The sequence below is a fragment of the Mercenaria mercenaria genome, chromosome 12 (assembly GCF_021730395.1).
Source record: "Mercenaria mercenaria strain notata chromosome 12, MADL_Memer_1, whole genome shotgun sequence".
Classification (NCBI taxonomy): domain Eukaryota; kingdom Metazoa; phylum Mollusca; class Bivalvia; order Venerida; family Veneridae; genus Mercenaria; species Mercenaria mercenaria.
Window position 1 is genome coordinate 39,628,426 of NC_069372.1, and position 144,179 is coordinate 39,772,604.

At 35.7% G+C, this 144,179-nt stretch overlaps 7 protein-coding genes across 24 annotated transcripts; 3 read left to right on the plus strand and 4 right to left on the minus strand.

Annotated features, from left to right (window-relative positions):
* The first annotated feature begins 1,192 nt into the window (after positions 1-1,192).
* On the plus strand, positions 1,193-2,954 carry LOC123534525 (uncharacterized). The gene has a single exon (XM_045316811.2). The coding sequence runs from the start codon at positions 1,208-1,210 to the stop codon at positions 2,585-2,587; it is 1,380 nt and encodes a 459-aa protein (XP_045172746.2). The 5' UTR covers positions 1,193-1,207; the 3' UTR covers positions 2,588-2,954.
* Positions 2,955-37,087: 34,133 nt separating this feature from the next.
* On the minus strand, positions 37,088-57,133 carry LOC123535476 (S-adenosyl-L-methionine-dependent tRNA 4-demethylwyosine synthase TYW1-like). The gene is made up of 15 exons (XM_045318167.2): positions 57,058-57,133; positions 53,980-54,112; positions 52,918-53,076; positions 52,359-52,460; positions 51,722-51,913; positions 50,931-51,030; positions 49,736-49,929; positions 47,779-47,910; positions 46,552-46,698; positions 45,907-46,025; positions 45,536-45,645; positions 44,254-44,431; positions 43,001-43,247; positions 40,327-40,494; positions 37,088-40,005 (listed from the first exon to the last, which is right to left on the minus strand). The coding sequence occupies exons 2-15, from the start codon at positions 54,103-54,105 to the stop codon at positions 39,787-39,789; spliced, it is 2,193 nt and encodes a 730-aa protein (XP_045174102.2). The 5' UTR covers positions 54,106-54,112; positions 57,058-57,133; the 3' UTR covers positions 37,088-39,786.
* Positions 57,108-76,304, plus strand: LOC123535479 (uncharacterized protein C1orf50 homolog). 2 transcript variants are annotated; one of them, XM_045318181.2, is made up of 6 exons: positions 57,146-57,261; positions 59,837-60,000; positions 60,315-60,430; positions 63,326-63,412; positions 68,013-68,144; positions 74,540-76,304. In XM_045318181.2, the coding sequence occupies exons 3-6, from the start codon at positions 60,353-60,355 to the stop codon at positions 74,798-74,800; spliced, it is 558 nt and encodes a 185-aa protein (XP_045174116.2). In that variant the 5' UTR covers positions 57,146-57,261; positions 59,837-60,000; positions 60,315-60,352; the 3' UTR covers positions 74,801-76,304. The 2 variants fall into 2 exon arrangements, with proteins under 2 accessions (XP_045174115.2, XP_045174116.2); XM_045318180.2 differs by lacking the exon at positions 59,837-60,000 and having other exon boundaries at positions 57,108-57,261.
* A 3,543-nt stretch (positions 76,305-79,847) lies between these two features.
* LOC123535478 (uncharacterized) lies at positions 79,848-88,045 on the minus strand. Its single transcript, XM_045318179.2, has 4 exons — positions 87,696-88,045; positions 85,614-85,780; positions 85,241-85,333; positions 79,848-81,455 (listed from the first exon to the last, which is right to left on the minus strand). The coding sequence occupies exons 1-4, from the start codon at positions 87,778-87,780 to the stop codon at positions 81,144-81,146; spliced, it is 657 nt and encodes a 218-aa protein (XP_045174114.2). The 5' UTR covers positions 87,781-88,045; the 3' UTR covers positions 79,848-81,143.
* Positions 88,046-89,193: 1,148 nt separating this feature from the next.
* LOC128547345 (uncharacterized) lies at positions 89,194-92,216 on the plus strand. The gene is made up of 3 exons (XM_053519771.1): positions 89,194-89,350; positions 89,736-89,879; positions 90,473-92,216. Exons 1-3 carry the CDS (start codon positions 89,311-89,313, stop codon positions 90,658-90,660), a joined length of 372 nt encoding a protein of 123 aa, XP_053375746.1. The 5' UTR covers positions 89,194-89,310; the 3' UTR covers positions 90,661-92,216.
* A 4,165-nt stretch (positions 92,217-96,381) lies between these two features.
* Positions 96,382-116,955, minus strand: LOC123535477 (zinc finger protein 600-like). 16 transcript variants are annotated; one of them, XM_053519768.1, is made up of 5 exons: positions 112,993-116,393; positions 106,993-112,585; positions 105,029-105,070; positions 101,080-101,161; positions 96,382-100,130 (listed from the first exon to the last, which is right to left on the minus strand). In XM_053519768.1, exon 2 carries the CDS (start codon positions 111,751-111,753, stop codon positions 110,761-110,763), a length of 993 nt encoding a protein of 330 aa, XP_053375743.1. In that variant the 5' UTR covers positions 111,754-112,585; positions 112,993-116,393; the 3' UTR covers positions 96,382-100,130; positions 101,080-101,161; positions 105,029-105,070; positions 106,993-110,760. The 16 variants fall into 14 exon arrangements, with proteins under 16 accessions (XP_045174104.2, XP_045174103.2, XP_053375732.1 ...); XM_045318169.2 differs by lacking the exons at positions 106,993-112,585; positions 112,993-116,393 and adding an exon at positions 116,404-116,955 and having other exon boundaries at positions 96,382-98,085; positions 98,649-100,130; XM_045318168.2 differs by lacking the exons at positions 106,993-112,585; positions 112,993-116,393 and adding an exon at positions 116,404-116,955 and having other exon boundaries at positions 96,382-98,085; positions 98,483-100,130.
* A 23,266-nt stretch (positions 116,956-140,221) lies between these two features.
* Positions 140,222-143,801, minus strand: LOC123534203 (uncharacterized). 2 transcript variants are annotated; one of them, XM_045316329.2, is made up of 2 exons: positions 143,698-143,801; positions 140,222-142,923 (listed from the first exon to the last, which is right to left on the minus strand). In XM_045316329.2, the coding sequence occupies exon 2, from the start codon at positions 142,911-142,913 to the stop codon at positions 141,996-141,998; it is 918 nt and encodes a 305-aa protein (XP_045172264.2). In that variant the 5' UTR covers positions 142,914-142,923; positions 143,698-143,801; the 3' UTR covers positions 140,222-141,995. The 2 variants fall into 2 exon arrangements, with proteins under 2 accessions (XP_045172264.2, XP_045172265.2); XM_045316330.2 differs by lacking the exon at positions 143,698-143,801 and adding an exon at positions 143,559-143,579.
* Positions 143,802-144,179: the final 378 nt, after the last annotated feature.

The following is a 144,179-nucleotide window of genomic DNA, read 5'->3' on the forward strand; positions in this document are numbered from 1 at the left end:
TCCAGAAGAGCTCAGATGTTCTATAATAGATAATAGAATAACCAACGATTAGAATGAAAAAAACGCAAAATATCGTTTGGTTTTCCAAACGTTGCTCAAATATTATGAAATCCCATAGATAATCTTATAAATTCATAAATTGGCAAATGAACCAAGCTGAAAATAGAACAATGACAAAACATTAATAATGTGACAAGTCATAGTATTTAAATTAATCATTACGTCTCAAGTATAAAAGTAGAGATATAACACAATGTGATGCAATTTGTGTAGTATATATAATTCGAAGTATAACCAGGTAAGCGTATTTCAGAAATTTTTAGCATTTAGCATCTTGAATAAGCTTTATTTCGAAAGTAAAAGAATAGTCTGTTAGATCATTTGATATGGGTTTAACAAATTTTTTTTAAATATGTCTGTTAAAGTTACATTTCATGTTAAAGTTACATTTCATAGTTGCGTTCAACTTGATATTTCTTGAAAACTAAGGAATTCTATAAACCATATAGGTTCAACTTATATATTATTTACCACAGTAAAGTATTCTTGGGGAAAATTGGTCAAATATTGCAAAATAATGGAAAACACCTGGGTGTCACTAATGGGACGTGTACGTCTATTTCATATGCAATTTAATTTCGGTATGAAAGTCGGGAGATTTTTCATCAATCTTATTTTAATAATACCCAAAACATTAAATTTTAATGATTGTTCCTGTGTAAACTCTTGGTATTTCCACTTTTTGATGCGCTAAAATAGCACAGCTTTCCCGTTTTGTTTTAAATAATATTTACAACATTTACAACATATACATATCATTAAAATTAAATACTTCGTCATATTCCAGCAAGTGCTTGTATCATATTCGATGGATTGTTACTCTCCAATAATTTATTTAAGCAGTGAAGTGTTACTTTAGGTAATGACGCTAAATAAACTTGGATTCTCTACTAGCACTGTCATTTTCTCCGTACAAATGTGACATCCTCTCTAATCAGAGGTTTAATAGAAATTAATCTATACGTATTGTTGTCATTAGGATTTCCCTGTTGAACATTCGCCTAGAATGTTAATCTCACCCATGACTTTTCTACTGAAGGATGTTTTGCTCTTTTTACTATATATAGCGTTTATACCTTTGAGTTTATACTACACGTTTTTTGCTGATACGATTTTAATTTTATTGCAGAAACTGAACACAGAGCAAATGAATGTTATAATGAAAGTTTGTGAACTTCAAAGGAGTAGAAAGAGACAAGAGTCCGACAGACTTATATCTGGTATACCTTGCTGTGAAAGTTTACATAACAAATGGTTTTTCAACGTCATTGTTTTCTTGACAATAGTTGTTTTTGATGCAGCGGACCTTATCAGCGACTGGTTGCTATATAAGGATATTGCTGGTATTGAGAAAGGCTTGGTTTACGGCCCGCCTGGAGAATCCCTCTGCTGCGCACTTCTTGCCTTTTGCATCATAGGTACCATAACCATAACGTTCGAAACGTTAAATTTATGGTCGGAAATATTTCGTGATAACCCCTTTATCAATGTTGACATACCATCACTTATTACAGTATGGATAGAAGATGTGCCACAGATAACAATCAACGTCTATCTTGTTGCCTGCCGTGAAGAAGCCATCAGTTACTTTCAACTTGTTAAAGCTTCTATGATACTAATTTGTACTATCATTAAATTTGTTATCTATTTGACTCTGTTCTGCCGCAAAAGGTCCCAGAAACATAACACATCGACAAGTCTAGTAGTTTGTAGAGTTATCATGATGATAGGATTGTTAATAACATTTGCCGGTGCTGTTGTAGTCTTCTGCTTTGCGCAACATGAGCGGGATCGTGACGGAAAATTGCATTTTAAAACCCCGCAGAGTATCTTTGAGGGCAAGTATGATGATGCGAAATATTTCAACAATGTCAGTATATACTTCAGCCATAAACTATTTGATTGGAATGAGAGGGCTACCAGCCCCGCTGAAAAACGAAATCTTCTAAGACTTTTTACAATTGATGATATAAGACAAGAAAACGTTGATAGGACTATTAAGATACAGTATGATCATGTCACTGGGCCATCAAAAGTAGTTATAATAGAAAGTGATGAGAGTGAAAGTATGCGAGTCAATGAGTGCTTTCAGATGGATCGAACTGGAATCAATATTATTACTGGATCTAATTGTACAGCTTATATTACGTCATCAATTAATGAATTTGTGTTTAAATTTCGCTACATTAAACCGTATTCTCCAAAACTTATTTTTGGCGATATAAGGTACAACATTAAAGTCAAATACAGTTCGGTTGCACAGTGTAAATTTCCAGACTTTATTCTAAGTAACAATATTAGCGATCAGTCAAATGGCAAAGAAGCAGCTCTTCACTACTACAGAACCATGAGCAGTCATGATGAGACAAACCACGTGATACATACGTCAGCGACTGATGGAACATTCTACCATTCCGGCAGCATGGAGGACATCAGTGATGTGTGGAAAACTGGTTTTGCACACTGTAAGAGCACGGGAAGTCTTGCACCACATCATGATGTCTCTATTGATGTACCGTGTACCTAAGGTGTTCACGAGTTTTTCATGACACCGGTGCATGCTAATGTTGTATAATTTCACAATTTAAATTTGAAGAAACATTTAGAGGCAAAACTATATGGTGTAATATTCAAGTGTATAATATTCCCTGAGAATGCAAGACAGACATATTAAAATCAAATAAGCAAACAAATGGAAATATCGCAAGCGCTTTGCCCAAGTTAGCATTCATATTTCTCTTAAATTTGTGTGTATATAAAATGTTCTAATGTTAGGTAGGACTGTAATTTTACATCAAATGTTTCATCAATCTGTTAATGTTTTCTATGTGAAGCATATTGTTTGCAAAGAAGGGCTACATGTACATAATGAGAATAATAAAAGAAATCACTACTGTCTGCCTTTTTACCGGTGTTGGATAAATGGATAATAAGATGACTACCATGCTGTGATTTGTGATTTTATGAATGAAAGTGTAAATTGATACGCTACTATGATAAAATAGTGCTTCAAAAAGTAGTTGTTTCATTTTGATTCTTCCATATTTGAAGAATACGATACGCAAGAAAAAGAATATATTACTGGTTGAATGTGAAATATTTTAGCGTTAACTTGCTGAAACAATTACGCTTGAGCCAGATATTTTCATCCGCACCTTCAGGTAGTGAATAGCTGTTCTGGAAGTGTTTTCGGTCATTATATTCATTGATAAAATAAATGATAATACTGTTGAATATTTGCTGTTTGGTTCAATTATGCTGAGTCATTTTGATCTGATTTGAATATTTGACCAACACAACAGATACCTTCATTAGCACTTCTCTTTTCTGTTTTAGAATTTTATGTAAATGCTCTTTTTAATGTTTGAACATGTCTTGAATATTCGTAACAGCAATATGACATTTTACATTGTCTACATTACGTTGTACGTCGTAGCAGCAAATAATTTTAGACTTAACTTCGTGGAGGACTTCTGCTGGTTCTCTGCTTTTATTTAGTTTTATGTTTCATTTACTATCATACATTTACTGTAACTTCAAATCATTTCAATTATGTGCCATGTTGTCATGCTGCAGTTCTTAAATGTGTTGGGAAAATCCCGAAACACAGTCTAGTCTTGTTAATCATACAGTATCACTTTTTATCTCTATTATAAACAAAGTTTTAAAACAAAGAGTTAAGGAAAAGTTAATTTATAATTTAGTACTTGTTGAAAAAACATGAAAAATAAAAAAATCAAATTTCATATATATTTTTTTAATATAGTAAATATATAGATATATATATCATAGCCCCATTGACTTACATTTGGAACCGAATATTGTCTTAATAAAACAGATATGGTATTGATAAAACAAGGATTGGATTCAATACGTTCCTGTTTTAAATTGTGAAAACAATTAAAACTTAGCTTAACTGATTTAATGCATTTTGTAAATGATAAAACGATATCACCCATCAATAATTTATGTATTCATGAAAGAAATGTTAGATAGTGCAATCTGATATATATACCATTATAAACGTTGATTAATAATAATATACATATAATGATAATCTATGCATTATTGACAATCCTGACGGCATGTAAAAAGCTATTTTAATTAGACGTTATAAGTGCCAACGCAAATTCCCGTATTATAACATACCTATTTATATAAGAAAAACATCCAACTATTTTTGCAATCTAGTTTCAGCAAAACTTCTTGCATATGTTGAAATTTGTATCCAGTACAGTTACATATTAACTTAACACTAACCCATTCTGGTGTGATGTAGGCACTGAAATATAATTAGAGACTAATGTTTGAATAACTGTGTCAGTTGTTTATTTTCCGGGTTCCTAACGTAAGCAAATGCCGTTGACACTAAGTCAGCTCTGACAGTAATTGCTAGCTCTGGTCTCTCTAATCGCCTTCTCGAACTCAAGAATATTTACCTGTGTTGGGAGACCACCTTTCAGTGATGACCACTTTTTATGACGCCATTTTTCTTTACTTTATTATTACTATATGTACAGAGACATATACCTGAATAAAGAATTTTAAAAGCTAATCTGTGTGTTGCTAACATAATTGTGCTTTGAAATATCTTATGTATATAACATAAATAAATGATAAATGAATCATTGTTGCAAAGTACAATTCCTGTTTAACGTAAAACACTATGTATATTTTCTACCTTATATTTCCATTATTGGGACTCAAATTGATAATCTCACGTCTGAAATTATTTTCTCCAATAAACTATTGTTCACTCAAACCTTTCATCTTGGGCATCGGTGGCCTAGTGATTAAGCCCAACTTGCCCCTTATCGATGGTGGTTCGAAACCTCACTTGGGGTTGTAAGAAAGCCATACAGCTGGCTTACGGAAGGTTGGTGGTTTTAACCAGGCCCTCGCTTATGCTTGAAATAATGTTCAGAGTGTCACTAGGATCTTCATCTACCATTAACAGCTGGGAAACTCGCATCATGACCTATATCATGTAGGTTTGTCATTAGTGAAAGAATAGAAAATCTTTTCATACATGCAACAAACTCCCTATAATTAAAGAATTACTTACGCTTCTTAATACTATACACAGGTCAAGTCCAATTTCTATACATTACTTATTTCTGGCGTTAATCACGCTGCTATAACGTTACCTACGTTATTTAGTATCGTCAATATTACACGCTTTGACCAAACTACAAGGAGTGTTCGATATGAATTGCTTATTGTCCTCTAGCTCGATATCCACGTGGGGCACGATAAAAACCAATACCTACCTGTATAGGGTTATTCAATACCTACACAACGGTGTATAAATGTACATGTTAGACTAAGTGTAAGACATAACATTTGCCATTTGAATACACGCAATCATTGACCACTGTAGTAAAAATGGTTGGTAGAAGTGTCAACAAGAAAGATGAAATACGGGCTTACATCAAAGCTCGCTCAAAACTTGGTTGTTCTTTGAAGCAGCTGATGACTGAACTTTCTACTGCTTATGGACCTTATTGTGTGTCTTATGACACAGTTCGGCGGTGGAAAAAGAAATCTGAGTCTGGTGTAGAGTCCATCACAAATGCACCGAAATCAGGTAGGCCAAAGTCTGCATCTCGTAAAGAAATCGTTTCCAAAATAAAGGAAATCATTGAAGGAGATGCCAGATTTACAGTTCGTGATATTGCACGAAAGGTAGGCATATCACTATCAACGGTTCACCTTATTTTGAAGAAGCATTTGAAAGTCAGAAAGATTTCTGCTAGATGGGTGCCACATCTGTTGACAGATGAGCAAAAGACGCAACGGGTTAAAGTGGCCAAAAAGCTGCTTCAAATGTTTCCAAAATATGACAAAAAGCAGTTTGCCAATGTCGTCACAGGTGATGAAACCTGGGTCCATTATTTTGAGCCCGTCAGAAATGTTAGCAATAAGATCTGGGCCACTAAACACAGCAAACGCCCAATAATTGCCAAACGTTCTTTGAGTGCAAAGAAGGTTTTGTATGCAATCTTCTTCTCTGGTGAAGGAGTCGCAATAAAAGTGCCGGTGAAAAAGGGCAAAAGCATCACCGGAAAGTACTACAAAGACGTAGTACTGAAGAAACTGAAAAAGTATTAACTCAGTAAACCGACGTCGCCCTCCTAGCCACGGTTTTTAAACAAGTCCGTACGTTACATGACAACTGCCCCCCTCATCACCTCCGCAATAGTTACGCGCCGTTTTGAAGAAAGAAAAAGTAACTGTTTTCCCCCCTCCCCCCCCCCCCCCCCCCCCCCCCCCCCCGTATTCCCCAGACCTTGCCCCATGTGATTTCTTTTTGTTTCCGAAATTGAAATCATTCCTTGCTGGGCGGAAATACCAGTCCCGACAGGCACTTGGATCTGCCTTTCATTAGTACCTTATTATTGTGCCCAAATCAGCGTACCGTGACGCCTTCAAGAAGTGGATACATCGGCTGAAACTTTGCATTTCTAGCCACGGGGAGTACTTCGAGGGCATGAAATGAGCCCTTTTGGGCTAACTTGAAATTTGAAGTCTCCAGATAGAAATAAGCAATTCATTTCGAACATCCCTCGTATATATAGTTCAATCAATGATACAGATTTAACCCTATCTGGTATTTATCATTGTACCTGTATGACACCAATTAAATGGATCCATAAATTACAGGTAAAATGAAATACTTGATGTTAATTCATTTCACTTAAATGTCAATTTTCTCAGTAAGTAATAGTGAGTTTACATATAATATGTAATATGTAATATATTACACATAACATTTGATTGGTTGTGGATCTGAATTTATTTCATGTGACTGTAAACAAAATATATAAAAAGATCCCTAGGAAGTATAGAATGCCACCAAGCAGAATAATAGCTAAACATTTCCTGATTTCTTACAGTATAATTGTAGCTGACTAACACTGCTGTCAACAAACACGGGGGGCAAACGCTAACACATTTTCTACCGGTAGGGGACTTCTGTATTGCCTCTGCAATACTCGGTCATTCGTTTGACACTAAAATCATAACGACGTCTTTCTCCAGAAAGCTGTTTCACATTTCAGTAGTTCTCACACATTGTCAGAAGAAGAAAAGTTTGATCTTTTACTTTCTAACTCTAAATTAGTAATACATAAAGTGCTAAATCCTGTTTTCTGATTTTACAGAAGTGGAATTTATAGGCATAGGAAAATAGAGATCAATATAATTGCCCCTTTACTAATCCTATCTGTTATGTATTACTAAAGTGCTTCTATTGTGGCATTTTCATACAAGCAAAACTGTATTATCTGCACTATGAAATACTTACTTGTATTTTATTTTATTACTGGCTTGTTAAAGGGAAATGGGAAAGTTGCCTATATGCCAAAATAGGCAAAACATTTTCCTACGGGCAGGATTTCTTTAAACTTTGTGTACTGACTGAGAATCAAATTTAAAACGGAAAAATATATTAAAAATCATAGGTACCCAGCCTTGATCTTAAATTATCTGCCCTTGAAAATCAGAAAATACTAAAAAATCCAATTTTCAAGGACAGATAATTCAAGATCAAGGCAAGAGAACTGTGTATTTTAAATTTTATTTCTGTTTCAGACTTCATTTGGAGTCAGTATACAAATTTTAAAGAAATTCAGTCCATGGGAAAGACAAGGACTTTGCGGTATCATGTTGTCATCTTCATAGTTAGGAACATTTGCAACAGTCTCTATATTGACATGGGGCAAAAATGTTCTTACAGAAGGAATTTCTTCTTTAAACTTTTTTACTGACAGAGAATCAAATAAAAAAAAAAACAGAAATATGAAATAAAACAAACCATAGGAACCCAGCCTTGGTCATGAATTATCTGCCCTTGAAAGTCGGAAAATACTATAAAAAATCTACTTTCAAGGACAGATAATTAAAGATTAAGCCTGGGTACCTATGATGTTTGATATATTTTTCCATTTTAAACTTGTTTCCCAGTCAGTACACAAAGTTTAAAGAAATTCTGCCCTAGGAAAGTTTCCCCCTATATACATATAGGCAACTGTGGCATTTCCCGTTAAAAGTTATTTGTTTACAATAAGTAAGCTGACAAAATTATATGAAGCAGGTTTAAAAGGGTAAATCAAACACATATGAATAAGTCCTAAATGTTTTTGTTGTGCAAATAGGTATGGCATTGTGTCTTCAATTGTGTAATTGCAAGGGGAGTAAACTAATAGATATTCTCTGCTTGTAAGTACTGGCCTAAGGCAAGAGTTGCCATTCTTCGCGGATCACAACCATAAATTAAATATTAAAACTTCTGTTACTTATATTAAGGTCTATCTCTAGAGGAAACTTTAACTTGTCCTTGTAAATTATGTACTGATATTTTATTTCATATAGTGTTTCAAGCATCTTTGCTTATCAAGTTCTCTCTGATCTGGTCAGAGGATACAGAGTTTTCATACTATTATTTCTTAGCTAGTGTGCGTTTTTCATTTTATGGCAGAATGAATGACCAGATTAGCAAAGATATTTTCAGCCTTTTAGGTAGTTAGTGTTTCAGTTTTATGTACCATGATACTTAACACTATTATAGTCTCTTATAACTCAGTTTAGGCGTGGCAATGTACTTATTCTGAATTTTTATATTTGTAATTTACTTTGTACAACAATATACATTAATGTGACTTTAATATAAAATATTAGTACTGTAATTCTAAAATACAGGTCTTTTACAAGACGTCTCTAAATATATTTTCGAACAGGATGTATCACGTGTGATGGCGTAAATAATGAATGATAAGGTATTGACAATTTGAAAATATCGCAAATGATATAAGGTAGAGGATAGTACCATTTAACGCCTCGTGCTGATAACAACAAATTTTGTTTCTTGTATTTCTGTTAAACTACTAATAAATCCGTATTAGAAAATCAAAATGAAAATGAAACTTTAGGAATCATTGTTATTAAAAGAACTGCGAAAAATGACTTTTATTAATGGAAAACTACGGCTTTATATAGCGGAATATTTCATGCTTGTGGTTTTCATGCCATCTCTAACTGCGGGATTACACAAACCTATGAGATGGCGCAAGTTTTCTATAATAGACAATGCTAGGTATACTAACATTACCGGACAGGGCTTTTACGCTCCTACACTACGTTGTGTTCAAATGTGCAATGGAATGGACGAATGTGCGTCTGTCAACCATAACACAGATACCGACATGTGCGAGCTTACAGACCAGAGTCCTGTGGACTTGGCTCCAGGGATAGCAACTGAACCCCACTGGCGCATCTATTACAAGGGTTTGTGTCTTTTAAAAATGTCAAAAGTTTGTTTTTTATTTTATGTTAGTAAATTCCTTTACTCCCCAGAAGACAATGAAGGAAACTTGTGTTCCATAGAAGAAGAGTTACAGAAGAAAAACACATAATGCCGACTCGCCTAGACGTAAGACTAGTTCTTCTGCCTACGTTCTGATATACACTTTTACATCTAGTACGACATAATCAAAGGTGAACTGATTTCACATCCAAGTCACACTGAAAATTGAAAAGGGCTGAAATCTAAAGTTTTAATAACTTAATTGTAGCCCAAACCATCTGCTTTTGTTACCCATTATGTATATGTGCTGTGTATCGTCATATGTCCAGAAGCAATAAAATATGATTTAATCAAAACACCGAAAATAAAATGCCGAGAGTATTCAATTTGACAGCCTACAACAATAATAAACAGCAATTACAGTTAAAACCCGATATCTCGAACTCGCTAATTTCAAAATTCCGAAGATATTTTCAAGTCCCGAAAACAGGTGCACAAACTATCATTTTGAGTCGAATTTCGGATATCTCGAAATAAAATCCTTTGGAATTCAAAATACCGAGTTTCAACTATGTAGCTTCTTTTCTAGAACGTGTATACTCTTTGATTTTACAAAATGTACTGTTGTCTAACAGAAAAACTGCTTGAAGCCCACATTAGGTCTAGATAGATTTATGCAGTTTATGAAGTTTGATTCACCTTAGGAAAAAACATTCTTTTAAACAAATGATTAAAATGAGAAAAAAAAATATGTTCTGTTAATGCCGCAGGTGGAGCTGTATCAAACATGTATGATTGAATTTCTATCCATTTGAAAAGCTTTGCTCGTGTATTTTTAAAGTATCAAACAGATTGTATATTTTTTATTTTGTCAATTCATACCAAAAGAAGAACCATTTTGCTTGCTTTATAGGGCAGTGGAAAGAATTAAAAGTTATCACAATGGTCAAATTGCTTATTTATTGAAAACATACAAATTTAAAAGGTGGCATAATGTCAAATACATGCAATCAAATATACGTGAAATATTCGTCAAAATGTACCATTTGTTTTAATATAGTTACAAAAAATATTTCGAGAGCGTAGGGAAATGTCGCCGTATCCCCCCCCCCTCCCCCTCCCCCACCCCAACCGCTAATACCTGCCACCGCTGTAACAAATGACTCGGAGTTTTATTTTCCTTTCCGATGACTGTAAACGTTCATTTACTTTCAGATCGCAAAATTCTGGCTATTGAAGAATGGCAGAACTTAACACATATTGATGTTCACGGTCCACTCTCAGCAAATTATGCTGTTGATGGTAACCGCGACAATACTGAGACATCCGATTACCAACTATTCTCTGCCCACACCCCAGAAAACTATTCGTACTGGGGTATGGAGTTTGAGCGTGTTGCAGAGGTGGATTACGTTCTTCTCTTCTTCCGAAACTCTTTGTCATTGAGTAAGCGATTTATAACCTTTGCAAAACACAAGTATTTCGAAACAGTTTTACTTTTATATTGTTTTTCAATTAAAATCAAATTTTAAAGGAAAATACTTTATTTGAAACGCTTATGTTCTTTTCCTCTTCCGAAATGACTGGGAATTTAGTATGCGATTTATAACTCGAGCAAAATATTTCGGAATAATTTCACTTTCAGACTGATTTCCAGTTGAATTAAAATGTTTAAACGCTGTACCATTCTTCTGGCTGTTATACTCTGATAAACACATTTACACACTGTATGGAAACACATATACACACTGTATGGTACATACAGCGGCATCCGTATGTTTTCATCTGCCCTGTATGACCCCTCCCAAAGACAAAACACCACGTAAGGTTAACAAGTTTCTACTATTAAACAGATGTTTTACATAAAACAATATTTTTTCTTGGATGTAAAGTTTTCGATATAAAGATCAAATATTTCAGTTTAAATTAATAATGCCTTAGCATACACTTGTGCAGACACTTATGAAAATCTACACAGTCTTAACGCAACCGTATGAAGAGTGGGTTTGCTGTTTGATTTCCAACGGTTTGTAAACCAGTCAAAGGCAAACAACATTTGTAACCGCGGGCTACTGATTGGTCAAAATAGTGTTTAGACACATACTTGTTTATGTAACATTTTCCCACTTTACACTACAAATGACAAAGACATAAGTGCTTGTTACACTAAATTTACCAAAAGTGTTGTTTCGAACCAAAACAAGGAGCTGCTTTCAATAAACGCTTGATGCCCCCAGTGGTATCCTTGTCGATAGATTTTGCACCTACATCAAAAACGAGGGCAAGGTCAAACTGAGGTCAGGTGATGTCTGAAGATGAGGAATGGTCACAGTTTACATCTGTATTAGTATCAATTCATTCTTGTAAGGGGTATTGATGCTAGACGAAACGGTCTCATTTGGTTAACCAAGAGATGGCTCATAAAAAGCATCCTAAGTCCAAAGTGAGGTCATGGTCAAGGTCAAACTGAGGTCAGGTGATGTCTGAAGATGAGGAATGGTCACAGGTTACATCTGCATTAGTATCAATTCATTCTTGTAATGGGTATTGATGCTAGACGAAACGGTCTCATTTGGTTAGCCAAGAGATGACCCATATAAAGCAACCTAAGTCCAAAATGAGGTCATTTGGTATTTATTGATTCTGGTCTGGCAATTACCGATTGACAGTCAATATTTGACATGGTGTATTTGGCAAATAGCATTTTGCACAAACTATTTCTCATTCAGCAGTTTGCAATTAGCATGGCACTCCGGCCTTCCATAGTTCTGGAAGAATTTAACTTTCGTAATATTACTATTACCCAAAAGCTTCTTCCGCTAATATCATATTTTTCGTCAATCTTTCACCGTAATTTTTCAAAATTAGTCATTTCCAACCACCATTTGTCAAAATTAAGACACTTTATTTGCAAAGGGCTATGACTATATTTTTCTGGGACATATGCTGCAGGCTTACTGTTCAGTACTTATGTAGCTGGTCACTACACTTTCCTCTTTGAGAGTGCGATTACGAGACAGGCTGGGGAATTTATGGAAACTTATTTTACACCCCTCTCTGGTTTGATTATTGACCCTTGTCCCTTAAGGGGGCTTCCTTTGGCGCTCTGGCTTCTGCAAAGTCATCATCAGTGTTCGATGTGTAATATTTATATATCGTTACAATGAGCATATTTTTGTGGTTTACAATATGTGCATGTGGTGTCTGTCATGTGTGTAAAAGATTCATCTGATGTGAAGTAAATACATTTACATAATCTAGTAATATAAGAATGTGACAGGCGTTAAAAAGTAAGTTTTGATGCCAGTAAACTAGTTTAAACTCCCTTGGCGGTACCCTGCTGTGTTCCATCTTCATGTATATTTGTGTCTGTTTGAAACACCTATACTATTGTTGCTGCACTTATTTATGTTAATGCGTATGTGTGCTCTATTTTCACGTGTAGCGCTGTATGGGCGGCTGCGTTCTTTGAATGCTGATTTTCCTGTTGGACTTTTGTCCTAGCTTTGTTCATACATACTACGCTGAATTTATTCTTAAATATTCAATGTTGGTTTCTGTTTAGATGAAAGGAACTCGAACTTACGCTTGCTGATATCCTCTACAAGAGTGGATTCCAACAACAATATCGGAACAGACTGTGCAACATTCGTCGGTCCCCCAGCGTCACCTGCTGTACCAGTCAAGGTCACATGCACTAAAACTGTGACAGGAAAGTTCTTGAAGATCATACACAACTATCCTTCCTCTCTAAACCTTTGCGAAGTAGAGGTTTATTCTACTTGGTGACATCAGTTGATCAATGTTCCTGCAATGTGCTTTCAAATATTTTGATAGACATTTATTTGAAAGATGCAAGCAATCTGCAGTTTTCGCTTACAGGTAGTTAATCAGATTTTTGTCAAGCAATTGTTTTGTTCAAAATATTAACACTTGATCATTTACACTTACTTATGTTCACTTGGCGCTTAATGTATGTTAGTTTTTCCCTGGAGGTATTTCTAAATTCATTGGTACCCAACCAAGCACAAATATTAATTTGTTAAACATACTTATCCTATGGAATGATATAAATACATGTATAAGAACTGTTGTATTATATTTGTCAAAGGTTTGCAGTAACAATTACATATTAAGACGATATGATGACATACATGTACATTAGAAATGCAAGTTTGTAAAAATTATTATTATCTCCCTTTCCTTATCTTGATTGCGCAACAATACTAGATCAGAAATAAATGAAACTCGAAACTACACACAGTGTTAAAATTTGTCTTTTGAAATATCATAATCTATCAAATAAAAATGTAACGTGAAATCAAAGGAAATACTCCGCTTTGTTAAAAGGGCATACAAAATGTATTACAAATTTAAGGTTATAAAAGCAATAAAATATACATTTGTAATAGGAATCATACTACGGTGGAACAAAAGTGACGAGCGAATTTTATTTATTTATTGCAAAAATATCTAGAAGCAAACCAAAGTTGTACGAGCAAATTTTATTTATTTATCTATTTATGTATTTTTATTCTTTTTGCAAAAATAAATAAATAAACAAGAATTATATGCACCTTTTGACTGAGACAACATTTCTTTTTCCCTCTCACAAAGCGGTCCAGTTGCATATTTATTATTATCAGTGATAGCCCTAGCTCCGATTTCAATTCAGGTGGTTTTTTTTTAATTTTATAATTACCTTACATGAAATCTAAAACATCTTTAACTATTCACCGAAACTTTTAATTTTCTTGAAAACATATCTACCAGTCTGATTTGAATCACTAGCATGACCTGCCGGTCATGCAAACTTGAAAGACGTACAAGTTCATTATAGAAATTTAGCAGGGTAAGGGTTAAACTAGCAGGATCGATCTGTGTATGTTAGACTATCTCGCCATGACCGTTTACAGGATGTCTAAGTTTAGAAACATTGGCAATCCTTTTGCTTTGAATACAAATTTCAAAAGAGAATGGTTAAAATAATTCATTAGTAATGGTCAAAAATAGTTCTTTGTCTATATTCAGAAACAAACTCTCTTCTGTTTAATGGGACTAATTATCCTGTTCAAAAGAAGTATATAGCTCTTTGATCTGTTATAGCGGACTTCTTAAGAGTATTTCATATTTAGTTTGGAAACAATGGCAATCCTTTTGCTTTGAATACAAATTTCAAAAGAGAATAGTTAGAATAATTCATTAGTTATGGTCAAAAATAGTTCTTTGACTTTAATCAGAAACAAACTCTCTTCTGTTTAAGGAGACTAATTAGCCTGTTCAAAGAAGTATATTGCTCTTTGGCCTGTTATAGCTGACTTCTTAGAGTATTTCAGACTGAGTTTGGAAACACTGGCAATCCTTTTGGTTTGAAAACAAATTTCAAAAGATAATGGTTAAAATAATTCATTAGTAATGGTCAAAAATAGTTCTTTGACTATATTCAGAAACAAGCTCTCTTCTGTTTAATGGGACTAATTAGCCTGTTCAAAGACGTATATAGCTCTTTGGCCTGTTATAGCTGACTTCTTAGAGTTTTTCAGATTGAGTTTGGAAACACTAGCACTTTTTTTGCTTTGAATACAAATTTCAAAAGAGAATGGCTAAAATAATTCATTAGTAATGGTCAAAAATAGTTCTTTGACTATATTCAGAAACAAACTCTCTTCTGTTTAAGGGGACTAATTAGCCTGTTCAAAGACGTATATAGCTCTTTGGCCTGTTATAGCTGACTTCTTAGAGTTTTTCAGATTGAGTTTGGAAACACTAGCACTTTTTTTGCTTTGAATACAAATTTCAAAAGAGAATGGCTAAAATAATTCATTAGTAATGGTCAAAAATAGTTCTTTGACTATATTGAGAAACAAACTCCCTCCTGTTTAAGGGGACTAATTAGCCTGTAGCTCTTTAGTCTTTTATAGCGGACTTCTTAGAGTATTTCAGTTTGATTGAACTATTAAAAGAAATTGTATATCAACTCGAAGAAAACTTCTATAAACATAAAGGCCTAAGTAGATATCCGGATTTTATTCCATTTTCCTATACCTATATTTTATTTCTTTGTAACATAGCTTGAACTAAAATCACTGGCATCAGACCAGAAAAAAAATACCATTGTACAAATTATACTTGACCATTAGGTATACTATGAGAGATTACGGGCGTGGGTATGTGGGAATGTAGTACTATAGTATTTTCTTTCTGGTATGATGCCAGTGGAACTAATAAGGAAAGGCTATCCTAATGTTTAGACAGTGGCATCGCGATGTACATGCATTTGTTGGACATATTGAAACAAACCGTACATAAAGAATTAGAGACACACATCGAAAATAAAACAAAAAATACAAGTTTACCATTCAAGACAAGAAATCTATCAATAAGAGTCAACATATCTACACGATTCTTTCAGGACTTTCAAATATCTGTGAATCATAAATCTAACAATTATCAAAATCACGAATATTTTCCAAAAGTTATGCTTGTTACTACTGGTAACAAATTTTTCAGACGGTGCTTGCCCACGATCAACCTTATATGTTTTAATTGTTGGTATTTTAAGCTAAAATAACATTTCATTCCTATTTCATAGGTATCAGTGGGTCATGAGGTCCAAAGGAACCTCATACACAAGATAATTAGTGCATACATGACCATTACATATTGTTTAACCGGCCTGCCATCCGTTTCCCGGACCCGCCCCCACCCCCCTGAAAAATCTTACAAAAGGAAAGAAGAGAAGAAGGAAAGAAAATGGTTTTTCAAAGAGGCAACATTAGGACCGCATTCAAACAGTTAATGATACTGTCCAAATTGAAAGATGGACAAGTTCATTATAGAAATTTACCAGGGTAAGGCTATATACTGTGAACATGACTCAATTTACAGGATGTCTATGTTTGGAAACACTGGCAATCCTTTTGCCTTGAATACAAATTTCAAAAGAGAATGGTTAGAATAATTCATTAGTAATGATTAAAAATAGTTCTTTGACTATAATCAGAAACAAACTCTCTTCTGTTTAAGGGGGACTATACCTTCAAAATAATGCTCTTCGACTGTTACACGACTTCTTAGAGTATTCATATGAGTTCGAGCATGATCTTTGCTTGAATACACATTCAAAGAAATGGTTAAAAATTCATTAGTATGGTCAAAATAGTCTTGACTATATTCAGAACAACTCTCTCTGTTAAGGGAATAATTAGCCTGTTCAAAGAAGTATATAGCTCTTTGGCTGCTATTGCGGACTTCTTAGAGTATTCAATTGAGTTTGGAAACATTGGCAATCCTTTTGCTTTGAATACAAATTTCAAAAGAGAATGGTTAAAATAATTCATTAGTTATGGTCAAAAATGGTTCTTTGACTATATTCAGAAACTAACTCTCTTCTGTTTAAGGGGAATAATTAGCCTGTTCAAAGAAGTATATAGCTCTTTGGCCTGCTATTGCGGACTTTTTAGAGTATTTCAGATCGAGTTTGGAAACATTGGCAATCCTTTTGCTTTGAATACAAATTTCAAAAGAGAATGGTTAAAATAATTCATTAGTAATGGTCAAGAATAGTTCTTTGACTATATTCAGAAACAAACTCTCTTCTGGTTTATGGAACTAATTAGTCTAGTAGCGGACTTCTTAAGAGTATTTCAGATCGATTGATCTAATGGAAGAAATTGTGTTAACTCAATGAAGAAAACTTCCATAATCATAAAGGCCTAAATATATATCAGGATTTAATTCAATTCTTTTTCCAATATCAGTATTTTATTTCTTTTGTTCGTTGAACTGTAATCTGACCAGACCAGTAAGAAAATGTCCATCATGTATGTTACACATAACCCCTAGGTATACTATGAGAGATTATGGGGGATATAATATGTAATTAATATATTATAAAATAGCATTTTCTTTCTGGTCTGATGCCAGTTAAAGTTATAAGGAAAGGCAAGCCTAATGTATAGACAGTGGAATCGCGATTTACATGCATTTGTTGGACATATTGAAACGAACCATACATAAAAAATTGAGACACATCGAAAATAAAACGACAAAAATATAAGTTTAACCTTCAAGAAAAGAAATCTATCAATATGAGTCAATACAAACAAAATGTATATCTACACCATCCTTTCAGGAATTATTAGAAACACTTTCAAATTCCTGTTAATCTATGGCAGTCCAACATTCATCATTTTAGATCATACTTTTGCTTGTAATTACTGGTAAACAAATCTTTCAGACGGTGCGAATCAACTGTAAACTTTATAAAAAATGTAAGTAAAGCAAACATTTCATTCCTATTGAATAGGCATGAAAAATAGGTGTAGGAAAGAGTGATATGTTCTATAAAGATATGTAAAAACGACCTGAAATTGTCGTTTTTTATATGAAACAAAGAAGGATTTGATCTACTGACCTTCAAACTAATAGGAACGATTCCATTCGTTGAAGGTTGCTTTCGCGTAGGAAGACATTTTTTAAATTCTGTTTTTTACAATATTTTAACAGCGAATTTCTATTGGGTGATTTCTATTGTATAAGTAATATCACTTCAAATCCATTTTCCAGCTTGTATCGCAAATGCTTACCGCTGTTTTCTTTTTGCTAACCAAGTACTACTTTCTTCATGCGCATTTGGCGGTTCAAATCTAAAAGCTTTCAACAAGTATCTTCGGATTTAGCCTAACTAAAACAAGTGTCTCTGTCGAGACCCTTGCTATTAAAACAGTCTATGAAAATTACAACCCGTGACATTCTCCCCTGCTAGGAGAAAATGTCTTCTGACATTTCATTGCACTACAACTATAAAATACCTACAATAAACTACAATACTACAGTACCCAGTATGAACTGATTAAGAAATGATTTACAGCAAAAGAATATTTCAACACTTTTTATGCACGATGGGCGGTTATACGTCGGGCGTAATAATTTCACGAGGGAGCAGCCCGAGTGAAATTATTTGTACGACGTATACCGACCGAGTGTATAAATAGTGTTAAAACACGCTTTTGCTATAAACTATTTCGATTCTAATAAACCCTTAATCTAAAACCGTATATACAATTTAGTAGCGCTTGGTCGCAACAAAAATTTTGACGTCACCGCACGTTAACGTGGCGTCATCCTAGCGTAAGCGTGTTTTAACAGAGACAAGCATATTTGAATATGCTTTAAATCTTAACATTTTTTTAAACTGAATATCCTGTGAAAAGAATATCTCAAACATTTTTTTACTTATAAATACTGAGTTGCATTTGAAAATAGTTCCTTTCAGTAAGATTCAATAAACAGGATCATTATGCAAAACAAAAACATTTTGAAAGAACATTTCGAAAGACTCCGAAGAAATTCTACTGTTGCTGTTATACGCCATCTTCAGCAGTAATGGGATTATGCTGAAATAAAAGGTAGATAACCAAAATCTAATGTTGTATTAATATACCTGCAACAGATAATTAGTATATGACCAAATTAAGCAAATTAAAGGTGGATACTCAATTTTTCTGAAATTAAAGGTACTGTTACATTTAAAAACATATCTCCATCAAAGGTGCTGTACCAAATATTTTTGGAACAAAGATAATGGACAAATAAATGAAACTGACTGTAAGAAGGTTAAAACAAGATGGGAAATGCTACATAAATTGAATGATGTGCAACACCATAAACAATTGTTAACACACTGCTCTTGTGTTACATGTACACATTAATCTTAGATGTCTGAAATTGAATAATCAGAAGAAATGCAAATTCCACTGAAACAAAACTTGTAGTTAATCTGAAGCTTATTTTTTTTAAAGATCAGTACTACAAAATAAGACACCTGCAAATTAAATTTTCAAATACACAATTTGCACTTTCCATAAAAAGTGAGAACTCTGAAAATGACTAGTGGTACAAACTTATTGACATAAGACTTTTGCAAGACCAAATAACCAAAAATATTGTGCAGAAGGTAGTAAACCGTTGCATCACTTTTGAAATAATGCGAAAAGTTACATTCGTCTTGCATTTTTTCCAATATACAGCTTTTATTTTCACCCACTTTATCATTTTTCAGCTTCATATATACATTCTATGCTAAACTTGGGAAGGAACATGTTGAAAAATTTCACGAAAACTGTGGGCGAATATGTCAGAAAATGTCGATTTTGTAATACTGTGGATATGAACATCATGTAATTGGCCCCCTACCAGTGGAACACCGGAGGGGACTATAGGAATGTCGTCGGTCTGTCCGTTCGCAAATCTGGAGCCTGCAATTACTCATAAAGTATTCAAGCTAGGTTCATAAAACTTGGTATTTGAATAGAAAGCAATATGCAGATTATGCACGTACATGACTTATGCTTGTAGGTCAAAGGTCAATGTCACTATTAAAGGTCAAGTAAAAATTGTTTCCGCTCCATAACTTTTATATGCGTTGATGGAATATCTTAGTGCTATACACTAACGTTCCCCATGACGACACATCATGCTTGCCGGTTAAAGGTCAATGTCACTGTTTAAGGTCAAGTAAAAACTTTTTTCTGCTCCAGCATTTAGTTGCATTGAAGGATCTTTTTATAACTAAACAGAAATGTTTCCAATGATTAGACTATGTTTCGCACACATGACCCATGATTTTCGGTCAAAGGTTAAGGTCACTATTGAAGGTAAAGCAAGACTGTTTCCGCTCCATAACTTTTATGTGCATTGATGGATTATCTTAGTACTGCACACAAATGTTCCTCATGATGAGAAAATGTGTTGCGTACATGACCTATGTTTGTAGGTCAAGGTCACTATTAAAATTTAAGTAAAATTAGATTTTGCTTCTTAGCTCCCAAGTGCTTTTAAGCATTTTAGTCCTAACACTGTTGCCAACAAACACAACGGGCAAACACTAACAAATTTTCTACCGGCAGGGGACTTCTGCATTGCCACTGCAAAAATCATAATCCAGAAAGCTCTTTTACATTTAAATAGTTCTCACACATTGTCAGAAGAAGAAATGTTTGATCTTTTACTTTCCAACTCTAAATTAGTAATACTAAAAGTGCTTAATCCTGTTTTCTGATTTTGCTGCGGACGAATTTATAGGCATAGGAAAATAGAGATCTGCTATGTTTTACAAAAGTGCTTCTATTGTGGCATTTTGATACAAGCAAAACTGTATCATCTGCACCATGAAATACTTACTGGTATTTTATTTTATTACTGACTCGTTAAAAGTTATTTGTTTACAATAAGTAAGCTGACAAAATTATATGAAGAAGGTTTAAAAGGGTAAAACAAACACATATGTATAAATCCTAAATGTTTTTGTTGTGCAAAAAGGTATGGTATTGTGTCTTAAACCGTTTTCATTTACAAGTGTGTAATTGCAAGGGAAGTAAACTAATAGATATTCTCTGCTTGTAAGTACTGACCTAAGGCAAGAGTTGTCATTCTTTGCGGATCACAACTTTAAATTAAAAATTAAAACTTCTGTTCTATCTCTAGAGGAAACTTTAACTTGTCCTTGTAAATAATGGACTGATATTTTATTTCATATAGTGTTTCAAGCATGTGCTGAAATACCTGTGCTTATCAAGTTCTCCCTGATCTGATCAGAGGATACATAGTTTTCATACTATTATTTCTTAGCTAGTGTGCGCTTTTCATTTTATGGCAGACTGAATTACCAGATTAGCAAAGATATTTTCAGCCTTTTAGGTAGTTAGTGTTTCAGTTTCATGTACCATGATACTTAACACTATTATAGTCTCTTATAACTCATTTTTTGGAGTGGTAATGTACTTATTCTGAATTTTTATATTTGTAATTTACTTTGTACAACAACATACATTAATGTGAATTTAATTAAAAAATATAGTAGTACTGTAATTCTAAAATACATGTCTTTTACAAGACGTTTTCTTTTACATCTGTTTTGGAACAGGAAGTATCACGTGTGAAGGCGTGAATAATGAATGATTAGGTATTGATAATTTGAAAATATCGCGAAGGATATAAGGTAGAGGATAGTACCACTTAACGTCTCGTGCCAGTAAAAACAAAGTGTGTTTCTTGTAATTCTGTTAAACTACTAATAAATCCGTATTAGAAAATCAAAATGAAAATGAAACTTTAGGAATCATTGTTATTAAAAGAATTTCGAAAAATGACTTTTATTTATGGAAAACTACGGCTTTATATAGCGGAATATTTCATGCTTGTGGTTTTCATGCCATCTCTAACTGCGGGATTGCACAAACCTATGAGATGGCGCAAGTTTTCTATAATAGACAATGCTAGGTATACTAACATTACCAGACAGGGCTTTTACGCTCCTACACTACGTTGTGTTGAAATGTGCAATGGAATGGACGAATGTGCGTCTGTCAACCATAACACGGATACCGACATGTGCGAGCTTACAGACCAGAGTCCTGTGGACTTGGCTCCAGGGATAGCAACTGAACCCCACTGGCGCATCTATTACAAGGGTTTGTGTCTTTTAAAAATGTCAAAAGTTTGTTTTTTATTTTATGTTAGTAAATTCCTTTACTCTCCAGAAGACAATGAAGGAAACTTGTGTTCCTCTCATAGAAGAAGAGTTTCAGAAGAAAAATACATAATGCCGACTCGCCTAGACGTAAGACTAGTTCTTTTGCCTACGTTCTGATATATATTTTTACATCTCGTACGACATGATTAAAGGTGAACTGATTTCACATCCCAGTCACACCGAACATTGGGAAGGGCTGAAATCTTATGTTGTAATAACTTGTAGCCCAACCCATTTGCTTTTGTTATCCATTATGTATATATGCTGTGTATGATCATATGTTCGATATCTCGAACTCGCTAATTTCAAAATTCCGAAGATATTTTCAAGTCCCGAAAACAGGTGCACAAAATATCATTTTAAGTCGAATTTCGGATATCTCGAACTAAAATCCTTTAGAATTTAAGATACCGAGTTTCAACTATGTATCTTCTTTTCTCTGACGTGTCTACTCCTTGATTTTACAAATGTACAACAGAAAAGACTGCTTGAAGCCCGTATTAGGTCTAGATAGATTTGTGCAGTTTATGAAGTTTGATTCACCTTAGGAAAAAATATTCTTTTAAACAAATGAATAAAATGGGAAAAAAATATGTTCTGTTAATGCCGCAGTTGGAGCTGTATCAAACATGTATTCTTGAATTTCTATCCATTTGAAAAGCTTTGCTCGTTTATTTTTAAGGTATCAAACAGATTGTATATTTTGTATTTTGTCAATTTATACCAAAAGAAGAACCATTTTGATTACTTTATAGGGCAGTGGAAAGAATTAAAAGTTATCACAATGGTCAAATTGTTTATTTATTGAAAACATACAAATTTAAAAGGTTGCATTGTGTCAAATACATGCAATCAAATATACGTGAAATATTCGTCAAAATGTACCATTTGTTTTATATAGTTACAAAAAATATTTCGAGGGCGTAGGGAAATGTCCCTGTACACCCCTAGATATTAATTCCGCTAATACCTGCCACCACTGTAACAAATGACTCGAGTTTTATTTTCCTTTCTGATGACTGTAAACGTTCATTTACTTTCAGATCGCAAAGTTCTGGCTATTGAGGCATGGCAGAAATCAAAACATATTCATGTTCACGGTCCACTCTCAGCAAATTATGCTGTTGATGGTAACCGCGACAATACTGAGACATCCGATTACCAACTATTCTGTGCCCACACCGCAGAAAACTATTCGTACTGGGGTATGGAGTTTGAGTGTGTTCCAGAGGCGGGTTACGTTCTTCTCTTCTTCCGAAACTCTTTGTCAATGAGTAAGCGATTTATAACCTTTGCAAAACACAAGTATTTCGAAACAGTTTTACTTTTATATTGTTTTTCAATTAAAATCAAGTTTAAAAGAAAAATACTTTTTTTGAAACGCTTATGCTTTTTTCCTCTTCCGAAATGACTGGAAATTTAGTAAGCGATTTATAACTCGAGCAAAATATTTCGGAATAATTTCACTTTCAGACTGATTTCCAGTTGAATTAAAATGTTTAAACACTGTACTATTCTTCTGGCTGTTATACTCTGATAAACACATTTACACACTGTATGGTGCATACAGCGGCATCCGTATGTTTTCATCTGTATGACCCCTCCCGAAAGACAAAACACCACGTAAGGTTAACAGGTTTCTACTATTAAACAGATGTTTTACATAAATTACATAAAACAATATTGTTTCTTGGGTCCAAAGTTTTCGATATAAAAATCAAATCATTTAAGTTTAAATTAATAATGCCTTAGCATACATTTGTCCAGACACATATGAAAATCTACACAGTCTTAACGCAACCGTATGAAGATGGGGTTTGCTGTAAGATTTCCAACCGTTTGTAAACCAGTCAAAGGCAAATAACATTTGTAACCGTGGGGTACTGATTGGTCAAAATAGTGTTTAGACACATACTTGTTTATGTAACATTTCCCACTTTACACTACAAATGACAGAGACATAAGTGCTTGTTACACTAAATTTACCAAAAGTGCTGTTTCGAACCAGAAAAAGGTCATGGAAGTATAAATTTCATAATAGCAGCAATAACTTAAATTAAAACGTAAGTGGACAGAGGGCAATACAGAAATATGCATTTTCATTTACTTTCTTATTTCTTTTTTTAAAGGTACATAATTACATGTGATTCTAAGCATTTGGCATTTATTGATTCTGGTTTGGCAATTACCGTTTGACAGTCAATATTTGACATGGTGTATTTGGCAAATAGCATTTTGTACAAACTATTTCTCATTCAGCAGTTTGCAATAAGCATGGCACTCCGGCCTTCCATAGTTCTGGAAGAATTTAACTTTCGTAATATTACTATTACCTTAAAGCTTCTTCCCGCTAATATCATATTTTTCGTCAATCTTTCATCGTAATTCAAAATTAGTCATTTCCAACCACCATTTGTCAAAATTAAGACACTGTATTTGCAAAGGGCTATGACCATGTTTTTCTGGGACATATGCTGCAGGTTTACTGTTCAGCACTTATGCAGCTGGTCACTACACTTTCCTCTTTGAGAGTGCGATGACGAGACAGGCTGGGGAATCTATGGAAACTAATTTTACACTCCTCTCTGGTTTGATAATTGACCCTTGTCCCTTAAGGGGGTTTCCTTTGGCGCTCTGGCTTCTGCAAAGCCATCATCAGTGTTCGATGGGTAATATCATTTATATATCGTTACACTGAGCATATTTTTGTGTTTTACAATATGTGCATGTGGTTACTGTCATGTGTGTAAAAGATTCATCTGGTGTGAAGTAAATACATTTACACAATCTAATAATATAAGAATATGACAGGCGTTAAAAAGTGAGTTTTGATGCCAGTAAACTAGTTTAAACTCCCTTGGCGGTACCGTGCTGTGTTCCATCTTCATGTATATTTGTGTCTGTTTGAAACATCTATACTATTGTTGCTGCACTCGTTTATGTTAATGTGTATGTGTGCTCTTTTTTCACGTGTAGCGCTGTATGGGCGGCTGCGTTCTTTGAATGCTGATTTTCCTGTTGGACTTTTGTCCTAGATTTATTCATACATACTACGCCGAATTAATTCTAACTATTCAATGTTTCTGCTTAAATGAAAGGAACTCGAACTTACGCTTGCTGATATCCTCTACAAGAGCGGATTCCAATAACAATATCGGAACAGACTGTGCAACCTACGTCGGTCCCCAAGCCTCACCTGCTGTACCAGTCAAGGTCACGTGCACTCAGCCCGTGAAAGGAAAGTTCTTGAAGATCATACACAACTATCCTTCCTTTCTAACCCTTTGTGAAGTAGAGGTTTATTCTACTTGGTGACATCAGTTGATCAATGTTCCTGCAGTGTGCTTTCAAATATTTTGACAGACATTTATTTGAAAGTTGCAAGTAATCTGCAGTTTTTGCTTACAGGTAGTTAATCAGATTTTGGTCAAGCGATTGCTTTGTTCAAAACAGTAACACTTGATCATTTGCACTTACTTATGTTCACTTGGCGCTTAATTAATGTTAGTTTTTTCCTGGAGGTATTTCTAAAATCATGGGTACCAAACCAAGCACAAGTATTAATTTGTTAAACGTACTTATCCTACGGAATGATATAAATACATGTATGAGAACTGTTGTATTATATTTGTCAAAGGTTTGCAGAAACAATTACATATTGAGACGATATACATTAGAAATGCAAGTTTGAAAAAAAAATATTATCTCCCTTTGTTTATACTGATTGCGCAACAAAACTAGATTAGAAATAAATGGAACCCGAAACTACACACAGTGTTAAAAATTGTCTTTTGAAATATCCCATTAACTATCAAATAAAATGTAACGTGAAATCAAAGGAAATACTCCGCTTTGTTAAAAGGGGATACAAAATGTATTACAAATTTAAGTTTATAAAAGAAATAAAATATACATTTGTAATAGGAATCACACTATGGCGGAACAAAATTGACAAGAGATTTTATTTATTTATTTATTGCAAAAATATCTCGAAGCAAACCAAAATTTTATAAATAAATAAACAAGAATTATATGCACCTTTTGACTGAGACAACATTTCTTTTTCCCTCTCACAAAGCGGTCCAGTGGCATATTTATTATTATCAGTGATAGATCTAGCTCCGATTTCAATTCAGGTGTTTTTTTTTCTAATTTTATAATTAGTTTTTTAATTACCTTACATCAAATCTAAAACATCTTTAACTATTCACCGATCCTTGTAATTTTCTTGAAAACATATCTACCAGTCTGATTTGAATCAATAGCATGCCCTGCCGGTCATGCAAACTTGAAAGACGTACAAGTTCATTATAGAAATTTAGCAGGGTAAGGGTTAAACTAGCAGGATCGATCTGTGTATCTTAGGCTATATCGCCATGACTGTTTACAGGATTCTAAGTTTAGAAACATTGGCAATCCTTTTGCTTTGGATACAGATTTCAAAAGAGAATGGTTAAAATAATTCATTAGTAATGGTCAAAAATAGTTCTTTGACTATATTCAGAAACAAACTCTCTTCTGTTTAAGGGGACTAATTATCCTGTTCAAAGAAGTATATAGCTCTTTGATCTGTTATAGAGGACTTCTTAGAGTTTTTCAGATTGAGTTTGGAAGCACTGGCAATCCTTTTGCTTTGAATACAAATTTCAAAAGAGAATGGTTACAATAATTCAATAGTAATGGTCAAAAATAGTTCTTTGACTATATTCAGAAACAAACTCTCTTCTGTTTAAGGGGGCTAATTATCCTGTTCAAAGAAGTATATCGAGGGCTGAGCGCGAAACTATTGTATCTTGTTCTTTATTTATATACAGTTACAATAGTTTCGCGCTCAGCCCACGATATAGCTCTTTGATCTGTTATAGAGGACTTCTTTCTTAGAGTTTTTCAGATTGAGTTCGGAAACACTGGCAATCCTTTTGCTTTGAATACAAATTTCAAAAGAGAATGGTTACAATAATTCATTAGTAATGGTCAAAAATAGTTCTTTAACTATATTCAGAAACAAACTCTCTTCTGTTTAAGGGGACTAATTATCCTGTATAAAGAAGTATATTGCTCTTTGGCCTGTTATAGCTGACTTCTTAGAGTTTTTCAGATTAAGTTTAGAAACATTGGCAATCCTTTTGCTTTGAATACAATTTTCAAAAGAGAATGGTTAGAATAATTCATTAGTAATGGTCAAAAATAGTTCTTTGTCTATATTGAGAAACAAACTCCCTCCTGTTTCAGGGGACTAATTAGCCTGTAGCTCTTTGGCCTTTTAAAGCGGACTTCTTAAAGTATTTCAGTTTTATTGAACTAATAAAAGAATTTGTATATCAACTCAAAGAAAACTTCTATAACCATAAAGGCCTAAGTAGATATCCGGATTTTATTCATTTTTCCGATATCTATATTTTATTTCTTTGGAACATCGACAAAGCTTGAACTAAAATCATTGGCACCAGACCAGAAAAAATACCATTGTACAAATTATACTTTACCATTAGGTATACTATGAGAGATTAAGGGTGGGGGTATAGTATGTACAATAGTATTTATTTTTCTGGTCTGATGCCAGTGGAACTAATAAGGAAAGGCTATCCTAATGTTTAGACAGTGGCATCGCGATGTACATGCATTTGTTGGACATATTGAAACAAACCGTACATAAAGAATTAGAGACACACATCGAAAATAAAACAAAAAATACAAGTTTACCATTCAAGACAAGAAATCTATCAATAAGAGTCAATATATCTACACGATTCTTTCAGGACTTTCAAATTTCTGTGAATCATAAATCTAACAATTATCAAAATCACGAATATTTTCCCAAAGTTATGCTTGTTACTACTGGTAACAAATTTTTCAGACGGTGCTTGCCCACGATCAAACTTATATGTCTTTATTGTTGGTATTTTTAGCTAAAATAACAATTCATTCCTATTTAATAGGTATCTGTGGGTCATGAGTGTCAAAGGGACCTCATAAACAATTAAGATAATTGGTGCATACATGATCATTACATATTGTTTAACTGGTCTGCCATCATGCGCGGATCCAGAGTGGGGAAGGTCCGGGGTACGGACCCCAACCACACCAACCCCCTGAAAAATCCTACAAAAGGAAAGAAGAGAAGAAGGAAAGAAAATGGTTTTTCAAAGAGGCAACATTAGGACCGCATCCAAACAGCTAATGGTACTGTCCAAATTGAAAGATGGACAAGTTCATTATAGAAATTAAGCAGGGTAAGGCTATATACTGTGAACATCACTCAATTTACAGGATGTCTATGTTTGGAAACATTGGCAATCCTTTTGCTTTGAATACAAATTTCAAAAGAGAATGGTTAAAATAATTCATTAGTTATGGTCAAAAATAGTTCGTTGACTATATTCAGAAACAAACCCTCTTCTGTTTAAGGGGACTAATTAGCCTGTTCAAAGAAGTATATAGCTCTTTGATCTGTTATAGCTTACTTCTTAGAGTATTTCATATTGAGTTTGGAAACATTGGCAATCCTTTTGCTTTGAACACACATTTCAAAAGAGAATGGTTAGAATAATTCATTAGTAATGATTAAAAATAGCTCTTTGACTATATTCAGAAACAAACTCTCTTCTGTTTAAGGGGACTAATTGGCCTGTTCAAAGAAGTATATTGCTCTATGGCCTGTTATTGCGGACTTCTTAGAGTATTTCAGATTGAGTTTGGACACACTTGCAATCCTTTTGCTTTGAATACAAATTTCAAAAGAGAATGGTTAAAATAATTCATTAGTAATGGTCAAAAATAGTTCTTTGACTATATTCAGAAACAAACTATCTTCTGTTTAAGGGGACAAATTAACCTTTTCAAAGAAGAATGTAGCCTTTCGGCCTGTTATAGCGGACTTCTTAGAGTATTTCAGATTGAGTTTGGAAACATTGGCAATCCTTTTGCTTTGAATACAAATTTCAAAAGAGAATGGTTAAAATAATTCATTAGTAATGGTCAAAAATAATATGAGTCAATACAAACAAAATGTATATCTACACCATTCTTTCAGGAATTATTAAAAAGACTTTCAAATTTCTGTTTATCTATGACAGTCTAACATTTATCATTTTTGCCCATACTTATGCTTGTTACTTCTGGTAAACAAATTTTTCAGACGGTGCGAAACAAATGTCAACCTTAAATGATTTTACTGTTGGTGATTTTACTAAAATAACATTTCATTCCTATTTTTAAAATAGGCATCTGTTGGTCATCTGATTTAAATGAACCTCATATACCATTAAGATAATTGGTACATACATGATCATTACATATTGTTAAACTGGTCTGCCATGTACTTAATATTTGTTTTCTTGGACGAGTTCACTACTGGGTCATATGAGGTAAAGGTTAAATAATAGAAAAATATCGCGAACATTCTAAATGTTCATGAAACATTATTTGAATGCTGGTCTTTATCAATTCTAGGCCAAGTTTGAAATTTGGTGATCAGGGCTGAAAAACTGTGCCATCTGCTACATCAGAGAAAAATATAGTTAGCCCCATACAGACATATTTTATACTGAATATATATGAATCTTTACAAAAACTATCTTTATGAAATCTAGGACAAGACTGAAACTGGGTCATCTTGGATCAAAAATTGTGTGACCACAAGAAATCATTGAAAACTATATTACGACTCTAGAGGCCATATTTCCTACAAGATATAATCTTGGCAAGAATGTCGTCTTCAAAAAGTCTAGATCGTTTGAAATTGGGTCATCTGGCGTAAACTAAAAAATTGTAAAACTAGGTTATTGAGTCAAACAACTGATTAATCGTTAACGTTCTGGATACCATGTTTTCTACTTGAATTTGTTTTTTTTATAAAATGTTGGTCGTTTACAGAAATGTAGCATGGTAAGGGCTAAGGCAAATATTTCTGCAAACAAGAGCTGTCAGAGGACAGCAATGCTTGACTATTCAAAAGCCTTGTCAAATGAATGACCTAGTTTCATGAAGATAGGGTCATAAATGTGACCTCTACAATGTTTCCAAGCTTTTTCTTTGATTTGAGTGTTGACCAAGTTTTGACCCCACATGACCCAGTTTCGAACCTGGCATAGGAATCATCAAGATAAACATTCTTACCAAGTTTTGATTTGAGTGGTGACCTAGTTTTTGACCCCACATGACCCAGATTCGAACCTGGCCTAGGAATCATCAAGATAAACATTCTTACCAAGTTTCATGAAGAAAGTTTGTTTGTTTGTTTGTTTTGGGTTTAACGCCGTTTTTCAACAGTATTTCAGTCATACCATGTTTTCTACTTGAATTTGTTTTTTTATAAAATGTTGGTCGAGACTGAATTAGATCATCTTGGGTCACGAACTAGATCACTGGATCAAATCACATGTCGTCCGGTGGTCCAGTGCTAACACGCTTGACTGTCAATCCAGATGTCCGGGGTTCAAATCCCAGTCCATCTAAGAGGCCAGTACTAAGGTTCATCCCATGAAAGACCCGTTCTGTACACTGGGCACGTTAAAGAACCAGACTATATTCGCAGAGCTAGGCAAAGTTAGACGGACATATCTAAAGTCTCTCTCTCTCTCTCTCTCTCTCTCTCTCTCTCTCTCTCTCTCTCTCTCTCTCTGTCTGTCTCTCTCTGTGGTCTGATCACTGCAAGTAGAGGAGGAATTTGGCATCCCGAGTGACTGCCTTTGCACTACGTAAAGCGCCTTTAAATGTGTTTACCACGGAATGGGTGCTATATAAATCTGGTATAATACTTTGTTCTCATTCCTGTGACCGCATTTTTCTACCTGATCAATACAAGCATTGTAGGAATGTTTGTATTCATCATACACATCAAGGTCAAGTTCAACACACTCAATGGCGTCAAAACTAGGTCAGACCATACATAAATTTGTAAACTATCAACATGTCACATTGTCTACCTTCTCGGTCAGACTGTTTAGGTAAAGTTTTAAACCATGTCATCTAGAGTTAAAACCTAGGCCATCACTAGGGCAGCCAATTTAAAATTTGTAATAAGCACTATACAGGCTATTTGACCCTTATGAAACCTGGTCAGAATGTTTGTCTTTATGAGAGCAATGTCTGTATGAAACGGTAACTTGGGGGCAAAAATTGGGCACTTGATCAAAAAGAAAAGCCTCGTTAACACTCAAGAAAAAAACTTATTAAATGTATAAGGCTATGGGTCATATGGTTTGGTTTTGTTTCCATGAAATAAATAGCAATGCAGTTTTGAATATGGACCACTTTGCATAAAAGGTCTCAAGATCAAAGGCCAACTAATAGAACGGATCTTTTCTGAATCTTTACTTGTCCATATAACTGTCACCTTCACCGGTACAGTTTGTTATGACATACAATGTCAGGTAGTCAAGATCGGGAGGCCAACCCAAGGCCATCATGGCCCTTTTGTTTTTAATATGGACAATTTTAATACAAAGAAAGAAGGTTTTAACTGTTCACTACTGCTTTTAGAACGTTGAAATCCAAAGGGCAACGATGTTGTGACCATTATTTGTTGACATACCACCTCAAACACAGCCAATTAAAAACAAGAAAGCTTCAAACAAGTCAAAGTTACAACAGCAACAAGATATGACATGACCTTTGGCACCTCAGTGTCACATTGACCTTTGAGATAGGAGCATGTGTCCTGTGACAATACTGATGTTTCATTAAACATTTCTTCCATACAAAAATAAAAAACTGTATCATGCATGTGAAAGTAACGGTCCAAACAAGCTCAAAAATGTCGTTTGAACTCTGTGACTTTGGCCTTTGAGATAGGGGCCTGGCATTTGTATGTGACACACTGTTTGATTAAGGTAAACATTTAGGAAAAATGAAAAAAAAAACAATTTCCTTCTGCATGTCAAAATTACAGCCCGGGCAAGCCCTAAAATTATCTTTGACCGCCACACTGTGACCTTGACCTCTGCAATAAGGACCTTCCATTTGTGCATTACAATCCATCTCATTCAGGCAAATATTTCTGCCAAATAAACAAGAGCTGTCCGTAAGACAGCATGCTCGACTGTTCTCAGTGTTTGACTCTGAATTAGAGCTTTGCACCTCTAACCTTTAACCTAAAGTTTCTAAGTTAAGAAGGGACATAACTCTGTCAAAATTCAAATCAAAGTAATGGGGATTAAATTACTATAATTTTAAGTTTCAAGTAAAAAGCTTTGATAATAACAGAGATATTTGACTTTATAAAAAACTGTTACCAACAACCACGCCAACTGTGACACCGACGCTGGGGGGAGTGCAATAGATCTACATTTTCTTTGAAAAGTCGAGCTAAAAACTAGAAAGCTTCGAACAAGTCAAAAGTTACTACAGCAACAAGATCTGACCTGATCTTTGACCCCTCAGTGTTACATTGACCTTTGAGATAGGATTCCGTGTCCTGTGGCAATACTGATGCTTCATTGAAGTAAACATTTCTGCCACATAAAAAAACAAGAGGGTCAAGATGACCCTAGGTCGCTGACCTGAGTAACACACCATAACAGTGTAAACATGTTTTACCTAGTGATTTCATGGAGACAAATATTCTGACCAATTTTCATTAAGATTTGACCAAAAAACATGGCCTCTTGAGTGTAAACAAGCACTTCCTTTGATTTGACCTAGTGACTTAGTTTTTACCCCACATGACCTTGGTTCTAACTTGTCCAAAATGTTATGAAAACAAACATTCTTACAAAGTTTTGTGAAGATTGGAGCAAAAACGAGGCCTCTAGTATACAAGCTTTTCCTTTGATTTGACCTAGTGACCTAGTTTCTTTGATTTTACAGGTGGCCTAGTTTTTGACCCCAGATGATCCAGATTCGAACTTTGACTAAGATCATCAAGACCACCATTTTGACTAAGTTTCATGAAGATAGGGTCATAAAACTGGCCTATGGAGTGTTATAAAGCTTTTCCTTTGATACCGGAAGACCTAGATTTTGATCCCACATGGCACAGATTCGAACTTGACCTGGAGGTCAACAAGACAAACATTCTGACCAATTTTCATGAGTTTGAAACTTAAATTGTGGTCTCTAGAATGTTAAAAAGGTTTCCTAGTGACCTAGTTTTTGACCCAACATGACCCAGTTTCGAACTTATCTTAGAGATCATCAAGACAAACATTCTGAACAAGCTTCATAAAGACTGAGTCACAACTGTGGCCTCTAAAGTGTTCACAACCTCTTTCTTTGATTTGACCGGGTGACCTAGTTTTTGACCCCACATGACCAAGACTCGAATTTGATTTAGAGATCATCAAGACAAACATTCTGACTAAGCTTCATAAAGATTGAGTCACAAATGTGGCCTCTAGAGTGTTCACAAGCTTTTGCTTTGATCTAGCCTAGTGACCTAGTTTTTGACCCCACATGACCCAGTTTCTTAAATGACCTAGAGATCATCAAGACAAACATTCTGACAAATTATCATAAGGATTGAGTCACAACTGTGGCCTCTAGAGTGTTCACAAGCTTTTCCTTTGATTTGACCAGGTGAACTAGTTTTTGACCCTATATGACCCAGATTTAAACTTGACCTAGAGGTCATCAAGACAAACATTCTGACCAATTCTCATAAGTTTCAAACTTAAATTGTAGTCTCTAAAGTGTTAACAAGATTTTTCTTTGATCTGGCCTAGTGTCCTAGTTTTTTGACCGCACATGACCCAGATTCGAACCTGACCTAGAGAACATCAAGAAAAATATTCTGACCAAGTTTCATAAAGACTGAGTCACATCTATGGCCTCTACATGTTCACAAGCTTTTTCTTTGATTTGACTGGGTGACCTAGTTTTTGACCCACATTACTCAGATTCAAACTTGAGCTAGAGATCATCAAGACAAACATTCTGACTTTATAAAGATTGAGTCTTAACTGTGGCCTCTAGAATGTTCACAAGCTTCTCCTATGATCTGGCCTACTGACCTAATTTTTGACTCCTCATGACCCAGTTTCGAACTTGACCTATACATTGTCAAGACAAACATTCTGACCAAGTTTCATAAAGACTGGATTACAACTGTGGCCTCTAAGAGTGTTCACAAGGGAAATGTTGACGGAAGACGGACAATGACGGGTCACAATACCTCACCTTGAGCTAAAACCTACGCCATGCATGTGAAAGTAATTGTCCAAAAAAGCTCAAAAATTGAAGCCTGCGACATTGACCTTTGAGATAGGGGTATGGCATTTGCATGTGACACTCTGTCTGATTAAGGTGAACATTTCGGTAAAATAAAAACAAGAGGGCCATGAAGGCCCTGTATCGCTAACCTGGCCTATTTGGCCTAAAGATCATCAAGATTAACATTCTGACCAAGTTTCATTAAGATATGGTCACAAATGTGGCCTCTACAGTGTTAAATAGCTATTGCCTGATTTGACCCTGTGACCTAGTTTTTGACCCCACATGACCCAGATTCGAACTTGACCTAAAGATCACCAAGATTAACATTCTGACTAAGTTTCATGAAGATACAGTCATAAATGTGGCCTCTAGAGTGTTAACAAGCTTTTCCTTTGAACTGACCTACTGACACAGTTTTTGACTCCACCTGACCCAGATTCGAACTTGACCTATAGATAATCAAGCTTAACATTCTGACCAAGTTTCATTAAGATATGATCATAAATGTGGCCTCTACAGTGTAAGCTAGATTTTCCTTTGATTTGACCCTGTGACCTAGTTTTTGACCCCACATGACCCAGAATCGAACTTGACCTAAGGATCATCAAAATTAACATTCTGACTAAGTTTCATCAAGATAAAGTCATAAATGTGGCCTCTACAGTGTTAACAAGTTTTTCCTTGGATTTGACCTGGTGACCTAGTTTTTGACCCCGGATAACCCAATATCAAACTCGTCCAAGACTTCGTTGAGGGTAACACTCTGACCAAGTTTTATTAAGATTGGGCCAAATATGTGACCTCTAGAGTGTTAACAAGCCTTCCCTTTGATCTGACCTGGTGACCCTAGTTTTTGACCCCAGATGACCCAATATCCAAGATTTAATTGAGGGTAACTTTCTGACCAAGTTTCATTAAGATAGGGCCAAATATGTGACCTCTCGAGTGTTAACAAGCTTTTCATTTGAATTGACCTGGTGACCTAGTTTTTGACCCCAGATGACCCAATATCGAACTCGTCCAAGATTTTATTGAAGGTAACATTCTGACAAAGTATCATTAAGATTGGGCTAAAATTGTGACCACAGGGCGATCACAAAAGCTCACCTTGAGCACTTTGTGCTCAGGTGAACTAAAAAAACTCTATGCATGTCAAAATTCAACCTGGACAAGCCCTAAAATTAGGGCTGTCATCGATAGAAACGATATCGATGTATCAACGATATTATTTTGTCGATCGATTATCGATTCCCATTTTCAAAAATCGATATTTTACAGAGAGAAAAAAACTACCCAAATAAACACTCAGACCCTAAAAAACAACTAAAGTTCAAAAAGTTGTAAATTTGGATAAATGCAAAAAAGGAGTGAAGGCAAAATAAAAATGAAAGATGTTATTAATTTTTATGTATTTCTTTTATTTCATAAATACAAATACATCACAATCAAACAGAAATATGGAAAGTAGGCAATAAAACTTAAAATAGCATTTACAGGAAGGTATATTGTATGCATATGAACAAATAGGTCGTTAATCTAACTTAATAATCAATATATCGATGTATCGTCGATATTTGTCTTCTGATATATCGGTATCGTCGATACGCCTAAGACCCAATCAATGACAGCTCTACCTAAAATGATCTTTGACCCCCTACCCCGTGACCTTGACCTTTGCGATAACAAGAGCCTTGCATTTGTGCATTACATTCCATCATATTAACCCTTAACATGCTGGACACGACTGGTTCTGCCTTTGCAACCAGTGTAGATCATGATCAGCCTGCACATCCGTGCAGTCTGATCAGGATCTGCACTGTTTGCTATTCAGTCAATAAATTTTCAGTAAACATCCCTTCAAATGATAAATGGTACTGCCCAAATTGGAAGATGGAGCAGTCCATTACAGAAATGTAGCATGGTAAGGGCTAAGGCAAATATTTCTGCAAACAAGAGCTGTCAGAGGACAGCAATGCTTGACTATTCAAAAGCCTTGTCAAATGAATGACCTAGTTTCATGAAGATAGGGTCATAAATGTGACCTCTACAATGTTACCAAGCTTTTTCTTTGAGTGTTGACCTAGTTTTGACCCCACATGACCCAGTTTCGAACCTGGCATAGGAATCATCAAGATAAACATTCTTACCAAGTTTTGATTTGAGTGGTGACCTAGTTTTTGACCCCACATGACCCAGATTCGAACCTGGCCTAGGAATCATCAAGATAAACATTCTTACCAAGTTTCATGAAGAAAGTTTGTTTGTTTGTTTGTTTTTGGTTTAACGCCGTTTTTCAACAGTATTTCAGTCATATAACGGCGGGCAGTTAACCTAACAGGTGTTCCTGGATTCTGTACCAGTACAAACCTGTTCTCCGCAAGTAACTGCCAACTTCCCCACATGAAACAGAGGTGGAGGACTAATGATTTCAGACACAATGTTGTTTATCAAATAGTCACGGAGAACATACGCCACGCCCGAGGATCGAACTCGCGACCCCGCGATCCGTAGACCAACGCTCTTACCTACTGAGCTAAGCGGGCGGGCTCTTCATGAAGAAAGGGACCTAAGTTTAGCTCACAACATTTCATCTAACTGAGATGAACACTTGGGCCATGCATGTTCTATTGCCTAGACAAAATAGGACTAACGCGCATTCATCTAACAGCCATTTTGAACATATATCGAGCTCCAAACATGCACACTAGACAGTAACAGACAACCTGACTCCACCAACTGACAACCATATTTTTTACCACTCCATAAGGCTTGAACCACATGGTGACCATTTCTCTAAGAAACTTTTCTGTGGAATTTTTAAAATCTCATCAACAGTTTCTTACAAGCTCCTCTTTTCTGCTGCTACCGTAGCCAGAGTTTTTTTCATGAAATACATTTAACAACTTTGAAAAAGGACAGCCAAAATAAAATGCCTATGGTTTGGTTGAAACTTGGCCAGTGGTTTTGGTGAAGCTGACTGAAGCAATATATTGATAACGATGCAAGCGGAGCAAAATATAAGACAAAAAATAGAATACTGAGATTTCGCTTTACTTGTATGAACTTTCAGTTGGAGATAGTCAAGCTAACATTTAACAATTTATGATACTGAAACTTGTCCACATTTTCATTTTTCAATAAACAACCTTAAGATTATTTTTGACAGTAATTATCAGCAAAGTGTGGTTTTTTTTTTGCATATCCTTAATGAAAAACAACTCTTCTTAATCAAATAACAAGAGCTGTCACTAATGGTGACAAATGCCCCCGCAGCACCTTGACCTTTGACCTGGTTACCCCAAAGTCAATAGGGGTTGTGTACTCAATAAGTACTATTAGCATGTGAAGTTTGAAGGTCCTGGGTGCAATGGTTCGCAAGTAAAGTGCCTTCATGCAAAAAGTTAACATTGGCCCCTGTGACCTTGACCTTTGACCTGGTGACCCCAAAATTAGTAGGGGTCATATACTCAATAAGTACTATCTGCCCGGTGACCCAAAAGTAAGTAGGGGTCATGTACTCAATGAGTACTATCAGCATGTGAAGTTTGAAGGCCCTGGGTGCAGTGGTTCGCGAGTAAAGTACCTTCATGCAAAAAGTTAACGTTGGCCCCTGTGACCTTGACCTTCGACCTGGTAACCCCAAAGTTAGTAGGGGTCATGTACTCAATGAGTACTATCAGCATGTGAAGTTTGAAGGTCCTGGGTGCAGTGGTTCGTGTGTAAAGTGCCTTCATGCAAAAAGTTAACGTTGGCCCCTGTGACCTTGACTTTTGACCTTGTGACCCCAAAGTCAGTAGGGGTCGTTAACTCGATGATAGCATGTGAAGTCTGAAGGTCCTGGGTGCAGTGGTTCGCGAGTAAAGTGCCTTCCTGCAAAAAGTTAACGTTGGCCCCTGTGACCTTGACCTTTGACCTGGTGACCCCAAAGTCAGTAGGGGTCGTGTACTCAATGAGTACTATCAGCATGTGAAGTTTGAAGGTCCTGGGTGCAGTGGTTCACGAGTAAAAAGCCTTCATGCAAAAAGTTAATATTGTGACTAACGAACGAACAGTTGAAAACTAATATGCCTCCCTTCAGGGCATAAAAAACAAAACATTTCATGCATACAGCAGAACAACAAAACACAGGTTTCACATTTCTATGCAAGCAAACTGTGAAGGAACAAGAGCACCGCCTTGCGGGTGCTGACGCTCATCTGATTTTTTTTGTGTAATAGAAATATTGTCCTACCCATGATTTTCTAAGTCTAAAAAGGGCCATCATTCTTGCAAAAAGCAGGATAGAGTTATGTTTCTTGATGTACAGTGTCCACTTATGATGGTGAAAAACTGTTGCAAGTTTTAAAGCAATAGCTTTAATAGTTTATGAGAAAAGTTGACTTAAACATAATACTCAACCAAGAAAATGATTTTCTAAGTCCAAAAGGGGCAATAATTATTGCAAAAAGCAGGATGGAGTTATGTTGCTTGCTGTACAGGGTCAGCTTATGATGGTGAACAAGTGTTGCAAGTTTCAAAGCAAAAGCTTTGATAGTTTAAGAGAAAAAGTTGACCTAAACATAAAACTTAACCAAGAAATCTGATATTTTCTAAGTCAAAAAGGGGCCATAAATCTTGCAAAAAGCAGGACGGAGTTATGTTTCTTGCTATACAGGGTCAACTTATGATGGTAAACAAGTGTTGCAAGTTTTAAAGCAATAGCTTTGATAGTTTAGGATAAAAGCTGACCTAAACATAAAACTTAACCAAGAAAACTGATTTTCTAAGTCCAAAAGGGGCAATAAATCTTGCAAAAAGCAAGATGGAGTTATGATTCTTGACGTACAGGGTCTGCTTATGATGGTGAACAAGTATTTTAAGTTTCAAAGCAATAGCTTTGATAGTTTAGGAGAAAAGTTGACCTAAACATAAAACTTAACCAAGAAATCTGATATTTTCTAAGTACAAAAGGGGCCATAAATCTTGCAAAAAGCAAGATGGAGTTATGTTTCTTGCTATACAGGGTCAGCTTATGATGGTGAACAAGTATTCCAAGTTTCAAAGCAATAGCTTTGATAGTTTAGGAGAAAAGCTGACCTAAACATAAAACTTAACCAGGCAACGCCGACGCCGACGCCGACAACCGCTCAAGTGATGACAATAACTCATCATTTTTTTTCAAAAAATCAGATGAGCTAAAAATGACTGATTGATATGACTTTCAATGGCAGACTCTGATTTATAAACCTGGTATTCCATTCAGGTGGCAGCATACACCATGTTTTCATGGAAATATTTTTCAAGCTGCAAATATAAATGTATTTAATCTCAGCAGCTAAGAAACAGCATTTCCTTTTTCATGGTGTATGACACAGGTGCACCTACTGCTCACCATTTCTGTCATGGACATGCACTTGGGTAGAACCATGCACTTTCCACAAGCCAGTTGGATGACTTCCTCACATTAAACATTTTGTTTCTGGTATGGCCCCAACACACACAGTATGTGTAGGAGTGACTGTGATTTAATGTTTAACAGCAACCTTACCCACTCACTGAGGTCTCACTTTCATGATTTGCAGGTCTCTAGACACTCAATGGACAAAAAACCTCAAGGTAAAACTTTTTACACAAAAATGTATGGTATGCATCAATATGATGAATATTCTACTTCTATTTTTCTTGTTTTTAGCAATGGGTCATCTGACTTCATGGGGAAAATATGTTCAGCTTATTTCAAATTTGCAATTTTTTTTCAACAACCACCAATGTCTTTCTTTGACTTTCTAAAGTATCTTGTCTCTTTTGGATCAAAGCCTTGTTCTTTAGCACCAAACACTGCCCAGTGAGGAGTTTTAGCCATATAGTCCTTCGCCGAGAAGCTCTGTTTGCCGTTGCTTTCTCTATGTTTCCTAACAAGCTCGTGAAACTTTGGATAGTCTATCCACGTCCACCACTCTCCATCTACCTTAAACTGAAACAGAAATTGATAAATTATACCAGTTACACCTTCAAAAAGGATCCACAAACTCATGATGAGGAGTTTTCTTGAAATAAATACATTATATCTGTTAAAGGCTGACTACCCTAACAAAATGCATACTACATGTAGATGCATATGTAAATTATAGTGTTTCTAATGTAAATATATAAAATTAACATTGTTATTTTCCTAAATTCTGACCCATGTTATAGTTGTGGGCAACTCACATAAAACAGACTTCGAAAACCTATCACCTTGGACTTAACATCTTCCGCCAATTTGAAATCAACTTAAAACCCCTGAAAATCTTACCCTTTTATGTGCTAGGAGGATACAGTTAGAATGCTCATGTTCTGAAGCAATCTCATAGTCTGGCAGCTCATCAGCAATCTGTTTAACAAACCCGACTACTTCCTCATGCCAGGGGACATTACTCATGGTAAGACTAGATGCCTTTGAATCTCCGCAGTATGTCACACCCTGCAATATAACTCAAAATTAGAATATTTTAAATAACCTAGTACATAATACACATTAGACTTTTTGCATACCTTTGGTAATCTGAAAAGTATTCCTAGATTCTATACCAATACTTTCTGTTCTCTGCTAAAACCTAATTACTCCCTACAAGAGTCAGATGTTCATGCATAGTTCAGACATAAATCTTTTGACCAAATATCTAAGAAAGCATCTGCATTGCCAAGGGATCAAACACATATCATCTAGATTTGGAGTATTGTGCATTCTCTACAACAGGGTCCATTCAGATCAACCAAGAAAAACTTTAAGACTTTATAAGGACTTTATAAGGACTTTCCCCTCAAATTCAAGGACTTCTTTTTCACTGTTTTCAAGGATTAATAATTGGGTGGAACAGGACATGATTCTAAATTTAAATTGTTCTTTGCCGCCATAACTTTTCCAACATGTCTTTCACATGTTTCTGTGTATTTTTACTCCAGTCTCACCCTGTTTCAATGTTGAATTGTTTTTCATACAATTCACACTCACAATATCACTGCCTATTAGACCCTGTGTTAATCTGACCATGGTACAAATAACATACTTCTAACTTTTAAGTCGGGAAGAAAAACAAGTACTTTCCAGGACCTTTCGACTTTTTAAGAATGGCATGAAAATTAGGACTTTTTAAGACTGTATGAACCCTGAACATGTACTGCACTAACCTAGCAGGTACTTTAATCATATTTAGCTCAAAGGATTTTCATGCAATATTTGCCAGGTTTGCACAACAGTTTTGCACTGCATATAATTGTTTTGCATGGCAAATACTTAAGTTTGTACAGCATATAATTGTTTTGAACTTTGCAAATTTCGTTTATACAGCATATCATTGTTTTGAACAGCATCTAACATGTCACTGGTTTGTCCAAAACATGATTGTTTGTACAGCACACAATTGGTATGGGCAGCTCACAGTTGGTACAGACAGCATACAGTTGGTATGGACAGCAAATTGTTGGTATGTACAGCACATAGATGGTATGGACAGCAAACAGTTGGTATGGACAGCACTTAATTGGTATGGACAACATTGTAACTGTTGGTATGGACAGCTCACAGCTGATATAGACAGTAAATATTAGTATGGACAGCAAATAGTTAGTATGACCAGTGCACTGTTGGTATGGACAGCAATGCTGGTATGAACAGCGCTTTGTTGGTATGAACAACAAATAACTGCGAGAGGCAGAACTGGTAAATGACATAAATGTCCTCATAATCATTGAAACTATGAACACGTAATGTCTGTACTTTTTTACTGTCCAGATACACAAATAAACATTCAGCTGTTATAAATAATGACGAATCACACTGAAACTCAACTATGGAAAAATACTTAATTACTGTTTGGTTTTGATGTTATTTCAAATATGAACAAGAGGGCCATGATGGTCCTATATCCCTCACCTGACTCAAACAGGTACAGGTACTTAGTAGAGGATCACTTTACAATGCTATTTGCCAAATATCTACACTCTATGCCTTGAAGTTTGGGACAAAATGATTTATGAAGCATTTCTTATACAAGGCTATTTAAAGCAAGGGAACTATAGGGCATGGTCAATTTTGACCCAAGAGATTTAATTTGAACATGCTTGTTAGATGACCATTAGACAATGTTACAAACCAAATATCTAAGCTCCGAGCCTTGCAATTTTGGAGAAGATTTTTAAAATATTTCCTTTTGGTTGTCCTGACAACCAGAACTCCACATAGAATAAAATTCTTTGAACACTTTTGGTATAGGACCACTAAAAGAACATTCCTCTAGTTTGGTTGAAATCAGCCCAATGCTATAGGACAAGATGTTATTTGAAGGAATTGTGGATGATAGATTGTCAGAAGGCAGACAAGTTCACCATCTAAAAATCATGTTTACATTCATCAAAACATGCCAAAATTGAGGTCACGTTACATACTATTTGGTGCTATACAGGAACTGGGAATATGTGCTTCCATATTTTACATACTATTTCATGTAAAAGACATTTCAAAACCAAAAAGTTTACAACAGAGTGGTGTCACACTTAACTGGCACACTCTAAGTCAATTATGAGGTGCACAAAATTATTCATTAGATCACTAAGCTCTTCTAAATTATACAGCGGGGACACACCTTGCTGTGCTATAATATTATTACAACATATTAACATTGATGTTATGTCACGTTATTATTTCATGTCATACATGCCCCAATAAATAGTGCTTCTCTATTTCATCTACATTTGATGTATTACTATATCAAAATGTTTTGAATCAATTACCCAATGCTGTAAAATTATTTCACTGACATATTATAGCCTATTCATCATGTTCAAATATATTAAAACATAGTTCTGCTATTATATCATTTCTTAAATATCTATACCTCATGTATCTTTCATACACCAGTGTGTAAAAGAAAATAAATCATTCAAAATGTTGCATTATTTGTGCACTTCAAGGATACCGCTATATTTACCTTAATTTCAATAAAATCAGGGTTTCCCAGTGCTACAAGTTTCGCATAATTTTCAATCTCATCTGTATTGAAAGCCTTCACAAGAGTTAACCTGTACACAGTTCTCTGCCCTTTATCTGACAGCTCCTTCAAGCTATCTAGAAATCTTTCCCAGAAGTCTTTAAACAATGGACGATCAATTTTCTTCAGGCTATCTTTTGTACTGGCATCAACACTAACATACAGCTGCGTAACAGGAGACAAATTCCTGAAGAAAAAAAAGTTCTTTTTTTTTTTTTTTTGTTAAACTTGCCTCAAAAATAAGATACATAAGAACTTATCATCTCTATATCTTTAGTTTTGTTTTTTTTTGTTTTTGTTTTTTTTTTGGGTTTAACGCCGTTTTTCAACAGTATTTCAGTCATGTAACGGCGGGCAGTTAACCTAACCAGTATATCTGAATTCTGTACCAGTACAAATTTGTTCTCCGCAAGTAACTGCCAACTTCCCCACATGAAACAGAGGTGGAGGACTAATGATTTCAGACACAATGTCGTTTGTCAAATAGTCACGGAGAACATACGCCCCGCCCGAGAAAAACTCGCGACCCCAAGATCCGTAGACCAACGCTCTTACCTACTGAGCTAACCGGGCAGGCATATCTTTAGTCTTTTTTTTTTATTATTATTATTATACCAGATTTACTCCTATTACTAGCTTAGTTTATAAATTACTTCACCCTTTTGTGATGAAAACTTTAAGCTTATTTAAATCTATCTTGAGTTTACCTCCTGGAAAAAAGAGAATTGGCGTTAAATGAAACAGTGAGCTATCCAGGGCTTGACCTATTACCTTGTGGTTTAGCAGCCTACACTTTAACTTCTAGAACTTCGTTCCTAGCTCCTATGCAGAGCTTATCGGACAAGCAAAGGAAAATGTTATGACAAAATGATTTTGTTCAGTGCAGAACATAAAAATATGACAATATATGACATAGGCTGACATGTTGTGACATAGAGACTTTCTCTATTCAACCCCCATTTATTATACTTAATATACATTTTGAAGCAACCCATTGGCTATATCTTTGTATTATCGTTTCTATTCATTGCAGGCATATTTTGTGATGTATAGCTCTGGCTGTGTTTGCTTTGCTCTGTACTTAAGAGAAATCTACCCTTACCTTTCAATTCCAGTAACAATGAAAATCTCTTTGGATTTATTTCAAATAAGCAAACAAATTTTTTCATGTTCCTTTCGTTAAAATCACTTACTTTATTGCCTCTGGGAATTGAGCATTAGTAACAAGGAAAGTTGAAATCTGTTTATCATGTAGCAGATCTATAAATTTGTTGATTTCTGGGTACATGATGGGCTCCCCAACAAGAGATAAGGCACAGTGCTGTGGCTGCTTTCCTTCTTCAAACTTGTCCGGCTGGACACCTGGCACACCTGCAAAATTACTACAAAATTAATCAATGTCATTCAAAGGTTCTTTAACATTGTATACGAGAAACAATGTCTCTGAGGATGCCTATTTTGTAACCAGGGTGACAATATCAGAGCTTGAAAAATGTGGTCTTCAGCCAATTAACATCCTCAAGTGTGTATACTTTTTCTGCCAAAATTCCAAGAGAAAGTTACATAAAACAGAAACATACAGACTGCAGGAAAATGGTATGCAATCATGTTATGGCAATTGCTGCCAAAGTCTATTATGTTTGAAGTATGAAATATCAAACTGACAGGTTTTCTAACAAAATCATACATAAATGGCCACCATTTTGTTCTGTTTAAGGTCATAAGAGAAGTATAGCTATGTAACAGATACAGCATGGAGATATTAATGGTTATCTATTCTTTATTAAACCAAATAAGCATCCATTGGTTTGCTAGGAATCATGGACATATTGTGCATTACTATATGCCTCCTGATATACATTGCAAGTCTATAATTTGCACTAAAGATCGGTCTATAGTTCAACATTAAATTTTGCTGGGATAAGTTCAAAACTTCAAGAAAAAAATATCAATTTATCATTTGTGATGTTGTGCAATAAATCACTTTTTGAATGGTATGCCAGTCAATAGGCAAAACTATTGACCTTTGATCCTTGGGACCTCATGCAATTGGTTGGACTTTTGACCGGCAAGCCATTCAATGTGTCCTAAAAGTGCCTTAAGGCATAGAACTGTCAGTCTTTTGCAAAAGTTTATCTCTGTAGTCAACAAATATATCACATGGGCTCCCCCACTTATCTATCACTGTATGGCTAGTGTGTAAATGGCAATGATCGTGGAAATCCTAGAAACACAAATGTTTAGGTCAAGGGTTATAAGTCTGCTTTAACGAAGTGAAATCTTAAACAAACCCACGCTGCACCTCTTCATAGGGTGGATAGGATTCCTACAGTTTCAGGACTCTAGGTTAAATACTTTTGGACATACCCGTAACACAAACATTAAAATTTTAGACCACTTAAGATATTTCTTATCATGTCAAATGACATAAGTCTGGGCTAACTTAGCTAATCCTCAAACATGAGACTACTATACCTTTAAACTGTTTAATCATATTGACATGATTTTCTAGAGCACCATTAAATACCACTTCTGGGTCATCCATCTGCCATCTCCATTCTGTGCCAACTGGATTTGTGTGATGTCTGAAACAAAAAAAACAAAAAATTCGCAACTTCCGTTTTACAAAATTGACTTTTGCTATTAAACTTAAAATGAATATAGCACAGTAAAAAATGGTTTTGTTTGTTGTTTTTTATTTACTTTTTATAAGCTTTTTAATAACTGAATGTCTGACTTTGCTTACACAGTCTATTTTGAACACCATTCATGTGATTCGTGAAAATCAGAAATAAAACTCCACTGAGTCAGAACATTTCTATTTTACGGAATAAATTATTACCTACCTCCAACAGAAGACACATTTATTGGCACAGGCAAGACTGGGCGTGGTCTCCATACATCTGTGACTCTCTATTCCATAAAATGTATGCTTGTAGCAACCCCCTCTACCTCGTAACATTGACTGAAAGTTAAATAACATATTTTTTCATTTTGTTTTAATGTAGCACTGACACAATTTTAGGTCATATGGTGACTTTCCAGCTTTGACGGTGGAAGAAGACCCTGAGGTGCCCCTCTGTGCATTCTTTTATCACAGGCGGGTACCTGGGAAGAACCACCAACCTTACATAAGCCAGCTGGATGGCTCCCTCACATAAAGAATTCAATACCTCTAGTGAGGCTCGAACCCACATTAGAGAGGGGCAAGTGATTCAAAGTCAGAGACCCTAACCTCTAAGCCATATTTTCAGTATATAAAATCCCATGTAAAGGCGGTGTTGCGGATCAAGATGCAAGCAGATCTACTTTTCAAGCCAGATATTGTGGTGTTCAAACATGTATAACAAAGACAGCTTTTCTAATATGAACAAAGTTCTCATCTTTTTTTCTTTCCAACCAAACTTTCCTTGATAAAACTTCCAAAGGAGACTATTATTTCAAAACCTTATAATTATAAACTTAATTCTCAAATTTTCCTATCTGCTTACCTTTGTCCACCTGCAGAGTTTCACACCTGAGTGTGAGCCTACTATCTTGTACCCCTGTTTGACAAGGGCTTTCCTTAGCTGTGGGGTAACCATCTCCTTCTTTTCTGTACCATTCATTGCAGCTTCTTCTTCAGCTTTTCTATGCACCTTTATTATAATGATATAAAACTACTACTGAGTGACAAATCAATTTATGCTAATTAGCAAGTACAAGCGCATCAATATTCATTACATAACATCATGACTTTAAAAATATTGAAACATAGGTTATAGTAAATGACTTGTATACATCTTTGCTAGGCTGAAATCATGAACCAAAATATGTCAAAATTTATTTTGTTGTCATGAAATGGAACACTTACTGAATGACTTGGCAGTCAATAATTAGAACCACTTGCCTTCTGACCAGCAATCCATTTAACAAGTACATTATCATTATCACTAAATTTTGTATGATCTTTAAAAATGTATGGAATATATGCCGTGGTATTTTTTATGCAGATAAGTCAACAGTTTTGAACAAACTAATGAAAGAATACTATAAACTAAAATACACTGACATAAGAGAATTGGACAAACAAGAAATCTAAAAGTACTTCTGTCACATGCAAGAGGAAAAATTTCGCATTTTTTTCCATAAGCTCTGGTATAATAATAATAATAATAATAATTATTATTATCTTTTCGATCTTGCAAAAGGGATGTAAACATATACATACCAAATATTGATCAAAGAACCTTTTCTTTAAGTTAACCTTTCATGAACAAACAATTTCATTTTCATCTTTAATATATGGATATATACAGTATTACTAACATTTCATATAACCAGAGAATGCTAGAATTCTAATGGTCTGCACAAATTTTTAACTGTTTCATTCTGAGCCCTGTAGAAGCCAAAAAGTATTAACAACTGTACTCAAATTTCACAGTCACATCAAAGAATGAATTTACATACATGGACAATGTGTTATTCCTGAGTTACCGACACATGTTATCCAAGCTCAACCCAACTATGGTAATTCCATACAAAACAAGAGAAAATCATTTGAAACCACATCAAACTGCTCTCATGTAAGCCTGGGTGCTCAAGTCATTAATGCTTGTAAATTCAAATTTTCTGCTCATTAATATTTATGGTTACTGTGTTGGCACTTTTTCAGAAGAGAGACTATTTTCTAAAAATAAAACTATGCCTTTAGAGGAGTACTCTTAGACCAAATTTACCTTGGCAGTTTTCATTTTTTTCATGACCTTTCCAAGATCTTCAAGGTCAACAACACCTGAGCTGTTCTGTGTTACTCCCTCCTCATTTTCTACAGTGTCGTCTGCTTCCTCATCAGTAGTGGTCTCGTACAACTGCAAACAATATAAACCTTAAAAAGAGTCCTAGACCTAGAGATAATTTTTTCTGTCACTTTATTGTGAACCTGTACAATATTCAGTGTTGTAAGTTGACCAGAATAAACATGCACGCTAGGCGAGCTAGGCTGGTACTGGGACGAGCTCCAATGGAATTTCTTTTGTCCAGTATGCATTTAAAAGTATTTACAAAATATTTAGTACAAAACAGTATGTTTTGAAAAACATCATTTATGAAAAATATGTGCAGGAACAGGCCTTTAGTGCCTTTATGAAGATTCACCAGTTCTGCTGGTAGACCTAAACTTGAACCATCACATGACATCAGTTTCATAATTATCTTAAAATAAGGGTGTTACCCTGTACAGTATTTTAGTTATAACAGAATGTAACCAGTCTGATGGTCTAGGTACATACCTTATTTCAATATGATGTACTGTGGCTACTGAGCAATTTTGTGTTTAACACTGTTTTTCAACAGTATTTCAGTTATGTAATGGTGGACAGTTAACCCAACCTGTGTTCCTGGATTCTGTACCAGTAACTGCCAACTTACTCATATGAATCGCGAGGTGGAAGACGAATGATTTCAGACACACCATCTTTTATAAAAATTGTTATGTACAAGGATCAAACTCACACTAACCTGAAGACCCGTAGATTTATGCTCTCTTTCTTGTGCTTAGTGGGTGGCTTTTGCTCAGTAGCAGAAACAAAACAGCAGCAACTGCTTAGACATTGACTTTGTTCAATGTAAAACTAAGACATGCCTCGTTAACTTACCAGGGCTTGTTCTAAACAAATTAAATGTGTGACTCAGCTAAATTCAGAAATTTAAGTTTGTTTTTCTCTGACTGAACAAAGTAGCAACAGCAAATATGCATAAAAATACATAAGAAAGATGACTGAAACTTCTGAACTTTCAATTTCAGCTACCATTGTATAAAAGACTTCCTAATTTACATTACTGAAAGACTCATCTCCCAGGAACAGTATACAGTCGACTCACTTAATACGAACTCGCTTGATACGAATATTCGGATAAAGCGAACAAAGTCCGGATTCCCCGGCCAAGTCCTTCTGTTTCCTTTGTAAAATTATTTCGGTAATAGCGAACTCGCTTCATACGAATAATCGGTAGATACGAACACATTTGGAAGTCCCAATTATCTTAAATGTTATAACTTTCCATCTTTTAATACGAATTAATTTTAGAAGTCGGCGGCCATTTCGCCTTTGTTACACTGTACAGTGCTGATAATTAATCGAAGTAAAAAGAATAGTATTGTCAACATTGTACCGCGTGGTAATTAGACAATTGAGTAGTTCACACTTATTCAAAAACAAATACTCAGTCCATTGTGTATCATGTCAATACGAAACAATTTAATTAATTGACATGTCAAGATTTAAAGAGGTGTAAATAATTTTAAACACATTTTTGACCTCCTATTTTCGATAAAGGGAGATCGTGTCTTACAAAAGATTATATAGTACAAGCTTCATAATAGAAATAATGATGGATATAATTTGGCGCTCTGGACCTCGACCGCACATTGCAATTTAAATGCATACAGTTTTACGTGTTTAAGTAAGACTTTTGTTGAGTAATTTCAATGTTATCTGAATAAATTAACTTAATCAGTTTAAAACTATTAACTTAAAGTACTTCCATGTATCGGAATCTATTCACCGATGATACCGGTGATACTGCCCAACTTGCTCGGACAAATTTTCATTAATACGAATTTCGTTTGATACAAACACATTTCCCAGGTCCGGATGAGTTCGTACAAAGCGAGTTTGACTGTATCTCCCTTACCTCATCTTCTGACGCCGGTTCCTCGTCACTGCTACATTTACCACCATCCTCCTTACATTTACACTTCCCACCACATTTTCCCTTTTCTTTCTTCCCACCTGTTGTGTTTGGAGTCAGCTGTTTTCTCCCAGTCAATATTGGTCCAGCTTTACGCCAGAATATTTTACGCCAAGCTCTAAAGTCTTCTTCTATACCTGGAAACAAGGAAAAGGCAAAAACCCTATGTATGTCAGTTGACTGGAGAAAAGCATAAAATCTATGCAAGCTGATTGGGGAAAGCATAAAACCTATGCATGTCAGTTGATTTGGGAAAAGCATAAAATCTATGTATTTCAGTTGATTTGTGAAATTATCATAAATGCCAGGTGTCTAGTATGTCAACAGCCTGTGCTGAACTGAGATAGATTTTTGATACACTGAAAAAAAAGCACTGTTTTTATACAAACACATAAGTTTTACATTTTACAAAGATAAGTAACAGTAAGTATAGCTTTACAGGGCAATGTTAGAAAGAAACCAGAGGTGATTTTGAGAAAAGCAAATGTCTCCCACGACTGCCTAATCATCTGAACAGAAAGTCTGTCTTTATATACTGTTTGCAGCCTATTGGTATCGTTGGAATTGGAGTAACCAGTCTACATCTGTGTATCGGTAATTATGTTGAAGGGCTATAATTCCGAAGTGCCTGGGCCGATTTGGCTAGTTATCGAACTTGGCCAAGGACTTATTGGAAAATACATTTTGTTCAAGTCTGGTGAAGATCGGATGAGAAATGTTCGACTTAAGAGTGCGGACAGGCTTTGTGACAGACACACAGACAGGAGTAAATCAATATGTCTCCCACACCACACATGATTATTTGTCTACTGAAACCAGTTACCTGACTTACTGATGTTGAGTTACCTAATTACGTTTTCCAACTTTCTGATTATCAAATTTCAATATTTCTTGACTTTGCGATGCTTAGGTTTATTAATTTATCCTGACTCAATTAATTGATATTTTCTGACATTCCGATACTCAAGTTATGACACACTGTTTTCTATCCAACCATCACAGATAAAATATATTGTACCTGAGGACTGAACTTCTGACTTTCAATCCAGTGTTTTGACCTACCTGCTGAGCTTATCAGGCAGGCTGAATTGAGAAGCTGTATAAAATGAAAGGATAAAAGTATAAAGTAAAAACATACCTCCATGCTTACTATTAACTACATCTTCATCTCCCATACCAAGGGGCATAACTCTCATTGCAGATAAGCTGTGTAACCATTTGTCAATATTCTTACCAACCTTTAACAATAAATAAACATGTTATAATTTACAAAAATAACAGTTCAATCGATTTAAAACATCCATAAAATTAATGTAGTTTAGAAACCATGTTCACGGGGCTGAAATATATCAAAAACTGACTAGGAAAAAGTTTATTCATTTGAATTAATCTTTGCATCTACAAGTAAATAATTCACTCAAAAGACTAATCATTTACACTTCAAATCAGCTGGTTCCTTAAAAGTAACAACTTCCATCCAAGAAATACATCTGGAGGCAGACAGAATGTAATGCTGCTGCTAAGGCAATGCTCCAATAAGATGCTCTTCCAATCCAGCAAGATAGTAAAGCGTCTACCAAAAGGCATCCTCATCAGTCATTTATATAGCAGCTTATTAGCCATAATAAATAATAATTGAGCCGTGCCATGAGAAAACCAACCAGTGGCTTTGCGTCCAGCATGGATCCAGACCAGCCTGCGCATCCGCACAGTCTGGTCAGGATCCATGCTGTTCGCTTTCAAAGTCTATTGCAATCAGAGAAACTGTTAGCGAACAGCACGGATCCTGACCAGACTGCGTGGATGCGCAGGCTGGTCTGAATCCATGCTGGTCGCAAAGCCACGATGTTGGTTTTCCCATGGCGCAGCTCATATCATTCTACATACAGATTCAACATGCAGCTACATGTATTTAATCATTCTACCTACCACATTATAATGGTCTGTGTACAAGGAGTTCCCTAGACCAAACACACAGTATTGCAGATTCTTCAGTAGTGTTTTCTCTACACGGAAATCTGTTGAAGTCTCCTCTAACCATTTATAAAACCAGGCCGCACTTTCTGTAGGGGTACCCTCTGTGTATGTGGACAGGATAAATACACAAACTGTGTCTGTACTCTGTAAACCAGGAAGAAGACAACTTTTAGTATGTAGTAACCAGGAAGTGAATTACTAGTATATAGCATACTATCAAGTTTCAAAGACCAGAAATACAATGTATTCTGCAGAAACTACTGTTTTTCAGTCATAGAATAATTCAGATTTTTTACAACTATTTCTATATCTCTATTATATCTGGAATACTTCTTTAAGACTATTTCTTGAAGTATATCATTAAAATGTGGAAAATATCTCCTCAGAAAAGAAGGATATGGTATCACTGTTGTGAACATTTCATAAGATGTTTTCCTCACTAGCCAGCATGAAAGGATTTCAAATATTTTCTACACTGTTATAACAACTAATTTGTAGACCAGTCTGGAGAACTGAAACTGGTCTCAAATTTCAATTTTGAAACTATAGCCCTATTCATATAAAAGATCTTAAAACAAAATGCACAAACTTCATCAGCTAAGTTATCCTCAGGATCATATTTGTTTAGATCTATCAGTTCCACTATGTATCCTTTCTTTGTTACCTCGTCACACAGCTGGCTGGCAAAAACCTACAATAGCAAGCCTTCTATTTTTATTCAGAAAAGTAAGTACATTTAATACTGTCGTCTGAAAAAATATATCGTGGACATTCTGAAACTACAAGTCAGTGAAAACCCTTGAACTCCAAATAAGGATACTCATATGTTTAAAAAAGAACTTATAAGTCACCCTGTACATTTCACTGCTTGCAGTTCTTCTAAAACACTACATAATAACTGAAGTTTCAAAGAAACGAATAAATAACTGAGGTTTCAAAGAAACGAATATCATTTCAGCAGTAATGTACTTAGTATTTCATTGTAAATTTTGAATGAATATGTGAAAGTCCTAAAAACTTCCTATTTAGTTTACACATACTTCTTTCAACCGAAGTTGACTTTCTCAATTACACCAAAAACTTTGTCTCATGACTTGTGAATGTTGTTATTCTCTTTCCCTGTAATCAAGTAAGTAGCGTATATTTACCTTAGCTTTTCCAGTCTGTGAGCCATAAAATACCTTCAATTTTAGACGAACAAATTTTGATACATCATATTTTTTCTTCAGTGCAACATTTTCTGTCCCTGTAGATGATGGCGACGGAGCATTGTGTGGCACATTTTCTTTCACTTGCTCTGTGTTGATCTACAATAAAAATAATTTCATTCTCTAGTCTTTTGGGGATTGGCAAAGTTACAGAATCATGGTATACCAAACAATTTTACTTTGATATTTAATGGCCAATTAGGTATACAGTCTAAATGGTGAGCAGGTAAACACCTTGGCCTAAGCCAGTATGGTACCCAGACTACTAGTAAGCAGGTAAACAGTTTGGCCAACTTCGATTTAGGCCACAGTTGTTAAGCTTCTTGACAACTAATAATTGAAGCCAGTGTGCTGAACTGCTGACAACAGACCAGGGTTTGCTTGTTCCTGGTCCAAGTCACATGTTCAGCTACAAAGAAACAAGTAATCTGTATTAGTGGATTTTATGCTCAGATCCTTCACAGAAAACAGGGTCAGGATGGTCAGACAATTGAAACAGACCCTTGATATCACTGAGGTATAGCTCATTATATAAAATCTCTGTTTAACCCTGGTAACTCCGCTACACTAGACAATTTTCTACGTAATTACAATTCGCTTCAAAACTTAGATTCTTATGGATTCATGCAACCATTTTCCCCATCACTATTGGATGTTTCCCATCATTTTAAGAGCCTGTTACTTTGCATCTTAATTCATGCTTTAATCATTTATATTGGTGGACAAAAAGACATATAGGCAGTGAGAATTCAAAATTTATTTATTTGGGTTTTACAGCGCACCAACACAGTATAGGTTATATGACGCCAAACAGGACTGCAAATTCTGGTTCCACATCTCATTAACATCGAAATAAAAACATGAGGTATGGAATCAAAATGTGCATACCTGCTGGAATCACAGAGTTACTGCAAAACCAAGTGTTAAGACCCTATTAGTCGCCTCTTACGATCATGCAAGGGTAAGGCAGTGGTTCAAAATCTTCTAGATACAATACATTACCTGTGACTTAGGGGGTTTCTTCCGCTCCCACACCAGCCAAAGTATACAAACTGTTGCAAGAACTACTGTCCATACTGGGATCTGGAATGTGTCACTTACAACTGATGTCAATAGCTTTTCAAGCATCTTATATCTGAAATACAATTGGATTTTTAACCAAATGGTTATTTCCTAACCACACGCAACCAAAAAGGCTTAAAAGGTACTAAAGTCTTGTAAATTGTTAATTTAGAGACAACAATTTTGAAACAAGGTCAAGGCAATGTCCTAAATGACAACACGTTGCAATAAGGTTTCATTTTTTGCTACAGCTGGCACCATGTACACTAAATAAAATATGGATCTGTATGACTAGCCTAAACTCCCAGTTCTATGTGAATCTCATACAAAGTTATGTACAATCTTACATAAGCCATGTTAGTCATACACGTTTTATATGTTTTTTTTTTCAGAATGGATAGCAGAATGCATGCAGTAAACGACTTTGTGCATGTGAATAGTTGTTTCTTGTTTACGACGCTTTCTATAAATGGTAGGTTGTTATATGCAACATAATTATTAATATTTATGAGCAAAAATAACATTATTTTACATCTAGAAAAATATTTCAGGCTTTGAAAATTCACTTTTGCACTCATTGACAACATGAACCTAATTTTGTAAGCCTGTTAATGCAGCAATCATCTGTCGATTAAATATCATCTAATATATTTTTCACACCTTGTGTTGCAAACACACAGACTACTGTACTTGTCAGCCAGAGACAGACATACGTGGGTTAATTGGAAGTGCTGTTCTGTCATGTGAATGCAGTTTGGGTTAATGTTCTGCAGCTGACCGGAACTTATAAAAAAAATATTCTGCTCAGTGGGCCAATAAAAAAATTCGAAGTGCAGTGTTTTTAGCGGGTCAGTCGGGAGACAGCAAGCAAACCTTATTTTAATTTTGGCCTAATCATCATGGAAAACATGACCGGGGATCGAACTCACGACCCCGCGATTCCTATATCTGTGCATGGCCAAGAGAACAGTTGTGAGCAATTTAAATTGTACAGCACGTGCTCCTGGGAATGTTCCTTAATATTGTCTGACTGTGGATCTTAATTACATTACTTTAAAGTGTAAGAGACTATAAATTATTTTAAGTTGGCATATGTTAACAAATATGCTATGGTTAGTATAATTTCTTAGGATATCGCATCAAATTAGTTGGACTATTGTTTAAGCTAGTTCGAACTAAGTCATTTAATTATCATTCTAGACTCTTCGACAATGTTTTGACAAGATATATAGGCCATTTCAAATGAAATTATCACGATGTCATCAACACCCTGGTATAAAACAGATAGATTCTTGAAGGAATGCGCAGCAGAAATAGCCCCAGCCCTAACATTGGTGCTTCAAGCCTCACTACAACAAGGTCGAGTTCCTGATGACAGGAAACAGGCTTTGGTTACTCCTGTCTTCAAAAAAGGCGACAAAAGCTTAGCCTCGAACTACAGGCCCATCTCCCTTACCTCCATCTGCTGCAAAGTGATGGAACATATCATCCACAGCCAGGTCATGCAGCACCTAGACAAACATAACATCCTTTCTGACAACCAGCATGGATTCCGGAAGAAAAGGTCGTGTGACAGCCAACTTATCCTCACCATACAGGACCTTGCTGCAGCGCTTGACGAAGGGGAACAAATCGACGTGATCCTTTTGGACTTCTCCAAAGCCTTCGATAAGGTTCCGCACCAGCGACTCCTCCTGAAACTGGATCATTATGGGATCGGCGGCAACACCATCAAATGGATCCACAGTTTCCTCTCCAACCGTAGTCAACAGGTTCTTGTCGAAGGACATTCATCAACAGCTGCGCCTGTCACCTCCGGAGTACCACAAGGCACCGTTCTTGGCCCTCTTCTCTTCCTTTTGTACATTAATGACCTGCCACAGAAAGCGACATCAACATCTCGCCTGTTCGCAGATGATAGTCTCCTCTATAGGAAGATACGGTCACAGCAGGACACCATAGCACTACAGAAGGACCTGGACCAGCTGCAACAGTGGGAAAAGGACTGGCAGATGGATTTCAACCCATCCAAGTGTGAGGTTGTTAGAATAACCAAAAGGAGAAACCCTATCAAAGCCACTTATACCATCCATGGCCATGACTTATCAGTAGTCACTTCCGGCAAGTATCTTGGTGTGACATTAACTGAGAACCTTTCCTGGAATGCTCATGTGGGCGACAAGACCAAGAAAGCAAACAACACGCTTGGCTTCCTTCGACGCAACCTCTCAAGATGCCCACAGGGAGTCAAAGCCCAATGTTACAACAGCCTGGTGAAGCCGGTAATTGAATATGCTTCAGCCGCCTGGGACCCTCATACCAGCAGAAACATCCAGCAACTGGAAGCGGTCCAGCGCAGAGCAGCCAGGTTTGTGATGGGGGATTACAAGACCAACAGCAGCACCAGCCAGATGATATCGAACCTTGGCTGGGATTCTTTACAACAAAGAAGATCAGACAGTAGACTGGTGATGATGTACCGCATTACACACGGCCTAGTAGACATCCGTAAAGACTTGTTCCTCCACACAACAGCACTCTCCACACGTGGTCACACCTTGCGATATGCACTGCCTTTCTGTAGGACTGACACTTACAGACACTCCTTCTTTCCAGCCGGCATCCGATTGTGGAACCAGCTGCCAGAGCACATCGTCGCAGCCCAGACCTTGGACACTTTCAAGGCAGGGCTTGCCAGTTGTCGCCGCTAGCTCTATGTACAGGGATTTTAACTGCTTTTACCTTTTTTATCCTGCACTGTTGCTCATCTCACAATGACCTTGTACATAGTCTTTTCATACGCGACGATGCTCCAGAGTGAGCCCTGCGTATTACCAGGAAGAAGAAGAAGAAGAAGAAGTGCAGCCCATGACATTTACAAGTATCCAGCTTGTCCGAAAACTGTTCCCATCGGTAACTGTGCAACAGAGGGTCAAGTACTATTTTGACTTCTTCAATATTCAGTTTCTTTCAAAGATTAAAGGGACAAAAAAAGCAAAATAAAATTCTTTTGTTAACCTTTTCTGCTATTAGACTGTCGAAAGTTATAAATCTTATGTACTTGATTGATGTCACGTTTTGCAGTAACAGGATGTGAAACTCGGTACCAATATCTCACATGTTTACTTCCTGTTACATAAAGTGGAAATTGAGTAAAGACACGAAATTACCTAAGTTAAGAAACAGAAATGTCTACAGAAGGTCAAAGCTATGAAACTAAAGGTATATTTTTTAGATTTTGTTGTGGCAATTTTGTGCTGAGCAATTCTTTAATTAAGGAGGTATAAAGGATTCGTACCCTAATTATATCGTAACCACTGTAAATTAGATCATTACATAATTTACGTACATTTGTTACACCCCTGACTGTCCATGGCACTAAAGGGTTAATCTAACAGCAAAGCTGTTGGATGTGTCCTATATACTGACAACCACAGTCCACTACACTCCTCTCCTCTCTAGCATGGTAGGACTAGGCATCAACTGAACCTGAACCTCCTATCAGGTTCAAGCCCGAGGCATCAGCGGAACCTCGTCAGCAGGGCTTTTTCAGTGTGTACCACGGGGCCAAAATTGGGTCCCATTCCCAATGGCAAATATGCATATTTTTTCCCCAATACCTGTTCAAAAACTCCCAATCAAAGCAAAAAAAAATATTTTTTTAGACCTATTTTGTTGCAAGTTATAGTGGTGCAACCATTGTATTGTAGATTTTATTGAATTTTCAGCTTGAATTTGAATATAAAGCAGTTTCCTTTTATGAATATTAGCAGTAGAAATCACAGAAATATACGTAAAGAAAAAAAAGACTGATTTTCATGGAAATACTTTCCTAATTTGGATGTTTAACCGATATATATATTTCCCAATATGGCAGTATTCGCAAGTCGAAAATTCCGAAAAAGCACAGGGGCCTTTTTCCCAAAATGGCCAGAAAAAGCCCTGATCAGTAATTCAGTTTCAAGCCCCAGGCATCAACTGAACCTAGCATCTATCAGTTTCAAGCCCCAGGCATCAATAGAACATCATCAGTTTCAAGCCTGAGGTATCAACTGAACCTAGAACTCTCCTACCAGCTTTAAGCCTGAGGCATCAACGGAACCTTGTTCCTATCAGTTTCAAGCACGTGGCATCAACTGAACCTCCTATCAGTAAATAGCTCGAGGCATCAAGTTCAACTGAACCTAGCTATTATCAGTTTCTAGTCTCACTTAAGTGTAAGAGTTCGTCAGACATAAATGCCGCCACTGTAGAAAAACTGAGAAGCATAGTTTGGAGTTGAACTTTCTTGAATTCCTTCATACTGATCTCCCCATTGCATTAAACTTTCCCCATTGCATTAAATGGTTTTCATCTTGAGGACCAATGATTAACACCGCCAGCAGTGACAGAGCTTGCAGTCATCTGTCTGGCAGACAGTCCTCAACAGTCTCTTCCCGGAACAACCTCCGGGAGTGTTGGATGTATGTTTACTAAAACTAATAACAGCATGACATCCGTTAGCAGGGCAAGGCTGACCTGACCTGTTCTTATACATTTCGGGTTTTGTTGAGAACGAAATCCTCAACTACAAGTCTAATACCTCAGTCACACATACGGCACGGAAAGCTACGTTTGGCTATGGATAGAAACGTAGTAATCCGTATCGATCTGTACCTGAGCCATACGGATTGGTTCGGATTGATACAGGTTACTACTTTAAGGTACGGCTCAGGTATGGATTACTACGTTTCTATCCGTGGCTAGACGTAGCTATCCGCGCCGTATGTGTGACTGGGGTATAATAAAGATGGATGGCAGTACCCAACAAACTGGACATGAAAATTACAATTTTGTTGTAAAGAAATATTTTTTATATACTGGTTAGAAACTTGAAGTATTATGTGATGGCCCATTTGTCTGCCCAGTGATTCATCTGTTCTATTTCATTTTTTGAGCACAACTTGAAAACCATTTTGTGTTATTGGCTTCAAACTTGGCATATATGTAGATAGCGATGAATCAGTGTACCGGTACGCGTGCAAAGCACATGAAACGAATCAGTAGGTCAAGGTCAAAGGTGGAGTACAAAACTTAATTTTGTCTCTGAAGTTAACTAATGTTTACTTACCATTCAAGATACTGACTCCAAACTTTGCATATTATAGGTAGGTAGTGATTAGAAAATATGCACATGAACTGGATCATTAGATCAAACTCAAAAGTGATGGTCATAACAAAATGAAAATAATATCTGTCAATAATTCGTTTCAAGAGAATAACTGAACTATAATCATGGTATTGACTTCAAACTTGGCATATAGCATCCGTAGCAATGAGACAATGTGCTGAGGACACAAACCATGTTTTTAGGTCAAAGATCAAGGTCAAAAATGAACAGGGTTGGCTGGTATTTTCCAGGGGTGGTAATTCCCTCCCTGGTAGTAACTGTCTTGGGAAACAGTTTTAAATTGCAAAAAATGGGAAATACATGACTCCAAATTAAAAAAAGAAATAGAATATACTGTTTAATCAAATAAATGTGACAAAACATGTAGTAAATGAGTGATAATTTATAATTAAATGAACACGTATTTAAATAATACTATATTTCAATGTAGGGAAATTGACTTTCAATTTTCATACATAGTCAAGTTCAACCAGCACTAGTGTGATATATCTTCAAATGCATGATGCAAAATACAAAATACAAAATCTTATTTATAGTCCGGTTTAAATATTAAAAAATCAGCTATGTATAGCTTTTAATATCACAAATACACAGCATATATATTTACTTCTTTCTTCACTGTCATAGAATGAAAGGCACAAAGGTCAGATTTGTCCTTATTCTGTGTCGGGAATACAAAATAACAACCATTCAAGGTACTGACTTCAAACTTTGCATACAGCATGGGTGCTGATGAGAAGATACGCAGAGCGCAATGCGCCATGAACCAGACCAGTAGGCAAAAGGTCAAGGTATTGAGCTCAAAAATCAAATTTCTATTTGTCTATCTTATTTTGTGACTGGAGCATTAAAGGTATTGAAGTCAACTTTTCTTATTGACCTGTAGGTTTGAACACATAAAATAAGGCACAGCCTTAGAACTCCATACTTAAAAGGAAGAGCTCAGGAAATTTGCAATAAGTTTGGAAAATTGCATTTTAAAAAAGTATAATTTTTGTTTACAATTGGTTCCAGGCTAAAGACTGTCATTAATTTACCTTCTACTCAAGAGATTTTTTTAAAATTCATTTAAAGAGGGGTAAGACAAATATATTTTTGATTTCAGTTGCTCTGGTTGAGAGTAACAGCAGGCCAAGTGGTCAGATGCTTGTTAACACATACATGGTCAACAGAAATGCTGACCCCATGGATCTGGTTGAGCTAGCCAAGCAAGTACAAAAGGTACATTGACTATCTAATGGTTCTTAGCAAGAAATATCATTTCTGTTTCCTTCTAAGAAATAAAAGAATGCTGTTATTTCATTAAAGGCACTGATTTTGGCTAAAAATGATCTTTCTTTCAAATTGAAGTTTAGTCATATTATGAACATAAAAATATGAGTTTTTGTTTCTAAACTATTTTAAAAATGCCAAATCAAGATAAAAAGATGACCACCTTGACAGTCGAACCCGGACCGCCACGGCAATAAAGAAGTTTTCCATTGTCGTTACCTAAACCAGCGCTTTAGAGGATGTAGTGTAAATTGCGCCTTAAATATAGATATTTATAATCAAGGCAATTTACCTCGAGTAATCGTGAAAAGAAGTAAAAACAACTGAATTCTCATGTGTTTCCGAAACATATAATCTGTCAGTAGTGTCAGTAATGAAGTTTCAAAGCATTCTTAAGAAATACTGCATTAATTTTCAGATATCAAAAAAAAAAAGATTTGTTTGTTTTCGAATGATCTGGTGGCCAATGCCTTTAAGTGTTGAAAGTGATTGAATGAAATGAAAAAATTTGGTTCAAAGCACAAAATCATTTTAGAATTATCAATATTTTATCTGTTTTTTTTTTTGTTTTTTTGTTATGTATCAAATGGTGTATTTTTTAAGACTGCAGTCTGCATCGCATAATGCTTAATTTTTGATAAGGTTTAAGAAAATATTCAAGTAATATATAAACTTTTGTGATTATATTGTAAGGACATTATCAGTAAACTTGTCACTTAACCTTTAGCCTGCTGGTGGCAAGTGATTTTGCCGTGCAGGTTGATCATGGTCTGCACTGTTTGCTATTTAAAAGTCAGTGTAGCAACCCCAGCACAATCCAATAATCAATTAACTGATAAGATTTTCTACATAAATCAGTGAATTTTCAGTGAACAGCCTTTGAATGACGAGTGGTATTGCCCAAATTGTATGATGGACCAGTCCATTTCAGAAATTTAGCAGGGTAAAGGTTAGAAGTGGTCACAGCCTGGCAGTCCCTGTAATCCCTCTAGAAGTGAAAATGCCACTGTGCCATTTTTTTTTTCATTAATGTTGGATAAAATATGATTGAAGTCATATATTCCCCTCAGCTTGAATTGTTTGATTTCAAAATTACCTGGTAAATTTTCTTTAATGAACTTGTCCATCTTTCAATCTGGACAGTGCCATTAACTGTCTAAAGGGGTGCTTACAAGAAAGATACTAACTGAATGGGGAACAATGCAGATCTTGGATCAAACTGCATGGATGTGCAGGCTGATCATGATCTACACTGGTCGCAAAGGCAGCAAAGGCAGAATCAATCATGTCCAGCATGATAACTTGATAAGGGTTTATATTTGTGCAGCTGATGGAAATTTTGATACTACTTGGATTACGTTATGATAGTGTCAGGTTGAAATAAAGGTCATTTGTTTGAATAAAAGGTCAGCTTGTTTGCAGTCAGAATGATAACATACCACTGTACAAGTACAGCGTGTCATTTTTAATTCTTATATTTGTCATGATAAAAAAAGAAAAGTTTATAAAATCCGGCATTGTTTATTTAAGGTATTAGATCACTAACAATAATGTTTTCAAAATGGCCTTTGCTTGGTATATTCTGAAAGGTAACCGTGTTTTGCACTATTTTGCAATTTTTAAACAACTTTTACCGTGCCGTTTTTTATAAATTTTGTATAACTTATGGTATCTCCTCGAGCTCAAGTAGAGACAAATTTCGAAGTGGTGGCCACTATCCAAAACGTTTGCAGAGAACTGATTTTACCATTAATTTTAATAAAAGAAACATCAAACTATTGGTAAACAATTATAAACACAAAATAAAAATGTAAATATCATTTTTTCTATGGTGCCTTAAGTAAACGGATTTAATGAGACAGAATTCATACTTCAACATTGAAAAAATAAGGTCGAATGCTGTGTTTCTGTTTTGAATTTTGCTTACTCCATTTAAAAATAACCTTAAGGCAGGCGTAAAACATACCTAAATTTCTTCCACAATATATAATCTAAGAGTGAAAGCAAAATAGAGACATTTCACCGCGTGTAACTCAATATTTTTGAAGATGTGTAACTCTACCCCTTCTGTTTAAGTAGTAAATTCACTTTTAACACCAAGAAATCGCTTATAAGATTCATTGTTTTCCATTTTTGTACAAGAAATCAATAATAAGTCTTGAAAGAAGTAAAAACTTACTAGAAAAAAAGGAAACTAAGAAAAAAAAAATTTGGTCCCAGTAGGGCTTGAACCTACGCACCCCTAAGAATTGCAGTAAAAGTAGTTTTATGGTAGGAATTGAATACTCTTCAAAAAGGAGGTTCTCTATTAGTGATCTAATACCTAATATTATTTTTAAAAAAATGCCACACCAGATTAGTGTTTTGGTAGACAGATTAGTCCTAAATACTAGGTTATATATTTACACTCCCCTATAAGTACATAAAGATATTGATATGTCCTGTCTGTCTATCTGTCTGTATGTATGTTCATCCATCTGTCAAGTTTGTCTTGACTACAGCTTTGAAACTACTGGTTGGATTTCAACGAAACGTTGTTGGAGTGTACTTTACCCTGATGTACATGTAATATGAATGACATTTACATTGATCCCCATGTTTTTGGTGGAGAAATTTCTTATGGAAAAAAATCATGTTGCATAGAGCTCAAGAACAATAAGTTCCTTGTTTCAACAGACATTATGTGTCAAGAATACATTTTAAAATTCAATGCTAAGGTTTTTTTGTTTCGTATCAAAGTTCCTTTATTTTTAAATAAAGAAGTTCTATAATTATCCTTTTTTCTGCAATAATAAACAGTAAGAAAACTGATTACACTCACATGTTTTAATTTATCATTTATAGGCAGATGAGTTTACAAAGGCAACAGCAGGTAGTAAGTTAATGGTGATAGCAGACCAGATACGATACCTGCAGGAACAGGCTAAAAAGGTATTTTTACCTGAATCAGTCTAAATTCAGCTTCCTTGGTAAAACATTAGTACTAGTAGCGGATAATTAGTTCTGGCCCAATTTCATTAAGGTTTTAAGTCAGATACTTAGTATTTTTTTTTACCTCTATCATTTTTAGCTCACCTGAGCAATGCTCAGGTGAGTTTTTCTGATCGCTCGATGTCCGTCATCTGTCGTCTGTCTGTCGTCCGTCAACATTTAGCTTGTGTATGCGATAGAGGCTGTATTTTTCAACTGATCTTCATGAAATTTTGTCAGAATGATTACCTTGATGAAATCTAGGCTGAGTTCGAAAATGGGTCACGTGGGGTCAAAAACTAGGTCACTAGATCAAATCAAGGAAAAGCCTTGTGTATGCGATAGAGGCTGTATTTTTCATTTTATCTTCATGCATTTTGGTCAGAATGATTACCTTGATAAAATCTAGGCCGAGTTGGAAAATGGGTTATCTGGGGTTAAAAAGTAGGTCACTAGATCAAATCAAAGAAAAACCTTGTGTATGCGATAGAGGCCGTATTTTTCAACTGATCTTCATGAAATTTTGTCAGAATGATAACCTTGATGAAATCTAGGCCAGTTTCGAAAATGGGTCATCTGGGTCAAGAACTAGGTCACGAGGTCAAATCAAAGAAAAACCTTGTGTATGCGATAGAGGCTGTATTTTTCAATTGGTCTTCATGAATTTTGGTCAGAATGATTGCCTTGATGAAATAAAGGTCAAGTTTGAATATGGGTCACCTGGGGTCAAAAACTAGGTCGCTAGGATATATCAAAGAAAAATGTTGTGTATGCGATAGAGGCTGTATTTTTTAATCGAGGTTGATGAAGTTTAGTCAGAATGATTGCCTTGATCAAATCTAGATCAGATTCGAATGTAGGTCATCTTAGCTCAAAAACTAGGTCACTAGGTCAAATTGAAGAAAGTGCTTGTTTACACTTAAGAGACCCCATTTTTGATCCAATCTTAATGAAAATTGGTCATAATATTTGTTTCCATGAAATCACTATGTCAAACATGTTTACACTGTTATGGTATGTTTATCAGGTGACCGACCTAGGGCCATCTTGGCCCTCTTGTTAAAATAGCATGCTGCATCTACAGACCACTCTGCAAAATTTCACTTTGCAATAAACATGACAAACAGAGTTATGCTAAATCAAACAGTTGCTGATTTAATTGATACAATGATGTTGGGCCTGTTAGAGTTTAAATTTGGTTCAAAATCATACCTGTTTTGTTTTCAGAACAGTTCTGTTGCTGACATAGGGTTTTGATATCAAAGTTATCATATGTAATTGTAAATGCAGTGTAACAATAGATCAAAAACTTTTAGTGTTTTTAGCTCACCTGTCACATAGTGACAAGGTGAGCTTTTGTGATCACCCTTCGTCTGTCGTCCGTCGTCAGTCCGTGCGTCCGTACGTCCGTGCGTGCGTCAACAATTTCGTGTCTGCACGATAGTGGTTTCATTTATGATTTTATTTTAACCAAACTTGCACACAACTTGTATCACCATAAGATCTTGGTTCCTTTTTTGAACTGGCTAGATCCCATTATGGGTTCCAGAGTTATGGCCCCTGAAAGGGCCAAAATTAGCTATTTTGACCTTGTCTGCACAATAGCAGCTTCATTTATGATTTGATTTTAACCAAACTTGCACACAACTTGTATCACCATATGATCTTTGTTCCTTTCTTGAACTGGCCAGATTCCATTAAGGGTTCCAGAGTGATGGCCCTTGAAAGGGCCAGAATTAGCTATTTTGACCTTGTCTGCACAATAGCAGCTTCATTTATGATTTGATTTTAACCAAACTTGCACAAAACTTGTATCACCACATGATCTTGGTTCCTTTTTTTGAACTGGCCAGATTCCTTCATGGGTTCCAGAGTTATGGCCCCTTAAAGGTCCAAAATTGGCTATTTTGGCTTTTGCAGCCATATAGAGACTTCATTTATGGTTTTATTAGCTCACCTGTCATGTAGTGACAGGGTGAGCTTTTGTGATCGTCCGTCCACAAGTTCTTGTCTGCACGATAGAGGTTTCATTTATGATTTTATTTTAACCAAACTTGCACACAACTTGTATCACCATAAGATCTCGGTTCCTTTCTTGAACTGGCCAGATCCCATTATGGGTTCCAGAGTTATGGCCCCTGAAAGGGCCAAAATTAGCTATTTTGACCTTGTCTGCACAATAGCAGCTTCATTTATGATTTGATTTTAACCAAACTTGCACACAACTTGTATCACCATAAGATCTCGGTTCCTTTCTTGAACTGGCCAGATTCCTTTATGGGTTCTAAAGTTATGGACCCTGAAAGGGCCAAAATTAGCTATTTTGACCTTGTCTGCACAGTAGCAGCTTTATTTATGATTTGATTTTTACCAAACTGGTACACAACTTGTATCACCATAAGATCTTGGTTCCTTTTTTGAACTGGCTAGATCCCATTATGGGTTCCAGAGTTATGGCCCCTGAAAGGGCCAAAATTAGCTATTTTGACCTTGTCTGCACAATAGCAGCTTCATTTATGATTTGATTTTAACCAAACTTGCACACAACTTGTATCACCATATGATCTTTGTTCCTTTCTTGAACTGGCCAGATTCCATTAAGGGTTCCAGAGTGATGGCCCCTGAAAGGGCCAGAATTAGCTATTTTGACCTTGTCTGCACAATAGCAGCTTCATTTATGATTTGATTTTAACCAAACTTGCACAGAACATGTATCACCACATGATCTTGGTTCCTTTTTTTGAACTGGCCAGATTCCTTCATGGGTTCCAGAGTTGTGGCCCCTTAAAGGTCCAAAATTGGCTATTTTGGCTTTTGCAGCCATATAGAGACTTCATTTATGGTTTTATTAGCTCACCTGTCACGTAGTGACAGGGTGAGCTTTTGTGATCGCCCTTCGTCCGTCGTCCGTCCACAATTTCTTGTCTGCACGATAGAGGTTTCATTTATGATTTTATTTTAACCAAACTTGCACACAACTTGTATCACCATAAGATCTCGGTTCCTTTCTTGAACTGGCCAGATCCCATTATGGGTTCCAGAGTTATGGCCCCTGAAAGGGCCAAAATTAGTTATTTTGACCTTGTCTGCACAATAGCAGCTTCATTTATGATTTGATTTTTACCAAACTTGCACACAACTTGTATCACCATAAGATCTCGGTTCCTTTCTGAACTGGCCAGATTCCTTTATGGGTTCTAAAGTTATGGACCCTGAAAGGGCCAAAATTAGCTATTTTGACCTTGTCTGCACAGTAGCAGCTTTATTTATGATTTGATTTTTACCAAACTGGTACACAACTTGTATCACCATAAGATCTTGGTTCCTTTCTTGAACTGGCCAGATTCCATTATGGGTTCCAGAGTTATGGCCCCTGAAAGGGCCAAAATTAGCTATTTTGACCTTGTCTGCACAGTAGCAGCTTTATTTATGATTTGATTTTTACCAAACTGGCACACAACTTGTATCACCATAAGATCTCAGTTCCTTTCTTGAACTGGCCAGATCCCATTATGGGTTCCAGAGTTATGGCCCCTGAAAGGGCCAAAATTAGCTATTTTGACATTGTCTGCACAATAGCAGCTTCATTTATGATTTGATTTTAACCAAACTTGCACACAACTTGTATCACCACAAGATCTTGGTTCCTTTCTTGAACTGGCCAGATTTCTTCATGGGTTCCAGAGTTATGGCCCCTTAAAAGTCCAAAATTGGCTTTTTTGGCTTTTGCAGCCATATAGAGACTTCATTTATGGTTTTATTTGATACAAACTTCCAAAATAACTTCAACAACAATAATTCTTGGATTCCATGTCAAATCAGATCCAGGTTCAGAGTTATTTTATATCTGATTACCTCCCTTGATTGTAATCAAAATGGATTTATATCAGTAAGTACTTATAGTACTTATTTGAAATTTCATTATTGTCATTAGTTGGACAGAGCCAATCAGGGTAGATAACTATGCACTGATTTTATGTCAAATTACCTCCCTTCATTTCAAATTAAAATGGGTATATCTCCGTAACTAATGAAGATACTGATCTGAAATTTCATTTATGTCAACAGATTTATTTGGCAGATCCTTCTTTTCTTCACTTACAATATTTTTTTTTTTTTTAATTACTTCCCTTTTACATTACTATAAATAGCTTATTTTTAGTAACTTTTTTATTATTGGCCGTAGGGAAAAACCGAGACCACTTTTCTGTGGTACAACATGGATGGTACCTCCAATTTGTAGGTGTATTTTGACATATCTGTACCTTGTAAGAATTTTTTTTTTCTTTTTGGTTAAATTTCTTACCTTTGTTGTTACTGTCCTTTGGACTTAGATATTTTTTCTGAGGACCTTCTTGTCCTCAAGTGCAATGATAACAGGTGAGCGATATAGGGCCATCATGGCCCTCTTGTTTAGGTATTATCTGATAAGTTTCTGTGAAATATTTTATTGATTTCTACTTTAATCAACATTTTTTTTTTATTTATTCTTTTTGGTACAAAATTGTACAGAAAAACTCAAAGTTAAAAATCGTCATATAATATTATTCTAATGTGTTAGGTTTTGGAAGAGGCAAAGAGAGATGCAATGCTACACCATGCTGCTTGTAATCTTGTCAAGAAACCAGGAAAAATCTACTACCTATATGAAAGAGAGTCTGGACAAAACTATTTCTCTATCCTCTCACCGGAGGTATGTGTGCTTCATTGGTAATATATTAAGGCCTGTATACATAAATATCAAGTCTGAATATAATTATGTCTTTTTATATTACTTAAGTTGCCAAGATTTTAACATTTATCATGCTGGACATGACCTATTTTGTTTTTGCGACCAGTGTAGATTTTGATCAGCCTGCACATCCATGCAGTCTGATCAAGATCTGCACTGTTCGCCATTCAGTCAGTATATTTTTGGTAAGCACTAAGCACCCCTTTTAACAGCCAGTGGAACTGTCCAAATTGAAAGATGGACAAGCGTGAATGAGAAGAAGAAGAAAGATGGACAAGTTCAAAATAGAAATTTAGCAGTGTAAGGGTTAAGCTTACTTGAGCATGAAGTGCTCTTAGTGAGATTATAGGATTGCTGGATGTCCATCATCCATCCATCCATGGTTAGTCTGCTTGTCCTTGATCCACAGTTACGGGTACTTGAACACTTACCCTGCTTAATTTCTAAAATAGACTGGTCCATCATTCAATTCCGGCAATACTATTCATTCGAAGGGGTGTTCACTGAAAATTTACTGACTGAATAGCGAACAGTGCAGACCATGATCTTGGTCTACACTGGTCGCAAAGACAGAATAACTTGCCGACCGGCGCCAGCAGGCTAAAGGTTAAAGAACATCTCATAAATAATTATTACCAAGCCTATTTCAACCAAACTTCATATGATGTTCCTTGGGTTGTCCCCATTTAGATTCCTTCAAATCTTTGTCATACATGCAGAATTCTGGTAACCATGGCAACCAAGAGGAAAACTTTAATCTCCACAGAGACCCTCTGAACCGATTTTGAAATTATTTGACAGAAATTTTCCTTGGGTGACTACCAAATTCTTTCAAATCTTTCTGTTATGTTATAAAACATACCATTTCCTTTAATGCAGTATGGAAAACTTTGAAAATCTTCTCGAAAGCTGCTTGGCCAGTTTCAAAATAATTCCGCAGCAATGATCTGTGAGTAATCTTCTCCCATTAATGATTCTGTGTAGTTAAAGAACATGGCCGCCAGGGATTGGGGCTAGTTTTCCCTATATGATTATATGGAAAACTTTTGAAATCTTCTCCTAGGAAAATGCTGGTACAATTTTGCCTGGTTATGTTTTATGTTAGGTCAGCTTTTCTCCTAAACTATCAAAGCTATTGCTTTAAAACTTGCAAGACTTGTTCACCATCAATAGCTGAGTCTCTTACAGCAAGAAACAAGAATTATGGCCCCTTTTGGACTTAGAAAATATCAGATTTTTTGGTTAAGTTTTATGTTTAGGTCAACTTTCTCCTAAACTGTCAAAGTGATTGCTTTGAAACTTGCAACACTTGTTCACCATCAAAAGCTGACTCTGTACAGCAAGAAACATAACTCCATTCTGCTTTTTGCAAGAATTATGGCCAGTTTTGGACTTAGAAAATCAGATTTCTTGATTAAGTTTTGTGTGTAGGTCAGCTTTTCTTCTTAACTATCAAAGCTATTGCTTTAAAACTTCCAACACTTGTTCACCATCAAAAGCTGAGTCAGTACAGCAAGAAACATAACTCCATCATGCTTTTTGCAAGAACTTCGGTCCCTTTTGAACTTAGAAAATATCAGATTTCTTGGTTAAATTTTGCATTTAGGTCAACTTTTCATCTTAACGGTCAAAGCTATTGCTTTAAAACTTGGAGCGGTTATTTGCCATTAAAAGCTGACTCTGCACAGCAAGAACCATAACTCTGCATTGTTTTTTTACAAGAATTATGGCCCCCTTTTGGACTTAGAACATCATGGGTAGGACAATATTTCTATTATTCAGAGACAAATCAGATGAGCATCTTCATCCTCAAGGCGGTGCTCTTGTTCTTCTTTTAGAGTCTTCTGTTTCTTGATATTGTCTTGCTTATTCATCCCCTACCTCCACAACCGCCACCAATCCTGAAACATAAACACATTTTACCCACCTGTATTACTTTAATGGGAAAACACTTGCTTTTTTTCAAAAATATTTCAAAGATATTTTCCTTGAGTGGCCCTCTACAAGAACTGTTCAAGCAAGCTGTGAAACTTGGATGAGTGGATCTAGAGCCATCATGTCCCTGTTTTTTGTCGAGCCCGCTTGCGGTGAGCTCGATATAATTGTCACTTTTGGCGGGTCTGTGTATGTGCGTGCGTCCATGCGTGTGTCCGTCCAATTTTGTCCGGACCATAACTTGGACATGCATGGACCATCTTGTTTATATTTGGCATGAATGTTTACCTTAATGAGAAGGCATGTCATGTGCAAACCCCATGTTCCTATCTCAAAGGTCAAGGTCACAGTTGGAGGTCAAAGGTCAAATTGAAGTTTGTCCGGACCATAACTTTGTCATGCATGGACCAAATTTGTATATATTTGGCAGGGCTCCGGAAATTTTGATAACTCTATCGGTCCGAAACGAAAATCCTGACATCGGCGCTACCCCACCCACCGCATTCCCAATATTACATATACATATTTTCATAATTTTGTAAAACGTGATAGAGTAAAGAAATAAGCATGTCATGCATTAAAACTGAGTTACTGGTCACCGCAAGTTACCATACAAGGAAGACAGTTATTCGGTGTTATGTGTGATTGTTACTTTGTTTAAATTTCGATGTTTTTCCGAGAAAATACATGCAAGGATAAAATTGCCGAGGGATTGGCACCGTGTACGTAACTAGTCTAAAAGCCAACGCACGTGACTTCGGTACCGTATACACGCCAGATACTTTGTGATGTTTCCTCATTCTTTGACGGAATTCTATAAAATACAATGCGTCAAAGTGAATTACACGACACATATTCTCTGCTAAACAGCCTCAGTATTTTAAGAATACTCTGCCGCGGACCGAATGTGTACGTTATGTGAACGCTGAGATCGAATTTCCCGCATGTATAGTACCAAAAGGTCACGCCGGTTGGCCACGGATATTTCATTTCACTTACGTTGTACTTCAATAAGCAACTACATTTTATAAAGTTATATGTTCTCTTCTGATGTAAACAAAATTTCATTTTGAAACGTTTTTTAAAAGACCGAATAGATAAACAGCACCACTCCGGTTTTCTTTATCATTCGTGTTTGCCAGTCCATTTTTTTTTCTTTTCTTTTTTGTACAGTCGGGTTGCAAAGGCGATTTTCTGCACTTGTTTCAACTGGAGCCCCAACAAATGAATCATGTAATTTTTTCAAATCAAGTAATTATAAAAAATATTTTTATCGGTTTTCCGTGTGATGTCTCATTAAATCAAAGACCTATAATGTACAAATGCAGTGACCATTTGTTTTTACCGTGATCAAACATAGCCTTTTGAAATAAACCATCCGTCGGATTCTAAATAAAAGACGTGGATCCCAGTCGAAATGATTTGGATCCAGTCAGAAACATTGGAAACCAGTGAAAAATGTTTAATACATTGCAGTCAGCTGTCTGCAAACATTAAAGGATGTGCCGCGCGAGCACTGATTGCGTCACGTGCTAATTACGGACCGATTATCAAAGTGACAGTCAGACCAGTGACACGTTTATTGATTATCTGAGGGTACGACCAACAATTTCCTACTTGGCAGGTGATCGTTTATTGAGATATCAGACCGAAATTTATATTTTTCTCCATTTTTACGGGACCGATTTTTTTCGTTTTTTCACTTCACGAATCGGTCTGAAAAGTCAAAAATTGGTCCAAAACCGACAAACCGGCAAATTTCCGAAGCCCTGATATTTGGCATAAATGACTTCAGTGAGAAAGAGTGTCGTGCGCAAATCCCATGTTCCTATCTCAAAGGTCAAGGTCACAGTTGGAGGTCAAATTAAAGCTTGTTTGGAGCATTTCTTCTTCATGCATGGTGGGATTTTGATGTAACTTGGCATGAATTTTCACCTTTATGAGATGAAGTTTCATGCCCAAGAACCATATCCCTAGGTCAAAGGTCACATTTCGAGGCCAAAGGTCAGATACAAGAATGACATTGTCTGGAGCATGTCTTCTTCATGCATAAGGGGATTTTGATGTAACTTGGCACACATGTTCAACACTATGAGGCAACCTTGTTTTTTAGAATTACTTCCCTTTGTTATTACTATAAATAGCTTATATTGTAACTTTTTTATTATTGGCCATGGGGAAAAATTAAGACTGTGGTACAGCATGCATGTTACATCCAATTTTTCGGTGTATTTTGTCCTATCTCTGCCTGGTAAGGAGTTTTGTATAGACTCATATTATATAGATTTTTTTTATAATTGGTCAAAAAAATTCCATATGCAAATACAGGTGCTAGTGTAAATCAGTTCTGAATCCGCCAAGTAGTATAATAAATGTTACTTTTTAGCTCACCTGAGCAATGCTCAGGTGAGTTTTTCTGATCGCTCAATGTCCGGCGTCCGTCGTCCGTCGTCTGTCGTCTGGCGTCTGTCGTCCGTCGTCTGTCAACATTTAGCTTGTGTATGCGATAGAGGCTGTATTTTTCAATTAATCTTCATGAATATTGGTCAGAATGATAACCTTGATGAAATCTAGGCCGAGTTCGAAAATGGGTCATCTCGGGTCAAAAACTAGGTCACTAGGTCAAATCAAAGAAAAACCTTGTGTATGCGATAGAGGCTGTATTTTTCAATTAATCTTCATGAATATTGGTCAGAATGATAACCTTGATGAAATCTAGGCCGACTTCGAAAATGGGTCATCTCGGGTCAAAAACTAGGTCACTAGGTCAAATCAAAGAAAAACCTTGTGTATGCGATAGAGGCTGTATTTTTCAATTGATCTTCATGAATATTGGTCAGAATGATTGCCTTGATGAAATCTAGGCCGAGTTCGAAAATGGGTCATCTCAAGTCAAAAACTAGGTCACTAGGTCAAATCAAAGAAAAACCTTGTGTATGCGATAGAGGCTGTATTTTTCAATTATTCTTCATGAATATTGGTCAGAATGATTACCTTGATGAAATCTAGGCCGAGTTCGAAAATGGGACATCTGGGGTCAAAAACTAGGACACTAGGTCAAATCAAAGAAAAACCTTGTGTATGCGATAGAGGCGGTATTTTTCAATTGATCTTCATGAATATTGGTCAGAATGATTACCTTGATGAAATCTAGGCCGAGTTCGAAAATGGGTCATCTGGGGTCAAAAACTAGGTCACTAGGTCAAATCAAGGAAAAACCTTGTGTATGCGATAGAGGCTGTATTTTTCAATTGATCTTCATGAATTTTGGTCAGAATGATTACCTTGATGAAATTTAGACCAAGTTCGAAAATGGGTCATCTGGGATCAAAAACTAGGTCACTAGGTCAAATCAAAGAAAAACCTTGTGTATGCAATAGAGGCTGTATTTTTCAACTGATCTTCATGAAATTTAGCCAGAATGATCACCTTGATAAAATCTAGGCCGAGTTCGAAAATGGGTCATCTGGGGTCAAAAACTAGGTCACTAGGTCAAATCGAAGAGAAACATTGTGTATGCAATAGAGGATGTATTTTTCAATTGATCTTCATGAAATTTGGTCAGAGTGATTGCCTTGATGAAATCTAGGTCGAGTTTAAATATGGGTTATCTGAGGTCAAAAACTAGGTCACTAGGTCAAATTAAAGAAAAATCTTGTGTATGCGATAGAGACTGTTTTTTTCAATTGATTTTTATGAAATTTGGTCAGGATGATGGCCTTAATGAAATCTAGGTCGAATTTGAATATGGGTCATCTGAGGTCAAAAACTAGGTCACTTGGTCAAATCAAAGAAAAAACTTGTGTATGTGATAGAGGCTGTATTTTTCAATTGATCAGCATGAATTTTGGTCTGAATGATTGCCTTGATAAAATCTAGGTCGAATTGGAACATGGGTCATCTAGGGTCAAAAACTAGGTCATATCTAAGAGTAAGAAAATGCTTGTTTTATCGCAAGAGACCAATTTTTTGGTCCAGTCTTAATGAAAATTGGTCAGAATATTTGTTTCCATGAAATCACTAGGTCAAACATGTTTTACACTGTTATGGTGTGTTTCTTAGGTGAGCGACCTAGGGCCATCTTGGCCCTCTTGTTTAGACAGCTGGCGGGCTTGACATTTTGCCCATGGGCATGCAGAATGTATTTCTAGTTTATAGAAATACACTTTTATACTGTGTTTAGCTATTCATGTATTAAGCGTGTACTATAAACTTGATACATAGCACTGTTAATTTCATGTGTACATAAACTGTACTTCGTTTATATTTTCAAATATGAAAATTGGATCTCTAGTATTATAACCTCCAGTACTGAATTTGCTAAGCTATAAGTACAGTTTATGTAAAGTTATTGTTAATGATAATATACTATTCTTATTCTTATTTTCAACACTTCATAATATTTCTGTTATGTCTTATAGGAATGGGGAGCCAGCTGCCCACATGAGTTTGTTGGGGCATTCAAACTGGAGTATGACATGAGCTGGACACCAGCGGAGTATATTGAGCAGCGTTCACAAGACTTTGCATTGATTGATAAAGTTATGAATGCGCAGAAAGCAATTGTTGATGCAGAAAGTCCAAATTTTAAAGGACTTACACCCGAATCACGAAATAACTCTTCCGCAAAATTGACTGATATTAGTCACATAACAGGTTATGATACCCCAAAAGACACTTAGAATGTAATAATTTCTTTTAGGTTGTTTTAATTATTTTATAGTTTTTATTCATTGACAAGCATAACTCAGTATTTATAAATGGTTCAGACATAACCAAATTTATAATTTGGTTTGCAGATTTGCTGCAATTCCTTATTAGAAGTACACAAAAAATATTGGCTTTTGCTCGCTCCATCAATTTGAGTTGAAATTTGATCTTACACAATCATTGACAGATGCACAGGTGTATAGATATTAAGATTTTATTACCTAAACTGTCTTGACTCTGTCTGAAATCATTTCTGTTTGCCCTTGTAAAATTTCAACAACTTATCAGGCACTCTTTTAATTTCTTTGCATTTTCTTTACTTGTTAAAGTTATTTTATATTTTGGATTGTCAAGCAGAGAACAAAACGAAGCAAATTTTGTGATTTTTGACATGTTCTGTTAGTTTGTTTTTTTGTTCTTGTTTTTTTTATAAGTTATATAGGAATTTGTCAGTAATTAAAATTTTATTATTAAGCAGTTGAAGCCCAGTAGCTGTGTCAAATTTTGCCAATCTATACATGTAAAACCTGTTAACCTGTGAGCAGGGTCACTCAAAATGAATTCATTTTTGAAAGACCCTGCTGTGAGTAAGCATTTATTAAATGATATTATTTTCAAGGCACTATAGTTTTAATGGATAAATGACTTTACCTTTTGAGCTATGTTATACATTTTGTATATATAACCAAGACTTATACCTACATTATCCTTCAGTTTCTATGAAATTTGAAGGAATTTACAATGATTTTTAAACTTGATTCTTAGTCTTATTCATAATGAATTTGTTCTTATTTACTTACATATCTTATGCATTTATGTCTTAAAGTGTAAACAGTGTAAACCATAAAAGTTTTAATGTTTTCATTGAAGCAGAGGCATGTTTTACTTATGCTTTAATTAATTTCAGTTTAAAAACTGTATTTGGTGACCAGTCTGTGAATATACTCATGCCATTGGTCAGTATCAAGCAGGTGCTCTGAAACAGCCAATCGGATGCTTGTGTTCTTAGACTGGTCTTTAGAGGTCATACATCCTGGTGCCCTCATAAACTAGAAAGCAGTCCCTCAGCATTATCAACATCATCTTATTATAATGATATTTAAGACATTTGCAAAAACCACTCGAGAAATTTTGTTAATACTTAAGCTCGAATGCATATATTTTAGCACAGTATATGATCTTTGTAGGGTAGAAGGTACATTCATTATGCTCATTCAGATGGTTTTTATTATGGGTTTTAATCATGTAATTGAAATTGTCATCATTAAATCATGGTAAATAGAATCACTTTGTTGATAACATTACAGTTGTGTAATTTCATGTAAATTTCATTCTTTACACACTTTGTGGCATAAGTGTAACATGTAACTGATTGAATTAAGTATGATTCCATAATGATATGAAATCCTAGTGATTGATTTGTTATTACATTGTTGCCTTTATTATCATTACAAAAATAAAACCATTTGAAGATTGCTTTTCATTGTTAGGTTCTTTTCACTGATGATAGGGTGAAATGTCAGGGTTGTTTTTTTCAGCTGTTTTTATAGCCGTTATTGGGCTATATTCCCAATGCCAAAAAGTATGTATTTTTCCCAAAATGAGTAAAAAAAATCCCAATCTACATTCTGAAAAAGATTTCATCAAAATTGCACAAACATTGACCAAATTATGGACAATTTTCTGATGGCAGTATGTTAAAGAGGTTGTACAATGTGAAACAAGTGTATGAGATAGTGCTTTAACACATCCTTACTATATCATATGGGACTAAATATTTCCCAATTCAGAACATTTACGCGTCAAAATTCCCAATTTTGAAGGTATAGGCTATGTTCCCAAAACAGCAAGAAAAAACCCTGAATATAAGTGAATTGTCCCCCGTTGCTGACAATTTGAAAGGTTATAAGAAAAATGATGTTATATTGTCTTGTATGTTCTTAAATGAATTAGGGTGGCTGTTTACAAGTTACTTAGACTTTGAAATGCTAAACTTACATTTTGTCCTACATGTTTGTTTGTAAATTGTGTACAGATTTAATGAAACTTGGCATGAATATGGCATATACGGAATCAAAAGGCTGTGTACAGTTACTTTGAAATGTTAAAGTTACATTTTTGCCCTAGATGTTTGTAAACTATGTACAGATTTAATCAAACTTGGCATGACTATGGCATATACAGAATCAAAAAGCTGTGTAAAGTTACTTTAATATTGAGATAATTATTTCAAAGAGAGTTATGTCATTTTGAATTTTTAGAGGTTTTCTGTCGGACCTAAATTGTTGATGAATATGGGCACAGGTCTCGTGGTATTTGATTTTTGCGAAAACAACAATGTGCAGCGCTACCTACAGAAAACAGATTTGACCTTTGAAAGCCAATTAAGTTCACACCTTATTGAGAATAAAATAGGCTTATTATTCTTTTAATGCCCACATTGACCATTTGACAAAGTAAAATCAGAAAAAAATTGAATGTTGCCCAAATATTTAGCAAAATTACCCTGCCACAATATTAAATTGACGGTGCAATAATTGTTAATGACCATGGTATATTTCTTTGTATGGTTAAGGTGGTATATGCCTTTGTAATGTTAAGGTGAAATTTGCCTTTGTATGGTTATGGTGGTGTATGCCTTTGTAATGTTAAGGTGAAATTTGCCTTTGTATGGTTATGGTGGTGTATGCCTTTGTAATGTTAAGGTGAAATTTGCCTTTGTATGGTTATGGTGGTGTATGCCTTTGTAATGTTAAGGTGAAATTTGCCTTTGTATGGTTAAGGTGGTGTATGCCTTTGTAAGGTTAAGGTGAAATTTGCCTTTGTATGGTTATGGTGGTGTATGCCTTTGTAAGGTTAAGGTGAAATTTGCCTTTGTATGGTTAAGACCCATGTGGTTCTGGGACGATCTATGTATGAAAAGAATTGGAACCACTGCCTTACCCTTGCATGATCGTAAGAGGCAACTAATAGGGTCTTAACACTTGGTTTTGGTGTAACTCTGTGATTCCAGAAGGTATGCAAATTTTGATTCCATATCTCATGTTTTTATTTCGATGTAAATGAGATGTGAAACCAAAATTTACAGTCCTATTTGGCGCCATATAACCTATACTGTGTTGGTGCACCGTAAAACACAAATAAATGTAGATAAATAAATTGTATGGTTAAGGTGGTGTATGTCTTTGTAAGGCTAAGGTGAAATTTGCCTTGTATGGTTAAGGTGGTGTATGCCTTTGTAAGGTTAAGGTGAAATTTGCATTTGTATTGTTAAGATGGTGTATGTCTTCGTAAGGCTAAGGTGAAATTTGCCTTTGTATGGTTAAGGTGTGTATGCTTTTGTAAGGTAAAGGTGAATATTGCTTTTATATGATAAAGGTAGTACATGCCTTTGTAAGGTAAAGGTGAAATTTGCCTTTTGTATGGTTAAGGTAGTCTGTTCTGTTGTATGATTAAGGTAGAATTTCCCTTTGTAAGGTTAAGGTGGTGTATGCTTTTGTAAGGTAAAGGTGAATATTGCTTTTATATGATAAAGGTAGTACATGCCTTTGTAAGGTAAAGGTGAAATTTGCCTTTGTATGGTTAAGTTGGTGTATGCCTTTGTATGGTTATGGTGGTACATGCCTTTGTATGGTTAAAATTGTATATGCCTTTGTATGGTTAAAATTGTATATGCCTTTGTATGGTTAAAATTGTTTATGCCTTTGTATGGTTAAGGTTGTACATGCCTTTGTATGATTTAATTCATACATGCCTTTGTATGGTTAAGGTGATACAGACCTTTCTATGATAGTTTGGTATATGCCTAAGGTCGTGTATGGTTAGGATGGCATAAACCTTTGTATGATTAAGTTTGTACAGTCATGGTCATATATGCCTTTGTATGGTTAAGGTGATGTATATTTTTGTATGGTTGAGGTGGTGTAAGCCTTTGTATGGTTAAGGTGGTACATGTTTATGCTCTTGCATGGTTAAGGTGGTTAAGGTGGTACATGTTTATGCTCTTGCATGGTTAAGGTGGTTAAGGTGGTACATGTTTATGCTCTTGCATGGTTAAGGTGGTTAAGGTGGTACATGTTTATGCTCTTGCATGGTTAAGGTGGTATATGTATATGCTCTTGCATGGTTAAGGTGGTACATGTTTATGCTCTTGCATGGTTAAGGTGGTACATGTTTATGCTCTTGCATGGTTAAGGTGGTACATGTTTATGCTCGTGCATGGTTAAGGTGGTACATGTTTATGCTCGTGCATGGTTAAGGTGGTACATGTTTATGCTCTTGCATGGTTAAGGTGGTATATGTTTATGCTCTTGCATGGTTAAGGTGGTACATGTTTATGCTCTTGCATGGTTAAGGTGGTACATGTTTATGCTCTTGCATGGTTAAGGTGGTATATGTTTATGCTCTTGCATGGTTAAGGTGGTACATGTTTATGCTCGTGCATGGTTAAGGTGGTACATGTTTATGCTCGTGCATGGTTAAGGTGGTATATGTTTATGCTCTTGCATGGTTAAGTTGGTATATGTTTTTGTATGTATCTGGTGATATATGTCTTTGTATTGTAAAGTTGGTATATGCCTTTGTATGGTTAAGATTGTATATGCTTTTGTCTGCCACTGCAAATCATGGCACTGTAAAATCATTTTAAAAACAGATGACAGAAGTCTGTGACATTGTACAAAATGCTGTAAAACTTCTGCATGTAGGAGTCAGTGGTCACCTTAGAAGTAAGCCCTGGTCAAAAACTGTGAATTCATAACGTATTTCATGTCCCTAAGTGACCTATGTCATTGCGTAGTCATAAGGAATACAGTTGGTTATGTTTTACCTGTTTAGAGATTCTAAAGACCTTTCAAATATTTATAGGTTTGTAAATAGTTTCTAAATATAGTAGAGAAAGTGGCAATGTATGCTACCTTAAGAGTATCTTTATGAAACATTTCAAAAGGTATAAATATACTCTTTCAAAATATTTCATGTGTGGTAAAATTTACGCCACATTTCTAATAGCAAAAAAAATTGGAAATATTTTAAAGAAATCTTATTGCAACAGATAGAGTATGCATAGAAAGATATACAACTGACGAATGAAGTAGAAACGAAATCCCAGTTACAAAATCAAATAAGTGTGATGCACAGTCGTAGTCTGTTGGTATGAAAATTAGTTCTTAAGAATGATTTGGCACACCAGTGGAAAAATGTCTCTTCTCACATTTTACTCAGATCTACATTTCAATTAATTATAGTGAAAATAATTTTCTTGTGAAGTGCATTGGAAAATTGACAAAGATCTGTCGCCCAGTAATTTGTGAAAGTGATCGATATTTCAGTGCAGTCTTGCCATGATCCTGTGTGCATTTAATTGGCAAAATTAACTTTTTCTTTTGTACTAATATTTGGCTCGCCCATGTCTTACAGTATTATATGTATAGCAGCACGCTTTGAGGAGTTTTTTTGTGCTTTCAATGCAAGTTGTCGTACAGTCATTATATTTAGTGTAAAATACTTTTATTTTTCCTGTCACATTAAATAAATAGGCCTAACAAAATGATCAAATAAAAGTAAGTTGGCATATATGAAAACACTGGTAAGTATGGCACACAAAAAAATAACATTTAACAATATTTCCCCTGTGTAACTACGTACAAAATACTACATGTATTGAACATATGAAATACAAGGTTGAAACGCGAATAAATATTTTCCGTAAAAATGGAATTTTATGAAGTAGACGTCTCTATGTTATACAATAAAAGTACATTTGTAGAGAAGAAAATGTTGACTTAAACGTTCAAGTAACAGTCTGCAGGGAGAGTGCAGTTCTACGAAACACGCCGTTGTGATTCGATCCTCTGACGAGGCGCACGTTCTCTGTAAAACCATTGTGTCTGATGATCATTTCGTCCTCCACCGGATTCATGTAGAGAAGTTGACAGTTACTTTCGGAAAACGGGTTACTACTGGTACAGGATCCAGGAAAACTGGATGTATTAGATGCAAGCGTGTGCATGACTGAAATACTGAAAATGGTGTTACACCTTAAACAAATAGAACAGACAAAGTCGTAAAGGACATAATCAAAATATAGCTGACTTAACTAAGTTTTGTATTTACGACAAAAAAGAGATTTTTTCCTTTTTTTTAACGATTGGACCATTCGTTATTGTTGGCAGGAATACAATATACACGTGTACGTCTTTCGCAGATTTTCAGTTACAGCTTCATGCTGCTTTCTTGGCTTGGACTCGAACGAATCTTAGTCTTTCTAAAACACTAAAAGCAGAACAGTATTTCCCTCGAGGCTCCACTCGCGTCTTAAAATCCCCTTCTAACTCTATTACTTTTGATACCAAAATATTTCCCATAGCAACAGAAAAACAGTGTTCCTATGATGCACCATATGGTTGTTAGAATACACAGCCCTCCGTCAATAAAAGCTAGCACCGCATTTGCTGTGTCGTTTGGCGAGCAGAATTGTTTGACATCGATTTTGGTGCGGATGTTATTGTTTCTGTTGTAAAACGTAATGTCTGCACCAGCACACACAGCCCCAGAGAGAAATGCAAACACCGCCGACAAAATAGAAATGCTTATTGTGGCAACACTGATGGCAAACACCGCAATTATCTGAAATATACATGGCAATGCAACACACCCTATAACGTGATAGCGCGACACCACCAGATAACATGACACCAGATCGGATAACGCGACACTCTGCGGAGTTTGTTGTCGATTAGAAGTAAGTATTTTCAATTTTTTCTTTACACAATGTGAATCAATGAAAAGCAGACTCTTACCAGATTTCGAGGATAGAAAGAGGCATCTAAAGGAATGTTTTCTGAATTGAAAAGACCACCAAATAATCATACAGATGGCTAATCCACGGCCAGATTTTCATTGTTTTGGATATTGAACCGAGGATTTTTTCTCATTTCTGAAGCAACAAGCTTGGCATTACCCTCAATAGAAAGCCAAACATTCTCTCTCTTTGTCTGCCAAATATCCCGGCGAAATCTCCATTACTTTCGAAAATACGAGGTGTTAAAGTCGGATGGGTAGACCAAAAATGTTCTGTCTGACACCACATAATTCCCAGGGAAGGTTCTTACTGACACCAACTTTTGAAGATTAGATGTTCTGTCTGACACCAGCATTTGATCATACTTTTTTCTGCCTTTATTTCGCTCGGTTTGCAGTATTTTATCGAATTTACGCATGTTTTCGGGTATAACGGGTCGTTAAATTCATTTTTCTAATAAGGGTTTAGGTTATAGTGTAGAAATTCACCGTAATTCGGTCGAAAATGTGCCTTCGTGGTGTTGTTGAAAGTAGTATACATAAAAAAATACTTACTTTTTTATTTTTGGCACTTTTGCGTGTAAAATGGGGGCTTATTTCATTCGCAGAATGTATTTTCAGTGAAATAAGACGCGTTTCAGGTTAAATATCGCGTGTATATGGCAAATGATGAGAGAAAACGAAAGATGGGTCGTTTACTGCGCGACGCCGTCAACAACGCGATTCGAGAAAGGGTCAGTGGCTTCAATCTGGCGGCGTTCCACCACAAATCTGTCTTCACCACCTTTTCTTTTCATAGTTTGACGGCTGATTATTTGTAGTTTACTATATATATATGGGTTTCTATGGGTTGAAGTTCTAGAAAGTATAGTACATGGATCTAAACTATGGCGAATTTATACTAGAACCCTAGTATAAAACCTTTACAGTTCAAGACGACATTCAGCACGATTTTAGGTGTCATGACAATAAACGTGTAGAGACAGTAAAATCCCGAATGATTTAACGGTTGTGCACCTCGGAGTGGGGTAGGAGGAGTCATATTTTGATAGGATTGTCAGAGTCAATATTCAACAAGCTCTGAAAGACCTATTCATATATTGTTGACCTATTCATATTCTGTCAATGTTTTAGTATCTAGATATATATGATATATGAGCACTATGAGAAAACCAACATAGTGGCTTTGCGACCAGCATGGATCCAGACCAGCCTGCGCATCCGCGCAGTCTTGTCAGGATCCATGCTGTTCGCTAACAGTTTCTCTAATTGCAATAGGCTTTGAAAGCGAACAACATGGACCCTGACAAGACTGCGCGGATGCGCATGCTGGTCTGGATCCATGCTGGTCGCAACGCCACTTATATTGTTTGTTTTGTCATGGCGCGGCTCATATAGAAGTAGAACATATATTTTGAGGGGGTCTCAGGCGTCATTTTGATTCATTGTGCTGTAGGTGGAATCCAGACATTTGAATTGAAAAGACGGCTGGCAGATAGTTTGCTATTTACAGTAAAGGAGACCCATCATTAAAAAAATCTTATAGTCCAAAGGTCGTGTACAGAAAATTTAAAGACATTCTGTCCTCCAGAACTTACTCTTTGGTACGCTTTCAAAAAATCGAAAATGAATGTACTATCGTATTGCATACATGCCCTTGATACATTAAAACAACTTATTGAATTGAAGCTGGCAATATTCATATAGACACCTTAGTTAAAATGTTAAGTTATTGCCAATTTTCAATATTACAAATCATCTGCATGCCTGTCGGAAGTATTGTAAAGTTGCGGGTGCTAATTATATAGCGGTAGATAGTTATAGCGGCTAATTCAACCGTTTTCGTATAATTTCTGTATATATCTATATATTCCACACATTAATAGCAATTAATATTTCAGGTTAATGGAAGAATAATGGACAACAGACGGAAGTACCTGTAGGTGTTATTACTGTGATGAAAGCTTTGATGTATTCAAACTTAAAATAGATCATTTAGTGCAAAATCACCCTTCATACTGTATCTGATATCAAGAAATTGAACTGAATCCTGAAAATGGTTGAAATTAAAAGGTTTTATACCAGTATAAATTGAAACCACTGACAATTTCTCGAATCGCGTTGTTGACGGTGTCGCGCAGTAAACGACCCATCTTTCGTTTTCTCTCATTAATTGCCATATACACGCGATATTTAACCTGAAACGCGTCTTATTTTACTGAAAATACATTCTGCGAATGAAATAAGCCCCATTTTACACGTAAAAGTGCCAAAAATAAAAAAAAAGTAAGTATTTTTTATGTATACTACTTTCAACAACACCACGAAGGCACATTTTCGACCGAATTACGGTGAATTTCTACACTATAACCTAAACCCTTATTAGAAAAATGAATTTAACGACCCGTTATACCCGAAAACATGCGTAAATTCGATAAAATACTGCAAACCGAGCGAAATAAAGGCAAAAAATAGTATGATCAAATGCTGGTGTCAGACAGAACATCTAATCTTCAAAAGTTGGTGTCAGTAAGAACCTTCCCTGGGAATTATGTGGTGTCAGACAGAACATTTTTGGTCTACCCAACCGACTTTAACACCTCGTATTTTCGAAAGTAATGGAGATTTCGCCGGGATATTTGGCAGACAAAGAGAGAGAATGTTTGGCTTTCTATTGAGGGTAATGCCAAGCTTGTTGCTTCAGAAATGAGAAAAAATCCTCGGTTCAATATCCAAAACAATGAAAATCTGGCCGTGGATTAGCCATCTGTATGATTATTTGGTGGTCTTTTCAATTCAGAAAACATTCCTTTAGATGCCTCTTTCTATCCTCGAAATCTGGTAAGAGTCTGCTTTTCATTGATTCACATTGTGTAAAGAAAAAATTGAAAATATTTACTTCTAATCGACAACAAACTCCGCAGAGTGTCGCGTTATCCGATCTGGTGTCATGTTATCTGGTGGTGTCGCGCTATCACGTTATAGGGTGTGTGCAAACAAACTACAAACGAAGATAATTTTATGTAGATTTCTAACAAATGACTATCAAATGGTATTCATTTTAACTTTCTTGTTACCTTTGAATATCATTAATAAAAGATAATTATAGTGTGGTCATCGTGATCTGGGAAACGTAGGCGAAATGTTCCGTATTATTTTTACGATGTAATTTTAATTTTGTTCTTTCAATGTAGTTTAAGCATGATTATATATCTATACAGTTACATATTTTTAACGGAGCTTTCTCCCAGTTTTTATGGTAACAAATAAATTTAACTAACTGAAATCATTTCGGCGAAACACGTTTGGGTCGTTTGACATTATATTAGAAGCAAAGGCCGTAGATATTTTGTTTAAAAACTTGAACCACAGGTGTTTGAAGCTTAATCAATAGAATATATATTCAGGTTAGATTTCTTGAAGTATAGTATATAATATATAGTGGGTGGGACACGATAATGCATATATATTCATTGATAGAGCTTCAAGCGCCTGTGATTGAGCTGTTATTATCAACTTCATCACAGAAAACTCGGACGTTACCATCATCTTTCATTTCAGCAATATAGCAAAGAATGATTATATTTTTTAAGATAACTTGATATACTTACACCGCATCTGGCATAAGACAAACTCTTAAACGCTGTATCTGTACTCAGTGCCTTTTTGGTTGCATTAAATCCGACAGAGCCACAAATGAAAAACTGAAAAGGAAAACATACATCACAAAAATCACTAATATCAATGCGACTTTGATGGTAAACAGTATCAGTAGTATCGTTAACTTAAAGCTAGTCTGAAACACATTACCGACTCCACCACTAGAAGGTTCGGCGAACGAGGGAGCAAGCGTATATCTCTGGTTCGCACGAACAATCATAAATCTAAATTAAGTTGCGATAATAAATGAAGGTTTAAAATATGTTAGTTTTTATCACAACTTCTTATAACAGTGGTATATGATTTGTCTGGAAATTGACTTACAAGAATTCCAACAAGAAGAGGTCCAAAATTAAACACTGGGAATCCTATATTTTTGCTAGCTACTCCAAGAGTTGTGGCTCCCGACACAATAGTCAAAAACGCCAATATCATCGCAATTACCGAGTAAGATTTCAGTTTTTCTATTGCTGTCCTCACAACAGTTCCATCTGAAATGATAATTTATAGAGTAATGGAGGGAAAACATAAAGGTTAAGTTCTCTCATCAAATGAAGACGTCATTTTAGCAATATACAGTGATACTTTTTATCAGGCTACAATTGTATTGGAAAATGCATATTATTGAAGGAAATCAAGTCGTTATAATGGAGGTTGTATGACCTTTAGTCTTTTAACCCTTACCCTGCTAAATTTCTAAAATGGACTGGTCCATCATTCAGTTTTGGCAGCATCACTTATTATTTAAAGGGGTGTTCACTGAAAATTTACTGACCGAAAAGCGAACAGTGCAGACCATGATCAGACTGCACGAATGTGCAGGCTGATCTTGGTCTGCACTGGTCGCAAAGGCAGAATCACTTGCCGCTAGCAGGCTAAAGGTTAAATACCATGTACTTCCTTATAAGATGTATGCAAGTTATATTCCTTGTAAGTTTTTATTACATCAACTATTTTGTTTGAAATACGACTGCATATAAGTAGTTGCTGTATCGGAAATGTTGCACGTTTGACTCAAAATTGACTTGCCAACAAATGTATATTCACGTTATAATTAAGTTCACATTCTGCAGTTTCGTAAGATTTAACTCCTGGGACATATATGATCTTTAACCGATATTTTAACTTATCTTAAATTCCCGTTTATACCATGCACTATACGGAAAAGACAGTTTTAAAACATTCCACTTTGGCCCATCTGCATTTCATCCTCATTTTCATTGGTCAATACAATGTGTCGTATTCCCTTTCGCCAACTGCTTAAAATAGTTTTACACATATCGACATTTCGTGATAGATAATTTAAGTGACATGATCATGAAATATGTCAGAAAAGCTCAGGTAGTGTTCCTAACTATCACGTGTGACGCCACGACAGACCAAGGCAGTGGGTTCCAAACCAGGCGTGATTCACGGTCACTGATTTAGAAATTCAGTAGCAGTCTTCGCGAGCTTTAATTTTATATCTGCTTCTTAATTTTCAGTGATAGTACATGTACCATTATTTAGTATTATGTTTTAAAAAAGTATCCTACCATCCTAAACGTGATCCTGTCAAGTCACAGAAAACCATCTAAAACATACTTTTTTGTTTGTACACTGATAGATGTAAGAAACAATTGCAACTCCTAATGAGTGCATCCTAAAGCCAAAGTGGCAATTTTTAAATGTTATCAGTCCTTTATTTGCAAGTTCTACGTACAAAAGCATAGAACAATACGAATATCTTATCCTAAGATGCTTACCGTAAGAGCTTTAGTTTTTACTAAATGCATGTTTGATAAACTTCATTACTACATACTCATGTTGTTTTAATCTAAAAAGGCATTTCATATTCTATCTTTTACAAATTTGGAAATGTATTACGTAAAGTACTGCTCTATAAGTATAGGACCTGTAATAGGTTCTATGTTGATATACAATAGTTTTAAGATAATATAACTGTTGCATACAACTTATAAACGTCTTACAGTTCGTCATTAAATTTAAGACAACTGTATGTGAAATAGAGAGGCCAGAGTTGAACGAAAAGGAACAATTCCTTTTGCAGAACAACTTTGGCGAATTGTAGACTGAGGAATACTACTATATTATAATAATATATTATCATTATTACTTCCCTTTCAATATGACCACAGGAGTCTGAAATTCTATCAATAAGACCATAGAAGTCTATCTATACAAAAAATACCCCTCCCTTATATATATAAAATTTATTTTATATATAGGGGGTATTTTTGTACAGATAGACTTCTATGGTCTTATTGATAGAATTTCAGACTCCTGTGATATGGCGTACTTGTTATGGTATTATACTATACCATGATACACTGATATTTGGCAAGACATTGACAGATATTTATTATACATGTTAACTAAACAGTATTTAAAACAAACTACAAATACCTGCACTTGGTGACATCTGCTGCACATCTCTCTGTGTATACTCTCCCGTAGACGGGTAGTCCAAACTGAACTTTTCCGCCGTCATAATGTGTCGAATCGTAGTAATTAGACATGATTTAAGGTATATTCCTTTCAAAATTCATCTGGGGTTTTGATTATAAATCCTTTACCTTTATGTTTATATCTTGCGAAATGTTGACGATTAAATAGGTCATAAATTGGTAAACATACCTTTTACAGTATAGTACGGATCAATAGCTACGGTACACCAGGATCTATAAATAACACAGCTTTACCCTCAAAGGTACGGAAGCATGGTAGGGACATCGAATTTTTTAATTTTAATCTATCTCGTGGCCACGAGTTATAACTAAGAAAAAAACGAAAAAACAAAAAATGTAATGTCGTGGCCACGAGATATAACTAAGAAAAAAAAACAATTTCTTAATTCGCGGCCACGAAATATAACAGAAAAAAAGAAAACAACAACAAAAAAACTATTTTTGCTAATTCGTGACCACGAAATATAAGTAAGAAAAAAACAAACAAAAAAAGAAAACGATTTTTGCTAATTCGTAGCCACGAAATATAACTAAGGAAAAAACAAAAACGATTTTTGCTAATTCGTGACCACGAAACATATGTAAGAAATAACGAAAAAAGAAATACCCTTATATTTCGTGGCCACGCATTAGTTTTTCTTTTTTCTTAGTTATATCTGGTGGCCACGACATAAATCAAAATTAAAAAAAATCTGATGTCCCCTCCATGCTTCCGTATAAAGGTGAGTAATCAGATTGTTTTCAGTTCAACTATATGAACTGTTCAAAACTTAACTAGCTGATCATTTACATTTACTTGTGTTCACCCAGCTCTGACTATACCCCAGATTTTCACTAATTTTCTTGTCCTAGTTGCCAGGATAGCGTTATTTTATCATATTAAGTATAAATCAAATTAACAAAATTATTTTGCTAAAAGAGAAATCTGAAAATAAGCACTAATATATTAAAGTTGTATAATATTTGCGTTGACAAGTACATGTTTTGCCAACATTAAGTAGAAATGCAAGTTTATGAAATTATCATTACCTCCCTTTGTCTGAAAAATTGAAAATAGATGATTTCCAAAGGTAAAAGTTGTTTTTAAACTAGACTTTCGTTTCAGTTAGTTAAAATATCCTAATATTTATCAAATGCAGAATTTATATTGAAATCAAAAGAAACAGGCAATCACTGTACTTTAATTCAACTTCTATAAGTAAATTTATAGCAAACTTTATTCCCGAAACAGGGGTTGTGGGGAAAGGGGGTGGACGGGTGGGGGGGCTGGTGAAAGGGACATGTGCAACGAGTTACGTAGTGGATATTAGCAAGTTTTGTTTGATCGCTTCATACTTGAGTGACTTTTGGCGGCGTATTAACAACATTCAGCTAGTTGATTTTGCATTGACGATAATCAATAGAAGATAGAATTACAAGGTTGAGATATTTAGATATATGTTTTGTAAAAAAAACACCTTGAAACTGAATAACTAAATTTGTCTGATAAACAGACCAATATTTTGTTCAAAACAAGCGTGTTTTAAGGTGAATATAGACGCAAAAATTCAAATATGTTGCTTCTTGTAGGACTTTCAACGTTTTCTCTCTTTGGTAAGTAGATATTTCTAAGACGTACTACTTTTTGAAATATCTATGCAATACTATATCTGTTTACATTTGTCCATGCTCATAAATTTATAACTTCTACAGTGATTTATTTACTCCTTCCTACGCAATCTCTTAGTTTGTAACAATTTGTTTTAGCTGGATTGTGATGAAAGATTTTAAGCATATTGTAACACTCTGGAAAATCCAGTACTGGTGTCAAGTGAGAAGTCATGGTCGTGATCCCAGTGGGTCTCGAACCCCTGACCCCACGACCCCTGGATTAGTAAAGGATGAGATCGAACAGTGTAGTTATCATGGTTATTAGATACGTTATGTCTCCAAGTGTTTTGCGTCGATTTTTTTTAACAATTAACTTCATGTTTTACAGTAAGTGGTGTACAGGGTATAACTTGCTATGTGTGCGTTAGTGAACTAAACGGAGCATGTGCAGAGCCCTCTAACGCTGATGGTGTTGTCATTTCCACAACAAACTGCGATGGTGGCTCTTGTATGCTATACAAAACAAACTATGGTATGATGTTTAATTAGAACAAGTGTGCCAACATATCAGAGCGACAAATAAGCGCGCTGATACGAAAAATACGGTTCAAACGTGCTTACACGCCGAAACGACAAATTGGCGCACCGATATGACAAATGCGTTCACTGTCGTATTCGGGGCGCTAGATATAAAGAATGCCCTTTTCAACGGGTTGTTTCAGTTATGTAGCGCAGTATTATCAGGGGGTTTTTTTATTCTCCGTGTACTTACGACCTGGATCTATATAAAAAAAAACTTGACTTGATCTGTTTGCTTCTATATATAACTTGAATACGCATGCCTTTAAAAAAAAGTCCCCATTTGCATGCATGTGTTGTGAATTTATTGTGCCTTCTGAGTAAGAATAAAATGTTATTAAAAGTCTAGAGAGTAACTGTAGATGTTGTCAACTATAGTGGCCCCATTTGCCACCACCTGGTGTGAAATCACGAGCCAGGCATGATCAAGTAAAGGGACGTAATTGAATATATTTACATATATTAGACCAAATGTGCCAGGCTATACAGCAGGCACTTGGGGTTAGGGAACTAGAACTGAGTCAGTGTTAATATTTTACATTTCAGGATATACAAGAGGGTGTTCATTTGTACATGTTTCCGAGGATTGTGTCTCAGGAGAGTACCTTGGCTATTCAGCGGAAATTTGTGCTTGTAACAGTAATCTGTGCAACAGGTCTGTTGGATTGTGTCCGTTTGTACCTACTTACATAATACTGCTGGCTATATCGCTTGCATTCAAGAACTACAGATAAACATGGGCGCAAAGACTTTTAAACGTGTGCGACATACAGAAAAGAAATGAGGAAAAGCGCTAGCTTATGCATAACACTTTAAAATACAATGTGAAATATTTTGTTAAAAGATGATATTGTTTAGCTTGACTGTGTTTTATACTCCAACAGAATTCTTGTAGTGCTGTGGATTTTCTTTGCTTTGTTTATAAAAGAGAGAATAAATCTCCCATCACCTTTTTCATTCCGGACTGTCGCGACGGGCCGGCTTTATGATAGGATTTAATTTTAAAAACGCCGAAAAAGACCGAAGCTTTCGAATCTCATGGAAGCTATTTTTACCTTGCTTTCTATGCGAGCAACTGCAATTGCATTGTCAAGCTGAGAACCAGCTATTATAAGAGCCTCATTTCTAAATGATATTTGTTTCCGTTTTGCGTAACCAGTATATGAACTTCGCAGACATTTCAGTCTCAGCTATGTTGAACATTAGTATGACAAGATTTAGCTTACCAAAAGGTTCCTTCTAGCGCATTATTATATTAGATATTCTTTTTAAAAGGATCTTATCTATTTAAAAACATTTAAGTTATTTCACACAAACATTTATTTAACTTATAATAATAATCAAACACCTTCTACCTAAATATTATAGCTCTGTCAGCGGATAATAAATAATAAAGACCATCATTCTATCAAAATTTCGGGAATCCTCTGTCGAAACCTTCCCTAGTGGCACTGATCGGAATTCGGCCATATGTTAGCCTCTTTGTAAATTGAAAGTTTCACATAGCAATACATGGACAGAAAAGTGCTGTCAAAAGCCCTTAACTGCATCGCATGATTGATACTTCCAGCTCCAAAACGAAATATGACCGCCTAGGTCCGTAAAAGTTAAGCTACAAGAGAATGAAACCAAGCAGAATAATAGCAGACGATAATTTTGGGCGAGAGTCTATTTTAAGATGATGCATATTCATTTAAATAATCTCGATTCTTCATTATGACAAGTTAGATTTAGGAGTTATATGATTTAAACTATGTTATTGTTTCTTGAACGTGTTATTAAGTAGTTGTATTTCACTAAACTTCAGTCTAAAGATTGAAGTTAAAGATGCGTAAACACACACTGGCAAAGAGGCTATTTATAATGAATATGCATGAGTCCAAGATGGCGGCGCCCTACTGGAATTCGGATGCCTTTGATGATACCCTTGTATCCATTACCTGCTCAGTCAAGTGTGACATGTTCACCATAAGTGTTCCTTCTCTTGAGAAGGAACAATAAACGGGTCGCTGATCAGTTTACATTGTTTTGTAAACATGTAAATATTATTATTTTGTCATTTTCGCATCTATTCTATTGTTAGTAATCGTGTTCCTCAGCAATGTCATAAGAAGGACAGATGGCATTATTTTTATTTGTATTATCATTATTATGTCAATTTCTGGGTCATTAAATATATACACATGTATGATCCATTTATAACCATGTCTTTAATGAAAATGCTATGTAGCAATTGCTGTGACCACTATGTATGTAAACTTTGTAAATAAAATTTATTCTTACTACACAAGATGTTGATTTGATAGCGTCAGTCATTAACCGATGATCTGATCAGCAAAATGCAATACTAATTCTACTTTCCTCATAGAAGAGCGGAAATCTTCTTACTCGTTTCCGACTCTTATAGAGTTTTATACATAAGCTTTTCCTTTCATCTGACCTAGTGACCTAGTTGTTGACCAAATCTGACCCAGATTAGGAATCATCTCAGACCTTATGATGACAAATATTCTGACCAAGTCTTATGACGATTGAATAAAATTGTGGCCCATTGAGTGTAAACAATCTTTTTCTTTGATTTGAGCTAGTGACCAAGTTTTTGACCCAAACTGACCCAGTTAAAAATATGTTGGAGATTTTATGGAAGAGAACTTATATACCTCCCACCCCCACCTGATGCATTCAGTAACTGCACAGGAACAGAAATCATTTGGTCACTGTACACAAAATTCTACTGTTCTGGTTCAATGTGACCTTGACCTTTGACCTATTGACCTCAAATCAACAGGCGTCATCTGCTGGTCATGATCAACCTCTCTATTAAGTTTCGTGACCAAAGGCCCAAGCGTTCTCAAGTTATCATCAAAAATGGTTTTAACTCTTTCGAGTCTCTGACATTAGGTCTACTGACCTTAAAACAATAGGGGTCATCAGCTGGTCATGCCTAACCTCCCTGTCTACTTTTATGATCCTAGGCTCAAGCGTTCTAGAGTTATTTTCCCGAAACCGTATAACTGTTCAGGGTCACTGTGACCTTGACTTTTAACCTACTGGCCTCAACAATAGGGGTCATCTGCTGATAATGATCAACCTAAGTTTCGTGATCCTAGGGCCCTGCGTTCTCAAGTTATTGTCCAGAAGCCGTTTAACTGTTCCTGGTCTCTAAAACATTGACCTTTGACCTATTGAACACAAAATCAGGGTCATCAACCTCCCATTCAAATTTCATGATCCTAGGTCAATAGCTTAGCTTAGTACACCAATTTACTTCCTCTCCATATAAAAAAGAAACATTTGACATTTAAAAAATGATTTTCTCCAAAATATCTGAAGCAAACTGGACAACTCTTGTATTCGCCGTTTCTCAATGATTTTAGGATTTCCTTAGTTATAGTGTATATCAAAAGTCCCCACTGTTAAATAAATTCAATAGGGTACGTATAGTCTTAGTTTAGTCTACTTTAAACACTTTCAAAGAGCCTATACTGAATTTTCTTTTGTCTTTAAAATGAAATCAAAATCCAAACCAGCAAAAAGAGTAAAACTCATGAAAAAATCTGAATGAAAGAGGATGACATGCTCTTTATTATAAGCTTACCAAAACCTTTACAACAATTTACCTTCAAAATGACCCGAGTATAAGAAACACTTTCAAAATGATTCACTGAAGTGATGAATATAAGCAGTTAGTTACATTGTACGTTGCTACACAAATGTGATACACATCTAACTTTGTTTAATTATTTCTCATTGGGTGATATATACATGTTGCATTTTATTATATTAATTTTGTGTAAACCGATGTATCATCATTGAGAACAATAAATAACTTTGGCTAGACTATAAAAGATCAAAACTTAATAACGTTTATTAATGTGGTAAAATTTCTTTAAAGAAATTTATGCATTATTTTACAAAACCTTCTATTAGGGCCTCACTACAATTTTAAAATAACTGTCAGTGTAAGCAATGAGAAATGTGCATGTTGTTTATTGAAAACAAAGAGATTTAAACAAATGTAGCCTATATTTTGTCTGCCTGGTCAGTTGTCGGAAAAAAGGTTGATTTTTTCTTTCATGTTGGCTTATGTTTATTGGTAATTATATTCAGAGTTCCAACCCTACCCCACTTGATTTTCTTGGGTAGGTACCATCTCTACTACATAATAAAGATATTTTTTGGACCTAGAGGTCATCAAGAAAAACATTCTGACTAATTCTCATGTGTTTTTTAAAACTTAATCTGTAGACTCTAGAGTCACCGTGTATATCCAGTAACACCAACATGCACAAATAACAGATCATTCGCACACAATATAACACTAGAATGTGCAAATAAATGGCAATAACAGACAGCCAATGCTCGTCTATTCAAATTATTGTCCAAGAAGCAGGAAAGTATTACCGTAAATGTTAAAGTATCTTTAGAGTTTTAATGCAGTATCTGCATTAGTATTGGAGATAGTAACTTGCATGCAAAACTTTAACCAGAAGTTTAAATTTACAAAAGGGGACATAATTTGACCAAAATGAAGGTCAGAGTAATTGGACTTGATGTTACCTACTAGTTATATTACCCTGAAGACACATGTGAAGTTTCAATTCAATATCTGCATTAGTTTTGGAGATAGTAACTTGCATGTAAAACTTTAACCCAGTTTCTTTCTAATTCCAAAAGGGGGCACAATTTGCACAAAATACATGTCAGAGTTATGGGACTTGGCCCAGTGATGTTGGTAACTGATACAGAAAACAAAAACGTAAGTTTCAAATCTATATGTCTTCAAGTAATAGATGTATGTACTTGCATGCAAAACTTTAACCAGGATTTTCTAAGACCAAAAGGGGCCATGATTTCAGAGTCATGGGACTTGATGCTATCAACTAGTTTTACAACCCCGAAGACACATTAAGTTTCAAGTTTCAATTCAATATCTGCATTAGTTTTGGATATAGTACTTTAACCTGGATTTTCTTAGTCCAAACGGGGGCATAATTTACTCAAAATACATGTCAGAGTTGTGGGACTTGACCATTGCAAAATACCAAGTATAAAAGGCCTAGTCCATGAACTTTCAGATAAGAAGATTAAAAAAAAAATCCAATACAAGGCTTGTAAAAACTTGGGATCCCCGGGGTGGAGCGTTTTTCCCCCTAGGGTAATAATCTGAACAATCAAGGTTGGGAATCATAAGGAAATGCTACATAACAAATATCAAATGCCTATGTCTTGTGGTTTCAGACAAGAAGACTTTTATTATGTTTGTCCTATACAAGTCTATGTTAAACTTTGAACCCCCGTGGCGGGGCTTATTTTCACTCCAGCTAGGGCTTAATTTGAACAATCTTAGTAGAGGACCATTAGATGATGTCACAAACCAAATATCAAAACCTTAGGCCCTATGGTTTTGGACAAGAAAATTTTCAAAGTTTATCCCTGTATAAGTCTATATAAACCATTAATTTGACCCATGGGCGGGCAATATTTAACCCCACGGGGATAATTTGAACAATCTCAGTAGAGGACCACTAGATGATGTTACAAGTAAAAATATCAAAGCCCTTAGCACTGTGGTTTTCGACAAGATTTTCCTATATAAGTCTATGTAAACCATATGACCCTAACAGCAGGGTCAAATTTGATACTAGGGGGATAATTTTAACTAACTTGATACAGGACCATAAGATGATACTACATACCAAATATCGAAGCCCTAGCAACTGTGGTTTTGGAGAAGATTTTTAAAGTTCTTTCTTTCTGTTGCCATGGCAACCAGAGGTCTGCATGGGTTTCAATTTTTTGGGCGCCAGCCGAGGATCATTTCTGTGAATTTAGTGTAAATCTGCCCAATGGTTTTGAAGAAGATCTATATATAGCCATATAGGGAAAATAAGCCACGCCCTACTGGTGGCCATGTTTTTTCCCGAAACAGAATGGCTTAGGCGGTTTTGGTAGAGGATCACCTAGAGATCATTTCTTCAATACATTTTTGAAATCCGGCTAGCAGTTTCTGAGAAGATTTTCAAAGTTTTTCCTGTCTTCGGTTGCCATGGCAACCAGATTTCTGCATTGAATTAAATTCTTTGGGCGATTTGTTTGTTTGTTTGTTTTGGGTTTAACGCAGTTTTTCAACAGTATTTCAGTCATATAACGGCGGGCCGTTAACCTAACTAGTGTTCCTGGATTCTGTACCAGTACAAACCTGTTCTCCGCAAGTAACTGACAACTTCCCCACATGAATCAGAGATGGAGGTCTAATGATTTCAAACACAATGTCGTTTATCAAATAGTCACGGAGAACATACGCCACGCCCGAGGATCGAACTCACAACCCCGCGATCAATAGACCGATGCTCTACCTACTGAGCTAAGCAGGCGGGCTTGGGCGATTTGAAAGGGGGTCACCCAAGGATCATTCCAGTGAAGAAACGACTATTACATGCAAAAACCACAAGCATTTCTCAACTGCATGTATTCTCATATGTGTTACTTGATGATAACTTAAATTCAATGCATAATCCCAAACACCATGTTTAAAGCTTTTCTCTTCAGTATCTATTCTCCTATATTTCTTCAGAATATATTTCACATTTCAAGCTTTTCTTCGCAGTACTAGTTTGTTTTTCCTTATTTAACTTCAAACTAGTGCTTTGCAAGCATAGTCACAAACACCACATACAACATTTCTCTATCCAGTGTGTATTCTCTTATGTATCTTCAGATTACCGCTCTAATTAAAAAATTAACAAACACCGTATCTAATGTTTCCTCTCTAGTATGTATTCTCCTATGTCTCTTAAGACTACCGCCGTCATTACAAGCATAGTCACGAACATCAAGTTTAAAGTTTCTCTCCAGTATGTATTCTCTCCTGTCTCTTAAGACTACTGCATTACAAGCAAAGTCACAAACATCAAGTTTAAAGCTTCTCTCCAGTAGGTATTCTCTCATGTCTCTTAAGACTACCGCCGTCATTACAAGCATAGTCACAAACATCAAGTTTAAAGCTTCTCTCCAGTATGTATTCTCTCATGTCTCTTAAGACTACCGCCGTCATTACAAGCATAGTCACGAACATCAAGTTTAAAGCTTCTCTCCAGTATGTATTCTCTCCTGTCTCTTAAGACTACTGCATTACAAGCAAAGTCACAAACATCAAGTTTAAAGCTTCTCTCCAGTATGTATTCTCTCCTGTCTCTTAAGACTACCGCATTACAAGCAAAGTCACGAACATCAAGTTTAAAGCTTCTCTCCAGTATGTATTCTCTCCTGTCTCTTAAGACTACCGCATTACAAGCAAAGTCACGAACATCAAGTTTAAAGCTTCTCTCCAGTATGTATTCTCTCCTGTCTCTTAAGACTACCGCATTACAAGCAAAGTCACGAACATCAAGTTTAAAGCTTCTCTCCAGTATGTATTCTCTCCTGTCTCTTAAGACTACCGCATTACAAGCAAAGTCACGAACATCAAGTTTAAAGCTTCTCTCCAGTATGTATTCTCTCCTGTCTCTTAAGACTACCGCATTACAAGCAAAGTCACAAACATCAAGTTTAAAGCTTCTCTCCAGTATGTATTCTCTCCTGTCTCTTAAGACTACTGCATTACAAGCATAGTCACGAACATCAAGTTTAAAGCTTCTCTCCAGTATGTATTCTTTCCTGTCTCTTAAGACCACTGCATTACAAGCAAAGTCACAAACATCAAGTTTAAAGCTTCTCTCCAGTATGTATTCTCTCATGTCTCTTAAGACTACCGCCGTCATTACAAGCATAGTCACAAACATCAAGTTTAAAGCTTCTCTCCAGTATGTATTCTGTCCTGTCTCTTAAGACTACCGCCGTCATTACAAGCATAGTCACAAACATCAAGTTTAAAGCTTCTCTCCAGTATGTATTCTCTCATGTCTCTTAAGACTACCGCCGTCATTACAAGCATAGTCACAAACATCAAGTTTAAAGCTTCTCTCCAGTATGTATTCTCTCATGTCTCTTAAGACTACCGCCGTCATTACAAGCATAGTCACGAACATCAAGTTTAAAGCTTCTCTCCAGTATGTATTCTGTCCTGTCTCTTCAGACTACTGCATTACAAGCACAGTCACGAACATCAAGTTTAAAGCTTCTCTCCAGTATGTATTCTCTCATGTCTCTTCAGACTACTGCATTACAAGCAAAGTCACAAACATCACATTTAAAGCATTTCTCTCAAGCAGTCAGGGGTGTAACTATTTCAAGTTATCGCAGTTTATAACCATTTGAGTTATTGCTTAAACTTTCAAACTCCTCCTGTGCCAATTCCTCATTTTGAATGTGACTAATGCAATTATTTCCTGAATCCTTGACCTTTTATCTTTCAAGCTATGCAGTAAATTTTTTTACACAAGGCTGATAAAGCTTTACGCAAAAGTTTTAAAGCTATAAAACTCTTAATACCCAATTAGGCTTATCAGGTCATGCTCAGACTAAAAGAGAATTTGATTAACCACAGTTTTCTACTAATTTCACTTTAAAGGTCACCTTGTGAGAACAGCAAACAGACTTTTTTGAATAACTTACCCGAGTTAACTATACTTTATAACTAATACAGGTTATAAAATGCTCGAGAAAGTAAGTGAAATAGGTTACATAACTTAAAACAGTTAAACCCCTGACTGTCAAGTATGTATTCTCCTATGTATTTTCAGATAACTTCCATTATTACAAGCAAAGTCATAAAAATCACATTTGAAGCATTTCTCTCCAGTATGTATTCTCCAATGTCTCTTCAGACTACTGCCGGCATTACAAGCATAGTCACAAACATCAGATTAAATGAATTTTTCTCCAGAATGTATTCTCCTATGTCTCTTCAGACTACTGCCGTCATAATAAGCAAAGTCACAAACATCACATATAAAGCATTTCTCTCCAGTATGTATTCTCTTATGTATTTTCAGATAACTTCCGTTATTACAAGCATAGTCACAAAAATCACATTTAAAGCATTTCTTTCCAGAATGTATTCTCCTATGTCTTCTCAGACTACTGCCAGCACTACAAGCGAAGTCACAAACATCACATTTAAAGCATTTCTCTCCAGTATGTATTCTCTTATGTGTTTTCAGACTACCGCTCTCATTACAAGCATAGTCACAAAAATCACATTTAAAGCGTTTCTCTCCAGTATGTATTCTCCTATGTCTCTTCAGACTACCGCTCTTATTACAAGCATAGTCACAAAAATCACATTTAAAGCATTTCTCTCCAGTATGTATTCTCCTATGTCTCTTCAGGTTACTGCTTTCACTACAAGCATAGTCACAAATACCACACTTATAACATTTCTCTCCAGTATGTATTCTCCTATGTCTCTTCAGATAACTTCCATTATTACAAGCATAGTCACAAACATCACATTTAAAACATTTCTCTCCAGAATGTATTCTCCTATGTCTCTTCAGACTACTGCCAAGATTACAAGCAAAGTCACATACATCACATTTAAAGCATTTCTCTCCATTCTCTCCGGTATGTATTCTCTTATGTTTGCTCAGACTACTACCGTCATTACAAGCAAAGTCACAAACATCACATTTAAAGTATTTCTCTCTATTATGTATTCTCCTATGTATTTTCAGACTACCTCCGTTATAACAAGTATAGTCACATACATCACATTTAAAGCATTTCTCTCCAGTATGTATTCTCCTATGTTTACTCAGTCTATTGCTCTCATTACAAGCATAGTCACAAACATCACATTTAAAGCATTTCTCTCCAGTATGTATTCTCCTATGTATTTTCAGACTATCGCTTCTATTAGAAGCATAGTCACAAAAATCACATTGAAAGCTTTTCATTCCAGTATGTACTTTTCCTGTACTCATTCTAATGTGTTTCTTCACATGACAGCAGTGACAAGATTCTTAAGAATTCTTCATTTATTGCTCAATGTCAGTTTGGACAAATCCTTGATACATCCACATTCAAATAACTTTTAAAAGATTTCTCTTCTCATGTATCTCCTACATGTTTAATTTCGAGTTTTTTTAAAAGATTTATATTGGTAATGCGTTCACAAGGAATATCGATAATCTGCAAATTCTCTTCTGTATTCAGTAGTAATGTCCTAGCTATCTGTATTTGTACATATCTGTTCTTGTTCCTTTTATAGGCTCTACTAAGTTGGCATCAAAATAATGAGTTGTTTTGCCATTTTCAAAACCTATAAAAGACCAAATATTACAGTTAAACGTACATGTATAACACATCTAGAGTGGCATTATAACCCAAGATCACTCATCTTAACACACTGCTAGATTGAATAATTTTGTAACAAGTTACAATAATATAAATTATTTTAAAATATTGCCAATGATTTCAGAGGAAAAGATTTTCCGAATAGCCATATAGTTAAGACAAAACCAGTCCCTTGGTGGGCATGTTTCAACAAAACAGAACGATTTCAAGAAATTTAGTAAACGGTCACCAAATACATAAATACGTGTTAAATCATTTTCAAATTAAGGCAGCATTTTCTAAGGGGAAATTTTTTAAATACAGTTATTTAGAGAAAACTTGCCCCGTCTTTAAGCGGACATAAATCAACATGGCTTAAAAGAATTAAGTGTCATCCAGTGAAAATGGTTGTTATCTTAATATAATATCAACTGTTTGAGAGATTTTCAAACAAGAGCCGTCCATAAGACAGCCAATGCTCGACTACGGGTATTTGAAATATTGTCTCAGAAGCATGAAAATATTACCCAAAATGTTAAAATATATATTAAGAGTTTCAATCCAGTATCAGCATTAGTTTTAGAGATGGTAACTTGCATGCAAAACTTTACCAAGAAGTTTTAAGTCCAAAAGGGGACATGATTTGACCAAAATGAATATCAGAGTTATGGGACTTGATGAAATAAACTAGTTTTACAACCCGGAAGGCACATGTGAAGTTCCAATTCAATATCTGCATTTGTTATGCAGATAGTAACTTTCAGTTAAAACTTAAAACACAGAATTTTCTCAAGTTTGAAAGGGGGCATAATTTGCTCCAAATACATGTCAGAGTTATGGGACATGACCCAGTGAGGTTGGTAACTGACTTAGAAAAAGAAAAAATAAATTTCAAAGTTATGTGCCTTAAAATGAAAGCCATAATATGTACTTACATGCAAAACTTTAACCCCATGTGTGACGCTGATGCCGACGACAGGGTGAGTATAACAGGTATACTATTCTTGAATAGTCAATCTAAAAAGTCAATATATTACTGTACATTGTTATACAATACAATGTTAGGAAAACCTGGCGGTCATGTTCATTAACAAAAGACAATGATTTGAAGGAATTCAGTAAAAGGACACTAAAAACACCAAATTGACTGTCAAATTATTTGAAAATCAGACAAGTTCTTTCAGACAAAATGATTTTTAAAATTGTTCATGTAGCACTAGTCCAGTTCACACCACCCCTCCAACACGGCCACTGGAGGCATTGTTTTGTCTTTTTAAAAAATTCCGTTAAGCCATATAGTGTAACCGAAACAGTGGCAGCCATGTTTTGGAACGTAACAGAACGGATGACAGAATTTGGTAGAGGGTCACCTAGGCAAAATTCCTGTGAAGTTTGATTGCAAAAAGCATAGTGGTTAAGGAGACTATTTTAAAGAAATTGGACCACGGACGGTATTACACACATTAACGTACAGTCTTATAGCAGATGGCAAACAAGAGCTGTCACAGGAGACAGCACACACAACTATTTCGATGCTGGATACTGAAACTGAGCATATTTGATGAAGCTTGAGGTGTCACTGGAGTGTTTAATGACTCCAATGTGGATGAAGATATCAGATAATAGCTTAAGTCTGTGCCAAAAGTATTAATAAAGATAGGTAAGGATCAAGTGTATCAAAACATTAAATAAGTATAATTCTAAGCAAAAACGGTGCATAATTCATGAAATATTGGTGCAAGAGTAATGTCCCTTGTGCCATGTTGAACCAAATCCATTTTGTAATAACTGTGATTGGTTAAAATGCATCAAAATTAACCTTAAATTCTGAGCAAAAGGGGGCATAATACATTTACGAGTTATGGACCTTGTGTAGTATGATGTGGGTGATAAGGTGGACAACTATTTTGAGTTTGAATCAAATCCATTCAGTAACAACTGAGATAGAGTGAAAGTGCATCAATTTAACCTGTAATAATAAGTAAAAAGGGGGATAATTCAGGAAATACTTGTGCAAGAGTTATGGCCCTTGTGTCATATGATGTGAGTGATGATGTTTAACTACTATTTTCAGTTTAAATCAAATCCATTCAGTAATAACTGAGATAGAGTGGAAGTGCATAACAAGAGGGTCATGATGACCCTGGATCGCTCACCGGAGAAATATGAGCTACATGTTTCATATCTCAAACTGATGACTTTTAGAATTTTTTGGGAAGATTTTCCGATGTACAATCAAGTAACCCCTGGGGTGGGGCCAATTTTACCCCGGGGGTCATGATTTCAACAAAGTTTGTAGAAGTCTACTAGGCAATGTTACATATCAATTATCTAAGATCTAGGCCTTCTGGTTTATTTTTAGCAAATTTATGAAGTTTTCCCTATATACAATCAAGTAACCCCTGGGGCTGGGTCATTTGAAAGTGTGGGGTCAAGATTTGAACAAATTTTGTAGAGGTTCACTAGGCAATGCTACATGTCAAATATCTAAGCTCTAGGCCTTCTGGTTTATTTTTAGAAAATTTTGAATATTTTTCTATGTACAATCAGTAACCCCATGGGGCGGGGTCAATTTGACCCCGGGGGTCATGATTTGAACAAATTTTGTAGAAGTCTACTAGGCAATGCTACTGGTCAAATATCTAAGATCTAGGCCTTCTGGTTTATTTTTAGCAAATTTATAAAGATTTTCCTATGTAAAATCAAGTGACCCCTGGGGTGGGGTCAATTTTGACCCTGGGGGTCATGATTTGAACAAATTTTGTAGAGGTCCACTAGGCAATGCTACATGTCAAATATCTAATCTCTAGGCTTTCTGGTTTATTGTTAGAAAAATTTTGAAGATTTTCCTATGTAAAATCAAATGACCCCTGGGGCGGGGTCAATTTTGACCCCGGGGGTCATGTTTTGAACAAAATTTGTAGAGCTCTAGGCCTTCTGGTTTATTTTTAGAAAATTTTGAAGTTTTTTCTTTGTACAATCAAGTAACCCCATGGGGCGGGGTCAATTTGACCCCGGGGTCATGATATGAACACATTTTGTAGAGGTCCACTAGGCAATGCTACATGTCAAATATCTAAGCTCTAGGCCTTCTGGTTTATTTTTAGAATATTTTTGACGATTTTCCAATGTAAAATCAAGTGACCCCTGGGGCAGGGCCAATTTTATCCCCGGGGTCAAGATCTGAATAAAGTTTGTAGAAGTCTGCTAGGCAATATTACATATTAAATATCTAAGCTCTAGGCCTTCTGGTTTATTTTTAGCAAATTTATGAAGATTTCCCTATGTACAATCAAGTAACCCAATGGGGCTGAGTCAATTTGACCCTGGGGGTCAAGATTTGAATAAATTTTGTAGAGGTCCATTAGGCAATGCTACATGTCAAATATCTAAGCTCTATGCCTTCTGGTTTATTTTTAGAAATTTTTTGTAGATTTTTCTATGTACAATCAAGTAACCTCATGGGGCGGGGTCAATTTGACCCCGGGGGTCAAGATTTGAAAACATTTTGTAGAGGTCCACTAGGCAATGCTACAAGTCAAATATCTAAGCTCTAGGCCTTCTGGTTTATTTTTAGAATTTTTTTGTAGATTTTTCTATGTACAATCAAGTAACCCCATGGGGCGGGGTCAATTTGACCCCGGGGGTCTACTAGGCAATGCTACATGTCAAATATCTAAGATCTAGGCCTTCTGGTTTATTTTTAGAAAATTTTTGAAGATTTACCTTTGTAAAATCAAGTGTCCCATGGGGCGGGGTCGATTTTGACCCCGGGGGGTCATGATTTGAACAAATTTTGTAGAAGTCCACTAGACAATGCTACATGTCAAATATCTAAGCTCTAGGCCTTCTGGTTTATTTTTAGAAAATTTTTGAAGATTTACCTTTGTAAAATCAAGTGTCCCCTGGGGCGGGGTCGATTTTGACCCCGGGGGGATCATGATTTGAACAAATTTTGTAGAGGTCCACTAGGCAATGCTACAGGTCAAATATCTAAGCTCTAGGCCTTCTGGTTTATTTTTTTTAAAAAAATTTTGAAGATTTTCCTATAGAAATCTATGTAAAATGAAGTGACCCCTGGGGCGGGGTCATGATTTGAACAATTTTAGTAGAGGTCCACTAGGCAATGCTACATGTCAAATATCTAAGCTCTTGGGCTTCTGGTTTTTGAGTAGAAGATTTTCTAAGATTTTCCTATGCAAAATCAAGTGACCCCTGGGGCGGGGTCAATTCTGACCCTGGGTCATGATTTGAACAAATTTGGCAGAGGTCCACTAGGCAATGCTTCACACCAAATATCTAAGCTCTATGGCTTCTGGTTTTTGATAAGAAGATTTTTAAAGTTTTTTCCTTTCGGTTGCCATGGCAACCAGAGTTCTGCATGGAATTCAATTTTTTGAACAATTTTTGTAGAGCTTCACCCAAGGAACATTCCTATGAAGTTTGGATGAAATTGGCCTAGCGGTTTATGAGGAGATGTCGTTTAAAGTAAAAGTTTACGGACGACGGACGGTGACTGATCCTAATAGCTCACCCTGAGCCTTTGGCTCTGGTGAGCTAAAACACATACATATTATGCATAAGCTATTTAAGCAGAAAAACAAAAATGTAACTGATATGTTAACACTCATGCGAGATGGCTAAGAGAAATAAAACAAAACGCAACATAAAAAGCAGAGCAAACCAAGCGGAAACAAAAAGATGAAAAAATAAGCACAAGCAGGACAACAAAGGGCAAGCACACTGGCTAGCTACACATAGCACACATATACTTGGGGCCTGTCCAGGTGCGGACCAGCCTGACAAAGTCCTTATACTTATCCACAGTACGCATGTCATTTTTCAGGCTGTTCCACACCCTGATGGCATCATTTTTTGCCATACCTAGTTGTCCACACGTGCGGAAGTTCTAGTATGTTTGTTGATCTGAAATCATAATTAAGATTTTTTAACATTAACAAGAGATTGAATATAATCCGGGGATAGGTCATTTGTACATTTAAAAGTTTCAACTGCTATTGCATGTAACCTGTCAAGATGTAGTGTTGACATATTTACTTTTGTTAATAGGGTATCATAAAAGGATTCATAATCATTAAAACAATTCTAAGTGCCCTAGATTGTAACTTTTCTAATTTTTCTGTATTGGTTCTAGACTAAGTGCAAAAATGCCAAATAAGTGGATAGTATTTAAGAGGCATCAAATATATTTTAGGTCATGTATAAATTATGTTGTAAACATACTTTTTTCACTTAAAATAGCGATTTTCATGCCTGTCATACCATTTTGTGTTATCAATTCGTTATTTTGGGTGACGATATATAATGGTGGCGACTACAGGCCCATTTTGTTTTGTTAAGAGTATGTTATTATTTCATATTAATGATTTTGCATTTTTTTCTTTGATTTTCATTGTTTCTTTTCTATTTTTTCTTTTCTCTTTTTTATTTATGTTTTTTTTCTTTTCTTCTTTTTTTATTGATTTATTCCTTCATTTTTGGGGTCTCTCTTTTTTTAACATTTGACTACAGATTTTTAACAGCTGTTATTCTGTTTATACACCCAGTAGCGAGTGCTGCCATTAATGTATCGTTAACCCTAAATGGCGAATCATCAACACGATACGACAGGCAAGGAAAAACTGCTATTTAAAGTGGAAAAATGTAAGTTTACAACATCATTTATGCATTCCTAACATATATTTGATGCCTCTTAAATATTTCCGTAATCCTAGCCTATCCTCATAGGGTTGTCTAGGAATACGGAACTTCCGTAATCCTAGAATCGGGGGCTAGGATTACGGTACCATAATCCTAGCCACTGCCTTTTCAAAAACCAGACTTGATCAAAAAACTTAACTATAAGATGTGATGCCAATGCTTTGGTAAGTATGACTTAGCTTTAATTATTCTTCGAATTCATAGTATGCTGAAAATGAAATAGAAAATAAATGAATATTAAGTTACAAACAAGTGAATGAAGTATTGCCATGCAATACAAAGTCCCCTACTGGAAGGCACCTAATTTCTCTACTGCCGTATAACATAACGAACTGATATCTGTCAATGATGTATAAACAATATTGTACTATACATACATATGTTATAACAAAACACTTGGATTAAAATTTGCATAATGGAATTTTTTGGCCGATTATAAAAAAGTTATCATATCAGTTATTTATAGTAACAACAAAGGGAAATTAATCGTAACACAAAACAAAAAAAATCTATGTAATATAAGTCCACAAGAAACTCTTTATCAGGTAGAGATAGGTCAAAATACACCTAAAAATTGGATGTAACATGCATGTTGTACCACAGAAAAGTTGTCTCGATTTCTCCCTACAGCCAGTAATGAAAATGTTATAATATAATCTATTTATAGTAACAACAAAGGGAGGTAATTCTAAAAACAATGCTGCCTCATGGTGCTGAACATTTGTGCCAAGTTACATCAAAATGCCTCCATGCATGAAGAAGAAATATCTTGACAAATTCATACTTGAATTTGACATTTGATCTCCAAGTGTGACCTTGACCTTTTAGCTAGGGTTCTGGATGTTGCGCATGACACGTCGTCTCATCATGGGGTATATTTTTGCCAAGTAATTGTCGTAGTCTGGGTTCTTACGCCCTGGGTTGGAGAGTACATGTGGGTCATCTGCCTGTAAAGGCACGCAAAGCGGTACTAAGAATCTGTCGTAAGACAAGAAAAGAAAAATGGCTACTACCAAGTTTTTCTATTTACTGAAGTGCATAATTCCATATTTCCAAGCGAATGCAATACAAATATGATATGAAATGAAAGACAAATGAATAATACAATGAACAAAATCAACAATTACCTGTAAAGGCACGCAAAGCGGCACTAAGAATTTGTCGTAAGACAAGAGAAGAAAAATGGCTTCAACTACCATGTATTTCTATTTACTGAAGTGCGCATGCGTGACGTAGGAGTGCGGGAAAGTCAAATATGTTTGAGGCCCGTCACCATGGTTAATTAATATGAAAATGAAAATGACAGATGAATGAATGTATTGGAAATGTATAGGAATATTGGAAATATGGGATGATAAGACATTTAACATTGACAACACAAAAGGACAATACATAAATCATACAATACAGATACAAAAATAAAGTGGGTATCTGACCCTGCGACATACTCCCCCTCTTAGGGAAATGTCGTCCCGACATTTTAAATTCTCATTTCAATCTATACCTTTAAGAGCAGTAATAATACTCAAAAAGAAAAAAAATGAAGCAGACGTCAGCCCACAAGCTGTGATAATTGTACACTCGGTGCAAAATTTCATAGAACATAATATATTTCAATATGCTGTTAAGCACATTTCACAATAGGCGAGCTCAACCTATTTAATGTGAATACAGTGTTAATAACAGATTACTGTAAAATTAAGGCTATCCAGGCAATGCATCTTTGCATTACACAGATAAATAAATACAAATATTCAAGGATGCACAAAATGACCAAAAATACATGTACATGGTCAACTCTAATGTATACAAAAATCAGTCGACGCATTATATATTTACATGAAATCACAATTCCAAAATCTGATCCATAAAACATTAAAACATTCCTGGTCACTGTAAAAATACTCTGAAAAAGAAGTGAACTATTCCATTTTAAAACTAACTTAAATGCCAATCATCTGATGTCATCCATTTTGGCTTAACCCTAGTTCTGACTGCCCTTGGCTGAAATGGCTGTGCTGCAGGATTCAAAGACCTAAGAGCAGGTATGATGTATTTATTAGTAATTGTTGAAACAGGGTCCTTCTGAGTATTATTAGAATCTGAAAAAGAAACATGGTTAGAACAATTTGATGGATCCAGTACAGCGTTATCTGTTGGTTGATATGGTTCCTGATTGTCCAGCACTTGCTGTTCAGAGCCTGGAATATCATAATTACCTGAAACATTTGTTACAGAGGAAGTAGTAGTTTGTTTGGAAGCAGGGACTTGTAAGGGGATACCCATAAATGGGAGGAGGAGGTTGCGACGGAGTAGTCTAGGATGACTTTGGCCATGTTCCCGTTTCACACTATATATCGAGAGATTTGGATTGGGCTGATCAACGACTACATGGACGTCTCTCTCCCACCTATCGGCAAGCTTATTCTTACCCCTAATGCCGACATTATGAACAAGAACCCTATCTCCAACTTCCAACTTTGCTTCTCTGACACGGAGATCATACCTCTTCTTGTGTCGACGTCCTTGTTTCCTGGCTTCCCTGGAGGCCAACTTGTAGGCGAAATGGAGCCTACTCTTCAAACCGGAGACGTAACTGGACTTGTCTTTGGTGTCACCTTTGTCTGGCTCAATTCCCAAAACCGCATCTATGGCTAGCCTGGGATGACGACCAAACATCGGAAAATGAGGGGTAAAACCAGTGGAGTCATGTCTGGTTGAGTTGAAGGCGTGGACCATGGTTGGGAGATGTGCCTTCCAGTTAGACTTCTTCTCCTCCTCAAGCGTGCCAAGCATGTTGAGCAGAGTCTCGTTGAACCTCTCCATTCCCTTGAGGGTGGTATGGTGTGGTCCTCGTCTTCTCCACACCTGCCAGTTTGCAGAGTTCTCGGATAACATCACTCTCAAAATTCCTCCCTTGGTCGCTGTGAAGTCTACTAGGAAAACGATAATGGGAAATGAAAGAGTTGAAAAGAAGTTTGGCAGTAGTATGGGCTGTCTGGTTTTTAGATGGTAAAGCCTGAGAAAAACGAGTGAAATGGTCGGTAATGATTAGAATATTCTCAAAACCACCAGAAGACATCTCAAGAGAAAGGAAGTCCATACAGACAAGTTCCATTGGGTAATGGGGCTTGACAGAAACAAGTTTGGCAGCATTTCTATCTAAAGCTTTCCTGCGAATACACCTTGAGCAATTACGGATACGGTGCTCAACAAACTGGTCCATTTGGGGCCAATAAAAACGAGACTTCAGCAAGCTGATGGTTCGATCCCGGCCCTGATGTCCAGCTTCATCATGAAGGCCATGGAAAACTTTATCGTAGAAACACTCTGGCAAAATCAACTGATGGACGTCAAAACCACTCATAGAGCCTTTCCTTTAAACAACACCGTCTTTAAAAAAACAGAGAATTCCATTCCCGCAAGTACCTTCTAACAGTCATTGGTTCACTTGCTCTCTAGCGTTCAGTTAACCTGTGACCGGCCCTGAAAATCTCAATTACTCTAGAAATGGCAGGATCCTTAGCCTGTTCCTCCTTCCAATCAACTGCTTGTAAACTGGTGCCAACTGAATTGTCATCTGGAGGGTTATCTCTAAGTACCTGTTGTGCAAAAGAAACACATTCCATTGCAGGTAATGCCTCAGAGACAGAAGAATGAGCCTGCAAAAGAGCTTTGATGGCATCTGAAAACAAAATAGTGTCATTGGTGTCTGGTTTGGGAAGCCTGGAAAGAGCATCAGCATCCAAATTCTGTTTTCCAGAGCGATAGTGGATCTGGATGTCATATGCAGACAAGGCAGCTAACCACCTGTGACTCATGGCATCTAACTTTGCCGTTGAAAAGACGTAAGTTAAAGGGTGCAACATTTTCGTATTTGTCGTGTTGAGCAACCTGTGAAGTTTCCACTTTTCTCTATTTTGTTGTCTATATGGACTTTTACAGAATTGCCATAGAGATAATCATGAAACTTATCACAGATGGACCATTTAAGGGCTAAAAACTCTAACTTGTGAGCAGGGTAATTGCGCTTGTTCCCTCGTAACCCTCTGCTGGCGTAAGCAACCACACGCTCCTTGCCATTACGCTCCTGGTAGAGAACTGCACCTAAACCACTGCAACTGGCATCTACGTTCAAAATAAAAGGTTTAGAATAGTCAGCATATGCCAAGACGGGAGGTGATGTCAGTTTGTCAATCAACAATCTGAAAGCATCCTGTTGCTTCTGACCCCATGTCCAAGGTGCAGCAGGTTTGGACGATTTAGCCTTCTTGTTGGTAGGGTGACCAACTAGGAGGTCATTTAATGGTTTGGCTATCTGGGAAAATCCAGGGACAAAACGACGGTAATACCCAGCAAAACTCAGAAAGCTTCTAAGTTCCTTGATACTTGTAGAGACTGGCCACTCCTTAAGAACTTTGAGCTTGTCTGGATCTGTCTCGACTCCATTTCTGCTTACAACATGGCCAAGATATTTCACTGGAGTTTGGAAGAACTCACACTTAGAACCTTTCAGCTTCAAACCAGCCTTTTCCAAGCGTTGGAATACAGCTTCAAGACGGCGGAAGTGAGAGTCAATAGTGTCAGAAAAGATGATAATATCATCGAGATAGATAAGACAGTCTTTAAGGTGAGCTCGCCCACGCAGCGCTCCATTAGATGTTGGAAAGTGGCTGGTGCATTTGTAAGTCCAAATCCCATGTGGTTACATTCGAAAAACCTAAAGGCCCAACCTGGAAAGCAGTTTTCTTCTTGTCCTCTTCCTTCATGGCAACCTGCCAATAACCAACGCGTAGGTCAAGTTTGGAAAAGAAGTGAGAACAAACCAAAGAATCAATAGTTTCCTCAATCCGGGGTAAGGCGTAGGCATCTTTAATGGTTCGATTGTTCAATTTTCAGTAGTCGATACAGAACCGTAGAAAGCCGTCCTTCTTCCGGACTAAGACTATATTGGAAGAAACGGGACTCTGTGATGGTCTGATGGCATCTGCTTCCAACATGTCCTTCAAGTGTTCTCTAACTTCCTCGAACATGCCTGGCGGTATCCTGCGATATGGTTCTTTAAAAGGAGTGGGATCAGAGAGTTTAATCTCATGCTCGACCAAGTTGGTACAACCTAGATCAGTAGGACCTGAAGAAAAAATGTGTTTCCAATTACTGATAAAAGTTCTAGCCTGATCACGTTGACCTTTTGAAAGAGTATCAAAAGGAATAGAAATACCAAGATCATCAAGAGATTTTTCTTGGTTGTGACTCTTGGAAGTATGACCTTCCAAAGGATCAATGGTTCGAACCACCGCGACATCCTGGAGATTACAAAGTGTAGACCTCAGAAAAATAGACAACAGCTGTGCCGTAATGTTACAAATACGCATCGGTATCCTAGAAAAAGAAGTACCGGGAGTGACTTTAACAAGTCTCAGACAGATGTTCAAAGTACAGGAATCATTCGCTTCTGTTACACCTGCAGTCATGTTTCCTTCTGACCATGCATTTCTGGTAATGGTTGTAGTCTCGAAGGGTTTCACGACAATAACTTTCTCATTCATGGATGTAACTGGTACAATATGATCTCCGGCCAGAGAAGCAAAGGCATTTTGCAATGCAGCAGGAAAACCTGAAACACCTGAAGACCTTACATGAGTGACAACATTTGTACCCACTATCATGGGGACAGAAGAATACCTTGTATCTGGGACAATCAACACTGGGACTGAAAATGGAGAGAGATCAACATCAGGGATGGAAATGTCTAATACACTATACCCAACATAATGTACCTTGGAACCATTAGCCCCTGTAATATCAAGGCTAAAATCAGACAAAGCATGTAACTGTGGTTTAGGTACAAGAGAAGAGAAACTAGATTGGGAAAGCGTAGTAACCATTGACCCTGTATCAATTAATGCTCCCACTCTCTTACCATTTACAATAATAACTGTCTCATTTGAATGTCCAACAAAGGACACAGAACTAGGGCTAATACTACCATGGCTGTCTATCTGCCCTTCGATAGAGGCCCTTTCAAGTTTAAAGTACCATCCTTCTTGTCATCAGAAAATTTTGTATTACTGCAACTCTTTTGGTGCATTCTGGTGCATTTCAGAGTGAAAAACACAGTGTTATTTTCAATGTTTAATAAGCATCATTTACATGCTCAACAAGAACAAATAGAGATAATGTACGTGTCATAAAAAATTCCTCCGGAGTTTATTTGCTGAATGACAATGTAAACCTAACCATTTTAAGTTTCTGAAAATGTTCACTATTTATTTTACTTACAACGACACAGTTTTAGCACTGCACATTAAAAGTTTCAGTCTTCTGTTCCTGTGGAATTTATTTGCTGAATGACAACGTAAACTTATCAATTTTGTGTACTTGGTGTTATCCCCCTTCTCCAAACTATTTAGAACATCCACTCATAATGTCTTAGCTACATCAACTAAAGGTTTGTGCTTGGTGGTGTGGGGAATTTCCTCCATCAAGGAAAGTAAAGCAGTGTCATAGATGCTGTAATTGCCTCACGGTTCACGTTTTCTTCCCTCACAAAACTAGCCTCGGTCCCCCCACCTGTTTTTGCTTCTGCAATGTCAAATACCACTGCTTTCTTGTGCGAGTCTGAGTCCTTATGATTTACTAAAGATGATCGCCTTATTGAAGTACACTTCTTTGGCCTTCTCTGGTGCTTTACACATACTGAACACAACATACCTTGGCCTGAAATAAAGAATTTAAAACAATTTTGTTTTTTGCATAGCCAAAGGGATCCCGACCGTCACTGCTATGAAAAGAGATCTAAATGGGTTTTTTAATGAATTTCAAGAACTTATATCTAAAAAAAAAAGACACAAACACATAAAACATAGCCCTGTGTGTAAAGCCATGACAACTTAATTTCTAGTTAGTCATCAACTCTTCCTCCCTATTTTCTAAGTATGCATGTCCAATATTTTTTCCCCAAAGGAATCAGATTTGAAATATAAAATGTGGTCTTCTTATTTGTTTAACAACGGATAGTTTGCACTTTTTTTTAATACGTTCACAGATCGCTTGAAACATATGATATGATACATTCAATAGACCGTTCAGTGTTTTTGGGATTACTTTAAAATTATTTAAATTACCGTTCTCTGAGAACTGTCATCCAGGGAAACGCTTGTTTCCATTTTGGATCAATGCCTGATTTCCTTTGGTCATCCAGCGTGGCTGGGTGGGATTCTGAATTTGTGACCGTTTTCTCTGGTGTACCTGGTCCAGGAAGAATGTCATTCACAGATTCGTCTCGCTTTTCACATCTCACTGTCTCCTCTCCTCTATTACCGAGTCACTATAACTGTTCTTCTTGAAATAGTTCATATTTAACAATGTCCCACTCTCTGATTTACGTTTATTTCCAGGCATTATCAGTTATTACGTAATACATCCACAATATTTCAAACTTTTCTCTACAAGTTCTATTTTGAAAGTGACGACAGAAAACATTAATTCTGGCATTCATGATGGTCTTTTCGATATTCCACCCGAGAAAACACAATTCATACATGAGAAAAACATTAATATTACGCCGAGAATTGATCAAAATCATTTTAACGTGTTGCACAATTTTTGACTTAGTACCTTCCATTGTCTTTTCTTGATTGCGAAAAACATTCGGACAATAATTGTTGAAAGTCATCTGTCATTTCTGATAACATAAAAAATCTTAAAACACTTTCATGTATACACATCACAAGATACCGTCTGTCAAAGGATTTAAAGGCGGAGCTATGATGAAATTTACGTCACACGTTTCTACATAGGAAGCTGTCATTGGTTTATCGTATATCTTAACTGACATCGCTTTACCTGAACTATCGGGTGAGCACGTGGTAAACTTTCCAATACACTATCGGATTAATCGAGGTGTTATTGGAATGCGTTTAAGACATGTCGCTTTAGCAATTAAGGGATGACGGGGGAAAAAAGGGATGTCGAATATACAACTCAAAGCCTGAAGGCATGTCGCACGCGACAGGCGATAATAGCCTGGCTAGAACCCTGACAATTAATGTCTGCACTGGTACACCGTACACTGTAGAGCTAAAATGGTTACTCTAAAACACCATACAAAATTTCTAAAAATATATTTAAAATATTTTTTTTCAAAATTGAAAACTTGTTACATAAAATTCGTGTTTATCAACAGGTACACCTATGTCTTTACTGGTACACCATACACTGTAGAGCTGAAATGGTTACTCTAAGATACCATACAAAATTTCTAAAAATATATTTCAATTTTTTTTTTCAAAATTGAAAACACGTTACATAAAATTCAGGTTTATCAACAGGTACACCAATATCTTTACTGGTACACCATACTATAACGGACACTGTAACACATGAACCTAAATTTCAAAAGTTTCCGTGGTTATTCACAGCTTCCGTAGTATCAATCACTTGAGAGTACTAAGAAATCATATACACAACTGAAATGGTCAAAACACTACACTATACATTTATTGTTTCACAATGGCAACTATTGTACACCATATAATATGAAGGACACAAACAAGTGCTATTCCTTTTTCAAAACATGAACACAAGGTATTCAAACCTGAAAATCAGAATTTGCATAGATGTCCACAATGTACACCATACATTTCTTAAAAAAAATTTTGGAAATACTGGATAAGAATCTACAAATATATATACTATCGCAATAGTACAACACCTGTAAATTCAATTCTTTGAATAAGTTTCAGAAAATTTTGATAAAGCAACACAACACTATGAAATTTATTTTATTTCATACAATTTCAAATTTCAAGTTACCTCTCCTTGTTCATTCTTGAACACCTACTGCACACACAGCTTCAATGTAACTTCTTTTCTTCAGAAAAATAACCGTCAATCCAGAGTTATGACCGCACTCTTTCACTTTTCACAAAAAGTGACAATTGTACTAAAATTCCGAAAATTCAGGTTTTGCAACACTCTGTAGCTCAAATATTTCTCAATACTTATGTCAGAATTACTTTTTCAAAGTAAATCTAACATAAAAAATATAACAAGTGGCTACCTTGTTCAAGCAAACAAAACTGTTCCTTCAAAAATACCAAATATATTTTCTTTGAATATGAATTTGGTACTGCCTGTCCCCTTTACCAATGAAATTCTTCACCAAGTGTACAACATACCACAAATTCACCAACTGAAGTTTGTTATTACCGCTAAATTTCAAAGCACAAAACTAGCCTATGATCTAATACTAAACACTACCATTCTGTCTAACTGCTACTTAAAGGTATGATTTTACAGAATCCAAAATATAAAGGAAAAGAGCCAGATTTTTCCTTAATTTTTTTTTTTCAGTCAGACACCATCATGGATGATAAATGGGATACACACACAAATAAATTTCACATATTTCAGGGATTTACAGGAATACCCGTCTGGCTACCAATAAGCCGGCTTTCAACAGGCTATGTAGAGTGGTGGAACCTATGCTCGCGGTATTCCTATGCTCGCAGTATTTCAATAAATACACTCTCTGCAGAAGCACTGATAAAAATATTTCATCATGCTATGTTCAACACCGACCAGTGGTGAAATGCCTTTACAACAAACGTAGCGATAGCCGCGCGTGCCGCTCACGTGACGTATACAGCAGCCGATACATTTTACGCAATCTATATCCGTCGCACAAATCTCACACAAATATGTCAAAATCGCTCAACTAAAGTTAGTTTTTTAGAAATCATGCATTACATTCAGATATAAGATACATTTAAGAGCAAGATGTGATGAATGTGACGCCTGGCTACACTACGAGTGCCTTTCGAACCATGAAAAGATCGATGTTGATCTTAGTATTTTGACAAAGTCCAAATGGTTCTTTCAGAGATGTAGGGAGGAGTAAATTTCCTACACACAAAAGAAGTGTAGAAAACATTAGTGAGTTAATCACTGTCGTTGTTTGAATCTTTAATACTTGAACATTCTGTTTTTAAATAACATTATCATACGTTTTTAAGCTTTGTTCTAATAGCGACTCCATTTCTGTAAGGGAAATATACACATAGAGGTACATACTAAATTTTATCCTCATTTCTTTTGTTTTTCACATAATAAATGAGTAATGTTCTAAATATTATATTCGCATATGCTTGTTTGTTCATTTTTAGCCTGCTGAATTTTGTTTCGCCCTTAGTTTAATCGATATAACATACCGCCAGCACAGGTTCCCTTCAGGGCGAATTTTCACCTTTTCACGTATGCCGTGTCAATAGCTCACAAGACGACTAAGTCCCGTGATGACACACATCAACAATATGTTTCAATAAAAGGAGGATAACTTTATGTTTTTGCATAGCCAAATCGAAATAATAATTTTTTCTTGCTTCTTAAAAAGATTATATATGTACAAAATACCGTGAGCATAGGTTCCACCACTCTATACAAATATGCTCTTTAAAAGATCTTTCTAAATAAAGGCCAGTAGATTTAATAAATGATGAATAGATGAAATGTTAGTAAAGGTTAGATTTGCTCACCAACACCATGCTAAGTGAAATGTAACCCTTGTTCCAGTTGTTACTCTGCTGTGAATTCTGTGAAGTACAGTGGACCGGTCATCTTTGTAGTATGATTCTCAATTTCAAACAGTTCAAGGAAGGGTACACAGTGGAATTATTACTGTGACAAAATTCAACCGAAAAAAACAGTAAATGTTTAAAATACACGGTCAAAAATGTATAAAACACAAAAACACAACTGGTAACTGCTGTAAAAATACATTTCTATCAATAAAACTGATGAATTTTCAAATGTAGATACTTTTAAAGTCCTTAAATACACTGAAAATAGCTGTCACTTCTAAATTTCTGAACTGTCAAAACTGGCTGTCAAATTTCAATGTCTTTTCCTTTTCATTTCCACAAATCCTGGTCAAGACTCACTTTGATGGTATGTATCCTGTTGAAACCGGTTCATTTTATTTATTTGGATCCAAATTTTTACCAAATATTATGTTTGTGCACTAAATTATTAAAATGTTCATGTTCAGAGCTCTAAGAAAAAAAAAGTAGGGAAATCCCATGTTTACAAATGACGTCACCCGGTTATTAATAAAACCCGGCCCTGCCCGGCCCTAACCACGGAAATAGCCGATTCCGATTGTACGGAAACCACCGGAAACTTACGGACGGAAGGCTAATATAATTGCGAATGATATCGTGTCGATATCAACTTACATATTTAGAATTTAGTATAAAAAACACTGAACTTTATGATGCCCGCGAGGAACTTCTTTGATGAATGGGTTAAGAATGCGTGTTCTTTCTGGCAAAAACGTCTTAATATAATTTGTAAACTTGTACACAGGAAGTCGTTATACATGGCGTTGTTTTGATGAGACTTCTAATTAGTTCCCGAAATTTTGTATCGTTATCATTATATACTATTTTATAACCACGTTTTGTCCAAAAAGTTGTTATATTTCGAAGAAAGAAATTCCTCTCGGGCCTCAAAGAGCTTTTGTTTCACCTGTGCATTCCCAAAGCCTAAATAATTTTGTGTCCGATAACATGCCTAAAAGTTAGGTAGTAAATAGGCAGGTTTTTTTTATACTTTTCTGTTCAATGAGACTTTACGGAAATTATTTTTATGTCCAAAAAAAAAAATGAATACGAATAATTTCTAATATCACCGACAAAATTTAAAGAATAGAATGAGCAGTTTTTTAAAACTTTTTATTAAAAGTTTTTTAAAAAATCTCAAAGACCATAAAACATTTAGGATAGGTAGGGATACCGATTACGCACGAAGAATGCAGCGTTGAATATTGAAAAGTTTTACACACGGTACCCCATATTTTTTTTTTAATATTCCTGTATAAATATATACTGTAGAAACAAATACTGAGATAGATTTGTTCACGCAGTATTCTGAGTATCTCTTGAACATAGTCGACTGAATTGACGTACGATGAAAGTCACTCATTGAATATATTGTGGTACATTGCAGTTTGTGGCATAGTCTTTGCACTTTCGATAGTAGATTTCATATTCGGCAGGTTGCTATGATGTTTTAACATCTTTTTTATTTATTTTTTTTTTTTTTTTTCAAGTTTGCAAGTAATCTCCGAATAAACTGACTTACTTAAGTTATATTCAAATTAGTTCAAAACTATATAGAGTAGAATCGAGATACAAATTTTACCTTTTTTTCATTTTTGTACAGATGTCTCGTAATCCGGAGGTCGCGGGGTCGAATCCCGTCAGCGGATTTTGACCGTGACTCCAACAGTTCCTTCTTTCGGTGCGAGTACTGGTTAGTTTCCAGGAAGCAGTCATCGAGTGTATTTCACATTAGTTGGTGAACCAAAACTCGACGCGAAAAAGAAATCTTTTAAATGGGAATAAAATTACCATTTAACTGCACTCAATATATAGAACGATTCACACTGTTTCGTGAAAAAAAGACCAAGTAAAAACTTGTTAAGGTTCGTTTGGATATTTACCAATGCTCTACACTTTCAGATTATGCATTTAGATACTTCAAGATTAAACTTCAATAGTTAGACATATCTTGCAAAACTTTGCAATTTATTTAGGTTGATTTGATATATTATTGTATACAGAATGCCCTTTTAGTACGTTTGCTAGTGCTCGGCATTTTTGATACATAACAACAGAAGAATCGTTTGAGCCCGACAATAAGTTCTACTCAAATCATAATTTCTCAAACCAATGCGAGATACAAGTAATACATGTTGAACTAGGACTGTTGTTTTTTCCTTTCAAATTCTACATAAATTTTCATTCCACATTTAATTGAAATTTTTTTTTTTTTTTTGGTTTGTACTATTTCTTTATGATTCTCGTAAAATGGTTTGTTAAACTGCCCATGTGTGGCCAAATCCATAAAGCATCTCAGAAAAGTTTTAACCTTACATATTTTTTCAACTTTACGGTAAAGAAAGTGTAATGAGCGGGATTTTCCAAAAACAAGTTGCATCCTTCATAAAATAGTAAAAGTTGATCTTCACCCGATATTACATTGTATTGAAAAGGTAAAATTCGTACTTCTTACGCAAATCGCGTCGAGAAATCACATTTTAGCTCAACCCTAAATATATATAGTTGTCACGTTTCTGTTTTTACGGAGATTAATTTATTTTTTGGGTTGTCCATTATATCCAAAAAGTAATTTTATGTTTCATTTGGAATAACAGGCCCATTGAAACCTATATGTTTTCAAATGGAATGACTAAGTAGTGTGTTCTTTTTTTCACAAATACAATTATGATAAAAAAAATTGAATTGTTGTAATATGAGCGAAAAATAAACAGGGGTCTCCTTCGTTTTCGCGGTATTGTCTTAATTTTCTCCTACCCTATATTTTCACGCGCAGCTATTGCACACTCATTTTTTACATACAAATGCTTGTATCTAAGGGAAAAATAAGTTAATCACCATAAAAAGTTTACAACAGCATAAATTTTATTTTAATTATATTCTTATTTTGTTAGCCATTTTCGATTTCTTTCAGATCTTTATTGTTTCCCGTGTATACCTGAATACATGTTACACACAAAAGCGGCGTAATGAAAAACATAATATAGTACTTTTTATTAAACATTTTACTGATCGTTCGCCACTCAGTATGTATCTTATTTTCTGAAAATGTTCCTGAAATGTTTTTGAATGAAGTAAAGTTATAAAATGACTACCAGGTTCATTTTCATGCTGCGGTGCCAGGAAAAGTTTGACTGTGCATATCAAAGTCCCGACCAACTTAAAAGTCAGAATTAGCCGGGAAGAATTATTTCCTGTTGTGGCCTTTTAGGATTTTAAGCCCATTTTCGTCAACATTTTATTATACATTTACATTTTAAATACTAAACTCTTTCTCTACAGTAACTTACAATTGTCGCATTGAAAAATATTAGTCACGGATAGAGTTATTTCGAGGGATCACCCTCTCAGAAATACATTACTTCTATTTTATTATACCGAAAAATTAATGAAATGATTTATTTAACATTAAAAAAGTTATTACTTACCAAATAATAAAGACAGAATTAAGGAGGCTTTACTAGTAAGCACTTAGAAATTGTCGCGACTTTGCTGTATAAAAATACTTTTTGATAGGTATAGTCTTGAGGTTACATAACGCTGTATTTATGGGCATACTTCAACAAAATCAGCAGCAGTAACATTCGAAAAACGGCGATAACTACAGAACATATAATGAGAGCACTCATTTTCTTAGTAGTTAGTAGTTAGTTAATTTCCAATCTGATGGTGATAGTTTCAGTTTAATATTTGATGAAAAATTGTTTTCAAAATGTTGCATGTAGAACAAATCATTTAAAAGCAGAAAAGAAAAATAGGCCGGGTTCACACATGCATGAACACAAGATAAAGTAATTTAATCCTATGTATAAATAAGCGCATCGTCTTTTAATGAGTACGAAAGTATCGATCTCTCATAGGGAGACATGAAAATGTAATATCACATCCGCAGAAAAACAAAATAGCGTTGTTGCGCATGTGATATGAAATTATTGTGTTTTTATCATTAAATCTATATTTATAGTCCTTTCCATTGTTCTAGATGTAGTCACATGTTCAGCGATAAAAAGTCGTATTTTCTCGAAGGCGGAGCCAAACACGTCATATTGACCTCCAGCTGTGACGTCCACACGTTATTACGTTAAAACCATGCGACGTCGTATACAATTAACCACGAAAGATGACCTAAGGCTGCAGACATTTGTATCCAATGTTTATACTTATTATTAGGCTTAATTTAATAATAAAACAATTTGTCGCCTTTTATGTGTGGTCGATATGTGGATTTATCGACCTGTTAAAAGGGTATCAAGTCGATAAATTCGCCCGAGGTTGATATTGCTTTTATCGGGCCGGTAAACCCACATTTGAGCCACGCCATGAGAAAACTAACATTGTCTATTGCGATTAGAGAAATCGTTAGGAAACAGCATGGATCCTGACCAGACTGCGCGGATGTTGGTTTTCTCATGGCGCGGCTCATATCGACCTCACCAAAAGGCAATTATTGTATAATATCACATGCGCAGAAATTGAAAATAACGATTTTGCGCACGAGATATAAAAACGCTTGTAAATATGATATATTATTCAAGTTAAACTAATGGGAAAATTGCACTGGACATTGTGTGGGGTATAATAATTTAACATCTGAATTGCACACATTTGTAATCCATGCTTTAAAATGTTCATTTTAAAAACAAAAAAGTTAACATTGTGTGAATAGTTGTATAAGCATAGGCTGAAATAGTTCGTAGTCCGACCAGACCGGGTTTTTTTTTTAATTCTATGTTAAAAAGATATGCTAGTATTATTTCAAATATAAAAGAGAAATAAAAAATTAAATAATCTAAAAACAAAAATAACGTTAGCAGTAAATTGTTAAAACACGAAAGTTCATTGCTATCACTACCCTCCCATTTATCCATATTAGATATTTACCGGTTTTTTTTTTTTATTGTTTTGTTTTAAACAGACTGAGCGGTGGGGGTGGGGGGTCCGAGTTCGAAACTTTGCGACCAATCTTTCATATTTTATACTCCAGTTAATTCATTTCTACAACTTACTGTAACTCCGGGTATCATCTCCATACATATCACCCGGTTTTGTTTAAAGCTAAATCATATGATTTATCATTTGAGCAACATTTTATGATATTTTTTCAGTTTTCTTGTATTTCAGGAACAAAGCCCTATTACATAGAGTTATACCTCTTCTGGAAATGTTTACTTTGACACTTTTTATGAAATTTTATAATTGCCTCCCTTTAATATGAAAAAAATGTAAAAAGTGGACTTTTTTTAGCTTTTGATAAAATTTATAGCTTTATATTCAAATTTGAATACTTCAACAACCTGAAACAAATGGCAAGTATGAAAACAGCGCATAGCTTCGAAGTTCATCTATTTTCGATCTGTCTTGGTTGCGCAACCGAGATAGGCAAAATGAGTATAATAATAATTTCATAAACTTACATTTCTAGTTAATTTTCGCAAAATGTGTACTTATCAACGCAAATCTTTGACAACCTTAATATAAGAGTGTTTATATTCATATGTTCCCTAAGGCAAGATATTTTTATTAAATCAATACTTAATATGCTAAAACGCTATCTTGGTCGGGCAACCAAATTTTATAAATACTTCCAGTGCACGGTATAGACCCCTTCGCCATACTACACAACCTAGTGTCACATCATTAGGTGTGAAATAACGACGTACCATTAACTAGCTTGTCCAGTTCTGTTGAAAGTATCCTGCAAACTGCTATCTCGTGTCTGTCCGGTACACAAAATGACACATCGACTGCCGAACGTATTACTTCTTTGATTGAGTGTGATTCAAATGTCTTATTATTTTAGGTCTTTGCTTATGTCAAGTGCAATACTTCATCAAACATACGTATCATCAATATTAAATACTTTGCTTCTACTTTTGTAATAATGAAATAAAATACACATAAAATTTGCCTTGATTAAGATGACGGTGTCACCATTCGTAATTATATTAGCCTTCCGTCCGTAAGTTTCCGGTGGTTTCCGTACAATCGGAATCGGCTATTTCCGTGGTTTGGGCCGGGCTGGGTTGGGCCGTGTTTTATTAATAAGCACGTCACCCTCTGGTAAGCTCGGCTGACAACATTCACACCCTGAATACTCGACCCATGATGTTCGTACTACACTCCTTACCAAAACGGTACACTGGCCACCAATGTCGTAGTCTGGATTCTTACGCCCTGGGTTGGAGAGTACATGTGGGTCATCTGCCTGTAAAGGCTAAAGGCATGCAAAGCAGCACTAAGAATTTGTCGTAAGACAAGAGTCGAAAAATGGCTTCAACTACCATGTATTTCTATTTACTGTCCAAAAGTGCATAATTCCATATTTCGAAGCGAATGCAATACAAATATGATATGAAATGAAAGACAAATGAATAATACAATGAATGAAATCAACAATTACCTGTAAAGGCACGCAAAGCGGCACTAAGAATTTGTCGTAAGACAAGAGAAGAATCAAAGGCCTGAATCTGACAAACATACTTTATATAGAAAAAAAATCGATGACAAAAAATTCGGTCATAGTGTCATTTACATTCAATGTATATGACACTATTACCGGATTTTTTGCCATCGCCTTTTTTTTTTTTTTTTTTCATTTGACTAACATATATAAAGTATATTTGTTTGAAAAAAATTATATTAAACAAAAAATGTACACTGGACCCGTGCCTGTGTCTATAATTAGAATTCACAATAACCAAGTTTCAAGTTTCAAGTTTATTCAAAAGCCAAGGCCCTTATATGGGCATCTGACATAAACATTACAAACAATGTAACATACAACATGGCATATGAAACAAGATGTAATTATTGTGAACTGTGTACAAGGAGGATGAGAAATTTTATTAAGGTAGCGGACCCGGAATCACAATTGGTAAACTATAAACCCTCTAATCTACAAACCCGAGAAAAATAAGCAAACACTCGGTTGTTACCCAGTTTGATTTCGGATCCATCACCCCAACACTAGCAAATTATCTAAGACTAGACATCATATTTTACAGAGAAAAAAACTGCCAATTTAAGTAAAGTTGAGGATGAGAAATGTTGTTAAGGTAGTATGCCCGGAAACACAATTGGCAAACTATAAACTCACTAAATATTCTGCACCCACAGAAGAACAAGCAAACACCCGGTTATTACCAAGTTTGATTACTGGCCCATCACCTCAAAACTAGCAAATTATCTAAAACAAGACATTATGTTTTTACAAAACACTGCCAATTTAAGTAAAGTCGTTCTATCTTCGCAATTCATAAGTTTGGAGAATTTAAAAGCATTAGGACGTTTAAAGTAGTAGTCATCAATATATTTTTTTCTAACATTATTAAAGAATGTACAATTAAAGAGATAATGAAATTCATCGCCTAATAGGTTATTATCACATAATTGACAGATTCTTTGTTCTCTAGCAATATTGTAAAATCTTCATTTTTCTATAGGTCATTTATGATTCATGCACCTAAATTTACATAGTGTAACAGCAAGATCATTTGGCAGAAGTTTGAAATATTTTTCAAATACAAATTCTTGTTTATACATTCTGTAATTCAAACATTTACTTGAATTATTAACAATACTATTCCAGTTTTGCACAAATTGGTCGTTAAGCCTGGAGTTAACAATCCTTTTAAATGAGTTAAACAATGGAGTTTTTTGTTCGAACCAATAACTGGACATACCCAGATTATTCAAATTATCTCGGACAAAGGAGATCCAACTAAATTTAATATTTAATCTTTCATGCAAAAAAGTGATGTTCTATATATGATATTGCAAATTTTATCTTCCTTGGAATTCACAAGCTTACACCAATAATTTAAAACTCTACTTTTGGTACGATTAGAAAGTGGTGTAATACCAAATTCGCCATATAACATACAGTTAGGTGCGCTCTGCTTCAGATTCAAGATATATTTAAGATATTTCAATTGAAATGTATCAATAATATCAACGTTTTCAATTCCCCCTACTTCCGAGCTATATAAAAGAATAAGTGCGACCATGGTGTCAAATAGTTGTAATTGCATATCAATAGGCAAGTGCAATTTTCTAGACTTTTTAATAACAGAAAACATGGCTTTGCGGGCTTGGTCAGTCAGATAGGTTTTGGTTTTACTAAATTTCCCATTAAAAGAAAAAATAACACCCAAATAAGAAAAATGGTTGACAATATCTAAAACGTTTTCTTCAAAACGAAAGACAGGAAGGTTACGGATACCCCTCTTATTTTTCCAAAACATTACTACTTTAGTTTTCGAAGCATTGACTTTAAGGCCCCATAAATTACAATATTCTGACATAACCACTAACAACTTGTTGGCCAACAGTAGCAGAAACAGCAGTAACACCGTTTGCAAACACTAACGTCTATTGGTCGACGAAGCTTAAAAATGTACGGCACATGCTGTCTTTCAGGGAATATTTACCATTCATACATCATTTTACAGATATTTATACTGTCTTTCAAATTCATTTATGGCCCAGATTTTTATCTCTGGTATGAATTAGGTAATTAATTCAATCTTCTATCTTATGTCTTCTGTGAGAATGCCGTAAGAATGACTTTTGAACAGGCTACAGATTCTGTATTAGGGAATATGACACCATTTGTTATATAGCATTTTAAAGGTATTTACAGTATATTTCTACCATGGGGATGGATTAGGTATATCATTAAATCTTACAGCTTAATTAAGTCTTCTTGGAGAAAGCCGCTTAGAATACGTTTGAACAGCCAAATGACACATTTTCAAGGAATGTGACACCATATGTTATACACTATTTTAAAGGTATTTATACTGTGTTTCAAGTACATTAAGAGCTAGGTTCCTATCTTGGGGATGAATAAGGTATATAATTCAATCTTTAACCTCGAGTCTTTTTGGAGGAAGCTGTTTGGAACACAGACGCTCTTTAAAGGAATTTGACACCACTTGCCGTACATCATTTTGTAGAAATGTAAATTATGTTTTAAATGCATTAAGAGTCAGGGTCCCATGTTGGGGATGAATAAGGTAAATAATTAATTCTTGCCTACCTAGCGGGGAAAGTATACATTTATCCGAGCACGCGCCGGGGATAGATATTCCTGTCTTTCCCTAGGGAAAAACCTTGTCTAAAATAGCGTGCACTAAGGTGACGTCACATAGTACTGGTACCATTGTGACGTCATAAACTTTATAAATAATGTCAGGAATTACCAAAACCTATTTGTCTACGATCTATTTTGAACATGATAGGCAAGAAAAATGATCTAACATGTCTGCCTGTGTAAGGCAGCTGTTTTCCCTACCCTCGGGACAGCATGGATAAAAACCTCGGTTTTCCATTCCACACTGTCCCTCGGGTAGGGAAAACCCCGTCTTACACAGGCAGGCATGTAATATCCTTATAATCTTCTACCAGAAAGCCATTCGGAGCACTTTTGAACTGCCCACTTTCAGGGAATGTGGCACCACTTGCCAAACATCATTTTGCCGATATTTATATTGTCTTTCAGATGCATTAAGGACCAGGCTCGTATCATGGGGATAAAATATGGTAGATCATTTAATGTTCTGCCTTTAGTCTTTTTGGAGAAAGCCATTTGGAGCACTTTTGAACAACTCACATACCCGCTTTCAGGGAATGTGACACCACTTGCCATACATCATTTTGCAGAGACGTATATTGTTTTTCAAATACATTAAGAGCCAAGTTCCTATCTTGGGGATTGCTAAGGTAGATTATAAGGATATTACATGCCTGCCTGTGTAAGACAGGTTTTTCCCTACCCGAGGGACAGTGTGGAATGAAAAACGGAGCGTTAGCGAGGTTTTTTATACAAAGCTGTCCCGAGGGTCGGGAAAATAGCTGTCTTACACAGGCAGACATGTTGGATCATTTTTCTTGCCTATAACGTTCAAAATAGATTATGATGACGAATAGATTTGGGTATTTCCTGGCATTATTTATATAGTTAATGACGTCATTATAGTGCCAGTACTGTGTGACGTTACCGGAGTGCACGCTATTTTAGACAAGGTTTTTCCCTAGGGAAAGACAGGAATATCTATCCCTGGCGCGTGCTCGGACAAATGTATACTTTCCCCGCTAGGTAGGCAAGAACATTCAATCTTCTACCTGAAGTTTTCTTATAGAAAGGCGTTTGGAGCACTTTTGGACAGCCCACAGACACTTATATTCAGGGAATGGGACACCACTTGCTTTACATCATTTTGAAGGTATACATTCATACTTTCAGGTGAATTGAAGGTCATGTTTGTATCTCGGGGATGAGTTAGGTAAAGTATTCATTCAATCTTCTACCTTAGGTCCTCGTGAAGAAAGCTGTTTGGAACACCTTTAAACAGCCCATAGATACTATTTCAGGGAATGTGACACCACTTGCTATATATCATTTTGCAGAAATGTGTATTATATTTTAAATGCATTAAGAGTCAGGCTCCTATCTTGGGGATGAATAAGGTAAATTATTCTATCTTCTGCCCTAAGTTTTCTTGAAGAAAACTGTTTGGAGCACTTTTGAACAGCCCACAGGCCCTCTTTCATGGAATGTGACATCACTAACCATACATCATTTTATGTATTTATAATGTCTTTCAGATGCATGATTTTGAAAATTCATAAACCAACACAGATTTCTATCTTGGAGATGAAAAAGGTATAACAATCAATCATTCACCTTAAGTCTTCTTTGAGAAAGCCATTTTGAACACTTTGGAACAGATCACAGACCCTCTTTCAGGGAATGTGACACCACTTGCTGCATATCATCTTGTAGACTTGTGTATTACCTTTCAAATACAGTAAGAGCCAGGCTCCTATCTCGGGAATAAATAAGGTAGATCATTCAATCTTTTACGTTAAGTCTTCTTTGAGAAAGCTGTTTGGAACACTCCTGAACAGCCCGCAGACTGACTTTAAAGGAATGTGACACCACTTGCCGTACATCATTTTGCAGATATGTATATTATATTTCAAATTCATTAAGAGTCAGGTTCCTATCTTGGGGATAAATAAGGTAAATAATTCTACCTTCTGCCTTAACTCTTCTAGAAGAAAATCGTTTGGAGCACTTTGAACAGCCACAGATCCACTTTCATGGAATGTGACACCACTTGCAATATATCATTTTGCAGGTATTTACATTGTCTTACAATCGCTTTGAAGCTCATGATTCTATCTTCGGTGTGAACTGAGTATAACATTCAATCTTTCACATTTAGTCTTCATTAAGAAAGCCGTTTTGAGCACTTTTAAACAGCTTACAGAACCACTTTCAGGGAATGTGACACCACTTTTCCTATACTATTTTACAGGTATCTTTATTGTCTTTCAACAACCTATACCATTCAGTTATTCTCCAGGAGTCTTCCTCGAGAAAGACGTTTGGAGCACTTTAGAACTGCCCACATACCCTCTTACAGGGAATGTGACACCACTTGCTGTATATCATTTCAAAGATACTCATATTGTTTTTAGATGCGTTTAAGCCGAACTTTCTACCTCAGGGATAAAGCTGATATAATATTTAATCTTGTACCTAAAATCTTCTCAGAGAAACGCAGTTTTGAGCATTTTGAACAGCCCACATACATTCCTTCACCACTTGTTCTACCTCAATGTTAAGATATACCTATTTTCTATCAATTACATTTAGGTTTAACTTTCTAACTTGGGGATGAGTTTAATACACTGTTCAATTTTGTGCTTTAAGTATTAATGGAGAAACGCCGTTTTGAACATTTTGAACAGCCCACAGATCCTCTGTCATTCGTCATTTTGCAGGTATCTGTATTGTATTTCAAACACGTTGAAGCTCATGTCTGCATCTTGGGGCTTAATAAGTTAGATCATTCAATTTTGTAAATTATTACTTATTGCAGAAAGCTGTTTAAGGGGACGCATACTTTGAAATTAGAAAAAAAGTGGGTGGGGTATGATAAAATTTACCTGCAAAAAAGTACAAGATTTTTGGAAATGAAATGGATACTGTTTCAACTGTTATAAGTACACAAAGGATTGCTCACTAAAATAAAAATGAGAAAAACTGAAACAAGAAAGTTATTGTTGAATTACATAAGACTTATTGTGTACACTCAAAGTCAACAATTAATACTTTTTTGTGCGAAAATAATAGTGCTTCACCTGGTCCAAACATTTATCAATCTCCTACAGATTCTAATTTAAAGAAAGAATGTGAAATAAGTTCACTGTCTTGCTTTTCATTTCGCATATGTAAGCTAAAACACATTATTTAGTTTGTTTACAAAGTAGTGCATAAGAAAAGATACGGTGGTCAAGGAATGCCACATTCCAAAACTTAAAGAGTATATTCCCCTTAATACATTAAACATTTATCGTTACAGAAGTCTAGTGGCTTACAAAAAGGGCCTAGAAATGTTGCCATTATTAATTTTTAACTTGGTATTCATGAACTACAATGCACTTAAATAAATAAAAGTAGCATTCTAATATTGTTCACAAAACTTACTAATACACAGCAGGAATGTCAATGATCAAAACTGGACGAATATACAGTTATCCTCACTTTAATGTCATTTATAATTTGTCCTTGAATTCTCCACCATACTTTTCATAACTGTGTTTGCACGAGTTGCACGAGAATGCTGTCATTCACGTAAATAAACGGGGTCAAATAAGTTGTAAATGCAATATCATCTAAACGTAATTAACGGATTATGCAGTTCAAGATAAACTTTATCTCATAACGTAACGAACATGTAAAATGTTGTAACAACAACTATACTTACACTGATTTAAGTAGCAATCGGTTTATAAGTGACTTTATTGATTCATTTTGTGTTTTGTTATTGTTGTCAAAAAGTATAACGGAAGTGCCTCACAACTGAAGCGGAAACCAGTTTGATGCGCAAAGTAGTCCACTGTAAGTAATATTTTTTGATAAATGTCCACAGAAATGAATAATTTTCTAATATTAAAGACGAATATCTGAATAGGATTCATTATTTGATAAGAAATTATAATCATCGACATGTTTTTTTAAAAATCGTACACATGCTGACACCTAAGTTGCCTCCCGTTGTTTATTAGAGTTACCTTTCGTCCGGCGCAGTAATACATTTGCAGTGAATCGCCGAGAAGTCGTGGGAATATTAAAAACCATGTAAATAAACTAGAATTAACCACCTTTTCAAGATGAATTTCAAGTGATCGACATTATGCATTTAACCCGCCTGACCTGTGTAGCATCTTAGATATCTGTTCTAAGGTATTCATTGTGTAGAATGTCGTGTTATGCCCTTGCAATGCTAATCCCACTCTGATTTTTTTGTTTACATTTTTTATCAATGAGAAATATGCCATGGCGTCCATCCCGAGCTGAAATGACGTGGCGTTAAATTTTTACATGTTTAAGCAAACCTGGTGTGTTAGAAAGAAAATTTCATCCCTTCAACATTATTTGGAACACTGTTATTGTAAGAAAACCTTATTTTTCCTTATACAAAAGCTTAATATTTTGTGTTGAATGTACTTCCACAAAGACCTCTGTTTTCCTATTGCATTCATAGTACCGCATCCTTATCCACAAAGTACTGAATATTACAGGTGTCCATCAGTATTATATCAGTTCAGGAATATGTTTTTTATTTTCCCACCATCGATTTCTTGAATATGCACCCCTTCCGCATTTCTGTATGAACTGTGAATGTAGCAATATGCGTCCCCTTAAAACACATTTGAACAACCCCTACACCCTCTATCATGGAATGTGACACCACTTGCTATACATCATTTTGAAGGTATTTTTATTGTCTTTCCAACGTTTTGAAACTCATGTTTCTATCTTGGGGATGAATTATGTGTAACACCCACTTTAAGTCTTTATGTATTAAGCAATTTTGAGCACTTTTGAACAGCCCACATACACTCTTTCAGGGAATGTGACATCACTTGCCATACATCATTTTACAGGTATCTATTTTTTCTTTCAAACGTATTGAAGCTCTTATCCCGATCTTGGGGCTAAGTAAGGTAAATCATTCAATCTACTATCTTAAGTATTTTTGTAGAAAGCCATTTGGAGCACTTTTAAGACCTAGATTTCTTTCAAATTTATTTGATAAATGTTCTAAAAAACTGATGCAATATTACAAAAACTGCGATGAATTACTTCACTTCATGCGGTTTTGTGACAAGTGTTTACTTCATGCGGTTTTGTGACAAGTGTTTATCAACATATCAAGTATCAAGCAAAATTTACGTCAATTTGACTCATGCATATGACGTATATGGCAAGCCGATTGTCCAATAATTACGTGAACCCTGGTTCACGTTCGAAAAACTAGGATTAACGATCGATAAACTAGGTTTTTCGAACGTAAAACTAGGTTTTTCTAATACTAACCTATATTTTCGAGCGAAAACATAAGATACCGGGCGTAAACCATAGTTTACGCTCGTGAACCCAGGTTTACGTTCGATAAACTAGGTTTCTCGATTTAACTATGAATTTCGGTCGTTATCCTATGTTTACGACCGTAAACTTGGGTTTACGAACGTAAACCTACGTTTACGAGCGTGAACTATGGTTTACGATATTATCCTATGTTTTCGCTCGAAAAAATAGGTTAGTATTTGAAAAACCTGGTTTTACGTTTGAAAAACCTGGTTTATCGAACGTAAACCTAAGTTCACGCTCGTAAACCCAAGTTCACGTTCGTAAACATAGGTTTACGCTCGAAAATATAGGTTCACGTCCGTAAACTATGGTTCACGGTCGTAAACATAGGTTCACGTCCGTAAACATAGGTTCATGGCCGTAAACCCATGTTCACGCCCGAAATTCATTGTTGATCCTATAATCCTAATATATCGACCGTAAACCATGGTTTACGTTTGATAAACTAGGTTTCTCGATTGAACTATGAGTTTCGGTCGTTATCCTATGTTTACGATCGTTATCCTATGTTTACGCTCGTAAACCCCGGTTCACGCTCGTAAACCATAGTTTACGAACGTGAACCTATGTTTACGACCGTGAACTGGGGTTTACAACCGTGAACCTATATTTACGAGCGTGAACTATGGTACACAGCGTTATCCTATGTTTTCGCTCGAAAATATAAGTTAGTATTCGAAAAACCTAGTTTATCGATCGTTAATCCTAGTTTTTCGACCGTGAACTAGGGTTCACGTAATTATTGGACAATTGGCTTGCCATAGACGTAAGTATAAAATCACGTGTTTGTCTCTTTACATATGGGATTCTGTAGTGTCGTACGATCTGTAAAAAAAACTTATAACATGTAGCAATGAAATGAGCCGTCCAGATAAAATAAAGATAGAATAAATAAATACTTTTCAACACGCAAAGAATATTTCAAAATACACAAGGAATAAATAAAGGATATTTGTTTATTTCAATGTAAAATCGAAATATATTTCATTTTTTTGAACACCATAATCTACAATGAAATGAGCAGTCCAGATGAAATAAAAGTAGAATAATGCCATCAACACACAAAGAATATTTCAAAACAGGCGATACTTGTTTATTTCAATGTAAAATCGAAATATGTTTCACTTTTGAACACCATAATTTACATTTTCGTGAGCGGTGTACGAATAGAAAAAGTAAATTTATTCGGTATGTTTGACAAGTCCTAGCTTCTAAATATGTGGCTAGATGATGAAAAATCAGGTCTTGCATCGTAAAACAGTACCAGGTGCTGGTGTTCAGGGTTGGTCTCTACCAGCATTGCCTAGCTGGAATTAGTTCTTGTTCTAGATGAGATACCTGGTTGAGATGTTTCTATGGTTCGCCTGTGATCACCCAACAGTCCTTCCTTTTATTCTAGTCAGGACCGCTAAATCAGTCTTAAAGATTATAGGGTTTGCCGCTGACATCACACAATATGTTGTAGAGCTAGCTGCAAATATTTGCTTTGTACAAAACGTTGTTCCACCGTTATTAAATCCAGATACCATCATTGAGAATTCATAATTTTAACATGTCCAAAACATTGCGGAATGATACTTATTTTACTTGGGCATTGATTACATTTTACTCGGGCATTGATTACATTTTACTCGGACTTTATCATTGACACCTTGTGTAAAATCTCAAAATTTTAACTAAAATAAAGGTATTAAATCGAAATAATATTTCAATGAATCTTCAAAATTTTGTGGTTTGTAGCATCATCTGGGGCATGTGCAGTGAAAAATCTTAATTTGATTTCTAAAATAATGTGATATTTATTTCTAAAGTCACTATATGTTCATTGTAAATATACTTCGATATACCCAAGTGGAAACTGGCAGGTACTCGAAAATGCAGCTCTCTGATTGGTCAATTGGAACCCCTAATGTACTGTGATGCCATGATAAAATTATGAATGGTGGTTGATGAATCGCTTGACTCTAATCCAATGTTGTATTCGTATAAACGACTCCCGTGTAACATGCATGAGATACAAACAGTACAAACAGTAATAATTGTAATAAAATGTTTGTTTCCCGAAAATTGTTCTGGTTGGCATGTAGTTACCGCTGTACGTCCGTTCCAAAATCTTGGTTTGGATTATTTCTAGTGCGTACAAGAAAACTTATCAAACATTATGAAACGTAAATATATCATTATGGTGAGATCTTGCGAATATTGCCAAATATTTGAACCATTCCCGGTTTCGTTAATACAAATACATCATTATGATAGGATTTTGCGAATATTGCCAAATATTTGAACCATTCCCGGTTTTGTTAATACAAATATATTATTATGATGGGATCTTGCGAATATTGCCATATATTCCCAGTCCTTTAAGTTTTTACAAAAACCGGATAACCCCTGCAACAGTTTTCAGTGGATCTAGCCCAATCAACTGAAATGCGTTGCTATTAAGTGACCTTGAGCATGTTTTGAGATATGCATATAATACCATATAGCCGAGTATAAACGCTCTCCCTAATACAGGCACCCACTTCTCGGCGAAAAGATGAGCTTGCTTTTATATTGTTAGGATATACATTCATTTGTCCTATGTCCCCTCTCCGTCCTTAAAAGACGTACCCCTTCACTTTCGTTTCCCCATATTTCTGATATGAATCTTGAAAAACAAGTTGTTGTAAACAGCTATATTTCCGTATATGCGCGTGGACTCAAGAACACTCAAACCGATAACATTTTGAACCTTTTATTAACGTGAATATTCTACTTTAATTTTTTGTCAGAAGGACAAAGTTTCTAGTAAATTAAATGAACTTTTCCAAGTTATAATGGCAGAAAATATCGTTAAACGTTCACGATACGAAACAGTTCAAACCATTATACTGCAGTACATGTACACATTCAATTGACACTTCCAAAACTAAATTTCTATCAAGTTTCAATTCAATGTAATTAATAATGGGCTTCTTTTGTATTAGTTTAGACAGTCATTTTGTTTTCATCAATGTTTGTCTCTAAACTTGTGTACATTTTTAAGCAGTCGCTGTACGGAACTTTGCAGTTAAAATAGTCAACACTCTCGTATATTTCAAATCTTGAATGATACTGTATTCCACACTGTACTGATTGTATATGTATTTATTTATTTATTTGGGTTTTACGGCGCACCAACACAGTATAGGTTATATGGCGCCAAACAGGACTACAAATTTTGGTTTCACATCTCATTTATATCGAAATAAAAACATGAGGTATGGAATCAAAATTTGCATACCTGCTGGAATCACAGAGTTACAGCAAAACCAAGTGTTAAAACCCTATTAGTCGCCTCTTACGATCATGCAAGGGTAAGGCAGTGGTTCCAACTCTTTTCATACACAGATCGTCCCAGAACCACATGGGGCTGAATGTATATGTAAAAGTGTGCCAAGATGAAAATTAGATAACGAATAAATTTATATACACACCAAGAAGTTATGTCCTCTATATAACTACAATAACCTAAATGCATAAAACTTTAGAATAGTAAAACATAAAGTAGTAGATATTGAATAAATATAAGTAAAATTTAAAAATAATGTAAAGAATAAAAAGAACACAAAATAAAATAGTCCCACAAACAAATGCTGCAGAAAAATATAAAGTAGATCTAGTAGTAAGACATGCACTTGTAGAAATTCCACAAATATTAACTTAAGGATTTTCATATATATCTATAAATATCTATAGGGATGGGTTTTAATAGGTATTGGCCCAGGGCCTTTACCAAGTCAAATGGACAAGTCTAAGATCACATATTTTGCAGTTACTCTTGCAAAAAAAAATATATATATATATAAGACAAGTACGAAAGTTGCTGCAAGATGCAGCAAAAGGAAATTCCGTGCCAAATATGCGAACTGGACCTCTGAATTTCTGTACATGGGACAGGGTTGTGCTTAAATTCAGACTAACGTAGTTGTTCACCCGAAATGACTGAGTTTCAAACTTAGCTAGGATGTCGCTTAATAAAAACAGATCAAAAGTGTGTTGCATGACTGGGTTCTTTGAGATCCTGCTGGCAGCTCCTTAGGTTCCTTGTTCTTGTGGCCTTGATCTCCGGGACAGGCCAAGGTGTACGCAAAGGTCCATGCCGCCGTGGACAATTTTTAAATTGAAGTAGTTGGCCTCAACAGCGTGTCTCGTTTCAAAATTCCGACTGTTAAGAATGGTTTAGCAGGAAACATCATTTCAATATTTACAAATGTTGAAATGTCTTTTGAAGTTTGACGAAACAAATGACTATGTTTTTTGTAAATGATAAAAGCCTTAATGGTGAACTATATAGATATATATATAACAGTGTCTGGGATCACTAACCCTGCTAAATTTCTAAAATGGACTGGTCCATCATTCAATTTGGGTAGTACCACTTATTATTCAAAGGGATGCTTACTGAAAATTTACCGACTGAATAGCCAAAAGTGCAGACCATAATCAGACTGCACGGATGTGCAGGCTGATCTTGGTCTGCACTGGTCGCAAAGGCAAAATCATTTGCTGCCAGAAGGCTAAGGTTAAAAAACGCTTAAGTAAACGAGAAAACGGCCAATGACTGTTCCTTTTGGTATCGCTGAGGTGACTTTTTACGGTCACCCAGAAAGCACTTTATCCAGCTCATGATAGAGCAAGAAGTAAATAGAAATTAATAAGGCTATGAAAATGGCATCTGCTTAATTGCTTTCAGCTGGTTTTCTCGTCACTTTCTGGACTGTGGCTTTGAGCTGTTTATCACGTTGTAATCGTTAACAGAGGCATTATTAAGATTAGGTTTGGGAAATGGCCCATGATGGTAGAAAGATTATGTACAATCACGCTAGAGTATCTGGAAATAAGGAAGACAGATCTCAAGTTGGCTGCTGCATTTTTGTCACTCTTCTTGAATATCTGATCAGCGTAGGCCCTATATCAAACCTCTGGATGTCTGGTATATAAAAGCGAGTCAAACAAGAGCTGCCCGTAAGACAGCCAATGCTCGACTATTCGAATTGTTGTCGCAAAAGCAGGAATATTACCCTAAGTGTTAAAATATCTATAGAGTTTCAATCCAGTATCTGCATTAGTTTTGGAGATAATATATAGAAGTTCAAAAAGGGGACATAATTTGGCCAAAATGCATGTCAGAGTTATTGGACTGGATGCTATAACCCAGTTTTATAACCCCAAAGACACAAGATGTTTCAATTCAATATCTGTATATTAGCTGGAGATAGTAACTTGCAACTTCAACCACGATTTTTTAAGTCCAAAGGGGGAGCATAATTTGACCAAAATGCATGTCAAAGTTATGGGACTTGATGCCATCAACTAGTTTTATAACAACGAAGACATATGTGAAATTTGAATTAAATATCTGCATAAGTTTTGGAGAAAATAACTTGCACGTAAATTTCTACCAGATTTTCTAAGTCCAACAGGTGGTATAAATCGGCCAAAATACATGTTTGATGTATGGAACTTGACCTAGTGAGGTTGGTAATTGACCTAGAAAAAGGAAAAAAATAAGTTTCAAAGCTCTATGTCTTTATATGATAGTCATATGTACTTGCACGCAAACCAGGATTTCTTATGTCCAAAAGGGGGCATAATTTGGCCAAAATGTATGTCAGAGTTATGGGACTTGATGTTATCACATAGTTTTATAACAACAAAGGCAAATGTGAAGTTTCAATTCAATTTCTGCATTAGTTTTGGAGATAGTAACTTGCAAGTAAAACTTTAACCAGGATTTTCAAAGTCTAAACGGGAGCATAATTTGACCAAAATACATGTCAGAGTTATGGGACTTGACCTAGTGATGTTGGTAATTGACCTTGAAAACGTAAAAATAAGTTTCATGCTATATTATGCCTTTAAATGATAGCCATTATGAACCTGCATGCAAAACTTTAACTAAGGAGTGACGCCGACACCGACACCGACGCCAGGGTGAGTAGAATAGGTACATATTTCTTTGAATTGTCGAGCTTATAAAAATGACATTTCTTGATTCTTGATCATTCCTTCGAAAGTAGTACCTGAATTTTATTTTGACCAGTGCCCTGCTATTCTTCAATGTCCATTAAATGGTTCCCCAAACCAGTTAATGTAATTACGGAGTGTGTGGACTGGGTACATTTGAAGTAAGGTATGCTGGTCTTTTTTAATGCAGACTATATTGAATTGACAGTTCAGAATGTCTACGTTGAAATCAAGAAAAACACCAAACAGCACTGTGTATAATTCTGTGCTACAGCTAGGCATTTAAAGAGGGGCGCTTCACCCCTTCTACAGGTCCCGTTCTAAAGAAAAGACCGCCCCATATGCTTTCAAATCAATTAACTATATGAACAAAACAATATAACAGCATTACCAACGTCCCCTGCCTAGGGACATTTTTCACAAACATGTTGCCAGCTAACAGAACAACTTCATCGAAGTAATGACAATATTCTGACAAATATCTATCAATCATAATCATATATCACATAATTCATGAAAATCAAGACCCATATGAAAAGAAGAAACATGGAATTCTGAGAAAAACAGGTTTTCCAAATTTGCATCCCACAGATTCTGTTCAACTATGACCCAGTTTTTGACACCACATGACCCAGTTTCGAACTCGTCCGAGTTTTCAAGGAAATAAACATTCTGACCAAGTTCCATGAAGACTGGAGCAAAAAATGTGGCTTCTAGTGTAAAAAAGATTTTTCTTTTCATCTGTTCAAGATTTCATGAAAACAAACAATCTTACAACGTTTCGTGAAGATTGGAGCAAAGAAGAGGCCCCTAGAGTGCAAACGATCTTTTTCTTATTTGACCTGGTGACCTAGTTTCTGATCCCATCTGACCCAGAAAATAACTGGTCAGAGATTTCATATTCTGATTAAGTTCCACACACATCAAACGAAAACTGCACTCCTTACTGCATACACAAGGCTTTTCTTTGATTTGACAGGGTGACCTAGTTTTTGACCCCAGATGACACATATTCAAACTTGACCTAGATTTCTAAAACAATATTTTGACCAATTCTCATGAGTATGTGGTCTCTATAGTGTTAACAATATTTCCTTTCATCTTGCTAAGAGACTTATTTTTTGATTCCACATGACCCCAAGATTTGAACTTGGCCTAAAGATTATCAAGATAAACTTCCTGACCAAGTTTCATTAAGACAGGATCATAAATGTGGCCCTACAGTGTTAACAAGCTTTTCCTTTGATTTGTTCGGTTGACCTAGTTTTTGACGCAACATGACCCAGATACGACTCTGACATAGAAGTCATCAAGACAAACATTCTGACCAATTCTAATGAGTTTCAAACTTAAAATGTGGACTCTGGAGTGTTAACAAGATTTTCATTGGATCTGGCCTAGTGTCCCTGTTTTTGACCCAAAATTCCAAGATTCGAATTTGGCCTAAAAACGATCAAGATGAATTTCTGACCAAGTTTAACGAAGACAGGGTAATAAATGTGGCCTCTAGACTGTTAAACAAGCTTTTCCTTTGATCTGACCGAGTAACCTAGTTTTTGGCCCACATGACCCAGTAGAGATCATCAAGACAAATATTCTGACCAATTCTCATGCGTTTAGTTTCAAACTTAAACTGTGGGCTCTAGTGTGTAACAAGATTTTCCTTTGATCTCTGGCATAGTGACCCAGTTTTTGACCCCACATGACCCAGATTCAAACGTGGCCTAAAGATCATCAAGATAAAACATTCTGACGAAGTTTCATCAAGATGAGGTCATAAATGTGGCCTCTAGAGTGTTAACAAGCTTTTCCTTTGATTTGACTGGGTGACCTAGTTTTTGACCACACATGATCCACAATCGAACATGACCAAGACAAATATTCGGACCAATACAACTGTGGCCTCCAGAGTGTTAACAAGGCAAATGTTGACGCACGATGGACAACAGATGCTGGACAACATTTTAGCCTCTAGAGTGTAAATAAGTTTTTCCTTTGATTTTTTTACCTGGTGACCTAGTTTTTTTACCCTAATTGACCCAGCTTTGATCTTAGCCTAAAGATCATCAAGATTAATATTCTGACCACGTTTCATAGAGATATTGCCATAAATGTAGCCACTAGAATGTTAACAAGCTTTTCATTTGATCTGACCTGGTGACCTAGTTTTTGAACCCTTCTGACCGAAATCTGATCTTGACCTAACGATCATCAAGATTAATATTCTGACCAAGATTCATTAAGATATGTTCATAAATGTGGCATCTAGAGTATTAACTAGCTTTTCTTTTGATTTTACCTGGTAACCTAGTTTTTGATCCCACTTGACCCAGATTCGAACCTGACCTTAAGATCTTCAAGATTAACATTCTTACCACGTTTCATTAAGATACAGTCATAAATGTAGCCTCTGGAGTATTAACTAGCTTGTCCTTTGATTTGACATGGTGACCTAGTTATGACCCCACCTGACCCAGATTTGAACTTGACAAAAAGATGATCAAGATTAACATTCTGAAAAAGTTTCATTAAGATACGGTCATAAATGTGGCCTCTAGAGTGTTAACTAGCTTTTCCTTTTATTTGACCTGGTGACCTAGTTTTTGACTCTACATGACCCAGATTCGAACTTGACCTAAAAATCATCAAGATTAACATTCTGACCAAGTTTCATGAAGATACAGTCATAAATTTGGCCTCTAGAGTGTTAACAAGCTTTTCCTTTCATTTGACCTGGGGACCTAGTTTTTGACCCCAGATGACCTAATATCAAACCTGTCCAAGATCTTATTGAGGGTAAAATTCTGACCAAATTTTATTTAAATTGGCCCAAAATTGTGACCTCTAGACTGTTAATAAGCTTTTCCTTTGATTTGACCTGGTGACCTAGTTTTTGACCCCAGATGACCCAATATCAAACTCGTCCAAGATTTTATTTAGGGTAACATTCAGACCAAGTTTCATTAAGATTGGGCAAAATTTGTGACCTCTAGAGTGTTAACAGTAATTGCTGACGACGGACGACGACGACGGACACAGGACGATCACAAAAGCTCACCTTGAGCATTTCGTGATCAGGTCAGCTTAAGAAAAACGTTTGGAAAGTGCAATTATAAACACTTTCTGGAGTTTCAAAGAAAATATCTAGACGCAGATTCCGTGAGGACGCAAATTCCGGAGCATGTAAGTAAGCTCTCTTTATATTTCGTGTAGTCGGGCTATGACTATCATTTTTATCAGAGTAAAAGTAATTTTATTTTCATAACTGGACTTATAAAATGAGAAACGCTGACGAAATACAAATTTCTTATTATTATAATATAATTATTATAACTGTACGTCTGACATTTAGGTCCAATGAAAAAACTAGAGCTATCACTAAAGGTGATGAATGTACCACCGCATGCACTGACACAGTACATTACAATTTGACGCACACAAGATTGCATAATTATGTGGACTGTATGTATATAGACTGTATGTATACAGTATAGTAACAAAAAACAAAGTCCCATAACTATGCAGAATATTTATCTAAAAGAACGTAACATGCACCATGCACAACTAGGGTTGGTACTGATCACTTGTGTGAAGTTTCATTAAATTGTGTGCAAGGGTTCGGAAGATTAGGCGCGCGCAAGATTGCATATGCAGACTGTATGTACATAGTATGTTAACAAGAAACAAAGTCCCATAACTCTGCAATTTTTGTCGTTGAAAGAACTTACAAGCCCCATGCACAACTACTGTTGTTACTGATCACTTGTGTGAAGTTTCATTAAATTGTGTCACGGGGATGAGGAGAGATGGTGCACACAAGATTGTGTCTATGTATATAGTATAGTTACAAAAAACAAAGTCCCGTAACTCTGCAAAAAAATTTTCTGAAAGAACCTAACATGCCCCATGCACAACTACTGTTGTTACTGATCACTTGTGTGAAGTTTCATTAAATTGTGTCAAGGGGATGAGGAGAGATGGTGCGCACAAGATTGTGTCTACGGACGGACGGACAGACAGACAGACAGACAACCTGAAACCAGTATACCCCCCTTACAACTTTGTTGTCGGGGGGTACAATAACATGACGGTTTTACCGTACGTAATACTGAAATATATTTTTAGAATAAACTAAAAATTAAAACTAGTGAAAGCCATAACAAAGTCAAATTATAATCAAACAAGATCTCCGCAAAGCGGTGCAATATACGTCAAAAGTTTTAGATTAAAGGAGGTCGAGTACGGACCATGAAATATGACAGTTAGATCTGACTACATTAACATTTGACCTACCGATCTGCACATGGTTTCATTGCCACCTACTTATATTCCCAGTCAGAAGTCAATACCTTGAACGTTGAACGGGTTATAAGTTATGCTCAAAATACAAAATATGAATTAAGTGTGGTTATATTTTCTTATCTTTGAGATTGTAGTGTACATTCAAGTTTACTTAAATACAATTCCGCTAAGCCGGTGCTGGGTGGGGGGAGGGGGAAGGGGGCATGAGCAGTGTTGCAAATTCCATTATCTCTCATGAACACACCTTAATCAAACCAAGTCTGCTATTATTTTGGTTAGTTGCGCTCTATGCTTCCAAAGAATCATCAAGATTCGACATTTGAGCTCAACTTGTGACCTTAACCTTTAACATACCGGCGCGATTTTTGCGCTCGGCACATTGTCTCAACGGCAACTACTTTAAAATCAATATCTTAAATGGGTTTTAAGTTATGCTTCAGACACGAACTTAGACGGACAGACAAACGGACAGACGCACGTGCCACCACATTATATATCCATTATTCCTTAACGGGCGTACAAAAAACATACAGCGTTTTGCCCAAACATCATCATGGGCTCCTGATGACTGACACAGTTTCAACCAGACGGAGTCTTATTTACAAATGAATATCCACAAACAGTTGTTAGTATATATAGAAGCGCCTTAAATTTTAGAATATTTTTAGTAACATTTTATCAGCTGCATTGTATATCTATCAATGGGTAACTAAGTCTATGCTGTCCGAAAATACAACTTATCAACGTCAACTTGAAATCATTTCATTCACAGATAGAGTGACTTTGTGAGTGTAGATGTGACCAAAGGGACGTACATATCACCAGACCTACGGTGCTTTGATTCCTTTACCATACGAGCTATCTTTCCATTGATGCAAGTAGAAAGTGTGAAAAGATCTTCTCTTTCGGATAGCTTACGGTTGTTATTTTCAAGCAGTGTTTCGATAAATGCTTGAATGAGAAACGAAGGTCGTTTCGTAGCAGCTCTGAGAAATCCAGTCTCGTCCAAGTTAGCAATGATCTGGGGAATGGTTGACTTGATAATGAGGCGATCAGCATCTTGGGGTATTTTCATTATCACAGTTTCTGGTACAAATGTCGGGCCCTTAATGTACTGTTTCTCACCAAGCAAACCAAGGTCATCCGCTTGAATAAGGAAGATCTTAGGTTTTCCCACGACAACCTTTAGTTTCTTAATCTCATCCAAAATCTTCGCTTGAGGCACAATTCCTTTCTCTAAAGTTCTGTCATTAAAATGTAGCTTCTCTTCGTTAAAGGTATTAGCGTATTCCGGCGTACTATATGTCAAAAACACAAAAAAGAAACAATCATACTTTTCCCCTTTCCTTGTTTCTTCCCCTTCCCTTGCTTCTTCCCCTTCCTTGTCAAGTGTTTCTAGGTAAGCTTTTACTTCGTCAAATGACAGTAACGGTTTATATACAAAGTCAACGGGCACACGAAATCTCTTCTGATTCTCATCGGTCAGTTGCCTAAGTGCTTTGACATCTACATCAAGATTGCCGTACTCGTCATCTTCTTCAGTGATCTTCCAAACACTGCTATTGTCGGCATTTCCAAGTGGAAACGTCTGAGAGAATATTGTAAAAAGTATCTTTCCCGTCATATCCCTCCATCTATAATCTTTTGAATGGATTTCATCGTAGGTGAATACTGACGACTCCATTTTAAATTACCTAGAAATAAAAAAAAATATTTGAAAGGACTTCTATAGTATATTTTCCAACTGCATAACGATTAGACCATTATGATATAGTGCATGCAATTTGAGACTGTTTCTATTTATTAACTATCTTGTTAATAGTCAACACAAGCACACTTCTAAAATTTTTGCATATTTTCATTTTTGCATTATTGTACACTGGGTTTCTATAACCTACAAAAACACACCATATCACACTGGAAACTAGACTGAAAGTACCATGTTGGGCCACAATCTGATTAAAATTACATGTATCGAGGTCAACTGATTTTATTGAATGGCTTCACAATCTCTCCTATAACTTAAGCAAATTTCCTTTATTATAGATGAAGATGTCATATAAAATAAGGCACATACTTAGTATGCAGCAGAAAAACTTGAATGCAATCCGCACTTTATTACGCGTCAAAATCTAGGACATGACTTTTACACCCCCATAAAACACTTCAGAGGACTTTACCTGATTCGTCATTACATATATATAACAGTTCATAAACATGATTTTGGTCGTGTAATAATAATAAAAAACAAAAAAGGTTGCTTGTTGCTACCTATATCCAGAAATATACTAGTATACAGTACATATAAATACATTAGTAGTGTTGTTACTGTACTCAATGCTGTATTCCTGCTATATTAAAACTTCACAAAATGGTAGATTGTTATCTCAATACATACGTTGCAAGACTAGCAATTACCGTCTAAACGTGTATCATTCAGTATATAACAAAATCTAATATTCATTTACCTGCTTGCTGTGAATCTTTTTTACTTCCGCTTTCGATTTTAAATCCTGGCTATGTTGAAAACGAATAGTATTTTCACGCCGTCGTAGTATTGCAACAGATTATAAGAATCTTTCACTGGTCGCGGGTAAAGATGGGAATATCCGGCACGAGGGTAACTGTTTAGGCGGTAACGAGGCTTTCCAGCCGAGTTACCGCCTAAACAGTTACCCGAGTGCCGGATATTCCCATCTTTACCCGCGACCAGTGATTGATTCTTTTTCTTGCATACCGATTTCAAGAAATAATAATAAAAATAAAATCAATCGAACGGCTTTCCTTTTAGAACTATTTCTTATAGCAGTGTATTTAAACAAAGCGCGGGAAACCAACGTCCGTAAACAGGAAAGACGTCATGACGTTTCAAAACAAATAACAATGTTTAGTTCCGGTTTTGTTTTATCAATTGCAGCGTAACGTTATGAATTTTTGATAAAATAACGTG

What these genes read in the sequence shown, in the direction of transcription:
- LOC123534525 (XM_045316811.2), top strand. Translation starts at nt 1,208, where the DNA reads ATGAATGTTATAATGAAAGTTTGTGAACTTCAAAGGAGTAGAAAGAGA.
- LOC123535476 (XM_045318167.2), bottom strand. Translation starts at nt 54,105, where the DNA reads ATGCTTGAAAAGCTATTGACATCAGTTGTAAGTGACACATTCCAGATC. An exon ending in AAATGTGTCTTCTGTTGGAG is followed by an intron (nt 45,646 to 45,906) that starts GTAGGTAATAAT and finishes TTTTTGTTTCAG; the next exon opens with ACATCACACAAATCCAGTTG. An exon ending in TCCTCCTAGCACATAAAAGG is followed by an intron (nt 40,006 to 40,326) that starts GTAAGATTTTCA and finishes TTTCTGTTTCAG; the next exon opens with TTTAAGGTAGATGGAGAGTG.
- LOC123535479 (XM_045318180.2), top strand. Translation starts at nt 57,228, where the DNA reads ATGTCTACAGAAGGTCAAAGCTATGAAACTAAAG. An exon ending in TCAAAGCTATGAAACTAAAG is followed by an intron (nt 57,262 to 60,314) that starts GTATATTTTTTA and finishes TTTTGATTTCAG; the next exon opens with TTGCTCTGGTTGAGAGTAAC. An exon ending in TCTCTATCCTCTCACCGGAG is followed by an intron (nt 68,145 to 74,539) that starts GTATGTGTGCTT and finishes TATGTCTTATAG; the next exon opens with GAATGGGGAGCCAGCTGCCC.
- LOC123535478 (XM_045318179.2), bottom strand. Translation starts at nt 87,780, where the DNA reads ATGACGGCGGAAAAGTTCAGTTTGGACTACCCGTCTACGGGAGAGTAT. An exon ending in GCAGATGTCACCAAGTGCAG is followed by an intron (nt 85,781 to 87,695) that starts GTATTTGTAGTT and finishes TTATCATTTCAG; the next exon opens with ATGGAACTGTTGTGAGGACA. An exon ending in TGTCTTATGCCAGATGCGGT is followed by an intron (nt 81,456 to 85,240) that starts GTAAGTATATCA and finishes TGTATATTTCAG; the next exon opens with ATAATTGCGGTGTTTGCCAT.
- LOC128547345 (XM_053519771.1), top strand. Translation starts at nt 89,311, where the DNA reads ATGTTGCTTCTTGTAGGACTTTCAACGTTTTCTCTCTTTG. An exon ending in TTCAACGTTTTCTCTCTTTG is followed by an intron (nt 89,351 to 89,735) that starts GTAAGTAGATAT and finishes CATGTTTTACAG; the next exon opens with TAAGTGGTGTACAGGGTATA. An exon ending in GCTATACAAAACAAACTATG is followed by an intron (nt 89,880 to 90,472) that starts GTATGATGTTTA and finishes TTTACATTTCAG; the next exon opens with GATATACAAGAGGGTGTTCA.
- LOC123535477 (XM_053519765.1), bottom strand. Translation starts at nt 99,792, where the DNA reads ATGAGTACAGGAAAAGTACATACTGGAATGAAAAGCTTTCAATGTGAT.
- LOC123534203 (XM_045316329.2), bottom strand. Translation starts at nt 142,913, where the DNA reads ATGGAGTCGTCAGTATTCACCTACGATGAAATCCATTCAAAAGATTAT.